A 144,179-nucleotide genomic window follows, 5' to 3' on the forward strand; every position below is an offset into this window, starting at 1 on the left:
AGATACAACGAATCTACTGGAAAAAAAAGCCCAGATACAACGAATCTACTGGGAAAAAAGCCCAGATACAACGAATCTACTGGGAAAAAGCCCAGATACAACGAATCTACTGGAAAAAAAGCCCAGATACAACGAATCTACTGGGAAAAAAAGCCCAGATACAACGAATCTACTGGGAAAAAAAGCCCAGATACAACGAATCTACTGGAAAAAAAGCCCAGATACAACGAATCTACTGGGAAAAAAGCCCAGATACAACGAATCTACTGGAAAAAAAGCCCAGATACAACGAATCTACTGGGAAAAAAGCCCAGATACAACGAATCTACTGGAAAAAAAGCCCAGATACAACGAATCTACTGAAAAAAAGCCCAGATACAACGAATCTACTGAAAAAAAGCCCAGATACAACGAATCTACTGGAAAAAAAGCCCAGATACAACGAATCTACTGGAAAAAAGCCCAGATACAACGAATCTACTGGGAAAAAAAGCCCAGATACAACGAATCTACTGGAAAAAAGCCCAGATACAACGAATCTACTGGAAAAAAGCCCAGATACAACGAATCTACTGGAAAAAAGCCCAGATACAACGAATCTACTGGAAAAAAAGCCCAGATACAACGAATCTACTGGGAAAAAAGCCCAGATACAACGAATCTACTGGAAAAAAGCCCAGATACAACGAATCTACTGGAAAAAAAGCCCAGATACAACGAATCTACTGTAAAAAAAGCCCAGATACAACGAATCTACTGGAAAAAAAGCCCAGATACAACGAATCTACTGGAAAAAAAGCCCAGATACAACGAATCTACTGGAAAAAAGCCCAGATACAACGAATCTACTGGAAAAAAAGCCCAGATACAACGAATCTACTGGGAAAAAAGCCCAGATACAACGAATCTACTGGAAAAAAAGCCCAGATACAACGAATCTACTGGGAAAAAAGCCCAGATACAACGAATCTACTGGAAAAAAGCCCAGATACAACGAATCTACTGGAAAAAAGCCCAGATACAACGAATCTACTGGAAAAAAAGCCCAGATACAACGAATCTACTGGGAAAAAAGCCCAGATACAACGAATCTACTGGGAAAAAGCCCAGATACAACGAATCTACTGGAAAAAAGCCCAGATACAACGAATCTACTGGAAAAAAGCCCAGATACAACGAATCTACTGGGAAAAAAGCCCAGATACAACGAATCTACTGGAAAAAAGCCCAGATACAACGAATCTACTGGGAAAAAAAGCCCAGATACAACGAATCTACTGGGAAAAAAGCCCAGATACAACGAATCTACTGGGAAAAAAGCCCAGATACAACGAATCTACTGGAAAAAAAGCCCAGATACAACGAATCTACTGGAAAAAAAGCCCAGATACAACGAATCTACTGGGAAAAAGCCCAGATACAACGAATCTACTGGGAAAAAGCCCAGATACAACGAATCTACTGGAAAAAAAGCTCAGATACAACGAATCTACTGGAAAAAAAGCCCAGATACAACGAATCTACTGGAAAAAAGCCCAGATACAACGAATCTACTGGAAAAAAAGCCCAGATACAACGAATCTACTGGGAAAAAAGCCCAGATACAACAAATCTACTGGGAAAAAAGCCCAGATACAACTAATCTACTGGGAAAAAAGCCCAGATACAACGAATCTACTGGAAAAAAAGCCCAGATACAACGAATCTACTGGAAAAAAAGCCCAGATACAACGAATCTACTGGGAAAAAAAGTTTTATAGCTTTTAGAAGGCAAGGATAAAAAACAAATTGTAAAAGTGAAGATTATCCCACATGCACTTTGTCACCCAAGGATCTGCATAAACTGCAGCCGGCCCATCTCAGCACCACTTCTTTTGTTTGTGCTTTTTCCTTATTGCTTTCTGTGTCTTTTTAAAAGGGTTTTTCCATCATTTTTTTAAAGTAATTTTTTCCGATATCCAAAGCATTTAAAATTGTGTACGACCCTGTGCCGGATATAATAGAGCGACATTTTAGCACACTAGGAATATTCTTATAGTGCCACTAGATGGCGCTCTAATCCTGCATGCAGTACTGATGCTCCTGTCGGTGCTGCTTTCTATGAATATACATGTGTGTTTGATGCCCAGGAGAGAGCAGAGCTGAAAGGGGATTCTGTTATTAAAGCAAATAAAATGCCAATATTGTGTTATGGAAAGTTACAAATCTGTTATGGCCGTATGATGGTTCTCAGCTGGTTACAGTGCGATTAGCAGAGCTCTCTGATGTGGTATTTAGGCTCTGGGAAGTTATAACATATATGTTGATAGATCCAAAATAGTTTTACATCCAAAATTCAGTGCTGACTAATGTCACAGCATTTCTGACTTAAATGAATGTAACTAGATGAAACACTATTTTTGCTGCATGCAGCCACCACCAGGGGGAGCTGTTGACATGTGATTATGTACAGCTAGTATTGGACCCACCCGCAGCAGTAGAAGTCTGTCTCCAGTGAGCGCCCTCTAGTGCCAGCTGTATGTAGCTGTAGTGAACTCATGCAGTGCTGGGTCTCAGAGCCGTTGCTACCTTGTTTTATGGTAGATTTGTACCTGATATTCAATGTAGAATTTGATGAATCTGCACTAATTGTGAATATATATTGCTCTCATTGCTTCTAAGATATGCTGGGCAAGTAGGTTATCTAATCGCTGGGATGAAGGACGCACAGGAAGCACAAATAGGAGACACTCTGCATTTACTGAAGCAGCCAGTGGCTCTGCCCGGCTTTAAGCCTGCGAAACCCATGGTGTTTGCAGGTGAGTTGAACCCTAATACAAATTAAATGGTCGCTGTACTTGATCTAATTCGATAGATAATGTGCAAAATCCCTTTATAAAGTTCAATTAAGTTGGAGTTACTTTTCAGGGGTTAGATAACCTAAAAGTGTCGGCCGGTAGGGTCTCCCTTTTGTCTAAGTGTAATTTGTCTCTAGCAGCAGAAACCCCCCTATATGGATTACCGGAAGTGGGGCTTGGCCTTTGTCTCTTTGTTCCTGCCTGTCAAACTGTATATGCAGGCTTAACAGAGATTCAGTCTTTCAGTTAATTGCAGGCATCTCATTAAGCAATGGCGGAAGCAATACGTGCTGAGTAATGAGAGAAGGGATGTCCCGGGACCTATAGTGCTGACAGAATGCTGATAATGAGGAATCGTCCACTTCAAAAGAGTGGATGGCAAGTTACAGAGCATGTGTATTGGTACTGTTCCAGGACATACTGTTTTATCTACAGTCCATTTAGAATCAAAACTCTGTTCTACATAATATTGTACATGGAACAGAGTATTATGCCAATGTAACTGCAACACGCATCGAAGTCAAAATCTCAGCAGAATTACACCTATAGCCCCCTCAGACTATGCAAAACACCAATTGAGCTTTAACAACTTCAGCTCAAGTGCTCAAAAACTGTGTAATGGGGTCGGAAAGCTATTGTACAGTATACAGTATATATTTTATTAGCGTAATATTAAAACCTGTATTACAAGAGCACTTAGTTCAAGATTCAGCCTCCAGATGGCGTGACATCAGAGATTAGACACATCTGCAAGAGCGTCCTCAACAATGAATATATAGTCAATCACAGGGACTAGACGTGTAATGTATCAGTACAACAGTATAACGAGTGTTGTGTAGAGATGAGCGAACCCGAACTGTAAAGTTTGGGGTTCATACCGGACACCTAGTGTCCAATGCTGAACTCCGAACACTGACAAGTCCGTTTTAAGAGTGAGAGACCTCCTAGCCCTTACTACGACCATTTTACAGCATCAAAGTTTGTGTCTCCATTGTCTTCTATGGGGTTCGGGTTCAAGTTCTGGTACCCGAACCAAACTTTGGACTAAAGTTTGGTCGAAACCGAACATCCACGGGGTTCGCTCATCCCTAGTGTAGTGTAAATTCTACATATTTTGCGCCTGAGTACCAGTAATGAGGAGATCCTTACCCATTATGTGCCTGCCACTCTCCTAAACACGCGTTTCACTTTTTTAGCTTCTTCAGAGGGACACAGAGTTAACCAAACACTGCCCCCCGGGCACCAGATGTAACCCACTGTATCAATTCCTTTAAGGCTAAAGTTACAGCTATAGAATAGATTGACCTTGGCAATTCAAGTGCTTTCTTGTGGGAAGTATGTGCACCTCCCGATCATTTCAGTGGAGAGCGACCATTCCCAGCCACCTCTATTGAGAATCCATGACAGGCACAGGCGCTGTACCCTCGCCTGTCACACTTTAGTAATCCTACTAATTCCTTGTAACAGCCAGGAACGCCTCCATGATTGGATTAGGAACGGTGATCACAGAGTAGATAAATGCCAGAGAACCTTTATTCTGCAGCCGCATTTTTCGTCCCATTAGACTCGGCCTATTCTACAGAAGCCGAGATAATTGAGGAGAGATGTAAGGAAGGAACCTCACGATCCTCCAGGACTAGTCAGCTCAGAGCCGTGACGTGTGGACAAGGTTTTTCTACATTGTCGGGAATTTAGGGAGCGCTGCAGCAAGGGGGTTGGTAATGACACGCCACCGTGACACATAATGCATGGACTGTCTCCTCTCATTTGTTCTTTGAAGCTTGTTTTTCTCGTGAGCGATGCTCGGCGCATGAGAAAAGCCCAAACAATTAACATCAAATGGGTTTTCTGCGATTTGTAAAATCCTGTGCCCCGCTGATCCCCCGCTGCGGCTCCCCATAGGTGGATTATAATGAGGGCAATCCGGGCTACCGCCCGGGGCCTCGGGTCTCTATGACCGGATTGCCCTCATTATATGTGCAGCCCCGCGGCACATACCGGCAGACAGTGGCAGGGGGGGCCCCGGACCACTCCCCCAGCAGCGGTGCACAGCCGCTGCTTCTTCTTTGGACGGGCCAGCACTGCAGCAGTTAACTTCCCTCTGCTGGCCCGGCCGCGTCACTGCTAGGAGACACGGCCCTGTGCGCGGCCGTGTCTCCTAGCTGTGACGTCACGCAGTGCGTGCCCGGCCTGCACTGCTACTTACCACCGGATAGGAGCAGGAGCCAGGAGGACTGGAGCCAAGCCGGGGGATGGTGTGTGTGTGTGTGTGTGTGTGTCTGTCTGTGTGTGTGTGAGTGTGAGTCTGTCTGTGTGTATGTATGTATGTGTGTGCAGGCAGATATCATTGTGTGATGTCTGTTTATATGTATTTTTGTGTTTCAAATGTGTTTATGCGTGTATGTATATGTCTGTATATGTTTGTGTGTGTGCGTGACTGCGTGCGGCCTCCTGCTGAGTATAGATGGCGATGTGTGGCCTCCTGCTGTCTCTGGGGGGGGGGGCGCCGTGCGGCCTCCCGCTGTGTATAGGTGGCTCCGTGCTGCCTCACGCTGTGTATAGATGGCTACGTGCGGCCTCCCGCTGTGTATAGATGGCACCGTGCGGCCTCCCGCTGTGTATAGATGGCACCGTGCGGCCTCCCGCTGTGTATAGATGGCTACGTGCGGCCTCCCGCTGTGTATAGATGGCTACATGCGGCTTCCTGCCGTGTATAGATGGCTCCGTGCTGCCTCCCGCTGTGTATAGATGGCTACGTGCGGCCTCCCGCTGTGTATAGATGGCTACATGCGGCTTCCTGCCGTGTATAGATGGCTCCGTGCTGCCTCACGCTGTGTATAGATGGCTCCGTGCGGCCTCACGCTGTGTATAGGTGGCTCCGTGCGGCCTCCCGCTGTGTATAGATGGCTCCGTGCTGCCTCACGCTGTGTATAGATGGCTCCGTGCGGCCTCCCGCTGTGTATAGATGGCACCGTGCGGCCTCCCGCTGTGTATAGATGGCACCGTGCGGCCTCCCGCTGTGTATAGATGGCACCGTGCGGCCTCCCGCTGTGTATAGATGGCACCGTGCGGCCTCCTGCTGTGTATAGATGCCAGCGTGCGGTCTCCTGCTGTGTATAGATGGCACCGTGTGGCCTCCTGCTGTGTATAGATGGCACCGTGCGGCTCCCTGCTGTGTATAGATAGCTACGTGCGGCCTCCCGCTGTGTATAGATGGCTACATGCAGCCTACCGTTGTGTATAGATGGCTACGTGCGGCCTCCCGCTGTGTATAGATGGCTACGTGCGGCCTCCTGCCGTGTATAGATGGCTACGTGTGGCCTCCTGCTGTGTATAGATGGCTACGTGCGGCCTCCTGCTGTGTATAGATGGCTACGTGCGGCCTCCCGCTGTGTATAGATGGCGCAGTGCGGCCTCCTGCTGTGTATAGATGGTTACGTGTGCTCAATATTGAGTCATAAAATTACCTGCCAGGGACATGCGGATGTGAAGCGTTCTTCACATGCATTTCCGCATGCGGGTTGACAAGCGCTTTCCAAGCGATTTTAGCATCACTTGGAAAGTACTTGACAACTTGGTCACACTATATAAATCCATGCAACCGGCATGGATTTATATAGTGTGACCATAAAAGAATGGTAAAAAATAAATATATACTTACCTTCTGATGGCCTGTCGACGTCAGCGGTCGCGTGACCCGTCACATGACTAAATGACGTCACGGCAGGTCCTTTTCAGACCATCGCGAGCTGCCGGCAAGCCAGGACGCATCGGATAAAGACACCGGGGGCCATCAGAAGGTAAGTATAATATTTATTTTTTATTTTATTCTTTTTTTACAGGTTCTATGGTACCCGGGTCCGGAGGAGAGTCTCCTTTTCTCCAAACCCAGGTACCATCCGCACATTGAAACGCATGGAATCTGCATGTACAGATGCAGTGATGCGGATTCCATGTGTTACAATGCAAGTCAATGGCGGCGAAAGCGCCACGCTTCCGCAAAATAATTGTTATTGCTGCGGATTTTTCCGCAATGATAATCCGCAGCGGAAATTTACACAGCATGTGAACAGCACATGCGGATTATCATTGGGGAACATGGCAGACCTTCTACCAAGCGTTTTTTAAGCGTTTCTGCAGCGGAATTGCCACCGCGGAAACGCTTAAAAAACGCGTAGTGGGCACAGCATAAAAAAAATTATTATAATTAATATTGTGCCAAATTAATTTCACGTGAACTATCACATGATCTATCACAGGGGATCATGTGACATGTCATACATACAGGTATGTGTGCATGTGTGTGTGTGTGTGTGGGGGGGAAGGGGCCGCGCCTTCTAAACTGCCCGGGGCACTTGCTACTCTTAATCCACCCCTGTGGCTCCCCCACACCCACCACCATGCGGCCATACAATAATATAGTATTCGGACTATAAGACGCACCCCCCACTTTCCTCCAAAATTTTGGAGGAAAAAAGTGCATCTTATAGTCCGAAAAATACGGTTATTATTAAGAATAGGAGATTTATTTTTTTTTTAAATGTAGGTACGATTCAATTATTCCCAAGATCTCACCCCATGGATGGATCCTTTGTATTTGCAATTGGTGGAGGAAGGGCATTGCTAACAATAGGAATTCCAGAGAATGGAGGACTTAACTACAACTCCCAGTATGTCCTTAGCAATGGTAAGGAGATACTGGGAGTTGTTACCAGTCATCATCAGACTGTGGACCGTATAGGAACCAATGTACTGATTAGATGCAAAAAAAAGTAACTTACATTTTGGGATATATATTACATGATTTAGGTCCTATAATTTTGAGCAGATTAGTGCGAATCTGAGACCCTGATCACTCAGAAGATCTCTTAGAAGTGAAGAGGTGAGGAGACATGACTATGACTTTCTGCTGCATTTGCTCCGCTCAGTGTACTCTCCTATCTACTGAGCTGCGCTCTTCTAGGAGGTCTTTTAAGCAAAGGAACAAAAGATTGGGGTCCCCACAAATCTGCTCAGAATTAATGACCCTAAATCACATTAAAAACGTCCCAAAAGTTGATTTACTCTTTAAGGTTAATTTACTTACACACACACACACAGTGTATACTCCGTACGCACCACACACACTGTATACGCCGTACGCACCACACACACACACACACACACACACTGTATACTCCGTACGCACCACACACACTGTATACGCCGTACATACCACACACACACTGTATACGCCGTACACGCCACACACACTGTATACGCTGTACATACCACATACACAGTATACGCCGTACACGCCACACACACACTGTATACGCTGTACATACCACATACACTGTATACGGCGTACGCACCACACACACACACACACTGTATACTCCATACGCAACACACACACACACACACTGAATACGGCATACGCACCACATACACTGTATACGCCGTACGCACCACACACACACACTGTATACGGCGTACGCACCACACACACACTGTATACGCCGTACGCACCACACACACACACACTGTATACGCCGTACATACCACATGCACTGTATACGCCGTACGCACCACACACACACACACTGTATACGCCGTACACACCACACACACTGTATACGCCGTACACACCACACACACACACACTGTATACGCCGTATGCAACACACACACACACACACACACACACTGTATACGCTGTACATACCACATACACTGTATACGCCGTACACACCACACACACACACACACTGTATACGCCGTACACACCACATACACTGTATACGCCGTACACACCACACACACACACACTGTATACGCCGTATGCAACACACACACACACACACACACACACTGTATATGCTGTACATACCACATACACTGTATACGCTGTACGCACCACCACACACACTGTATACGCCGTACACACCACACACACACTGTATACGCCGTACACACCACACACACTGTATACGCCGTACACACCACATACACTGTATATGCCGTACACACCACATACACTGTATACGCCGTACATACCACATACACTGTATACGCCGTACACACCACATACACTGTATATGCCGTACACACCACATACACTGTATACGCCGTACATACCACATACACTGTATACGCCGTACGCACCACACACACTCACACACACACACACTGTATACGCTGTACATACCACACACACTGTATATGCCGTACACACCACATACACTGTATACGCCGTACATACCACATACACTGTATACGCCGTACGCACCACACACACACACACACACACACACTGTATACGCTGTACATACCACACACACTGTATACGCCGTACACACCACACACACACACACTGTATACGCTGTACATACCACATACAGTGTATACACCATATGCACCACCACATACACTGTATACGCCGTACACACCACACACACACTGTATATGACGCGCCCCCTGGGCCAGTGCTGTTTGGGATACCCGGAGCCGGATCAGATGGGGGTTGTAGTCTCCGAGTGGCGGCGACCCGGTCCGTGCCCAGGGTGTCAAACTCAGTGTGCGGCAGTCTTTACAGATGTTGTTAGATGTTCTTAGTGTCGACTACGCCACCCGTTGATTTGCGGTCAAAAGGCCGCCGCTGCAGAAGGGTCCGCTGAGGCTGGTGGTGTGTGTGCAGCTGTGGTAGTATAACCCCCAACGGGAGGGGTATAGCCTCAGGGGGTCAGATGTAGAGGATGGTGGTTGTGAAGGTGCAGTAGAGTTTAGTAAGAAGACTCAGAGTCGGGCTGTGCAGTTCAGGGGTTTTACTTACTGATGTTCTTTTGGTCACTCTGGCCTTGAGTGACCACCCGAGCCGTGCTGCGTCCACCAGGTCCTGGACTCGGCCAACCCCCAAGCAATTCTGGAGCGTGGTCCTGAGCTCTTTTCTGACTTTCCCTTCTACTGGCCGTTCCCACCAGGGATCCACTTATGTCCGGCTCCCTCGGGCCTCTTGTTGGTTGTCCCTCTTCTGGGTTCCCTGACCCTATGCTTGGTGTGCCTTTCTAGTGGATTTGGTGAGGGTCGTGGCAGATCCTGACCACGACCTCCGGTTCCTGGCTAAGGTGTGCTTTGGCCTCTGCCAGCTTGGGATCCGGTACCCTTGTTCGCCAACCCTTCACCCTTTTGTCTGTATTCTGGGATCTTGGGGTTCTTTCTTCTTTCCTCTCTGGGCCTTCCTTTCTCCTCTCTCTCTCTCTCAGACTTGGCCTTGGAGCTGGGCCCAGCCGGAACCACAGCTCCCTGTCAGCCCTTCTGGCTGAGCTTCTCTGCTCTGCTCCTCTGGCTCTACAAAAGACCCTGTTCTAAGATGGTGCCCACCTTATATACTCCCTCTATGTGTGAGCTCAGGTGACCAGCACCCAATGAGCTCCTAGCCTTACCCAGACTGCTCCCCCTATCTGCCCCTACACTACTGGGATGTTCCACCCCCCTCCCACTCCAGCCAGGGACAGACGCTGTCGTACCTGCACATATCTCTGGTGGGAGTACAGTAGTTCTGTCCCCCGGAAATGGGATGTATGTAGTGTATGCAGCCTACTGAGCTCAGTTCCACACTCCATCCTTACCCGGGAGTGGAATACCACACCTCTGGCTTGAGGTGTAATACCCCTGTAGCAGCCGAGTCCTCAGGGTGCTACATTCCCCCCTGGTAAATCACAGCACGTCCTCGGGCTGTAAAAGAATAAAAACATCCACAAACATACAATTCTTTTCATAAAACATAAACATATAAAACATATAAAAACATCATATATATTATCAACAGCATATTAAACTTTTTCATATAAATATTCTTGTTCCTCCGGCCACGGTGCAACTTGTGACCGGGTAAAGTGCGACAGTCTCTTGTAGTTTCCTATAAAACCAGTAGGGGGCGCCTTAGAAAGCGCAACTATATACAGGGGAAATGTGGCCGCTCTCAGTCCTCGGCCAGGTATTAGGAAAGGATGACCGCTCTCAGTCCTCGGTCAGTGGGAATAGGGACATACGGGTACAGTTCACACTTGTCCCAACGGGGAACATATTTAAATCAGCAACAGTTCTTATATCCCGACGGGTAACTATGTACAGTTTCACGATACCGTACTCTAATGATGGCGTCCTCCTGCTCCTCCTTGCAAGTAGGCTTCAGACCCGTCCGGGTCCTCTTGCTCCTCCTCACACCGCAGCTCCTCCTCCGTCAGCCGGTGTACATGGAGAGCGTAGGGTCCTTTGGCACACTTGTGCCGGGTGAATGTGACCTCATCCCCAACGTATAGGTCACGACCTCTGTGTCCCTCCGGCAGATGGCTTTCTACGTCTCTGCGGGTGACAAAGACGTCGCCGGGGGTGTGATGATCCCTGATGAAACCCCAACCGTGCTGCAGTTGGAATTTAATCACAGTCCCGGTGGCACGGGGACCGTGTGCTGCACGGGGGTTCCTCCTGGTCCGGCTCTTCTGCTCTGCGCTTTGTATTTGCAGCCGCTGCTCACGGACCCGCCTCTCTCTCCGTTCTCGCTCGAAGACCTCTAGCTGCTGGCGGCAGCACTCCGCACGTTCAGCTGCGGCCGCCCGAGTTTCCTGGGTGAACCCCATGAGGTCTCCTCCAGTGGGGTCCCACTCAAACTGTGCCTCCTCCAGCGGGGGCGGGGTCCTCTTGACGAGCTTCGGAGCCGGAATCAGGGGCTCGCACAGGGGCCTTGCTTTTTGGAGTTCCAGTTGATAATACTCCGGTGGCCATATAAAGGGCTGCCCATCCGGGCAAGTGTGCTGGGCAAATAAGTCTTCACCCAGGTGCGGCACTCTAGATGTTGAGGGCGCAGTGGTGGTAGCGGCGCCCGGGTTTACCAGGCCTTGCGACCAGGCTTGGGGCACCCTAAAGGTAAAGGGCACCGTAAGGACGGCGGCGCCCGGGGTTACTCGGCCCTGCGACCAGGCCGGTGGCTCGGTGGAGGTAGAAGGCGCTGTTGGCTCTGCAGCGCCCGGGGGCACTCGACCTTGCGACCAGGCCGATGGTGTTTCCTGCTTGGCCGCGCTCAGGGTTGGGGCGCGTGACGTCACAGAGGTCGCGGCCGCGGCTTCTGCTTGAGGCCTAGTCTGGAGCGGTGACGGTGCAACGACGGGCACGGCAGGGGGAATTTCGGGCTCTGCGACGGGTAGCTGGGGCAGGCTCACGGTTTCTCGGCTCGGGGTAGTGACGTCCCCTTTACCTGCCTCCGTCTCTTCAGCTCCTTCCTCGGCGTCGTCTCCGGCCTTGATTCCTCCTGCACCATCCTCAGAGGCGGTCTGACTCCTCGTCTCGGGTGGCGTGCTCCGCTGGCGGGTTCCAGCCTGCTGGGCCATCTCTCTGCTCCACTCCGTCAGCGTTTCTCGCTGCACCTGGGCCATCCTCCGTGCGAGGCGCTCCAGCGCGGTCTGTGCACACTCCCGGTCTCGGGGGAGCTGTGCCAGTATCTCCACCAGGCCTAGTGGGGTGGTCGCTTGCAGCAGGCTCCTGACCACAGGGTCGGTGCTGCCTGACTCTCCCTCCATCTCCGGGTGCGACTTCTCTGGACTCCTCTCCAGACTCCTCATCTCCGGGTGCGCTCTCTCCAGACTCCTCCAGGCTGCACCCATCTTCTCTCTTTTGTTCTGTCCCCGCCCACATTGAGGATGGTCCCGGGACAACTTGGTGATTGTCAGTTCCAGGGGCAGTTCCCTCACGCTGATGGACACTTCTATCATCACAGTCTCTGTTGGTGGGGGAGGTTTCCGCTTTTGGCGCCATTCTTCGACCTGGCCCACGATGGGAGGTGGCCTCTTGCCACCCTCTGGCACGCCCATAATGGCGTCCGCTCTTCCAAGGCGGGAAATCTTCTTCTGATGGCGGGAAACGTCTCCCAGTGGCGGGAAACTCCGTGGATGGCGGGAAAAAGCTGCAAATGGCGGGCAACCAGCGGGAAACGACCTGTGATGGGGTCCGATGGCGGGGACCCTCTAGAACCGGCGGGAGACTTCTTTTTGAGGTAAAGGTGAACTTTTCTTCAGGCACGCAGTACCCGGTTGTTGCGGGCACGTTATCCTGCCGACTACGCCAATGTTGACGCGCCCCCTGGGCCAGTGCTGTTTGGGATACCCGGAGCCGGATCAGATGGGGGTTGTAGTCTCCGAGTGGCGGCGACCCGGTCCGTGCCCAGGGTGTCAAACTCAGTGTGCGGCAGTCTTTACAGATGTTGTTAGATGTTCTTAGTGTCGACTACGCCACCCGTTGATTTGCGGTCAAAAGGCCGCCGCTGCAGAAGGGTCCGCTGAGGCTGGTGGTGTGTGTGCAGCTGTGGTAGTATAACCCCCAACGGGAGGGGTATAGCCTCAGGGGGTCAGATGTAGAGGATGGTGGTTGTGAAGGTGCAGTAGAGTTTAGTAAGAAGACTCAGAGTCGGGCTGTGCAGTTCAGGGGTTTTGGCCTCTGCCAGCTTGGGATCCGGTACCCTTGTTCGCTAACCCTTCACCCTTTTGTCTGTATTCTGGGATCTTGGGGTTCTTTCTTCTTTCCTCTCTGGGCCTTCCTTTCTCCTCTCTCTCTCTCTCAGACTTGGCCTTGGAGCTGGGCCCAGCCGGAACCACAGCTCCCTGTCAGCCCTTCTGGCTGAGCTTCTCTGCTCTGCTCCTCTGGCTCTACAAAAGACCCTGCTCTAAGATGGTGCCCACCTTATATACTCCCTCTATGTGTGAGCTCAGGTGACCAGCACCCAATGAGCTCCTAGCCTTACCCAGACTGCTCCCCCTATCTGCCCCTACACTACTGGGATGTTCCACCCCCCTCCCACTCCAGCCAGGGACAGACGCTGTCGTACCTGCACATATCTCTGGTGGGAGTACAGTAGTTCTGTCCCCCGGAAATTGGATGTATGTAGTGTATGCAGCCTACTGAGCTCAGTTCCACACTCCATCCTTACCCGGGAGTGGAATACCACACCTCTGGCTTGAGGTGTAATACCCCTGTAGCAGCCGAGTCCTCAGGGTGCTACATATACGCCGTACGCACCACCACACACACGCAGTCTGTATACATCGTATGCACCACACACACGCACTCTGTATACACCGTACGCACCACACACACTGTATACGCCGTACGCACCACACATCCACTGTATACGCCATACTCACCACACACACTCTGTATACGCCGTACACACCACACACACACACACACTGTATACGCCGTACGCACCACCACACACACAAGCACTCTGTATACACCGTACGCACCACACTCACGCACTCTGTATACACCATACACACCACACACACACTGTATATGCCGTACACAGTGGCGTACTGCCAATGGCGGCAGACCAGGCGACTGCTATGGGGCCCGTGAGCCGAGGGGGCCCCATAGCAGTCCAGGGGTGGATATACCGCGACCGGTGCAGCTGCGCCGGGTCCCCACCATGCAGCTGCACAAAGGGGCCCACAAGGTGCAGCTGCTCCCTGCACGCGGCGGTCAGGGAGTGATCCCTACAGCTCCGCTGCTGTCAGGAGGAGAATAGCAGCGGAGCTGGAGGGTTCATCCTCTACTTCCTCCCTGACCCAGGCGCGCGCAGCTTGATGACGTCATCATGCAGCGCGCGCCTGGGTCAGGAAGAAAGCTGCCGGCAACCAGGAGGATGCTGCTGCAGGGGAGCGAGCTGAGGTAAGTTTTTTTTTTTTTTACTGAAATGCTGGGGAGGGGATGGGGCTGGGAAGAGCAATAATGGGGCGGATAGAGCTGGGGAGAGCAATGATGGGGATGGTGGGAGAGAGCAATGATGGGGGTGCTGGGAGAGAGCAATGATGGGGGTGCTGGGAGAGAGCAATGATGGGGGTGCTGGGACAGAGCAATGATGGGGGGCTGGGAGAGAGCAATGATGGAGGTGCTGGGACAGAGTAATGATGGGGGTGCTGAGAGGAAATGATGGGGGTGCTGGGAGAGAGCAATGATGGGAGTGCTGGGAGAAGCAATGATGGAGGTGCTGGGACAGAGCAATGATGGGGGGCTGGGACAGCGCAATGATGGAGGTGCTGGGACAGCGCAATGATGGGGGTGCTGGACAGAGCAATGATGGGGGTTGGGAGAGAGCAATGATGGGGGTGGTGGGACAGAGCAATGATGCAGGTGCTAAGAGAGAGAGCAATGATGGGGGTGCTGGGAGAGAGCAATGATGGGGGTGCTGGGAGAGAGCAATGGTGGGGGTGCTGGGAGAGAGCAATGGTGGGGGTGCTGGGACAGAGCAATGGTGGGGGGCTGGGAGAGAGAAATGATGTGGGGCTGGGAGAGAGCAATGATGGAGGTGCTGGGACAGAGAAATGATGGGGGTGCTGGGAGAGAGCAATGATGGGAGTGCTGGGAGAAGCAATGATGGAGGTGCTGGGACAGAGCAATGATGGGGGGTTGGGAGAGAGCAATGATGGGGGGCTGGGACAGAGCAATGATGGAGATGCTGGGACAGAGCAATGATGGGGGGCTGGGACAGAGCAATGATGGAGGTGCTGAGACAGCGCAATGATGGGGGTGCTGGACAGAGCAATGATGGGGGTTGGGAGAGAGCAATGATGGGGGTGGTGGGACAGAGCAATGATGCAGGTGCTAAGAGAGAGAGCAATGATGGGGGTGCTGGGAGAGAGCAAAGATGGGGGTGCTGGGAGAGAGCAACGATGAGGGTGCTGGGACAGCAATGACGTGGGTGCTGGGAGAGAGCAATGATGGGGTGCTGGGAGAGAGCAATGATGGGGGTGCTGGGAGAGAGCAATGGTGGGGGTGCTGGGACAGAGCAATGGTGGGGGGCTGGGAGAGAGCAATGGTGGGGGGCTGGGAGAGAGCAATGGTGGGGGGCTGGGAGAGAGCAATGATGTGAGGCTGGGAGAGAGCAATGATGGAGGTGCTGGGACAGAGAAATGATGGGGGTGCTGGGAGAGAGCAATGATGGGAGTGCTGGGAGAAGCAATGATGGAGGTGCTGGGACAGAGCAATGATGGAGGTGCTGAGACAGCGCAATGATGGGGGTGCTGGACAGAGCAATGATGGGGGTTGGAAGAGAGCAATGATGGGGGTGGTGGGACAGAGCAATGATGCAGGTGCTAAGAGAGAGAGCAATGATGGGGGTGCTGGGGGAGAGCAAAGATGGGGGTGCTGGGAGAGAGCAACGATGAGGGTCCTGGGACAGAGCAATGACGTGGGTGCTGGGACAGAGCAATGATGGGGGTGCTGGGAGAGAGTAATGATGGGGGTGCTGGGAGAGAGTAATGATGGGGGTGCTGGGAGAGAGCAATGACAAGGGTGCTGGGAGAGAGCAATGATGGGGGTGCTGGGAGAGAGCAATTATGGGGGTTTCACTTTGCTTGTACTGTGAAGCCTTGTATGTTTTCCGTGTGCACATAGCCTTACAGTTAATTGGGGAGAGTCACAGAGACTGAATAATTTATATTATTGGCCTGTGCAGATTATAGTTAATGGGGGGCACAGTGCTGCTTATCACTTTATATTTTGATTACTAGGTGGTTAATAGTATATTAATGGGGGGGGGGTTACATATCTGTATTCGAGGATGCAGAGCAGGGGAGACACAGGTATACATACAATATGTGACCTTGTTATTTTCTAGGCTGGAGATCATCGTGACAAGACGAGTCGTGGCTGGGAGATGTCGACATGAAGGTCTGACCAGATGGAGAAGAAGCAGCAGAAACCGGCTCTGATCAGATGAGACGTCAGCGGTAAGTGCCTGGATGTAAATATTATTCTGTATCTGCACTGTGTGACTTGGAGTGATAATGTTATCTGTAAAATCCCTTAGGCTGCATTCTCACATTTGTGTGAAATGTCCGTGTGCTGCCAGATGTTTTTATCGGATGGTTCACGGACTCGTACAGTTTTATAGATCCATTCACACATCCATGAAAATCACGGATCTGAGAATGAGATCTAAGAGGGTCAGAGAATGTCCTGTTCTGATCCGATATTGAATAGGACATGCTCAATGCAGGGCAGCACACCGACACTGCACACAGATGCAGGAATGTAGCCTTATTATGTATAGGACAGTCCCTTAGTATATAGTGTACTCACTTACTATGTATAGCGCCATCCTTAGTTATATAGTTTCCTCTTTTATTATGTATAACACCCTCCCTTATTATGTACCATCCTCTCTAGCGGCTCACAGTTGGGGGATCATACTATGTTGGGGTCAGCATACTTTACCCTGGGAGTTGAGGTGGGGTACAGTAGGGTCATTATACTGTGCATGTGGAGGAATTCACCATGGGGGTATTATACTGTGTTTGGGGGGCCCTTTTATTGGCATCACACTTTATGGGGCAATGAAAGAGATCTAGGACGTCAGCAGGAGGAAAATTACTATGTAAAGATGGAAAGTTGTGAGATCTGATCTTTGGTGACCCCGACAATTATTTAATTATTTTTTTTTGGGGGGGGGGCAATTAGAGCTTCTGCTATGGGGCCCCATGATTCCTATGTATGCCCCTGGCCGTACATACCACATACACTGTATACGCCGTATACACCACCACACACACACACTGTATACGCCGTATGCACCACACACACACACACACACTGTATACGCCGTACGCACCACCACACACACGCACTCTGTATACACCCTGCGCACCACACACACACACACACACACACTGTATATGCCGTAAGCACCACACACACACTATATACGCCGTATTCACCACACATACCCTGTATACGCCGTATGCAACACCACACACACTGTATACGCCATACGCACCCCCCCCACACACACTGTATACACCGTACGCACCCCCCCACACACACTGTATACGCTGTATGCACCACCACACACGCTCTGTATACGCCGTACGCACCACCACACACACTCTGTATACGCTGTACGCACCACACACACAATGTATACGGCGTATGCACCACACACATTGTATACACCGTACACACCACACACACACACACTGTATACGCCATACGCACCACACACACTGTATACGCCGTACGCACCACACACTGTATACGCCGTACGCACCACACACTGTATACGCCGTACGCACCACACACACACTGTATACGCCATACGCACAACACACACACTGTATACGCCGTATGCAACACACACTGTATACGCCGCACGCACCACACACACACTGTATACGCCATACGCACAACACACACACTGTATAAGCTGCACACACCACACACACAGTATACGCCGTATGCACAACACACACACTGTATATGCTGTACACACCACACACACTGTATATGCCGTACGCACCACCACACACACACACACTCTGTATACGCTATATGCACCACCACACACACACACACACACGCTCTGTATACGCCGTACGCACCACCACACACACACACACACTCTGTATACGCCGTACGCACCACACACACGGTATACGCCGTACGCAGCCTCTTGCGTGGTACCACCAGCGGAACACTGTCGCAAACACGCCGCCGCCGGGATCAGCCGAATGATTCACTGACTGCCGCCATCTTTGTACAGGAGGAGCGCATGCACAGATTTAATGTGACCGCCGCTATCTGCCTGCACAAAGATGGCGGCGATCTGATTTACTGCGTGGGGAGACAGCTCAAACGAGAGAACACATGAGGGAAGAAGACAGCACAGGGGTGGAGAGAGAGAGCAGACAAGGGGGAGAGCACATGGGGTACACAGGTCAAAGAAGAGATCACATAAGAGGAGAAGACAGCAGATGGGGAGAGAGAAAGCGCACAGGGGGAGAGAGACAGAGCACAGGGGGGAGACAGCTCAAACGGGACAGCACATGAAGGGAGAACACAGCACAGGAAGGAGAGAGACCGCAGACAAGGGGGAGAGCACATGGGGTAGACAGGTCAAAGAAGAGATCACATAAGAGGAGAAGACAGCAGATGGGAGAGAGAGAAAGTGCACAGGGGGAGAGAGACAGAGCACAGGGGGGAGACAGCTCAAACGGGACAGCACATGAAGGGAGAACACAGCACAGGAAGGAGAGAGACCGCAGACAAGGGGGAGAGCACATGGGGTACACAGGTCAAAGAAGAGAGCACATGAGAGGAGAAGACAGCAGATGGGGGAGAGAGAAAGTGCACAGAGGGAGAGAGACAGAGCACAGGGGGGAGACAGCTCAAACGGGACAGCACATGAGGGGAGAACACAGCACATGAAGGAGAGAGACAGCAGACAAGGGGGAGAGCACATGGGGTAGACAGGTCAAAGAAGAGAGCCCAGACGGGAGAAGACAGCAGATGGGGGAGAGAGAAAGTGCACGGAGGGGAAAGAGACAGAGCACAGGGGGGAGACAGCTCAAACGGGACAGCACATGAAGGGAGAACACAGCACAGGAAGGAGAGAGACCGCAGACAAGGGGGAGAGCACATGGGGTAGACAGGTCAAAGAAGAGAGCACATGAGAGGAGAAGACAGCAGATGGGGGAGAGAGAAAGTGCACAGGGGGAGAGAGACAGAGCACAGGGGGGAGACAGCTCAAACGGGACAGCACATGAGGGGAGAACACAGCACAGGAAGGAGAGAGACAGCAGACAAGGGGGAGAGCACATGGGGTAGACAGGTCAAAGAAGAGATCACAGACGGAAGAAGTCAGCACATGGGGGAAAGAGAGAGTGAATAGGTGAGTGAGCACATGGGGGGGAGAGATTCTCAGCACTGCAAAGCCTGCCCCCATCGTGACATTACTGACCTCCCGATGCGATAGCATCGGGCCTCCATCTAGTATATACAGTACAGACCAAAAGTTTGGACACACCTTCTCATTTAAAGATTTTTCTGTATTTTCATGACTATGAAAATTGTACATTCACACTGAAGGCATCAAAACTATGAATTAACACATGTGGAATTATATACTTAACAAAAAAGTGTGAAACAACTGAAAATATGTCTTATATTCTAGGTTCTTCAAAGTAGCCACCTTTTGCTTTGATGACTGCTTTGCACACTCCAGGCATTCTCTTGATGAGCTTCAAGAGGTAGTCACCGGAAATGGTCTTCCAACAATCTTGACGGAGTTCCCAGAGATGCTTAGCACTTGGCCCTTTTGCCTTCACTCTGCGGTCCAGCTCACCCCAAACCATCTCGATTGGGTTCAGGTCTGGTGACTGTGGAGGCCAGGTCATCTGGCGTAGCACCCCATCACTCTCCTTCTTGGTCAAATAGCCCTTACACAGCCTGGAGGTGTGTTTGGGGTCATTGTCCTGTTGAAAAATAAATGATGGTCCAACTAAACGCAAACCGGATGGAATAGCATGCCGCTGCAAGATGCTGTGGTAGCCATGCTGGTTCACTATGCCTTCAATTATGAATAAATCCCCAACAGTGTCACCAGCAAAGCACCCCCACACCATCACACCTCCTCCTCCATGCTTCACGGTGGGAACCAGGCATGTAGAGTCCATCCGTTCACCTTTTCTGCGTCGCAGAAAGACACGGTGGTTGGAACCAAAGATCTCAAATTTGGACTCATCAGACCAAAGCACAGATTTCCACTGGTCTAATGTCCATTCATTGTGTTCTTTAGCCCAAACAAGTCTCTTCTGCTTGTTGCCTGTCCTTAGCAGTGGTTTTCTAGCAGCTATTTTACCATGAAGGCCTGCTGCACAAAGTTTCCTCTTAACAGTTGTTGAAGAGATGTGTCTGCTGCTAGAACTCTGTGTGGCATTGACCTGGTCTCTAATCTGAGCTGCTGTTAACCTGCGATTTCTGAGGCTGGTGACTCAGATAAACTTATCCTCAGAAGCAGAGGTGACTCTTGGTCTTCCTTTCCTGGGGCGGTCCTCATGTGAGCCCGGTTCTTTGTAGCGCTTGATGGTTTTTGCAACTGTACTTGGGGACACTTTCAAAGTTTTCCCAATTTTTCGCACTGGCTGACCTTCATTACTTAAAGTAATGATGGCCACTCGTTTTTCTTTACTTAGCTGCTTTTTTCTTGCCATAATACAAATTCTAACAGTCTATTCAGTAGGACTATCAGCTGTGTATCCACCAGGCTTCTGCACAACACAACTGATGTTCCCAACTCCATTTATAAGGCAAGAAATCCCACTTATTAAACCTGACAGGGCACACCTGTGAAGTGAAAACCATTTCCGGTGACTACCTCTTGAAGCTCATCAAGAGAATGCCAAGAGTGTGCATAGCGGTCATCAAAGCAAAAGGTGGCTACTATGAAGAACCTAGAATATAAGACATATTTTCAGTTGTTTCACACATTTTTGTTAAGTATATAATTCCACATGGGTTAATTCATAGTTTTGATGCCTTCAGTGTGAATGTACAATTTTCATAGTCATGAAAATACAGAAAAATCTTTAAATGAGAAGGTATGTCCAAACTTTTGGTCTGTACTGTATATATATTACATATTCTACAAGCAGGGCTTGTGGATTGTCCATTATTATAATATACAACATATAAAGTGCAGTGCAGGAGGGGAAGGCGAAGGACATGACTAATCCCCCCAAATATTAATGATAGTGTGTAAAATAATCACAGGCTGCAATTACCCACAATGTTTTTTAGTTTTGTTTTTTTAAACAATTAATATCAACTTTTTCTTGTGGTTGTAAATGTGAAATAACAGTGAGAGCCATGATGACATCACAATGCACATGACATCATAGACATGACAGCTGGAGTAGAATGTATGAAGCTCTGCACCAGAGCCATCTTGTGTCACTAGGATCTGACAGCTGGAAGGGGACGAGTCCAGGTAGGGGGCACATTACTTTTAAGCTTTGGTATACTTATAGCGTATCCCCCGGATTTATCATGGATCGCCAGAAACACTCTGTAATAAGACATTTTCAGGACCACCCCTTACCTAAATGAGGAGTCACTGATGATCTGCTGATATGAACAAGTATGGCAGCTAAACCCCCAGCAATGAGCTGCTATATTGCTGGGGAAGCAGCGTTTTCCATGCCCCCTATAGTAGGAGGATGACAATGTGATGATACATATTTGTTGGGGGTCTTCCAGCTCTTTGCACTGCCCCCCCACTATGGCAGACTACAATGGCGCTCGCCCCCTATGTCACCCCTATGCTCTAGTAAGGCATGTAGATAGGGGGGGCTCAAGTTGGGACATCTTTATGCGGCTCCATTTTTGGATCGTTTTGCCATTGACGTGGTAGAATTACAGCACTTTGTAACAGAAATTTAGTAGCGTATGCCATCATTCTCTGTTGTCAGCTCCTTTGTTCCTGTTGAATTCGGGGGGACATTGGAGTTGTAGTTTGGGGGTCAGGAATGGCAGTATGGGGTCCTGGGTGTTATTTTAGTACATAGAGCAGTAGGTAATATAGATAAAATAAAAGGCTCCTTTTAAATGTGCGTCATAGAATTATAAAATGAGGTCGGGGTTTTGTCTTTTTATTGAATTAATTTTTTGTTGATGTTGTAAACTGGATCCATAAAAAGCAGTGAGAGTTTTAATGACATCACCGGGCGCGTGACGTCATCGACATCCCATGACATCACAGATGAAATAGAATGTGCACATTTCTAAACCTGAATCATTTTATGTCTTTAACCCCGGACAGCTTGAAGGAGACTGGTCCAGGTAAGCGTCTCTTCACACAATCTTGGGGTCCTGTTTACACATTATGTAGCTGGGGGTGTTTGTGGTGAAGTTCAGCACTGCACCATTTTGCCCCCCAAAAAATCAGAGCCAACACGTCTGTGTCATGTGCTTATTGCTGTGATTGTCAAGGTGATGCCTTTAGGGATGGCTGACACTGCTGAGTAGCCGGCATATAACTCGGATGAGTATAGCACTCACTCCAATGTTATACTATGGGGCAGTGCCAACTAGTGTTTATTTTCTCATGCCAAGTCGGCATGAGAAAAAAATTGCTGCATGCTGCAATTGGCAGAGTATATCAGACGATGCGCCCATACAAGTCTATGGATACGTGAAAAACATCGGACTGCACTCAGATGTCATCTGAGTGCAGTCCAATATACGCCGGCTGACTCACACAATTGAGAAGATGGAGAAATTAAATGCTCCATCTTGTCCACACCTGTGATCCGAATCTCGCATGCGAGAGAATTGGATCACAAACACAATATTGTTGATATTTTCCATTGAAGTAAGGCCCCCCTAAGGCGAAGGTCTGGACAGTAAGAAACCCTTCCAGTGTCAATGACCACCTAATGGTTCAAAAATATCTACCCCACTTTTTGCTATAAAGTGTAGATTGAGCATCCCAGAATGCCAAAGGGGATCCAGAAACCAGAATATTTAATACCTTATTTCAATCAAACTTCACCAATCTTTTTTTTTTTTGGTTTGTCCCACAGGGCGGAACGTTAAGTCGTCTGAAGAAACGCAGTGAGAAGGCATTCGTCTTGACTAGCGGAGAGGTTACTCCTTTGCTACAGGAGTCTGACAGGTAAGTGGACATTTTAACTCATCCATCAATTCCTCCCCTTGTAGATTTATTGCAGAATTGCCGTTTTAATCACCCAAAAAGCGCATTGACCGGATATTTAACCAACTCACCACTTAGTTCAATCTAGCAATTTTAGGACTTCAATCCTGAAATACTTATTGGGTATAATGGCTTCACTGACTTAATTTCTAATATGTCCATTTTCCAACTTCAACCAAGAGGATATGCTGGTCTTGGAATATTTTCACTAGAACCGGTATAACTATGTCCATCATGCTCCTCCAGTTAGGAGGATAGACTGGGATATTGATGGTTTATCAGCCCCACACTGGCGAATCCAGATCCAACTTCCATTAGGAGGGCAGACTGGTATACGGTGGGGAAAAGAAGTATTTAATACACTGCCGATTTTGCAAGTTTTCCCACCTACAATGAATGTAGAGGTCTGTAATTTTTATCGTAGGTCACTTCACCTGTGAGAGACCGAGTTTAAAAATAAAATCCAGAAAAATCACATTGTATGATTAACATTACATGATTCATTTGCATTTTATTGCATGAAATAAGTATTTGATACAATAGAAAAATAGAACTTAATATTTGGTACAGAAACCTTTGTTTGCAATTACAGAGGTCAGACGTTTCCTGTAGTTCTTGACCAGGTTTGCACATAATAAAGCAGGGATTTTGGCCCTCTCCTCCATACGGATCTTCTCCAGATCTTTCAAGTTTCGGGGCTGTTGCTGGGCAATATTGAGTTTCAGCTCCCTCCAAAGCTTTTCTACTGGGATCAGGTCTGGAGACTGGCTAGACCACTACAGGACCTTGAAATGCTTCTTATCGAGCCACGCCTTAGGTTGCCCTGGCTGTGTGTTTCGGATCATTGTCATGCTGGAAGACCCAACCACAACCCATCTTCAACGTGCTTACTGAGGGAAGGAAGATACATGACCCCATCCATCCTCCCTTCAATACATTGCAGTCGTCCTGTCCCCTTTGCAAAAAAAAGCACCTCCGAAGTATGAGGTTTCCCCCGCCATGCTTCATGGTTGGGAGAGTGTTCTTGGGGTTGTACTCATCCTTCTTCTTCCTCCAATCAAGGTGAGTGGAGTGGACACCAAAAGTTCTATTTTGATCTCATCTGACCACATGACCTTCTCCCATGCCTCCTCTGGATCATCCAGATGGTTATTGGCAACTTCAAACAGGCCTGGATATGTGCTGGGGTGAGCACTGGACCTTGTGTGCCCTGCAGGATTTTAATCCATGATAGCGTAGTGTGTAACTAATGGTAATGTTTGAGACTGTGGTGCCAGCTCTATTTAGGTCATTGACCAGGTCCTCCCATGTAGTTCTGGGCTGATTCCTGACGTTTCTCAGAATCATCCTTACCCCACGAGGCGAGATCTTGCATGGAGCCCCAGACCGAGGAAGACTTAGTCATCTTGTGTTTCTTCCATTTTCTAATAATTGCGCCAACAGTTGTTGGCGTCTCGTGAAGCTGCTTGCTTATTGTCCTGTAGCCCATCCCAGCCTTGTGTCTTTTATACAGGTAATAAGTTCAAACAAGTGCAATTAATACAGGTAATGAGTGCAGAGTAGGAGGGCTTCTTAAAGAAAAACTAACAAGTGTGTGAGAGCCAGAATTCTTGCTGGTTGGTAGGTGATCAAATACTTATTTCATGCAATAAAATGCAATTTAATTATTTAAAAATCATATAATGTGATTTTCTGATTTTTAGATTTGGTCTCTCACAGATGAAGTGACCTACGATAAAAATGACAGACCTCTACGCTCTTTGTAGGTAGGAAAACTTGCAAAATCGGCAGTGTATCAAATACTTATTTTCTCCACTGTAGTGCTGTCCAACATGACACCATCAAGCTCATCTTACCACTCCATACCAGGAGGGTAGATTGGGGCATTAACAGTTTAATCACTTTGTGTCCACAAGGCCATCTCTTCCAACTAGGAGCCTTAACTGGACTTACAGTGGTTTTATTCAGCTTATTGCAGCCATGTCCAGCTTGCACCTCCAACAAGGAGAGTAAACTGAAATGTAGATGTTTATCAACTTAAATGCTGAGCAGTCCATCCTATGACACCGGACCAGGAGGAGCAGCTGGACTTACACTGGTTTTGCTCAGCTCAGCCATACCCAACTTACAAATCCAACTTAAAGGATAACCTGGAAACTAAATGGTTAACCAACTTAAACGCCAACCAGTCCAATTTATGACTCCAGACCCCGAATATTAATTGAACTTACAATGATTTCATGTGTCTTATGACCAGTGGCGTAACTAGAGTCTGAATATATATATCCCGAATATGTCCCCCATTCTGCCGCTGTTCTTTATTGTATAAAAAAAATCTAAGCCATTATACTCACCAGGGGTGTACATTCAAGTCATGGGGCTCCAGAGCTTAAGTATAACGCACTTCCCATAGTCCTTCATATAGTAGAATGCATCCCATAGTCCTCCATATAGTATAATGCATCCCATTCTCCTCTATATAATATACTGTACAGCCCATAGTCGTCCATAAAGTATAATGCACAGCTCCTAGTCATACATGTAGTATAATGCACCCCATAGTTTTCAATAAAGTATAAAGCACCTCCACAGTCATACATAGTAGTATAATGCACCACATCATAATATATAGCAGTATAATTCACCCCCATAGTCATATATGGTAATATAATGTACCTCCATAGTCATATAAAGTAGTGTAATGCACCCCATAGTCATATATAGTAGTATAATGCACCTCCATAGTCATATATAGCAGTATAATGCACCCCCATCGTCATATATAGCAGTATAATGCACCTCATCGTCATATATAGCAGTATAATGCAAGCCATAGTCCTATATAGCAGTATAATGCACCCCCAGTCATATATAGTAGTATAATGCACCTCCATAGTCATATATAGCAGTATAATGCACCCCCATCGTCATATATAGCAGTATAATGCACCTCATCGTCATATATAGCAGTATAATGCAAGCCATAGTCCTATATAGCAGTATAATGCACCCCCAGTCATATATAGTAGTATAATGCACCCCATAGACATGTACAGTAGTATAATTCACCCCCATAGTCATATATGGTAATATAATGTACCTCCATAGTCATATAAAGTAGTGTAATGCACCCCATAGTCATATATAGTAGTATAATGCACCTCCATAGTCATATATAGCAGTATAATGCACCCCCATCGTCATATATAGCAGTATAATGCACCCCATCGTCATATATAGCAGTATAATGCAAGCCATAGTCCTATATAGCAGTATAATGCACCCCCAGTCATATATAGTAGTATAATGCACCCCATAGACATGTACAGTAGTATAATGCATCCTCATAGTCATATATAGTAGTATAATACACTTCATAGTCATCCATAGAAGTATAATGCACCCCCATCGTCACATAAAGCAGTATAATGCACTCCATAGTCATATAAGGCAGTATAATGTACCCCCATATAGTTTATATAGTAGTATAATGCACCCCATAGTCATATATAGCAGTATATTGCACCTCCTGGTCATATATAGTTGTATAATGTACCCCCATAGTCATATATAATAGTATACTGCACCCCCATAGTCATATACACTAGTATAAAGCATCCCATAGTCATATACAGTAGTATAAAGCACCCCATAGTCATATATAGTAGTATAAAGCACCCCATAGTCATATATAGTAGTATAAAGCACCCCATAGTCATTTATAGTAGTATAATGTACCCCCATAGTCATATATAGTAGTATAACGCACCCCACTGTCATATCAGTATAATGCACCCCCATAGTCATATATAGTAGTATAATGCACCCACATAGTCATATATAGTAGTATAATACACCTTCATAGTCATATACAGAAGTATAATGCACCCCTATAGTCATCCGTAGTAGTATAATACAACCCCAATAGTCATCCGTAGTAGTATAATACAACCCCCATAGTCATATATAGTAGTGTAATGCACCTCCATAGTCATAAATAGTAGTATAATGCACCACCATAGTCATAAATAGTAGTAAAATGCACCCTATAGTCATATATAGCACTATATTGCACTTCAGTCATATATAGCAGTATAATGTACCCCCATAGTCATATATAGCAGTATAATGTACATCATAGTCATATATAGCAGTATAATGCACCCTTATAGCCATATATAGTAGTATAGTATACCCCATATTCATATATAGTAGTATAATGTACCCCATAGTCATATAGCAGTATAATGCACCCCGTAGTCATATATAGTAGTATAAAGCACCTCATAGTCATATATAGTGTTACGGGTCCGGGGGGTAGAACCTCTGTGCTATGGTGCAAGGAGGGACCCAGAGGGGCGTAACTAAGTATCAACCCGGACCGACCCTGGTCGTACGGCAGTTAACGACTCCGTGACCAGGGAGGGACCGAGCCGAGGGACCAGGTGCTACTCTGGGGATGACCTTGTAAGGGAGCAGGTGACCTTCACGGTACAGATGGCAGGGACTGACCGGAATAGCAGGTAGGCACAGCAGGCAGGCTGGCGAGCAGGAGTCTCTAGGTGGGCTGGCAGGTGGTCACGGCAAGTGACGGCAGGAGTCTCTAGGTGGTCACGGCAAGTGACGGCAGGAGTCTCTAGGTGGGCTGGCAAGTGGTCACGGCAAGTGACGGCAGGAGCCTCCAGGAAGGCACGGCAGGTAACAGGCAGGTCACAGGCAAGTGCTCCCAGGTGAGCAGGCTGACAGGCACGGCAGGTACCAGGCAGGCAACAGGCAAGTGCTCCCAGGTGAGCGGGCTGGCAGGCACGGCAGGTAACAGGCTGGTGGGCAAGACTGGTAGTCAGGCTAGCAGCGGGACCTGAGGGCTGAAGCAGAAGTCAGAAACACTGTGCAACAACTTTTGCTCGGGCACCTCCATTTTGGAGGAGGTGCCTTATATATGGGAGGACCCTCGGCTATTGGCCGAGGACTCCTTAGGACGGCGCACGCGGCCCCTTTAAGAGGGAGGGAGCGAGCGCGCCCTAAGCACAGTGCCCGGGGAGCTGCGCGCGCCGGCAACAGGAAGAGGAGCGCTGGTGAACACAGAGCGGGGAGCGAGGAGGTGAATGGGACGGCGTCTCTGTCTAGCAGGGGGCAGAGACGCCGATGCTACATATAGTAGTATGGCAACTTATTTAAAATAAATATTTAAATACTCTACCCACCTTCCCTTCACTCCCGCTCCGCAAGTCCTGTTGTGAAGCAGGCAGCTGACTTCGGCCTGTGACGGGAGTGCATGACGTTACTGCGATGCGCCCCGTCATGTGCTGGCCTATGATTGGCCAACAGAATGCATTGTCGCTAAAGGACCCAATGGGTATGTCCACAGCAATACACTTCAACTGGATGTGCGTAGGAGGACACACATCTAATTAAAGGTTCTGCTGGTGTCGGCGGGCCCCTGATCCTCCGGGCCTTTGTGACTTGCTGCGACCGCAGTCGTTACTCCCCTACTAATCACAACCATGACCAACTTCAACTAGAAGGATAACTGGGACATAAATATTTTGCTAAGTAAAATGTCGACCAGTCCATTCTGAGACTCCCGACATCAGACTTAAAATAGCTTCATTCTGTTTAAAGCAACCATTTACACCTCCTACCAACAAGAAGCCAAACTGGGACATGGATAGCATATTGAACAGGTCTGCCTTTAACATCTAAGTATGAGGGATGGACTGGAAATTTGTTGGCCTCACCAGCTACCCTCAGGACTGTACTTTATTAAGGCACCTCCTTGTTGTTTGATAGGATCAGCCGTTATCACCCGGAAGTCATTCTTACCAATATCAGCAGAATTGCTAGTTAATGAAGCATTGAGACAGTAAAGAAAACAAGCCTACAAACCACAATCGGCTGACATACCACTGAAAGTAGCCCGGGGCGGGCGGGCGGGCGGGCCCCACAGTCCGGACCCGGGGCGGGCGGGCCCCACAGTCCGGACCCGGGGCGGGCGGGCCCCACAGTCCGGACCCGAGGCTAGATCCGGGACAGGCGGCCTAACAATCCAGACACAGGGCGGACGGGCCCCACAGTCCAGGCTCGGGGAGGACGGGCCCCACATTCCAGGCTCGGGTTGGACGGGCCCCACAGTCCAGGCTCGGGGCGGACGGGCCCCACAGTCCAGGCTCGGGGCGGACGGGCCCCTCGGTCCAGGCTCGGGGAGGACGGGTCCCTCGGTCCAGGCTCGGGGAGGACGGGTCCCACGGTCCAGGCTCGGGGAGGACGGGCCGCACGGTCCAGGCTCGGGTGAACAGGCCCCAAAGTCCAGGATCGGGGCGGACGGGGGGCCCCACAGTCCGGAGTCGGGGCGGGTGGGGGGCCCCACAGTCCGGACCCGGGGCAGGCGTGGGTCCCCACTGTCCAGACCTGGAGCTAGACCCGGGGTAGGCGGCCGCAAAGGCCGGACACGGGGCCGATGGGCCCCACAGTCAGGACACGGGGCTGGCTGGCCCCACAGTCAGGACACGAAGTGGGCGGGGGGCCCCACAGTCAGGACACGGGGTGGGCAGGGGGCCCCACAGTCCGGATGCGGGGCTAGTCCCGGGGCAGGCAGCCCCACAGTCCTGGCTCGGGGCTAGACCCGGGGCCAGCCGGCCCCACAGTCCAGACCCGGGGCGGGCGGGGGGCCCCACAGTCCAGGCTCGGGCGGACGGGCCCCACAGTCCAGGCTCGGGGTGGATAGGCCCCACAGTTCACGCTCGGGCCCCACAGTCCACGCTCGGGGCGGACGGGCCCCACAGTCCAGGCTCAGGGCGGACGGGCCCCACCGTCCAGTCCCGGGGCAGACAGGCTCCCCTTTCCCACTCGGGGCGGGCATGTCCCACAGTCCAGGCTCGGGGCGGGCATGCCCCACAGTCCAGACACAGGGCTAGTCCTGGGGCAGGTGGCCCCACAGTCCAGACCTGGGGCTAGACCCGGGGCAGGCGGCCCCAAGTACGGACACGGGGCGGATGGGCCCCACAGTCTGGACTCGGGGCGGGCGAGCCCCACAATCAGAACACGGGGCGGGCGAGCCCCACAGTCAGAACACGGGGCGGGCGGGCCCCACAGTCAGGACACGGGGTGGACGGGCCCCACAGTCCGGACACGGGGCGGACGGGCCCCACAGTCCGGACACGGGGCGGACGGGCCCCACAGTCCGGACACGGGGCGGACGGGCCCCACAGTCCGGACACGGGGCGGACGGGCCCCACAATCCGGACACGGGGCGGACGGGCCCCACAGTCCAGGCTCTGGGCGGACGGGCCTCACAGTCCGGACACGGGGCTAGTCCCGGGGCAGGCGGCCCCAAAGTCTGGACACGGGGCGGGCGAGCCCCACAGTCAGGACACGGGGCGGGCGGGACCCACAGTCAGGACACAGGGCGGACGGGCCCCACAGTCAGGACACAGGGCGGGCCCCACAGTCAGGACACGGGGCGGGCGAGCCCCACAGTCAGGACACGGGGCGGGCGGGACCCACAGTCAGGACACGGGGCGGGCGGGCCCCACAGTCAGGACACGGGGCGGGCGGGCCCCACAGTCAGGACACGGGGTGGGCGGGCCCCACAGTCAGGACACGGGGCGGGCGGGCCCCACAGTCAGGACATGGGGCGGGCCCCACAGTCAGGACATGGGGCGGGCGGGCCCCACAGTCAGGACACGGGGCGGGCGGGCCCCACAGTCCAGACCTGGGGCTAGACTCGGGGCAGGCGGCCCATAGTCCAGACACGGGGTGGGCGGGCCCCACAGTCCGGACACGGGGCGGGCATACCCCATAGTCCAGACCTGGGGCTAGACCCGGGGCTGGCGGCCCCACAGTCCAGACCTGAGGCTAGACCCGGGGCAGGCGGTCCCATATTCTAGACACGGGGTGGACGGGCCTCACAGACCTGACATGGGGCGGACATGCCCCACAGTCCAGACCTGGGGCTAGACAAGGGGCAGGCGACCCACAGTCCGGACACGGGGTGGACGGGCCCCACAGTCCGGACACGGGGTGGACGGGCCCCACAGTCCGGACACGGGGTGGACGGGCCCCACAGTCCGGACACGGGGTGGACGGGCCCCACAGTCCGGACACGGGGCGGACGGGCCCCACAGTCCGGACACGGGGCGGACGGGCCCCACAGTCCGGACACGGGGCGGACGGGCCCCACAGTCCGGACACGGGGCGGACGGGCCCCACAGTCCAGGCTCGGGGCGGACGGGCCTCACAGTCCGGACACGGGGCTAGTCCCGGGGCAGGCGGCCCCAAAGTCCGGACACGGGGCGGATGAGCCCCACAGTCTGGACACGGGGCGGACGGGCCCCACAGTCCAGGCTCAGGGCGGACGGGCCCCACCGTCCATTCCCGGGGCAGACAGGCTCCCCTTTCCCACTCGGGGCGGGCATGTCCCACAGTCCAGGCTCGGGGCGGGCATGCCCCACGGTCCAGACACAGGGCTAGTCCTGGGGCAGGTGGCCCCACAGTCCAGACCTGGGGCTAGACCCGGGGCAGGCGGCCCCAAGTACGGACACGGGGCGGATGGGCCCCACAGTCTGGACTCGGGGCGGGCGAGCCCCACAGTCAGAACACGGGGCGGGCGAGCCCCACAGTCAGAACACGGGGCGGGCGGGCCCCACAGTCAGGACACGGGGTGGACGGGCCCCACAGTCCGGACACGGGGCGGACGGGCCCCACAGTCCGGACACGGGGCGGACGGGCCCCACAGTCCGGACACGGGGCGGACGGGCCCCACAGTCCGGACACGGGGCGGACGGGCCCCACAATCCGGACACGGGGCGGACGGGCCCCACAGTCCAGGCTCTGGGCGGACGGGCCTCACAGTCCGGACACGGGGCTAGTCCCGGGGCAGGCGGCCCCAAAGTCTGGACACGGGGCGGGCGAGCCCCACAGTCAGGACACGGGGCGGGCGGGACCCACAGTCAGGACACAGGGCGGACGGGCCCCACAGTCAGGACACAGGGCGGGCCCCACAGTCAGGACACGGGGCGGGCGAGCCCCACAGTCAGGACACGGGGCGGGCGGGACCCACAGTCAGGACACGGGGCGGGCGGGCCCCACAGTCAGGACACGGGGCGGGCGGGCCCCACAGTCAGGACACGGGGTGGGCGGGCCCCACAGTCAGGACACGGGGCGGGCGGGCCCCACAGTCAGGACATGGGGCGGGCCCCACAGTCAGGACATGGGGCGGGCGGGCCCCACAGTCAGGACACGGGGCGGGCGGGCCCCACAGTCCAGACCTGGGGCTAGACTCGGGGCAGGCGGCCCATAGTCCAGACACGGGGTGGGCGGGCCCCACAGTCCGGACACGGGGCGGGCATACCCCATAGTCCAGACCTGGGGCTAGACCCGGGGCTGGCGGCCCCACAGTCCAGACCTGAGGCTAGACCCGGGGCAGGCGGTCCCATATTCTAGACACGGGGTGGACGGGCCTCACAGACCTGACATGGGGCGGACATGCCCCACAGTCCAGACCTGGGGCTAGACAAGGGGCAGGCGACCCACAGTCCGGACACGGGGTGGACGGGCCCCACAGTCCGGACACGGGGTGGACGGGCCCCACAGTCCGGACACGGGGTGGACGGGCCCCACAGTCCGGACACGGGGTGGACGGGCCCCACAGTCCGGACACGGGGCGGACGGGCCCCACAGTCCGGACACGGGGCGGACGGGCCCCACAGTCCGGACACGGGGCGGACGGGCCCCACAGTCCGGACACGGGGCGGACGGGCCCCACAGTCCAGGCTCGGGGCGGACGGGCCTCACAGTCCGGACACGGGGCTAGTCCCGGGGCAGGCGGCCCCAAAGTCCGGACACGGGGCGGATGAGCCCCACAGTCTGGACACGGGGCGGGCGGGACCCACAGTCAGGACACAGGGCGGACGGGCCCCACAGTCAGGACATGGGGCGGGCCCCACAGTCAGGACATGGGGCGGGCGGGCCCCACAGTCAGGACATGGGGCGGGCGGGCTCCACAGTCAGGACATGGGGCGGGCGGGCTGCACAGTCCGGACACGGGGCTAGTCCCGGGGCAGGCGGCCCCAAAGTCCGGACACGGGGCGGGCGAGCCCCACAGTCAGGACACGGGGCGGGCGGGACCCACAGTCAGGACACAGGGCGGACGGGCCCCACAGTCAGGACATGGGGCGGGCCCCACAGTCAGGACATGGGGCGGGCGGGCCCCACAGTCAGGACATGGGGCGGGCGGGCTCCACAGTCAGGACATGGGGCGGGCGGGCTGCACAGTCAGGACATGGGGCGGGCGGGCCCCACAGTCCAGACCTGGGGCTAGACCCGGGGCAGACGGCCCATAGTCCAGACACTGGGTGGACGGGCCCCACAGTCCGGACACGGGGCGGGCATACCCCATAGTCCAGACCTGGGGCTAGACCCGGGGCTGGCGGCCCCACAGTCCAGACCTGAGGCTAGACCCGGGGCAGGCGGTCCCATATTCTAGACACGGGGTGGACGGGCCTCACAGACCTGACATGGGGCGGACATGCCCCACAGTCCAGACCTGGGGCTAGACCCGGGGCAGGCGACCCACAGTCCGGACACGGGGTGGACGGGCCCCACAGTCCGGACACGGGGCGGACGGGCCCCACAGTCCGGACACGGGGCGGACGGGCCCCACAGTCCGGACACGGGGCGGACGGGCCCCACAGTCCGGACACGGGGCGGACGGGCCCCACAGTCCGGACACGGGGCGGACGGGCCCCACAATCCGGACACAGGCCGGACGGGCCCCACAGTCCAGGCTCGGGGCGGACGGGCCTCACAGTCCGGACACGGGGCTAGTCCCGGGGCAGGTGGCCCCAAAGTCCGGACACGGGGCGGGTGAGCCCCACAGTCAGGACACGGGGCGGGCGGGACCCACAGTCAGGACACGGGGCGGACGGGCCCCACAGTCAGGACACGGGGCGGGCGAGCCCCAAAGTCAGGACACGGGGCGGGAGGGACCCACAGTCAGGACACGGGGCGGGCGGGCCCCACAGTCAGGACACGGGGCGGGCGGGCCCCACAGTCAGGACATGGGGGGGGCGGGCCCCACAGTCAGGACATGGGGCGGGCGGGCCCCACAGTCAGGACATGGGGCGGGCGGGCCCCACAGTCAGGACATGGGGCGGGCGGGCTGCACAGTCAGGACATGGGGCGGGCGGGCCCCACAGTCAGGACACGGGGCGGGCGGGCCCCACAGTCCAGACCTGGGGCTAGACCCGGGGCAGGCGGCCCATAGTCCAGACACGGGGTGGACGGGCCCCACAGTCCGGACACGGGGCGGGCATGCCCCATAGTCCAGACCTGGGGCTAGACCCGGGGCAGGCGGCCCCACAGTCCAGACCTGAGGCTAGACCCGGGGCAGGCGGTCCCATATTCTAGACACGGGGTGGACGGGCCTCACAGACCTGACATGGGGCGGGCATGCCCCACAGTCCAGACCTGGGGCTAGACCCGGGGCAGGCGACCCACAGTCCGGACACGGGGTGGACGGGCCCCACAGTCCGGACACGGGGTGGACGGGCCCCACAGTCCGGACACGGGTTGGACGGGCCCCACAGTCCGGACACGGGGTGGGCAGGCCCCACAGTCCAGACCTGGGGCTAGACCCGGGGCAGGCGGCCCATAGTCCAGACACGGGGTGGACGGGCCCCACAGTCCGGACACGGGGCGGGCATGCCCCATAGTCCAGACCTGGGGCTAGAACCGGGGCAGGCGGCCCCACAGTCCAGACCTGAGGCTAGACCCGGGGCAGGCGGTCCCATATTCTAGACACGGGGTGGACGGGCCTCACAGACCTGACATGGGGCGGACATGCCCCAGAGTCCAGACCTGGGGCTAGACCCGGGGCAGGCGACCCACAGTCCGGACACGGGGTGGACGGGCCCCACAGTCCGGACACGGGTTGGACGGGCCCCACAGTCCGGACACGGGGTGGACGGGCCCCACAGTCCGGACACGGGGTGCACGTGCCCCACAGTCCGGACACGGGGTGGACGGGCCTCACAGTCCGGACACGGGGCGGACGGGCCCCACAGTCCGGACACGGGGCGGACGGGCCCCACAGTCCGGACACGGGGCGGACGGGCCTCACAGTCCGGACACGGGACTAGTCCCGGGGCAGGCGGCCCCAAAGTCCGGACACGGGGCGGAAGAGCCCCACAGTCTGGACACGGGGCGGGCGAGCCCCACAGTCAGGACATGGGGCAGGCAGGACCCACAGTCAGGACACAGGGCGGACGGGCCCCACAGTCAGGACACGGGGCGGGCAAGCCCCACAGTCAGGACACGGGGCGGGCGGGCCCCACAGTCAGGACACGGGGCGGGCGGGCTCCACAGTCAGGACACGGGGCGGGCGGGCTCCACAGTCTGGACACGGGGCGGGCGAGCCCCACAGTCAGGACACGGGGCGGGCGGGACCCACAGTCAGGACACAGGGCGGACGGGCCCCACAGTCAGGATACAGGGCGGGCCCCACAGTCAGGACACGGGGCGGGCGAGCCCCACAGTCAGGACAGGGGGCGGGCGGGACCCACAGTCAGGACACGGGGCGGGCGGGCCCCACAGTCAGGACACGGGGCGGGCGGGCCCCACAGTCAGGACACGGGGCGGGCGGGCCCCACAGTCATGACACGGGGCGGGCGGGCCCCACAGTCAGGACATGGGGCGGGCGGGTGGGCCCCACAGTCAGGACATGGGGCGGGCGGGCCCCACAGTCAGGACATGGGGCGGGCGGGCTCCACAGTCAGAACATGGGGCGGGCGGGCTGCACAGTCAGGACATGGGGCGGGCGGGGCGGGCGGGCGGGCCCCACAGTCAGGACACGGGGCGGGCGGGCCCCACAGTCCAGACCTGGGGCTAGACCCGGGGCAGGCGGCCCATAGTCCAGACACGAGGTGGACGGGCCCCACAGTCCGGACACGGGGCGGGCATGCCCCATAGTCCAGACCTGGGGCTAGACCCGGGGCTGGCGGCCCCACAGTCCAGACCTGAGGCTAGACCCGGGGCAGGCGGTCCCATATTCAAGACACGGGGTGGACGGGCCTCACAGACCTGACATGGGGCGGACATGCCCCACAGTCCAGACCTGGGGCTAGACCCGGGGCAGGCGACCCACAGTCCGGACACGGGGTGGACGGGCCCCACAGTCCGGACACGAGGTGGACGGGCCCCACAGTCCGGACACGGGGCGGACGGACCTCACAGTCCGGACACGGGGCGGACGGGCCCCACAGTCCGGACACGGTGCGGACGGGCCCCACAGTCCAGGCTCGGGGCGGATGGGCCTCACAGTCCGGACACGGGCCTAGTCCCGGGGCAGGCGGCCCCAAAGTCCGGACACGGGGCGGATGAGCCCCACAGTCTGGACACGGGGCTGGCGAGCCCCACAGTCAGGACACGGGACGGGCGGGACCCACAGTCAGGACACAGGGCGGACGGGCCCCACAGTCAGAACACGGGGCGGGCGAGCCCCACAGTCAGGACACGGGGCGGGCGGGCCCCACAGTCAGGACACGGGGCGGGCGGGCCCCACAGTCAGGACACGGTGCGGGCGGGTCCCACAGTCAGGACACGGGGCGGGCGGGCCCCCCCACAGTCGGGCGGGCCCCCCCACAGTCAGGACATGGGGCGGGCGGGCCCCGGGCGGGCCCCACAGTCAGGACATGGGGCGGGCGGGCCCCACAGTCAGGACATGGGGCGGGCGGGCCCCGGGCGGGCCCCACAGTCAGGACATGGGGCGGGCGGGCCCCACAGTCAGGACATGGGGCGGGCGGGCTCCACAGTCAGGACATGGGGCGGGCTGCACAGTCAGGACATGGGGCGGCAGTCAGGACACGGGGCGGGCGGGCCCCACAGTCCAGACCTGGGGCTAGACCCCGGGCAGGCGGCCCATAGTCCAGACACGGGGTGGACGGGCCCCACAGTCCGGACACGGGGCGGGCATGCCCCATAGTCCAGACCTGGGGCTAGACCCGGGGCTGGCGGCCCCACAGTCCAGACCTGAGGCTAGACCCGGGGCAGGCGGTCCCATATTCTAGACACGGGGTAGACGGGCCTCACAGACCTGACATGGGGCGGACATGCCCCACAGTCCAGACCTGGGGCTAGACCCGGGGCAGGCGACCCACAGTCCGGACACGGGGTGGACGGGCCCCACAGTCCGGACACGAGGTGGACGGGCCCCACAGTCCGGACACGGGGTGGACGGGCCCCACAGTCCGGACACGGGGCGGACGGGCCTCACAGTCCGGACACGGGGCGGACGGGCCCCACAGTCCGGACAGGGGGCGGACGGGCCCCACAGTCCAGGCTCGGGGCGGATGGGCCTCACAGTCCGGACACGGGCCTAGTCCCGGGGCAGGCGGCCCCAAAGTCCGGACACGGGGCGGATGAGCCACACAGTCTGGACACGGGGCGGGCGAGCCCCACAGTCAGGACACGGGGCGGGCGGGACCCACAGTCAGGACACAGGGCGGACGGGCCCCACAGTCAGAACACGGGGCGGGCGGGCCCCACAGTCAGGACACGGGGCGGGCGGGCCCCACAGTCAGGACACGGGGCGGGCGGGCCCCACAGTCAGGACACGGGGCGGGCGGGCCCCACAGTCAGGACACGGGGCGGGCGGGTCCCACAGTCCGGACACGGGGCGGACGGGCCCCACAGTCCAGGCTCGGGGCGGACGGGCCTCACAGTCCGGACACGGGACTAGTCCCGGGGCAGGCGGCCCCAAAGTCCGGACACGGGGAAGATGAGCCCCACAGTCAGGACACGGGGCGGGCAAGCCCCACAGTCAGGACACGGGGCGGGCGTGCCCCACAGTCAGGACACGGGGCGGGCGGGCTCCACAGTCAGGACACGGGGCGGGCGGGCTCCACAGTCAGGACACGGGGCGGGCGGGCCCCGGGCGGGCCCCGCCCACGCCCACAGTACAGACCTGGGGCTAGACCCGGGGCAGGCGGCCCATAGTCCAGACACGGGGTGGACGGGCCCCACAGTCCGGACACGGGGCGGGCATGCCCCATAGTCCAGACCTGGGGCTAGACCCGAGGCAGGCGGCCCCACAGTCCAGACCTGAGGCTAGACCCGGGGCAGGCGGTCCCATATTCTAGACACGGGGTGGACGGGCCTCACAGACCTGACATGGGGCGGACATGCCCCACAGTCCAGACCTGGGGCTAGACCCGGGGCAGGCGACCCACAGTCCGGACACGGGGTGGACGGGCCCCACAGTCCGGACACGGGGTGGACGGGCCCCACTGTCCGGACACGGGGTGGACGGTCCCAACAGTCCGGACACGGGGTGGACGGGCCCCACAGTCCGGACACGGGGTGGACGGGCCCCACTGTCCGGACACGGGGTGGACGGGCCCAACAGTCCGGACACGGGGTGGACGGGCCCCACAGTCCGGACACAGGGTGGACGGGCCCCACAGTCCGGACACGGGGCGGACGGGCCCCACAGTCCGGACACGGGGCGGACGGGCCCCACAGTCCGGACACGGGGCGGACGGGCCCCACAGTCCGGACACGGGGCGGACGGGCCCCACAGTCCGGACACGGGGCGGACGGGCCCCACAGTCCGGACACGGGGCGGACGGGCCCCACAGTCCAGGCTCGGGGCGGACGGGCCTCACAGTCCGGACACGGGGCTAGTCCCGGGGCAGGCGGCCCCAAAGTCCGGACACGGGGCGGATGAGCCCCACAGTCTGGACACGGGGCGGGCGAGCCCCACAGTCAGGACACGGGGCGGGCGGGACCCACAGTCAGGACACAGGGCGGACGGGCCCCACAGTCAGGACACAGGGCGGGCCCCACAGTCAGGACACGGGGCGGGCGAGCCCCACAGTCAGGACACGGGGCGGGCGGGACCCACAGTCAGGACACGGGGCGGGCGGGCCCCACAGTCAGGACACGGGGCGGGCGGGCCCCACAGTCAGGACACGGGGCGGGCGGGCCCCACAGTCATGACACGGGGCGGGCCCCACAGTCAGGACATGGGGCGGGCGGGTGGGCCCCACAGTCAGGACATGGGGCGGGCGGGCCCCACAGTCAGGACATGGGGCGGGCGGGCTCCACAGTCAGAACATGGGGCGGGCGGGCTGCACAGTCAGGACATGGGGCGGGCGGGCCCCACAGTCAGGACACGGGGCGGGCGGGCCCCACAGTCCAGACCTGGGGCTAGACCCGGGGCAGGCGGCCCATAGTCCAGGGGCGGGCGGGCTCCACAGTCAGAACATGGGGCGGGCGGGCTGCACAGTCAGGACATGGGGCGGGCGGGCCCCACAGTCCAGACCTGGGGCTAGACCCGGGGCAGGCGGCCTATAGTCCAGACACGAGGTGGACGGGCCCCACAGTCCGGACACGGGGCGGGCATGCCCCATAGTCCAGACCTGGGGCTAGACCCGGGGCTGGCGGCCCCACAGTCCAGACCTGAGGCTAGACCCGGGGCAGGCGGTCCCATATTCTAGACACGGGGTGGACGGGCCTCACAGACCTGACATGGGGCGGACATGCCCCACAGTCCAGACCTGGGGCTAGACCCGGGGCAGGCGACCCACAGTCCGGACACGGGGTGGACGGGCCCCACAGTCCGGACACGAGGTGGACGGGCCCCACAGTCCGGACACGGGGTGGACGGGCCCCACAGTCCGGACACGGGGCGGACGGGCCTCACAGTCCGGACACGGGGCGGACGGGCCCCACAATCCGGACACGGGGCGGACGGGCCCCACAGTCCAGGCTCGGGGCGGATGGGCCTCACAGTCCGGACACGGGCCTAGTCCCGGGGCAGGCGGCCCCAAAGTCCGGACACGGGGCGCATGAGCCCCACAGTCTGGACACAGGGCGGGCGAGCCCCACAGTCAGGACACGGGGCGGGCGAGCCCCACAGTCAGGACACGGGGCGGGCGGGACCCACAGTCAGGACACGGGGCGGGCGGGCCCCACAGTCAGGACACGGGGCGGGCGGGCCCCACAGTCAGGACATGGGGCGGGCGGGCCCCACAGTCAGGACATGGGGCGGGCCCCACAGTCAGGACATGGGGCGGGCGGGCCCCACAGTCAGGGCATGGGGCGGGCGGGCTCCACAGTCAGGACATGGGGCGGGCGGGCTGCACAGTCAGGACATGGGGCGGGCGGGGCGGGCCCCACAGTCAGGACACGGGGCAGGCCCCACAGTCCAGACCTGGGGCTAGACTCGGGGCAGGCGGCCCATAGTCCAGACACGGGGTGGACGGGCCCCACAGTCCGGACACGGGGCGGGCATGCCCCATAGTCCAGACCTGGGGCTAGACCCGGGGCTGGCGGCCCCACAGTCCAGACCTGAGGCTAGACCCGGGGCAGGCGGTCCCATATTCTAGACACGGGGTAGACGGGCCTCACAGACCTGACATGGGGCGGACATGCCCCACAGTCCAGACCTGGGGCTAGACCCGGGGCAGGCGACCCACAGTCCGGACACGGGGTGGACGGGCCCCACAGTCCGGACACGAGGTGGACGGGCCCCACAGTCCGGACACGGGGTGGACGGGCCCCACAGTCCGGACACGGGGCGGACGGGCCTCACAGTCCGGACACGGGGCGGACGGGCCCCACAGTCCGGACAGGGGGCGGACGGGCCCCACAGTCCAGGCTCGGGGCGGATGGGCCTCACAGTCCGGACACGGGCCTAGTCCCGGGGCAGGCGGCCCCAAAGTCCGGACACGGGGCGGATGAGCCCCACAGTCTGGACACGGGGCGGGCGAGCCCCACAGTCAGGACACGGGGCGGGCGGGACCCACAGTCAGGACACAGGGCGGACGGGCCCCACAGTCAGAACACGGGGCGGGCGAGCCCCACAGTCAGGACACGGGGCGGGCGGGCCCCACAGTCAGGACACGGGGCCGGCGGGCCCCACAGTCAGGACACGGGGCGGGCGGGCCCCACAGTCAGGACACGGGGCGGGCGGGTCTCACAGTCCGGACACGGGGCGGTCGGGCCCCACAGTCCAGGCTCGGGGCGGACGGGCCTCACAGTCCGGACACGGGACTAGTCCCGGGGCAGGCGGCCCCAAAGTCCGGACACGGGGAAGATGAGCCCCACAGTCTGGACACGGGGCGGGCGAGCCCCACAGTCAGGACATGGGGCGGGCAGGACCCACAGTCAGGACACAGGGCGGATGGGCCCCACAGTCAGGACACGGGGCGGGCAAGCCCCACAGTCAGGACACGGGGCGGGCGTGCCCCACAGTCAGGACACGGGGCGGGCGGGCTCCACAGTCAGGACACGGGGCGGGCGGGCCCCGGGCGGGCCCCGCCCACGCCCACAGTACAGACCTGGGGCTAGACCCGGGGCAGGCGGCCCATAGTCCAGACAAGGGGTGGACGGGCCCCACAGTCCGGACACGGGGCGGGCATGCCCCATAGTCCAGATCTGGGGTTAGACCCGAGGCAGGCGGCCCCACAGTCCAGACCTGAGGCTAGACCCGGGCAGGCGGTCCCATATTCTAGACACGGGGTGGACGGGCCTCACAGACCTGACATGGGGCGGACATGCCCCACAGTCCAGACCTGGGGCTAGACCCGGGGCAGGCGACCCACAGTCCGGACACGGGGTGGACGGGCCCCACAGTCCGGACACGGGGTGGACGGGCCCCACTGTCCGGACACGGGGTGGACGGTCCCAACAGTCCGGACACGGGGTGGACGGGCCCCACAGTCCGGACACGGGGTGGACGGGCCCCACTGTCCGGACACGGGGTGGACGGGCCCAACAGTCCGGACACGGGGCGGACGGGCCCCACAGTCCGGACACGGGGCAGACGGGCCCCACAGTCCGGACAGGGGGCGGACGGGCCCCACAGTCCAGGCTCGGGGCGGATGGGCCTCACAGTCCGGACACGGGCCTAGTCCCGGGGCAGGCGGCCCCAAAGTCCGGACACGGGGCGGATGAGCCCCACAGTCTGGACACGGGGCGGGCGAGCCCCACAGTCAGGACACGGGGCGGGCGGGACCCACAGTCAGGACACAGGGCGGACGGGCCCCACAGTCAGAACACGGGGCGGGCGAGCCCCACAGTCAGGACACGGGGCGGGCGGGCCCCACAGTCAGGACACGGGGCGGGCGGGCCCCACAGTCAGGACACGGGGCCGGCGGGCCCCACAGTCAGGACACGGGGCGGGCGGGCCCCACAGTCAGGACACGGGGCGGGCGGGTCCCACAGTCCGGACACGGGGCGGTCGGGCCCCACAGTCCAGGCTCGGGGCGGACGGGCCTCACAGTCCGGACACGGGACTAGTCCCGGGGCAGGCGGCCCCAAAGTCCGGACACGGGGAAGATGAGCCCCACAGTCTGGACACGGGGCGGGTGAGCCCCACAGTCAGGACATGGGGCGGGCAGGACCCACAGTCAGGACACAGGGCGGATGGGCCCCACAGTCAGGACACGGGGCGGGCAAGCCCCACAGTCAGGACACGGGGCGGGCGTGCCCCACAGTCAGGACACGGGGCGGGCGGGCTCCACAGTCAGGACACGGGGCGGGCGGGCTCCACAGTCAGGACACGGGGCGGGCGGGCCCCGGGCGGGCCCCGCCCACGCCCACAGTACAGACCTGGGGCTAGACCCGGGGCAGGCGGCCCATAGTCCAGACACGGGGTGGACGGGCCCCACAGTCCGGACACGGGGCGGGCATGCCCCATAGTCCAGATCTGGGGTTAGACCCGAGGCAGGCGGCCCCACAGTCCAGACCTGAGGCTAGACCCGGGCAGGCGGTCCCATATTCTAGACACGGGGTGGACGGGCCTCACAGACCTGACATGGGGCGGACATGCCCCACAGTCCAGACCTGGGGCTAGACCCGGGGCAGGCGACCCACAGTCCGGACACGGGGTGGACGGGCCCCACAGTCCGGACACGGGGTGGACGGGCCCCACTGTCCGGACAAGGGGTGGACGGTCCCAACAGTCCGGACACGGGGTGGACGGGCCCCACAGTCCGGACACGGGGTGGACGGGCCCCACTGTCCGGACACGGGGTGGACGGGCCCAACAGTCCGGACACGGGGTGGACGGGCCCCACAGTCCGGACACAAGGTGGACGGGCCCCACAGTCCGGACACGGGGTGGACGGGCCCCACAGTCCGGACACGGGGCGGACGGGCCCCACAGTCCGGACACGGGGCGGACGGGCCCCACAGTCCGGACATGGGGCGGACGGGCCCCACAGTCCGGACACGGGGCGGACGGGCCCCACAGTCCGGACACGGGGCGGACGGGCCCCACAGTCCAGGCTCGGGGCGGACGGGCCTCACAGTCCGGACACGGGGCTAGTCCCGGGGCAGGCGGCCCCAAAGTCCGGACACGGGGCGGATGAGCCCCACAGTCTGGACACGGGGCGGGCGAGCCCCACAGTCAGGACACGGGGCGGGCGGGACCCACAGTCAGGACACGGGGCGGGCGGGACCCACAGTCAGGACACAGGGCGGACGGGCCCCACAGTCAGGACACAGGGCGGGCCCCACAGTCAGGACACGGGGCAGGCGAGCCCCACAGTCAGGACACGGGGCGGGCGGGACCCACAGTCAGGACACGGGGCGGGCGGGCCCCACAGTCAGGACACGGGGCGGGCGGGCCCCACAGTCATGACACGGGGCGGGCCCCACAGTCAGGACATGGGGCGGGCCCCACAGTCAGGACATGGGGCGGGCTTGCCCCACAGTCAGGACATGGGGCGGGCGGGCTCCACAGTCAGAACATGGGGCGGGCGGGCTGCACAGTCAGGACATGGGGCGGGCAGGCCCCACAGTCTGGACACGGGGCGGGCGAGCCCCACAGTCAGGACACGGGGCGGGCGGGACCCACAGTCAGGACACGGGGCGGGCGGGACCCACAGTCAGGACACAGGGCGGATGGGCCCCACAGTCAGGACACAGGGCGGGCCCCACAGTCAGGACACGGGGCAGGCGAGCCCCACAGTCAGGACCCGGGGCGGGCGGGCTCCACAGTCAGAACATGGGGCGGGCGGGCCCCACAGTCAGGACACAGGGCGGGCCCCACAGTCAGGACACGGGGCAGGCGAGCCCCACAGTCAGGACCCGGGGCAGGCGACCCACAGTCCGGACACGGGGTGGACGGGCCCCACAGTCCGGACACGGGGTGGACGGGCCCCACTGTCCGGACACGGGGTGGACGGTCCCAACAGTCCGGACACGGGGTGGACGGGCCCCACAGTCCGGACACGGGGTGGACGGGCCCCACTGTCCGGACACGGGGTGGACGGGCCCAACAGTCCGGACACGGGGCGGACGGGCCCCACAGTCCGGACACGGGGCAGACGGGCCCCACAGTCCGGACAGGGGGCGGACGGGCCCCACAGTCCAGGCTCGGGGCGGATGGGCCTCACAGTCCGGACACGGGCCTAGTCCCGGGGCAGGCGGCCCCAAAGTCCGGACACGGGGCGGATGAGCCCCACAGTCTGGACACGGGGCGGGCGAGCCCCACAGTCAGGACACGGGGCGGGCGGGACCCACAGTCAGGACACAGGGCGGACGGGCCCCACAGTCAGAACACGGGGCGGGCGAGCCCCACAGTCAGGACACGGGGCGGGCGGGCCCCACAGTCAGGACACGGGGCCGGCGGGCCCCACAGTCAGGACACGGGGCGGGCGGGCCCCACAGTCAGGACACGGGGCGGGTGGGTCCCACAGTCCGGACACGGGGCGGTCGGGCCCCACAGTCCAGGCTCGGGGCGGACGGGCCTCACAGTCCGGACACGGGACTAGTCCCGGGGCAGGCGGCCCCAAAGTCCGGACACGGGGAAGATGAGCCCCACAGTCTGGACACGGGGCGGGCGAGCCCCACAGTCAGGACATGGGGCGGGCAGGACCCACAGTCAGGACACAGGGCGGATGGGCCCCACAGTCAGGACACGGGGCGGGCAAGCCCCACAGTCAGGACACGGGGCGGGCGTGCCCCACAGTCAGGACACGGGGCGGGCGGGCTCCACAGTCAGGACACGGGGCGGGCCCCACAGTCAGGACACAGGGCGGGCCCCATAGTCAGGACACGGGGCAGGCGACCCACAGTCCGGACACGGGGTGGACGGGCCCTACAGTCCGGACACGAGGTGGACGGGCCCCACAGTCCGGACACGGGGTGGACGGGCCCCACAGTCCGGACACGGGGCGGACGGGCCTCACAGTCCAGACACGGGGCGGACGGGCCCCACAATCCGGACACGGGGCGGACGGGCCCCACAGTCCAGGCTCGGGGCGGATGGGCCTCACAGTCCGGACACGGGCCTAGTCCCGGGGCAGGCGGCCCCAAAGTCCGGACACGGGGCGGATGAGCCCCACAGTCTGGACACAGGGCGGGCGAGCCCCACAGTCAGGACACGGGGCGGGCGAGCCCCACAGTCAGGACACGGGGCGGGCGGGACCCACAGTCAGGACACGGGGCGGGCGGGCCCCACAGTCAGGACACGGGGCGGGCGGGCCCCACAGTCAGGACATGGGGCGGGCGGGCCCCACAGTCAGGACATGGGGCGGGCCCCACAGTCAGGACACGGGGCGGGCGGGCCCCACAGTCAGGACATGGGGCGGGCGGGCTCCACAGTCAGGACATGGGGCGGGCGGGCTGCACAGTCAGGACATGGGGCGGGCGGGGCGGGCCCCACAGTCAGGACACGGGGCAGGCCCCACAGTCCAGACCTGGGGCTAGACTCGGGGCAGGCGGCCCATAGTCCAGACACGGGGTGGACGGGCCCCACAGTCCGGACACGGGGCGGGCATGCCCCATAGTCCAGACCTGGGGCTAGACCCGGGTCTGGCGGCCCCACAGTCCAGACCTGAGGCTAGACCCGGGGCAGGCGGTCCCATATTCTAGACACGGGGTGGACGGGCTTCACAGACCTGACATGGGGCGGACATGCCCCACAGTCCAGACCTGGGGCTAGACCCGGGGCAGGCGACCCACAGTCCGGACACGGGGTGGACGGGCCCCACAGTCCGGACACGGGGTGGACGGGCCCCACAGTCCGGACACGGGGTGGACGGGCCCCACAGTCCGGACACGGGGTGGACGGGCCCCACAGTCCGGACACGGGGCGGACGGGCCTCACAGTCCGGACACGGGGCGGACGGGCCCCACAGTCCGGACACGGGGCGGACGGGCCCCACAGTCCGGACACGGGGCGGACGGGCCCCACAGTCCGGACACGGGGCGGACGGGCCCCACAGTCCGGACACGGGGCGGACGGGCCCCACAGTCCGGACACGGGGCGGACGGGCCACACAGTCCAGGCTCGGGGCGGACGGGCCTCACAGTCCGGACACGGGGCTAGTCCCAGGGCAGGCGGCCCCAAAGTCCGGACACGGGGCAGATGAGCCCCACAGTCTGGACACGGGGCGGGCAAGCCCCACAGTCAGGACACGGGGCGGGCGGGACCCACAGTCAGGACACAGGGCGGACGGGCCCCACAGTCAGGACACAGGGCGGGCCCCACAGTCAGGACATGGGGCGGGCGGGCCCCAGTCAGGACATGGGGTGGGCGAGCCCCGTGTCGCGGACGGGCCCCACAGTCAGGACATGGGGCGGGCGGGCCCCACAGTCAGGACACGGGGCGGGCGGGCCCCACAGTCAGGACATGGGGCGGGCGGGCCCCACAGTCATGAGATGGGGGGGCGGGCCCCACAGTCAGGACATGGGGCGGGCGGGCCCCAGTCAGGACATGGGGTGGGCGAGCCCCACAGTCAGGACATGGGGCGGGCGGGCTCCACAGTCAGGACATGGGGCGGGCGGGCAGCACAGTCAGGACATGGGGCGGGCGGGGCGGGCGGGCGGGGCGGACGGGCCCCACAGTCAGGACACGGGGCGGGCCCCACAGTTCAGACCTGGGGCTAGACTCGGGGCAGGCGGCCCCTAGTCCAGTCACGGGGTGGACGGGCCCCACAGTCCGGACACGGGGCGGGCATGCCCCATAGTCCAGACCTGGGGCTAGACCCGGGGCTGGCGGCCCCACAGTCCAGACCTGAGGTTAGACCCGGGGCAGTCGGTCCCATATTCTAGACACGGGGTGGACGGGCCTCACAGACCTGACATGGGGCGGACATGCCCCACAGTCCAGACCTGGGGCTAGACCCAGGGCAGGCGACCCACAGTCCGGACACGGGGCGGACGGGCCTCACAGTCCGGACACGGGGTGGACGGGCCCCACAGTCAGGACACGGGGCGGACGGGCCCCACAGTCCAGGCTCGGGGCGGATGGGCCTCACAGTCCGGACACGGGGCGGACGGGCCTCACAGTCCGGACACGGGGTGGACGGGCCCCACAGTCAGGACACGGGGCGGACGGGCCCCACAGTCCAGGCTCGGGGCGGATGGGCCTCACAATCCGGACACGGGGCTAGTCCCGGGGCAGGCGGCCCCAAAGTCCGGACACGGGGCGGATGAGCCCCACAGTCTGGACACGGGGCGGGCGAGCCCCACAGTCAGGACACGGGGCGGGCGGGACCCACAGTCAGGACACAGGGCGGACGGGCCCCACAGTCAGAACACGGGGCGGGCGAGCCCCACAGTCATGACACGGGGCGGGCCCCACAGTCAGGACATGGGGCGGGCGGGTGGGCCCCACAGTCAGGACATGGGGCGGGCGGGCCCCACAGTCAGGACATGGGGCGGGCGGGCTCCACAGTCAGAACATGGGGCGGGCGGGTTGCACAGTCAGGACATGGGGCGGGCGGGCCCCACAGTCAGGACACGGGGCAGGCCCCACAGTCCAGACCTGGGGCTAGACTCGGGGCAGACGGCCCCTAGTCCAGACACGGGGTGGACGGGCCCCACAGTCCGGACACGGGGCGGGCATGCCCCATAGTCCAGACCTGGGGCTAGACCCGGGGCTGGCGGCCCCACAGTCCAGCCCTGAGGCTAGACCCGGGGCAGTCGGTCCCATATTCTAGACACAGGGTGGACGGGCCTCACAGACCTGACATGTGGCGGACATGCCCCACAGTCCAGACCTGGGGCTAGACCCGGGGCAGGCGACCCACAGTCCGGACACGGGGTGGACGGGCCCCACAGTCCGGACACGAGGTGGACGGGCCCCACAGTCCGGACACGGGGTGGACGGGCCCCACAGTCCGGACACGGGGCGGACGGGCCTCACAGTCCGGACACGGGGCGGACGGGCCCCACAGTCAGGACACGGGGCGGACGGGCCCCACAGTCCAGGCTCGGGGCGGATGGGCCTCACAGTCCGGACACGGGGCTAGTCCCGGGGCAGGCGGCCCCAAAGTCCGGACACGGGGCGGATGAGCCCCACAGTCTGGACACGGGGCGGGCGAGCCCCACAGTCAGGACACGGGGCGGGCGGGACCCACAGTCAGGACACAGGGCAGACGGGCCCCACAGTCAGAACACGGGGCGGGCGAGCCCCACAGTCAGGACACGGGGCGGGCGGGCCCCACAGTCAGGACACAGGGCGGGCGGGTCCCACAGTCAAGACACGGGGCGGGCGGGCCCCACAGTCAGGACATGGGGGGGGGGCCCCACAGTCAGGACATGGGGCGGGCGGGCCCCACAGTCAGGACATGGGGCGGGCGGGCCCCACAGTCAGGACATGGGGCGGGTGGGCTCCACAGTCAGGACATGGGGCGGGCTGCACAGTCAGGACATGGGGCGGGCGAGCCCCACAGTCCAGACCTGGGGCTAGACCCGGGCAGGCGGCCCATAGTCCAAACACGGGGTGGACAGGCCCCACAGTCCGGACACGGGGCGGGCATGCCCCATAGTCCAGACCTGGGGCTAGACCCGGGGCAGGCGGCCCCACAGTCCAGACCTGAGGCTAGACCCGGGGCAGGCGGTCCCATATTCTAGACACGGGGTGGACGGGCCTCACAGACCTGACATAGGGCGGACATGCCCCACAGTCCAGACCTGGAGCTAGACCCGGGGCAGGCGACCCACAGTCCGGACACGGGGTGGACGGGCCCCACAGTCCGGACACGGGGTGGACCGGCCCCACAGTCAGGACACAGGGCGGACGGGCCCCACAGTCAGGACACAGGGCGGGCCCCACAGTCAGGACACGGGGCGGGCGAGCCCCACAGTCAGGACACGGGGCGGGCGGGACCCACAGTCAGGACACGGGGCGGGCGGGCCCCACAGTCAGGACACGGGGTGGACCGGCCCCACAGTCAGGACACAGGGCGGACGGGCCCCACAGTCAGGACACAGGGCGGGCCCCACAGTCAGGACACGGGGCGGGCGAGCCCCACAGTCAGGACACGGGGCGGGCGGGACCCACAGTCAGGACACGGGGCGGGCGGGCCCCACAGTCAGGACACGGGGCGGGCGGGCCCCACAGTCAGGACATGGGGCGGGCGGGCCCCACAGTCAGGACATGGGGCGGGCCCCACAGTCAGGACATGGGGCGGGCGGGCTCCACAGTCGGGACATGGGGCGGGCGGGCTGCACAGTCAGGACATGGGGTGGGCGGGGAGGGCGGGCGGGCCCCACAGTCAGGACATGGGGCGGGCGGGCTCCACAGTCAGAACATGGGGCGGGCGGGCTGCACAGTCAGGACATGGGGCGGGCGGGGCGGGCGGGCCCCACAGTCAGGACACGGGGCGGGCGGGCCCCACAGTCCAGACCTGGGGCTAGACCCGGGGCAGGCGGCCCATAGTCCAGACACGAGGTGGACGGGCCCCACAGTCCGGACACGGGGCGGGCATGCCCCATAGTCCAGACCTGGGGCTAGACCCGGGGCTGGCGGCCCCACAGTCCAGACCTGAGGCTAGACCCGGGGCAGGCGGTCCCATATTCTAGACACGGGGTGGACGGGCCTCACAGACCTGACATGGGGCGGACATGCCCCACAGTCCAGACCTGGGGCTAGACCCGGGGCAGGCGACCCACAGTCCGGACACGGGGTGGACGGGCCCCACAGTCCGGACACGAGGTGGACGGGCCCCACAGTCCGGACACGGGGTGGACGGGCCCCACAGTCCGGACACGGGGCGGACGGGCCTCACAGTCCGGACACGGGGCGGACGGGCCCCACAATCCGGACACGGGGCGGACGGGCCCCACAGTCCAGGCTCGGGGCGGATGGGCCTCACAGTCCGGACACGGGCCTAGTCCCGGGGCAGGCGGCCCCAAAGTCCGGACACGGGGCGGATGAGCCCCACAGTCTGGACACGGGGCGGGCGAGCCCCACAGTCAGGACACGGGGCGGGCGGGACCCACAGTCAGGACACAGGGCGGACGGGCCCCACAGTCAGAACACGGGGCGGGCGAGCCCCACAGTCAGGACACGGGGCGGGCGGGCCCCACAGTCAGGACACGGGGCCGGCGGGCCCCACAGTCAGGACACGGGGCGGGCGGGCCCCACAGTCAGGACACGGGGCGGGCGGGTCACACAGTCCGGACACGGGGCGGTCGGGCCCCACAGTCCAGGCTCGGGGCGGACGGGCCTCACAGTCCGGACACGGGACTAGTCCCGGGGCAGGCGGCCCCAAAGTCCGGACACGGGGAAGATGAGCCCCACAGTCTGGACACGGGGCGGGCGAGCCCCACAGTCAGGACATGGGGCGGGCAGGACCCACAGTCAGGACACAGGGCGGATGGGCCCCACAGTCAGGACACGGGGCGGGCAAGCCCCACAGTCAGGACACGGGGCGGGCGTGCCCCACAGTCAGGACACGGGGCGGGCGGGCTCCACAGTCAGGACACGGGGCGGGCCCCACAGTCAGGACACAGGGCGGGCCCCACAGTCAGGACACGGGGCAGGCGACCCACAGTCCGGACACGGGGTGGACGGGCCCCACAGTCCGGACACGAGGTGGACGGGCCCCACAGTCCGGACACGGGGTGGACGGGCCCCACAGTCCGGACACGGGGCGGACGGGCCTCACAGTCCAGACACGGGGCGGACGGGCCCCACAATCCGGACACGGGGCGGACGGGCCCCACAGTCCAGGCTCGGGGCGGATGGGCCTCACAGTCCGGACACGGGCCTAGTCCCGGGGCAGGCGGCCCCAAAGTCCGGACACGGGGCGGATGAGCCCCACAGTCTGGACACAGGGCGGGCGAGCCCCACAGTCAGGACACGGGGCGGGCGAGCCCCACAGTCAGGACACGGGGCGGGCGGGACCCACAGTCAGGACACGGGGCGGGCGGGCCCCACAGTCAGGACACGGGGCGGGCGGGCCCCACAGTCAGGACATGGGGCGGGCGGGCCCCACAGTCAGGACATGCCCGCCCCACAGTCAGGACATGGGGTGGGCCCCACAGTCAGGACACGGGGCGGGCGGGCCCCACAGTCAGGACATGGGGCGGGCGGGCTCCACAGTCAGGACATGGGGCGGGCGGGCTGCACAGTCAGGACATGGGGCGGGCGGGGCGGGCCCCACAGTCAGGACACGGGGCAGGCCCCACAGTCCAGACCTGGGGCTAGACTCGGGGCAGGCGGCCCATAGTCCAGACACGGGGTGGACGGGCCCCACAGTCCGGACACGGGGCGGGCATGCCCCATAGTCCAGACCTGGGGCTAGACCCGGGTCTGGCGGCCCCACAGTCCAGACCTGAGGCTAGACCCGGGGCAGGCGGTCCCATATTCTAGACACGGGGTGGACGGGCTTCACAGACCTGACATGGGGCGGACATGCCCCACAGTCCAGACCTGGGGCTAGACCCGGGGCAGGCGACCCACAGTCCGGACACGGGGTGGACGGGCCCCACAGTCCGGACACGGGGTGGACGGGCCCCACAGTCCGGACACGGGGTGGACGGGCCCCACAGTCCGGACACGGGGTGGACGGGCCCCACAGTCCGGACACGGGGCGGACGGGCCTCACAGTCCGGACACGGGGCGGACGGGCCCCACAGTCCGGACACGGGGCGGACGGGCCCCACAGTCCGGACACGGGGCGGACGGGCCCCACAGTCCGGACACGGGGCGGACGGGCCCCACAGTCCGGACACGGGGCGGACGGGCCCCACAGTCCGGACACGGGGCGGACGGGCCACACAGTCCAGGCTCGGGGCGGACGGGCCTCACAGTCCGGACACGGGGCTAGTCCCAGGGCAGGCGGCCCCAAAGTCCGGACACGGGGCAGATGAGCCCCACAGTCTGGACACGGGGCGGGCAAGCCCTACAGTCAGGACACGGGGCGGGCGGGACCCACAGTCAGGACACAGGGCGGACGGGCCCCACAGTCAGGACACAGGGCGGGCCCCACAGTCAGGACATGGGGCGGGCGGGCCCCAGTCAGGACATGGGGTGGGCGAGCCCCGTGTCGCGGACGGGCCCCACAGTCAGGACATGGGGCGGGCGGGCCCCACAGTCAGGACACGGGGCGGGCGGGCCCCACAGTCAGGACATGGGGCGGGCGGGCCCCACAGTCATGAGATGGGGGGGCGGGCCCGGGGGGGCGGGCCCCACAGTCAGGACATGGGGCGGGCGGGCCCCAGTCAGGACATGGGGTGGGCGAGCCCCACAGTCAGGACATGGGGCGGGCGGGCTCCACAGTCAGGACATGGGGCGGGCGGGCAGCACAGTCAGGACATGGGGCGGGCGGGGCGGGGCGGACGGGCCCCACAGTCAGGACACGGGGCGGGCCCCACAGTTCAGACCTGGGGCTAGACTCGGGGCAGGCGGCCCCTAGTCCAGTCACGGGGTGGACGGGCCCCACAGTCCGGACACGGGGCGGGCATGCCCCATAGTCCAGACCTGGGGCTAGACCCGGGGCTGGCGGCCCCACAGTCCAGACCTGAGGTTAGACCCGGGGCAGTCGGTCCCATATTCTAGACACGGGGTGGACGGGCCTCACAGACCTGACATGGGGCGGACATGCCCCACAGTCCAGACCTGGGGCTAGACCCAGGGCAGGCGACCCACAGTCCGGACACGGGGTGGACGGGCCCCACAGTCCGGACACGAGGTGGACGGGCCCCACAGTCCGGACACGGGATGGACGGGCCCCACAGTCCGGACACGGGGCGGACGGGCCTCACAGTCCGGACACGGGGCGGACGGGCCCCACAGTCAGGACACGGGGCGGACGGGCCCCACAGTCCAGGCTCGGGGCGGATGGGCCTCACAATCCGGACACGGGGCTAGTCCCGGGGCAGGCGGCCCCAAAGTCCGGACACGGGGCGGATGAGCCCCACAGTCTGGACACGGGGCGGGCGAGCCCCACAGTCAGGACACGGGGCGGGCGGGACCCACAGTCAGGACACAGGGCGGACGGGCCCCACAGTCAGAACACGGGGCGGGCGAGCCCCACAGTCATGACACGGGGCGGGCCCCACAGTCAGGACATGGGGCGGGCGGGTGGGCCCCACAGTCAGGACATGGGGCGGGCGGGCCCCACAGTCAGGACATGGGGCGGGCGGGCTCCACAGTCAGAACATGGGGCGGGCGGGTTGCACAGTCAGGACATGGGGCGGGCGGGCCCCACAGTCAGGACACGGGGCAGGCCCCACAGTCCAGACCTGGGGCTAGACTCGGGGCAGGCGGCCCCTAGTCCAGACACGGGGTGGACGGGCCCCACAGTCCGGACACGGGGCGGGCATGCCCCATAGTCCAGACCTGGGGCTAGACCCGGGGCTGGCGGCCCCACAGTCCAGCCCTGAGGCTAGACCCGGGGCAGTCGGTCCCATATTCTAGACACAGGGTGGACGGGCCTCACAGACCTGACATGTGGCGGACATGCCCCACAGTCCAGACCTGGGGCTAGACCCGGGGCAGGCGACCCACAGTCCGGACACGGGGTGGACGGGCCCCACAGTCCGGACACGAGGTGGACGGGCCCCACAGTCCGGACACGGGGTGGACGGGCCCCACAGTCCGGACACGGGGCGGACGGGCCTCACAGTCCGGACACGGGGCGGACGGGCCCCACAGTCAGGACACGGGGCGGACGGGCCCCACAGTCCAGGCTCGGGGCGGATGGGCCTCACAGTCCGGACACGGGGCTAGTCCCGGGGCAGGCGGCCCCAAAGTCCGGACACGGGGCGGATGAGCCCCACAGTCTGGACACGGGGCGGGCGAGCCCCACAGTCAGGACACGGGGCGGGCGGGACCCACAGTCAGGACACAGGGCAGACGGGCCCCACAGTCAGAACACGGGGCGGGCGAGCCCCACAGTCAGGACACGGGGCGGGCGGGCCCCACAGTCAGGACACAGGGCGGGCGGGTCCCACAGTCAAGACACGGGGCGGGCGGGCCCCACAGTCAGGACATGGGGGGGGGGCCCCACAGTCAGGACATGGGGCGGGCGGGCCCCACAGTCAGGACATGGTCCGGGCGGGCCCCACAGTCAGGACATGGGGCGGGTGGGCTCCACAGTCAGGACATGGGGCGGGCTGCACAGTCAGGACATGGGGCGGGCGAGCCCCACAGTCCAGACCTGGGGCTAGACCCGGGCAGGCGGCCCATAGTCCAAACACGGGGTGGACAGGCCCCACAGTCCGGACACGGGGCGGGCATGCCCCATAGTCCAGACCTGGGGCTAGACCCGGGGCAGGCGGCCCCACAGTCCAGACCTGAGGCTAGACCCGGGGCAGGCGGTCCCATATTCTAGACACGGGGTGGACGGGCCTCACAGACCTGACATAGGGCGGACATGCCCCACAGTCCAGACCTGGAGCTAGACCCGGGGCAGGCGACCCACAGTCCGGACACGGGGTGGACGGGCCCCACAGTCCGGACACGGGGTGGACCAGCCCCACAGTCAGGACACAGGGCGGACGGGCCCCACAGTCAGGACACAGGGCGGGCCCCACAGTCAGGACACGGGGCGGGCGAGCCCCACAGTCAGGACACGGGGCGGGCGGGACCCACAGTCAGGACACGGGGCGGGCGGGCCCCACAGTCAGGACACGGGGCGGGCGGGCCCCACAGTCAGGACATGGGGCGGGCGGGCCCCACAGTCAGGACATGGGGCGGGCCCCACAGTCAGGACATGGGGCGGGCGGGCCCCACAGTCAGGACATGGGGCGGGCGGGCTCCACAGTCGGGACATGGGGCGGGCGGGCTGCACAGTCAGGACATGGGGTGGGCGGGGAGGGCGGGCGGGGCGGGCGGGCCCCACAGTCAGGACATGGGGCGGGAGGGCTCCACAGTCAGAACATGGGGCGGGCGGGCTGCACAGTCAGGACATGGGGCGGGCGGGGCGGGCGGGCCCCACAGTCAGGACACGGGGCGGGCGGGCCCCACAGTCCAGACCTGGGGCTAGACCCGGGGCAGGCGGCCCATAGTCCAGACACGAGGTGGACGGGCCCCACAGTCCGGACACGGGGCGGGCATGCCCCATAGTCCAGACCTGGGGCTAGACCCGGGGCTGGCGGCCCCACAGTCCAGACCTGAGGCTAGACCCGGGGCAGGCGGTCCCATATTCTAGACACGGGGTGGACGGGCCTCACAGACCTGACATGGGGCGGACATGCCCCACAGTCCAGACCTGGGGCTAGACCCGGGGCAGGCGACCCACAGTCCGGACACGGGGTGGACGGGCCCCACAGTCCGGACACGAGGTGGACGGGCCCCACAGTCCGGACACGGGGTGGACGGGCCCCACAGTCCGGACACGGGGCGGACGGGCCTCACAGTCCGGACACGGGGCGGACGGGCCCCACAATCCGGACACGGGGCGGACGGGCCCCACAGTCCAGGCTCGGGGCGGATGGGCCTCACAGTCCGGACACGGGCCTAGTCCCGGGGCAGGCGGCCCCAAAGTCCGGACACGGGGCGGATGAGCCCCACAGTCTGGACACGGGGCGGGCGAGCCCCACAGTCAGGACACGGGACGGGCGGGACACACAGTCAGGACACGGGACGGGCGGGACCCACAGTCAGGACACAGGGCGGACGGGCCCCACAGTCATAACACGGGGCGGGCGAGCCCCACAGTCAGGACACGGGGCGGGCGGGCCCCACAGTCAGGACACGGGGTGGACGGGCCCCACAGTCCGGACACGGGGTGGACGGGCCCCACAGTCCGGACACGGGGCGGACGGGCCCCACAGTCCGGACACGGGGCGGACGGGCCCCACAGTCCGGACACGGGGCGGACGGGCCCCACAGTCCGGACACGGGGCGGACGGGCCCCACATTCCAGGCTCGGGGCGGACGGGCCTCACAGTCCGGACACGGGGCTAGTCCCGGGGCAGGCGGCCCCAAAGTCCGGACACGGGGCGGATGAGCCCCACAGTCTGGACACGGGGCGGGCGAGCCCCACAGTCAGGACACGGGGCGGGCGGGACCCACAGTCAGGACACAGGGCGGACGGGCCCCACAGTCAGGACACAGGGCGGGCCCCACAGTCAGGACACGGGGCGGGCGAGCCCCACAGTCAGGACACGGGGCGGGCGGGACCCACAGTCAGGACACGGGGCGGGCGGGCCCCACAGTCAGGACACGGGGCGGGCGGGCCCCACAGTCAGGACACGGGGCGGGCGGGCCCCACAGTCATGACACGGGGCGGGCGGGACCCACAGTCAGGACATGGGGCAGGCGGGTGGGCCCCGGGCGGGTGGGCCCCACAGTCAGGACATGGGGCGGGCGGGCCCCACAGTCAGGACATGGGGCGGGCGGGCTCCACAGTCAGAACATGGGGCGGGCGGGCTGCACAGTCAGGACATGGGGCGGGCGCCCACAGTCAGGACACGGGGCGGGCGGGCCCCCACAGTCCAGACCTGGGGCTAGACCTGGGGCAGGCGGCCCATAGTCCAGACACGAGGTGGACGGGCCCCACAGTCCGGACACGGGGCGGTCATGCCCCATAGTCCAGACCTGGGGCTAGACCCGGGGCTGGCGGCCCCACAGTCCAGACCTGAGGCTAGACCCGGGGCAGGCGGTCCCATATTCTAGACACGGGGTGGACGGGCCTCACAGACCTGACATGGGGCGGACATGCCCCAAAGTCCAGACCTGGGGCTAGACCCGGGGCAGGCGACCCACAGTCCGGACACGGGGTGGACGGGCCCCACAGTCCGGACACGAGGTGGACGGGCCCCACAGTCCGGACACGGGGTGGACGGGCCCCACAGTCCGGACACGGGGCGGACGGGCCTCACAGTCTGGACACGGGGCGGACGGGCCCCACAGTCCGGACACGAGGCGGACGGGCCCCACAGTCCAGGCTCGGGGCGGATGGGCCTCACAGTCCGGACACGGGGCTAGTCCCGGGGCAGGCGGCCCCAAAGTCCGGACACGGGGCGCATGAGCCCCACAGTCTGGACACGGGGCGGGCGAGCCCCACAGTCAGGACACGGGGCGGGCGGGACCCACAGTCAGGACACAGGGCGGACGGGACCCACAGTCAGGACACGGTGACTGACGGGCCCCACAGTCAGAACACGGGGCGGGCGAGCCCCACAGTCAGGACACGGGGCGGGCGGGCCCCACAGTCAGGACACGGGGCGGGCGGGCCCCACAGTCAGGACACGGGGCGGGCGGGCCCCACAGTCAGGACACGGGGCGGGCGGGTCCCACAGTCAGGACACGGGGTGGGCGGGCCCCACAGTCAGGACATGGGGGGGGCGGGCGGGCCCCACAGTCAGGACATGGGGCGGGTGGGCCCCAGGACATGGGGCGGGTCAGGACATGGGGCGGGCAGGCCCCACAGTCAGGACATGGGGCGGGCGGGCTCCACAGTCAGGACATGGGGCGGGCTGCACAGTCAGGACATGGGGCGGGCGGGCCCCACAGTCCAGACCTGGGGCTAGATCCCGGGCAGGCGGCCCATAGTCCAGACACGGGGTGGACGGGCCCCACAGTCCGGACACGGGGCGGGCATGCCCCATAGTCCAGACCTGGGGCTAGACCCGGGGCAGGCGGCCCCACAGTCCAGACCTAAGGCTAGACCCGGGGCAGGCGGTCCCATATTCTAGACACGGGGTGGACGGGCCTCACAGACCTGACATAGGGCGGACATGCCCCACAGACCAGACCTGGGGCTAGACCCGGGGCAGGTGACCCACAGTCCGGACACGGGGTGGACGGGCCCCACAGTCCGGACACGGGGTGGACCGGCCCCACTGTCCGGACACGGGGTGGACGGGCCCCACAGTCCGGACACGGGGTGGACGGGCCCCACAGTCCGGACACGGGGTGGACGGGCCCCACAGTCCGGACACGGGGTGGACGGGCCCCACAGTCCGGACAGGGGCGGACGGGCCCCACAGTCCGGACACGGGGCGGACGGGCCCCACAGTCCGGACACGGGGCGGACGGGCCCCACAGTCCGGACACGGGGTGGACGGGCCCCACAGTCCGGACACGGGGTGGACGGGCCCCACAGTCCGGACAGGGGCGGACGGGCCCCACAGTCCGGACACGGGGCGGACGGGCCCCACAGTCCGGACACGGGGCGGACGGGCCCCACAGTCCGGACACGGGGCGGACGGGCCCCACAGCCCGGACACGGGACGGACGGGCCCACAGTCCGGAAACGGGGCGGACGGGCCCCACAGCCCGGACACGGGACGGACGGGCCCCACAGTCCGGACACGGGACGGACGGGCCTCACAGTCCGGACACGGGGCTAGTCCCGGGGCAGGCGGCCCCAAAGTCCGGCCACGGGGCGGATGAGCCCCACAGTCTGGACACGGGGCGGGCGAGCCCCACAGTCAGGACATGGGGCGGGCGGGACCCACAGTCAGGACACAGGGCGGACGGGCCCCACAGTCAGGACACAGGGCGGGCCCCACAGTCAGGACACAGGGCGGGCGAGCCCCACAGTCAGGACACGGGGCGGGCGGGCCCCACAGTCAGGACACGGGGCGGGCGGGCCCCACAGTCAGGACATGGGGCGGGCGGGCCCCACAGTCAGGACATGGGGCTGGCCCCACAGTCAGGACATGGGGCGGGCGGCGCCCCCCCCACAGTCAGGACATGGGCCCCCCACAGTCAGGACATGGGGCGGGCGGGCTCCACAGTCAGGACATGGGGCGGGCGGGCTGCACAGTCAGGACATGGGGCGGGCGGGGAGGGCGGGCCCCACAGTCAGGACACGGGGCGGGCCCCACAGTCCAGACCTGGGGCTAGACTCGGGGCAGGCGGCCCATAGTCCAGACACGGGGTGGACGGGCCCCACAGTCCGGACACGGGGCGGGCATGCCCCATAGTCCAGACCTGGGGCTAGACCCGGGGCTGGCGGCCCCACAGTCCAGACCTGAGGCTAGACCCGGGGCAGGCGGTCCCATATTCTAGACACGGGGTGGACGGGCCTCACAGACCTGACATGGGGCGGACATGCCCCACAGTCCAGACCTGGGGCTAGACCCGGGGCAGGCGACCCACAGTCCGGACACGGGGTGGACGGGCCCCACAGTCCGGACACGGGGTGGACTGGCCCCACAGTCCGGACACAGGGTGGACAGGCCCCACAGTCCGGACACGGGGTGGACGGGCCCCACAGTCCGGACACGGGGCGGACGGGCCTCACAGTCCGGACACGGGGCGGACGGGCCCCACAGTCCGGACACGGGGCAGACGGGCCCCACAGTCCGGACACGGGGCGGACGGGCCTCACAGTCCGGACACGGGGCGGACGGGCCCCACAGTCCGGACACGGGGCGGACGGGCCCCACAGTCCGGACACGGGGCGGACGGGCCCCACAGTCCGGACACGGGGCGGACGGGCCCCACAGTCCGGACACGGGGCGGACGGGCCCCACAGTCCGGACACGGGGCGGACGGGCCACACAGTCCAGGCTTGGGGCGGACGGGCCTCACAGTCCGGACACGGGGCTAGTCCCAGGGCAGGCGGCCCCAAAGTCCGGACACGGGGCAGATGAGCCCCACAGTCTGGACACGGGGCGGGCGAGCCCCACAGTCAGGACACGGGGCGGGCGGGACCCACAGTCAGGACACAGGGCGGACGGGCCCCACAGTCAGGACACAGGGCGGGCCCCACAGTCAGGACACAGGGCGGGCCCCAGTCAGGACATGGGGTGGGCGGGCCCCACAGTCAGGACATGGGGGGGGCGGGCGGGCCCCACAGTCAGGACATGGGGCGGGTGGGCCCCAGGACATGGGGCGGGTCAGGACATGGGGCGGGCGGGCCCCACAGTCAGGACATGGGGCGGGCGGGCTCCACAGTCAGGACATGGGGCGGGCTGCACAGTCAGGACATGGGGCGGGCGGGCCCCACAGTCCAGACCTGGGGCTAGATCCCGGGCAGGCGGCCCATAGTCCAGACACGGGGTGGACGGGCCCCACAGTCCGGACACGGGGCGGGCATGCCCCATAGTCCAGACCTGGGGCTAGACCCGGGGCAGGCGGCCCCACAGTCCAGACCTAAGGCTAGACCCGGGGCAGGCGGTCCCATATTCTAGACACGGGGTGGACGGGCCTCACAGACCTGACATAGGGCGGACATGCCCCACAGACCAGACCTGGGGCTAGACCCGGGGCAGGTGACCCACAGTCCGGACACGGGGTGGACGGGCCCCACAGTCCGGACACGGGGTGGACCGGCCCCACTGTCCGGACACGGGGTGGACGGGCCCCACAGTCCGGACACGGGGTGGACGGGCCCCACAGTCCGGACATGGGGTGGACGGGCCCCACAGTCCGGACACGGGGTGGACGGGCCCCACAGTCCGGACAGGGGCGGACGGGCCCCACAGTCCGGACACGGGGCCGACGGGCCCCACAGTCCGGACACGGGGTGGACGGGCCCCACAGTCCGGACACGGGGTGGACGGGCCCCACAGTCCGGACACGGGGTGGACGGGCCCCACAGTCCGGACAGGGGCGGACGGGCCCCACAGTCCGGACACGGGGCGGACGGGCCCCACAGTCCGGACACGGGGCGGACGGGCCCCACAGTCCGGACACGGGGCGGACGGGCCCCACAGTCCGGACACGGGGCGGACGGGCCCCACAGCCCGGACACGGGACGGACGGGCCCCACAGTCCGGACACGGGGCGGACGGGCCCCACAGCCCGGACACAGGACGGACGGGCCCCACAGTCCGGACACGGGACGGACGGGCCTCACAGTCCGGACACGGGGCTAGTCCCGGGGCAGGCGGCCCCAAAGTCCGGCCACGGGGCGGATGAGCCCCACAGTCTGGACACGGGGCGGGCGAGCCCCACAGTCAGGACATGGGGCGGGCGGGACCCACAGTCAGGACACAGGGCGGACGGGCCCCACAGTCAGGACACAGGGCGGGCCCCACAGTCAGGACACGGGGCGGGCGAGCCCCACAGTCAGGACACGGGGCGGGCGGGACCCACAGTCAGGACATGGGGCGGGTGGGCCCCAGGACATGGGGCGGGTCAGGACATGGGGCGGGCGGGCCCCACAGTCAGGACATGGGGCGGGCGGGCTCCACAGTCAGGACATGGGGCGGGCTGCACAGTCAGGACATGGGGCGGGCGGGCCCCACAGTCCAGACCTGGGGCTAGATCCCGGGCAGGCGGCCCATAGTCCAGACACGGGGTGGACGGGCCCCACAGTCCGGACACGGGGCGGGCATGCCCCATAGTCCAGACCTGGGGCTAGACCCGGGGCAGGCGGCCCCACAGTCCAGACCTAAGGCTAGACCCGGGGCAGGCGGTCCCATATTCTAGACACGGGGTGGACGGGCCTCACAGACCTGACATAGGGCGGACATGCCCCACAGACCAGACCTGGGGCTAGACCCGGGGCAGGTGACCCACAGTCCGGACACGGGGTGGACGGGCCCCACAGTCCGGACACGGGGTGGACCGGCCCCACTGTCCGGACACGGGGTGGACGGGCCCCACAGTCCGGACACGGGGTGGACGGGCCCCACAGTCCGGACATGGGGTGGACGGGCCCCACAGTCCGGACACGGGGTGGACGGGCCCCACAGTCCGGACAGGGGCGGACGGGCCCCACAGTCCGGACACGGGGCCGACGGGCCCCACAGTCCGGACACGGGGTGGACGGGCCCCACAGTCCGGACACGGGGTGGACGGGCCCCACAGTCCGGACACGGGGTGGACGGGCCCCACAGTCCGGACAGGGGCGGACAGGCCCCACAGTCCGGACACGGGGCGGACGGGCCCCACAGTCCGGACACGGGGCGGACGGGCCCCACAGTCCGGACACGGGGCGGACGGGCCCCACAGTCCGGACACGGGGCGGACGGGCCCCACAGCCCGGACACGGGACGGACGGGCCCCACAGTCCGGACACGGGACGGACGGGCCTCACAGTCCGGACACGGGGCTAGTCCCGGGGCAGGCGGCCCCAAAGTCCGGCCACGGGGCGGATGAGCCCCACAGTCTGGACACGGGGCGGGCGAGCCCCACAGTCAGGACATGGGGCGGGCGGGACCCACAGTCAGGACACAGGGCGGACGGGCCCCACAGTCAGGACACAGGGCGGGCCCCACAGTCAGGACACGGGGCGGGCGAGCCCCACAGTCAGGACACGGGGCGGGCGGGACCCACAGTCAGGACACGGGGCGGGCGGGCCCCACAGTCAGGACACGGGGCGGGCGGGCCCCACAGTCAGGACATGGGGCGGGCGGGCCCCACAGTCAGGACATGGGGCTGGCCCCACAGTCAGGACATGGGGCGGGCGGCGCCCCCCCCACAGTCAGGACATGGGCCCCCCACAGTCAGGACATGGGGCGGGCGGGCTCCACAGTCAGGACATGGGGCGGGCGGGCTGCACAGTCAGGACATGGGGCGGGCGGGGAGGGCGGGCCCCACAGTCAGGACACGGGGCGGGCCCCACAGTCCAGACCTGGGGCTAGACTCGGGGCAGGCGGCCCATAGTCCAGACACGGGGTGGACGGGCCCCACAGTCCGGACACGGGGCGGGCATGCCCCATAGTCCAGACCTGGGGCTAGACCCGGAGCTGGCGGCCCCACAGTCCAGACCTGAGGCTAGACCCGGGGCAGGCGGTCCCATATTCTAGACACGGGGTGGACGGGCCTCACAGACCTGACATGGGGCGGACATGCCCCACAGTCCAGACCTGGGGCTAGACCCGGGGCAGGCGACCCACAGTCCGGACACGGGGTGGACGGGCCCCACAGTCCGGACACGGGGTGGACTGGCCCCACAGTCCGGACACAGGGTGGACGGGCCCCACAGTCCGGACACGGGGTGGACGGGCCCCACAGTCCGGACACGGGGCGGACGGGCCTCACAGTCCGGACACGGGGCGGACGGGCCCCACAGTCCGGACACGGGGCAGACGGGCCCCACAGTCCGGACACGGGGCGGACGGGCCTCACAGTCCGGACACGGGGCGGACGGGCCCCACAGTCCGGACAGGGGCGGACGGGCCCCACAGTCCGGACACGGGGCGGACGGGCCCCACAGTCCGGACACGGGGCGGGCATGCCCATAGTCCAGACCTGGGGCTAGACCCGGGGCAGGCGGCCCCACAGTCCAGACCTAAGGCTAGACCCGGGGCAGGCGGTCCCATATTCTAGACACGGGGTGGACGGGCCTCACAGACCTGACATAGGGCGGACATGCCCCACAGACCAGACCTGGGGCTAGACCCGGGGCAGGTGACCCACAGTCCGGACACGGGGTGGACGGGCCCCACAGTCCGGACACGGGGTGGACCGGCCCCACTGTCCGGACACGGGGTGGACGGGCCCCACAGTCCGGACACGGGGTGGACGGGCCCCACAGTCCGGACACGGGGTGGACGGGCCCCACAGTCCGGACACGGGGTGGACGGGCCCCACAGTCCGGACAGGGGCGGACGGGCCCCACAGTCCGGACACGGGGCGGACGGGCCCCACAGTCCGGACACGGGGTGGACGGGCCCCACAGTCCGGACACGGGGTGGACGGGCCCCACAGTCCGGACACGGGGTGGACGGGCCCCACAGTCCGGACAGGGGCGGACGGGCCCCACAGTCCGGACACGGGGCGGACGGGCCCCACAGTCCGGACACGGGGCGGACGGGCCCCACAGTCCGGACACGGGGCGGACGGGCCCCACAGCCCGGACACGGGACGGACGGGCCCCACAGTCCGGACACGGGGCGGACGGGCCCCACAGCCCGGACACGGGACGGACGGGCCCCACAGTCCGGACACGGGACGGACGGGCCTCACAGTCCGGACACGGGGCTAGTCCCGGGGCAGGCGGCCCCAAAGTCCGGCCACGGGGCGGATGAGCCCCACAGTCTGGACACGGGGCGGGCGAGCCCCACAGTCAGGACATGGGGCGGGCGGGACCCACAGTCAGGACACAGGGCGGACGGGCCCCACAGTCAGGACACAGGGCGGGCCCCACAGTCAGGACACGGGGCGGGCGAGCCCCACAGTCAGGACACGGGGCGGGCGGGACCCACAGTCAGGACACGGGGCGGGCGGGCCCCACAGTCAGGACACGGGGCGGGCGGGCCCCACAGTCAGGACATGGGGCGGGCGGGCCCCACAGTCAGGACATGGGGCTGGCCCCACAGTCAGGACATGGGGCGGGCGGCGCCCCCCCCACAGTCAGGACATGGGCCCCCCACAGTCAGGACATGGGGCGGGCGGGCTCCACAGTCAGGACATGGGGCGGGCGGGCTGCACAGTCAGGACATGGGGCGGGCGGGGAGGGCGGGCCCCACAGTCAGGACACGGGGCGGGCCCCACAGTCCAGACCTGGGGCTAGACTCGGGGCAGGCGGCCCATAGTCCAGACACGGGGTGGACGGGCCCCACAGTCCGGACACGGGGCGGGCATGCCCCATAGTCCAGACCTGGGGCTAGACCCGGGGCTGGCGGCCCCACAGTCCAGACCTGAGGCTAGACCCGGGGCAGGCGGTCCCATATTCTAGACACGGGGTGGACGGGCCTCACAGACCTGACATGGGGCGGACATGCCCCACAGTCCAGACCTGGGGCTAGACCCGGGGCAGGCGACCCACAGTCCGGACACGGGGTAGACGGGCCCCACAGTCCGGACACGGGGTGGACTGGCCCCACAGTCCGGAAACAGGGTGGACAGGCCCCACAGTCCGGACACGGGGTGGACGGGCCCCACAGTCCGGACACGGGGCGGACGGGCCTCACAGTCCGGACACGGGGCGGACGGGCCCCACAGTCCGGACACGGGGCAGACGGGCCCCACAGTCCGGACACGGGGTGGACGGGCCTCACAGTCCGGACACGGGGCGGACGGGCCCCACAGTCCGGACACGGGGCGGACGGGCCCCACAGTCCGGACACGGGGCGGACGGGCCCCACAGTCCGGACACGGGGCGGACGGGACCCACAGTCAGGACACAGGGCGGACGGGCCCCACAGTCAGGACACAGGGCGGGCCCCACAGTCAGGACACAGGGCGGGCCCCAGTCAGGACATGGGGTGGGCGGGCCCCACAGTCAGGACATGGGGGGGGCGGGCGGGCCCCACAGTCAGGACATGGGGCGGGTGGGCCCCAGGACATGGGGCGGGTCAGGACATGGGGCGGGCGGGCCCCACAGTCAGGACATGGGGCGGGCGGGCTCCACAGTCAGGACATGGGGCGGGCTGCACAGTCAGGACACGGGGCAGGCGGCCCATAGTCCAGACACGGGGTGGACGGGCCCCACAGTCCGGACACGGGGCGGGCATGCCCCATAGTCCAGACCTGGGGCTAGACCCGGGGCAGGCGGCCCCACAGTCCAGACCTAAGGCTAGACCCGGGGCAGGCGGTCCCATATTCTAGACACGGGGTGGACGGGCCTCACAGACCTGACATAGGGCGGACATGCCCCACAGACCAGACCTGGGGCTAGACCCGGGGCAGGTGACCCACAGTCCGGACACGGGGTGGACGGGCCCCACAGTCCGGACACGGGGTGGACCGGCCCCACTGTCCGGACACGGGGTGGACGGGCCCCACAGTCCGGACACGGGGTGGACGGGCCCCACAGTCCGGACACGGGGTGGACGGGCCCCACAGTCCGGACACGGGGTGGACGGGCCCCACAGTCCGGACACGGGGTGGACGGGCCCCACAGTCCGGACAGGGGCGGACGGGCCCCACAGTCCGGACACGGGGCCGACGGGCCCCACAGTCCGGACACGGGGTGGACGGGCCCCACAGTCCGGACACGGGGTGGACGGGCCCCACAGTCCGGACACGGGGTGGACGGGCCCCACAGTCCGGACAGGGGCGGACGGGCCCCACAGTCCGGACACGGGGCGGACGGGCCCCACAGTCCGGACACGGGGCGGACGGGCCCCACAGTCCGGACACGGGGCGGACGGGCCCCACAGTCCGGACACGGGGCGGACGGGCCCCACAGCCCGGACACGGGACGGACGGGCCCCACAGTCCGGACACGGGGCGGACGGGCCCCACAGCCCGGACACGGGACGGACGGGCCCCACAGTCCGGACACGGGACGGACGGGCCTCACAGTCCGGACACGGGGCTAGTCCCGGGGCAGGCGGCCCCAAAGTCCGGCCACGGGGCGGATGAGCCCCACAGTCTGGACACGGGGCGGGCGAGCCCCACAGTCAGGACATGGGGCGGGCGGGACCCACAGTCAGGACACAGGGCGGACGGGCCCCACAGTCAGGACACAGGGCAGGCCCCACAGTCAGGACACGGGGCGGGCGAGCCCCACAGTCAGGACACGGGGCGGGCGGGACCCACAGTCAGGACACGGGGCGGGCGGGCCCCACAGTCAGGACACGGGGCGGGCGGGCCCCACAGTCAGGACACGGGGCGGGCGGGCCCCACAGTCAGGACATGGGGCGGGCGGGCCCCACAGTCAGGACATGGGGCTGGCCCCACAGTCAGGACATGGGGCGGGCGGCGCCCCCCCCACAGTCAGGACATGGGCCCCCCACAGTCAGGACATGGGGCGGGCGGGCTCCACAGTCAGGACATGGGGCGGGCGGGCTGCACAGTCAGGACATGGGGCGGGCGGGGAGGGCGGGCCCCACAGTCAGGACACGGGGCGGGCCCCACAGTCCAGACCTGGGGCTAGACTCGGGGCAGGCGGCCCATAGTCCAGACACGGGGTGGACGGGCCCCACAGTCCGGACACGGGGCGGGCATGCCCCATAGTCCAGACCTGGGGCTAGACCCGGGGCTGGCGGCCCCACAGTCCAGACCTGAGGCTAGACCCGGGGCAGGCGGTCCCATATTCTAGACACGGGGTGGACGGGCCTCACAGACCTGACATGGGGCGGACATGCCCCACAGTCCAGACCTGGGGCTAGACCCGGGGCAGGCGACCCACAGTCCGGACACGGGGTGGACGGGCCCCACAGTCCGGACACGGGGTGGACTGGCCCCACAGTCCGGACACAGGGTGGACGGGCCCCACAGTCCGGACACGGGGTGGACGGGCCCCACAGTCCGGACACGGGGCGGACGGGCCTCACAGTCCGGACACGGGGCGGACGGGCCCCACAGTCCGGACACGGGGCAGACGGGCCCCACAGTCCGGACACGGGGCGGACGGGCCTCACAGTCCGGACACGGGGCGGACGGGCCCCACAGTCCGGACACGGGGCGGACGGGCCCCACAGTCCGGACACGGGGCGGACGGGCCCCACAGTCCGGACACGGGGCGGACGGGCCCCACAGTCCGGACAGGGGGCGGACGGGCCCCACAGTCCGGACACGGGGCGGACGGGCCACACAGTCCAGGCTTGGGGCGGACGGGCCTCACAGTCCGGACACGGGGCTAGTCCCAGGGCAGGCGGCCCCAAAGTCCGGACACGGGGCAGATGAGCCCCACAGTCTGGACACGGGGCGGGCGAGCCCCACAGTCAGGACACGGGGCGGGCGGGACCCACAGTCAGGACACAGGGCGGACGGGCCCCACAGTCAGGACACAGGGCGGGCCCCACAGTCAGGACACAGGGCGGGCCCCAGTCAGGACATGGGGTGGGCGAGCCCCACAGTCAGGACACGGGGCGGGCGGGCCCCACAGTCAGGACATGGGGCGGGCGGGCCCCACAGTCAGGACACGGGGCGGGCCCCACAGTCAGGACATGGGGCGGGCTGGCCCCACAGTCATGAGATGGGGGGGGCGGGCCCGGGGGGGCGGGCCCCACAATCAGGACATGGGGCGGGCGGGCCCCAGTCAGGACATGGGGTGGGCGAGCCCCACAGTCAGGACATAGGGCGGGCGGGCTCCACAGTCAGGACATGGGGCGGGCGGGCTGCACAGTCAGGACATGGGGCGGGCGGGGCGGGCGGGCCCCACAGTCAGGACACGGGGCGGGCCCCACAGTCCAGACCTGGGGCTAGACTCGGGGCAGGCGGCCCCTAGTCCAGACACGGGGTGGACGGGCCCCACAGTCCGGACACGGGGCGGGCATGCCCCATAGTCCAGACCTGGGGCTAGACCCGGGGCTAGCGGCCCCACAGTCCAGACCTGAGGCTAGACCCGGGGCAGGCGGTCCCATATTCTAGACACGGGGTGGACGGGCCTCACAGACCTGACATGGGGCGGACATGCCCCACAGTCCAGACCTGGGGCTAGACCCGGGGCAGGCGACCCACAGTCCGGACACGGGGTGGACGGGCCCCACAGTCCGGACACGAGGTGGACGGGCCCCACAGTCCGGACACGGGGTAGATGGGCCCCACAGTCCGGACACGGGGCGGACGGGCCCCACAGTCAGGACACGGGGCGGACGGGCCCCACAGTCCAGGCTCGGGGCGGATGGGCCTCACAGTCCGGACACGGGGCTAGTCCCGGGGCAGGCGGCCCCAAAGTCCGGACACGGGGCGGATGAGCCCCACAGTCTGGACACGGGGCGGGCGAGCCCCACAGTCAGGACACGGGGCGAGCGGGAGCCACAGTCAGGACACGGGGCGGACGGGCCCCACAGTCAGAACACGGGGCGGGCGAGCCCCACAGTCAGGACACGGGGCGGGCGGGCCCCACAGTCAGGACACGGGGCGGGCGGGACCCACAGTCAGGACACGGGGCGGGCGGGCCCCACAGTCAGGACACGGTGCGGGCGGGCCCCACAGTCAGGACATGGGGCGGGCGGGTCCCACAATCAGGACATGGGGCGGGCGGGCCCCACAGTCACAGTCAGGACATGGGGCGGGCTGCACAGTCAGGACATGGGGCGGGCGGGCCCCACAGTCCAGACCTGGGGCTAGACCCCGGGCAGGCGGCCCATAGTCCAGACACGGGGTGGACGGGCCCCACAGTCCGGACCCGGGGCGGGCATGCCCCATAGTCCAGACCTGGGGCTAGACCCGGGGCAGGCGGCCCCACAGTCCAGACCTGAGGCTAGACCCGGGGCAGGCGGTCCCATATTCTAGACACGGGGTGGACGGGCCTCACAGACCTGACATAGGGCGGACATGCCCCACAGTCCAGACCTGGGGCTAGACCCGGGGCAGGCGACCCACAGTCCGGACACGGGGTGGACGGGCCCCACAGTCCGGACACGGGGTGGACCGGCCCCACAGTCAGGACACAGGGCGGACGGGCCCCACAGTCAGGACACAGGGCGGGCCCCACAGTCAGGACACGGGGCGGGCGAGCCCCACAGTCAGGACACGGGGCGGGCGGGACCCACAGTCAGGACACGGGGCGGGCGGGCCCCACAGTCAGGACACGGGGCGGGCGGGCCCCACAGTCAGGACATGGTGCGGGCGGGCCCCACAGTCAGGACATGGGGAGGGCGGGCCCCACAGTCAGGACATGGGGCGGGCGGGCTCCACAGTCAGGACACGGGGCGGGCCCCACAGTCCAGACCTGGGGCTAGACTCGGGGCAGGCGTCCCATAGTCCAGACACGGGGTGGACGGGCCCCACAGTCCGGACACGGGGCGGGCATGCCCCATAGTCCAGACCTGGGGCTAGACCCGGGGCTGGCGGCCCCACAGTCCAGACCTGAGGCTAGACCCGGGGCAGGCGGTCCCATATTCTAGACACGGGGTGGACGGGCCTCACAGACCTGACATGGGGCGGACATGCCCCACAGTCCAGACCTGGGGCTAGACCCGGGGCAGGCGACCCACAGTCCGGACACGGGGTGGATGGGCCCCACAGTCCGGACACGGGGTGGACGGGCCCCACAGTCCGGACACGGGGCGGACGGGCCCCACAGTCCAGACACGGGGCGGACGGGCCCCACAGTCCGGACACGGGGCGGACGGGCCCCACAGTCCGGACACGGGGCGGACGGGCCCCACAGTCCGGACACGGGGCGGACGGGCCACACAGTCCAGGCTCGGAGCGGACGGGCCTCACAGTCCGGACACGGGGCTAGTCCCAGGGTAGGCGGCCCCAAAGTCCGGACACGGGGCGGATGAGCCCCACAGTCTGGACACGGGGCGGGCGAGCCCCACAGTCAGGACACGGGGCGGGCGGGACCCACAGTCAGGACACAGGGCGGACGGGCCCCACAGTCAGGACACAGGGCGGGCCCCACAGTCAGGACATGGGGCGGGCGGGCCCCAGTCAGGACATGGGGTGGGCGAGCCCCACAGTCAGGACACGGGGCGGGCGGGCCCCACAGTCAGGACATGGGGCGGGAGGGCCCCACAGTCAGGACACGGGGCGGGCGGGCCCCACAGTCAGGACATGGGGCGGGCGGGCCCCCCAGTCATGAGATGGGGGGGCGGGCCCAGGGGGGCGGGCCCCACAGTCAGGACATCGGGCGGGCCGGCCCCAGTCAGGACATGGGGTGGGCGAGCCCCACAGTCAGGACATGGGGCGGGCGGGCTCCACAGTCAGGACATGGGGCGGGCGGGCTGCACAGTCAGGACATGGGGCGGGCGGGGCGGGCCCCGGGCGGGCGGGCCCCACAGTCAGGACACGGGGCGGGCCCCACAGTCCAGACCTGGATCTAGACTCGGGGCAGGCGGCCCATAGTCCAGACACGGGGTGGACGGGCCCCACAGTCCGGACACGGGGCGGGCATGCCCCATAGTCCAGACCTGGGGCTAGACCCGGGGCTGGTGGCCCCACAGTCCAGACCTGAGGCTAGATCCGAGGCAGGCGGTCCCATATTCTAGACACGGGGTGGACGGGACTCACAGACCTGACATGGGGCGGACATGCCCCACAGTCCAGACCTGGGGCTAGACCCGGGGCAGGCGACCCACAGTCCGGACACGGGGTGGACGGGCCCCACAGTCCGGACACGGGGTGGACGGACCCCACAGTCCGGACACGGGGTGGACGGGCCCCACAGTCCGGACCCGGGGTGGACGGGCCCCACAGTCCGGACACGGGGTGGACGGGCCCCACAGTCCGGACACGGGGTGGACGGGCCTCACAGTCCGGACACGGGGCGGACGGGCCCCACAGTCCGGACACGGGGCGGACGGGCCCCACAGTCCGGACACGGGGCGGACGGGCCCCACAGTCCGGACACGGGGTGGACGGGCCCCACAGTCCGGAGACGGGGCGGACGGGCCCCACAGTCCGGACACGGGGCGGACGGGCCCCACAGTCCGGACACGGGGCGGACGGGCCACACAGTCCAGGCTCGGGGCGGACGGGCCTCACAGCCCCAAAGTCCGGACACGGGGCGGATGAGCCCCACAGTCTGGACACGGGGCGGGCGAGCCCCACAGTCAGGACACGGGGCGGGCGGGAGCCACAGTCAGGACACGGGGCGGACGGGCCCCACAGTCAGAACACGGGGCGGGCGAGCCCCACAGTCAGGACACGGGGCGGGCGGGCCCCACAGTCAGGACACGGGGCGGGCGGGACCCACAGTCAGGACACGGGGCGGGCGGGCCCCACAGTCAGGACACGGGGCGGGCGGGCCCCACAGTCAGGACATGGGGCGGTCGGGTCCCACAATCAGGACATGGGGCGGGCGGGCCCCACAGTCAGGACATTGGGGGGGCCGGCCCCACAGTCAGGACATGGGGCGGGCGGGCCCAGTCAGGACATGGGGCGGGCGGGCCCCACAGTCAGGACATGGGGCGGGCGGGCTCCACAGTCAGGACATGGGGCGGGCTGCACAGTCAGGACATGGGGCGGGCGGGCCCCACAGTCCAGACCTGGGGCTAGACCCCGGTCAGGCGGCCCATAGTCCAGACACGGGGTGGACGGGCCCCACAGTCCGGACCCGGGGCGGGCATGCCCCATAGTCCAGACCTGGGGCTAGACCCGGGGCAGGCGGCCCCACAGTCCAGACCTGAGGCTAGACACGGGGCAGGCGGTCCCATATTCTAGACACGGGGTGGACGGGCCTCACAGACCTGACATAGGGCGGACATGCCCCACAGTCCAGACCTGGGGCTAGACCCGGGGCAGGCGACCCACAGTCCGGACACGGGGTGGACGGGCCCCACAGTCCGGACACGGGGCGGGCATGCCCCATAGTCCAGACCTGGGGCTAGACCCGGGGCTGGCGGCCCCACAGTCCAGACCTGAGGCTAGACCCGGGGCAGGCGGTCCCATATTCTAGACACGGGGTGGACGGGCCTCACAGACCTGACATGGGGCGGACATGCCCCACAGTCCAGACCTGGGGCTAGACCCGGGGCAGGCGACCCACAGTCCGGACACGGGGTGGACGGGCCCCACAGTCCGGACACGGGGAGGACGGGCCTCACAGTCCGGACACGGGGCGGACGGGCCCCACAGTCCGGACACGGGGCGGACGGGCCCCACAGTCCGGACACGGGGCGGACGGGCCCCACAGTCCGGACACGGGGCGGACGGGCCCCACAGTCCGGACACGGGGCGGACGGGCCCCACAGTCCGGACACGGGGCGGACGGGCCCCACAGTCCGGACACGGGGCGGACGGGCCACACAGTCCAGGCTCGGAGCGGACGGGCCTCACAGTCCGGACACGGGGCTAGTCCCAGGGCAGGCGGCCCCAAAGTCCGGACACGGGGCGGATGAGCCCCACAGTCTGGACACGGGGCGGGCGAGCCCCACAGTCAGGACACGGGGCGGGCGGGACCCACAGTCAGGACACAGGGCGGACGGGCCCCACAGTCAGGACACAGGGCGGGCCCCACAGTCAGGACATGGGGCGGGCGGGCCCCAGTCAGGACATGGGGTGGGCGAGCCCCACAGTCAGGACACGGGGCGGGCGGGCCCCACAGTCAGGACATGGGGCGGGAGGGCCCCACAGTCAGGACACGGGGCGGGCGGGCCCCACAGTCAGCACATGGGGCGGGCGGGCCCCCCAGTCATGAGATGGGGGGGCGGGCCCCACAGTCAGGACATCGGGCGGGCCGGCCCCAGTCAGGACATGGGGTGGGCGAGCCCCACAGTCAGGACATGGGGCGGGCGGGGCGGGCGGGCCCCGGGCGGGCGGGCCCCACAGTCAGGACACGGGGCGGGCCCCACAGTCCAGACCTGGATCTAGACTCGGGGCAGGCGGCCCATAGTCCAGACACGGGGTGGACGGGCCCCACAGTCCGGACACGGGGCGGGCATGCCCCATAGTCCAGACCTGGGGCTAGACCCGGAGCTGGTGGCCCCACAGTCCAGACCTGAGGCTAGATCCGAGGCAGGCGGTCCCATATTCTAGACACGGGGTGGACGGGACTCACAGACCTGACATGGGGCGGACATGCCCCACAGTCCAGACCTGGGGCTAGACCCGGGGCAGGCGACCCACAGTCCGGACACGGGGTGGACGGGCCCCACAGTCCGGACACGGGGTGGACGGACCCCACAGTCCGGACACGGGGTGGACGGGCCCCACAGTCCGGACCCGGGGTGGACGGGCCCCACAGTCCGGACACGGGGTGGACGGGCCCCACAGTCCGGACACGGGGTGGACGGGCCTCACAGTCCGGACACGGGGCGGACGGGCCCCACAGTCCGGACACGGGGCGGACGGGCCCCACAGTCCGGACACGGGGCGGACGGGCCCCACAGTCCGGGCACGGGGTGGACGGGCCCCACAGTCCGGAGACGGGGCGGACGGGCCCCACAGTCCGGACACGGGGCGGACGGGCCCCACAGTCCGGACACGGGGCGGACGGGCCACACAGTCCAGGCTCGGGGCGGACGGGCCTCACAGCCCCAAAGTCCGGACACGGGGCGGATGAGCCCCACAGTCTGGACACGGGGCGGGCGAGCCCCACAGTCAGGACACGGGGCGGGCGGGAGCCACAGTCAGGACACGGGGCGGACGGGCCCCACAGTCAGAACACGGGGCGGGCGAGCCCCACAGTCAGGACACGGGGCGGGCGGGCCCCACAGTCAGGACACGGGGCGGGCGGGACCCACAGTCAGGACACGGGGAGGGCGGGCCCCACAGTCAGGACACGGGGCGGGCGGGCCCCACAGTCAGGACATGGGGCGGGCGGGTCCCACAATCAGGACATGGGGCGGGAGGGCCCCACAGTCAGGACATTGGGGGGGCCGGCCCCACAGTCAGGACATGGGGCGGGCGGGCCCAGTCAGGACATGGGGCGGGCGGGCCCCACAGTCAGGACATGGGGCGGGCGGGCTCCACAGTCAGGACATGGGGCGGGCTGCACAGTCAGGACATGGGGCGGGCGGGCCCCACAGTCCAGACCTGGGGCTAGACCCCGGGCAGGCGGCCCATAGTCCAGACACGGGGTGGACGGGCCCCACAGTCCGGACCCGGGGCGGGCATGCCCCATAGTCCAGACCTGGGGCTAGACCCGGGGCAGGCGGCCCCACAGTCCAGACCTGAGGCTAGACCCGGGGCAGGCGGTCCCATATTCTAGACACGGGGTGGACGGGCCTCACAGACCTGACATAGGGCGGACATGCCCCACAGTCCAGACCTGGGGCTAGACCCGGGGCAGGCGACCCACAGTCCGGACACGGGGTGGACGGGCCCCACAGTCCGGACACGGGGCGGGCATGCCCCATAGTCCAGACCTGGGGCTAGACCCGGGGCTGGCGGCCCCACAGTCCAGACCTGAGGCTAGACCCGGGGCAGGCGGTCCCATATTCTAGACACGGGGTGGACGGGCCTCACAGACCTGACATGGGGCGGACATGCCCCACAGTCCAGACCTGGGGCTAGACCCGGGGCAGGCGACCCACAGTCCGGACACGGGGTGGACGGGCCCCACAGTCCGGACACGGGGTGGACGGGCCCCACAGTCCGGACACGGGGAGGACGGGCCTCACAGTCCGGACACGGGGCGGACGGGCCCCACAGTCCGGACACGGGGCGGACGGGCCCCACAGTCCGGACACGGGGCGGACGGGCCCCACAGTCCGGACACGGGGCGGACGGGCCCCACAGTCCGGACACGGGGCGGACGGGCCCCACAGTCCGGACACGGGGCGGACGGGCCACACAGTCCAGGCTCGGAGCGGACGGGCCTCACAGTCCGGACACGGGGCTAGTCCCAGGGCAGGCGGCCCCAAAGTCCGGACACGGGGCGGATGAGCCCCACAGTCTGGACACGGGGCGGGCGAGCCCCACAGTCAGGACACGGGGCGGGCGGGACCCACAGTCAGGACACAGGGCGGACGGGCCCCACAGTCAGGACACAGGGCGGGCCCCACAGTCAGGACACGGGGCGGGCGAGCCCCACAGTCAGGACACGGGGCGGGCGGGACCCACAGTCAGGACACGGGGCGGGCGGGCCCCACAGTCAGGACACGGGGCGGGCGGGCCCCACAGTCAGGACATGGGGCGGGCGGGCCCCACAGTCAGGACATGGGGAGGGCGGGCCCCACAGTCAGGACATGGGGCGGGCGGGCTCCACAGTCAGGACACGGGGCGGGCCCCACAGTCCAGACCTGGGCTAGACTCGGGGCAGGCGTCCCATAGTCCAGACACGGGGTGGACGGGCCCCACAGTCCGGACACGGGGCGGGCATGCCCCATAGTCCAGACCTGGGGCTAGACCCGGGGCTGGCGGCCCCACAGTCCAGACCTGAGGCTAGACCCGGGGCAGGCGGTCCCATATTCTAGACACGGGGTGGACGGGCCTCACAGACCTGACATGGGGCGGACATGCCCCACAGTCCAGACCTGGGGCTAGACCCGGGGCAGGCGACCCACAGTCCGGACACGGGGTGGATGGGCCCCACAGTCCGGACACGGGGCGGACGGGCCCCACAGTCCGGACACGGGGCGGACGGGCCCCACAGTCCGGACACGGGGCGGACGGGCCCCACAGTCCGGACACGGGGCGGACGGGCCCCACAGTCCGGACACGGGGCGGACGGGCCCCACAGTCCGGACACGGGGCGGACGGGCCACACAGTCCAGGCTCGGAGCGGACGGGCCTCACAGTCCGGACACGGGGCTAGTCCCAGGGTAGGCGGCCCCAAAGTCCGGACACGGGGCGGATGAGCCCCACAGTCTGGACACGGGGCGGGCGAGCCCCACAGTCAGGACACGGGGCGGGCGGGACCCACAGTCAGGACACAGGGCGGACGGGCCCCACAGTCAGGACACAGGGCGGGCCCCACAGTCAGGACATGGGGCGGGCGGGCCCCAGTCAGGACATGGGGTGGGCGAGCCCCACAGTCAGGACACGGGGCGGGCGGGCCCCACAGTCAGGACATGGGGCGGGAGGGCCCCACAGTCAGGACACGGGGCGGGCGGGCCCCACAGTCAGGACATGGGGCGGGCGGGCCCCCCAGTCATGAGATGGGGGGGCGGGCCCGGGGGGGCGGGCCCCACAGTCAGGACATCGGGCGGGCCGGCCCCAGTCAGGACATGGGGTGGGCGAGCCCCACAGTCAGGACATGGGGCGGGCGGGCTCCACAGTCAGGACATGGGGCGGGCGGGCTGCACAGTCAGGACATGGGGCGGGCGGGGCGGGCCCCGGGCGGGCGGGCCCCACAGTCAGGACACGGGGCGGGCCCCACAGTCCAGACCTGGATCTAGACTCGGGGCAGGCGGCCCATAGTCCAGACACGGGGTGGACGGGCCCCACAGTCCGGACACGGGGCGGGCATGCCCCATAGTCCAGACCTGGGGCTAGACCCGGGGCTGGTGGCCCCACAGTCCAGACCTGAGGCTAGATCCGAGGCAGGCGGTCCCATATTCTAGACACGGGGTGGACGGGACTCACAGACCTGACATGGGGCGGACATGCCCCACAGTCCAGACCTGGGGCTAGACCCGGGGCAGGCGACCCACAGTCCGGACACGGGGTGGACGGGCCCCACAGTCCGGACACGGGGTGGACGGACCCCACAGTCCGGACACGGGGTGGACGGGCCCCACAGTCCGGACCCGGGGTGGACGGGCCCCACAGTCCGGACACGGGGTGGACGGGCCCCACAGTCCGGACACGGGGTGGACGGGCCTCACAGTCCGGACACGGGGCGGACGGGCCCCACAGTCCGGACACGGGGCGGACGGGCCCCACAGTCCGGACACGGGGCGGACGGGCCCCACAGTCCGGACACGGGGTGGACGGGCCCCACAGTCCGGAGACGGGGCGGACGGGCCCCACAGTCCGGACACGGGGCGGACGGGCCCCACAGTCCGGACACGGGGCGGACGGGCCACACAGTCCAGGCTCGGGGCGGACGGGCCTCACAGCCCCAAAGTCCGGACACGGGGCGGATGAGCCCCACAGTCTGGACACGGGGCGGGCGAGCCCCACAGTCAGGACACGGGGCGGGCGGGAGCCACAGTCAGGACACGGGGCGGACGGGCCCCACAGTCAGAACACGGGGCGGGCGAGCCCCACAGTCAGGACACGGGGCGGGCGGGCCCCACAGTCAGGACACGGGGCGGGCGGGACCCACAGTCAGGACACGGGGCGGGCGGGCCCCACAGTCAGGACACGGGGCGGGCGGGCCCCACAGTCAGGACATGGGGCGGTCGGGTCCCACAATCAGGACATGGGGCGGGCGGGCCCCACAGTCAGGACATTGGGGGGGCCGGCCCCACAGTCAGGACATGGGGCGGGCGGGCCCAGTCAGGACATGGGGCGGGCGGGCCCCACAGTCAGGACATGGGGCGGGCGGGCTCCACAGTCAGGACATGGGGCGGGCTGCACAGTCAGGACATGGGGCGGGCGGGCCCCACAGTCCAGACCTGGGGCTAGACCCCGGTCAGGCGGCCCATAGTCCAGACACGGGGTGGACGGGCCCCACAGTCCGGACCCGGGGCGGGCATGCCCCATAGTCCAGACCTGGGGCTAGACCCGGGGCAGGCGGCCCCACAGTCCAGACCTGAGGCTAGACCCGGGGCAGGCGGTCCCATATTCTAGACACGGGGTGGACGGGCCTCACAGACCTGACATAGGGCGGACATGCCCCACAGTCCAGACCTGGGGCTAGACCCGGGGCAGGCGACCCACAGTCCGGACACGGGGTGGACGGGCCCCACAGTCCGGACACGGGGCGGGCATGCCCCATAGTCCAGACCTGGGGCTAGACCCGGGGCTGGCGGCCCCACAGTCCAGACCTGAGGCTAGACCCGGGGCAGGCGGTCCCATATTCTAGACACGGGGTGGACGGGCCTCACAGACCTGACATGGGGCGGACATGCCCCACAGTCCAGACCTGGGGCTAGACCCGGGGCAGGCGACCCACAGTCCGGACACGGGGTGGACGGGCCCCACAGTCCGGACACGGGGTGGACGGGCCCCACAGTCCGGACACGGGGAGGACGGGCCTCACAGTCCGGACACGGGGCGGACGGGCCCCACAGTCCGGACACGGGGCGGACGGGCCCCACAGTCCGGACACGGGGCGGACGGGCCCCACAGTCCGGACACGGGGCGGACGGGCCCCACAGTCCGGACACGGGGCGGACGGGCCCCACAGTCCGGACACGGGGCGGACGGGCCCCACAGTCCGGACACGGGGCGGACGGGCCACACAGTCCAGGCTCGGAGCGGACGGGCCTCACAGTCCGGACACGGGGCTAGTCCCAGGGCAGGCGGCCCCAAAGTCCGGACACGGGGCGGATGAGCCCCACAGTCTGGACACGGGGCGGGCGAGCCCCACAGTCAGGACACGGGGCGGGCGGGACCCACAGTCAGGACACAGGGCGGACGGGCCCCACAGTCAGGACACAGGGCGGGCCCCACAGTCAGGACATGGGGCGGGCGGGCCCCAGTCAGGACATGGGGTGGGCGAGCCCCACAGTCAGGACACGGGGCGGGCGGGAGCCACAGTCAGGACACAGGGCGGACGGGCCCCACAGTCAGGACACAGGGCGGGCCCCACAGTCAGGACATGGGGCGGGCGGGCCCCAGTCAGGACATGGGGTGGGCGAGCCCCACAGTCAGGACACGGGGCGGGCGGGCCCCACAGTCAGGACACAGGGCGGACGGGCCCCACAGTCAGGACACAGGGCGGGCCCCACAGTCAGGACATGGGGTGGGCGAGCCCCACAGTCAGGACATGGGGCGGGAGGGCCCCACAGTCAGGACACGGGGCGGGCGGGCCCCACAGTCAGGACATGGGGCGGGCGGGCCCCCCAGTCATGAGATGGGGGGGCGGGCCCGGGGGGGCGGGCCCCACAGTCAGGACATCGGGCGGGCCGGCCCCAGTCAGGACATGGGGTGGGCGAGCCCCACAGTCAGGACATGGGGCGGGCGGGCTCCACAGTCAGGACATGGGGCGGGCGGGCTGCACAGTCAGGACATGGGGCGGGCGGGGCGGGCGGGCCCCGGGTGGGCGGGCCCCACAGTCAGGACACGGGGCGGGCCCCACAGTCCAGACCTGGATCTAGACTCGGGGCAGGCGGCCCATAGTCCAGACACGGGGTGGACGGGCCCCACAGTCCGGACACGGGGCGGGCATGCCCCATAGTCCAGACCTGGGGCTAGACCCGGGGCTGGTGGCCCCACAGTCCAGACCTGAGGCTAGATCCGAGGCAGGCGGTCCCATATTCTAGACACGGGGTGGACGGGACTCACAGACCTGACATGGGGCGGACATGCCCCACAGTCCAGACCTGGGGCTAGACCCGGGGCAGGCGACCCACAGTCCGGACACGGGGTGGACGGGCCCCACAGTCCGGACACGGGGTGGACGGACCCCACAGTCCGGACACGGGGTGGACGGGCCCCACAGTCCGGACCCGGGGTGGACGGGCCCCACAGTCCGGACACGGGGTGGACGGGCCCCACAGTCCGGACACGGGGTGGACGGGCCTCACAGTCCGGACACGGGGCGGACGGGCCCCACAGTCCGGACACGGGGCGGACGGGCCCCACAGTCCGGACACGGGGCGGACGGGCCCCACAGTCCGGACACGGGGTGGACGGGCCCCACAGTCCGGAGACGGGGCGGACGGGCCCCACAGTCCGGACACGGGGCGGACGGGCCCCACAGTCCGGACACGGGGCGGACGGGCCACACAGTCCAGGCTCGGGGCGGACGGGCCTCACAGCCCCAAAGTCCGGACACGGGGCGGATGAGCCCCACAGTCTGGACACGGGGCGGGCGAGCCCCACAGTCAGGACATGGGGCGGGCGGGAGCCACAGTCAGGACACGGGGCGGACGGGCCCCACAGTCAGAACACGGGGCGGGCGAGCCCCACAGTCAGGACACGGGGCGGGCGGGCCCCACAGTCAGGACACGGGGCGGGCGGGACCCACAGTCAGGACACGGGGCGGGCGGGCCCCACAGTCAGGACACGGGGCGGGCGGGCCCCACAGTCAGGACATGGGGCGGGCGGGTCCCACAATCAGGACATGGGGCGGGAGGGCCCCACAGTCAGGACATTGGGGGGGCCGGCCCCACAGTCAGGACATGGGGCGGGCGGGCCCAGTCAGGACATGGGGCGGGCGGGCCCCACAGTCAGGACATGGGGCGGGCGGGCTCCACAGTCAGGACATGGGGCGGGCTGCACAGTCAGGACATGGGGCGGGCGGGCCCCACAGTCCAGACCTGGGGCTAGACCCCGGGCAGGCGGCCCATAGTCCAGACACGGGGTGGACGGGCCCCACAGTCCGGACCCGGGGCGGGCATGCCCCATAGTCCAGACCTGGGGCTAGACCCGGGGCAGGCGGCCCCACAGTCCAGACCTGAGGCTAGACCCGGGGCAGGCGGTCCCATATTCTAGACACGGGGTGGACGGGCCTCACAGACCTGACATAGGGCGGACATGCCCCACAGTCCAGACCTGGGGCTAGACCCGGGGCAGGCGACCCACATTCCGGACACGGGGTGGACGGGCCCCACAGTCCGGACACGGGGCGGGCATGCCCCATAGTCCAGACTTGGGGCTAGACCCGGGGCTGGCGGCCCCACAGTCCAGACCTGAGGCTAGACCCGGGGCAGGCGGTCCCATATTCTAGACACGGGGTGGACGGGCCTCACAGACCTGACATGGGGCGGACATGCCCCACAGTCCAGACCTGGGGCTAGACCCGGGGCAGGCGACCCACAGTCCGGACACGGGGTGGACGGGCCCCACAGTCCGGACACGGGGTGGACGGGCCCCACAGTCCGGACACGGGGAGGACGGGCCTCACAGTCCGGACACGGGGCGGACGGGCCCCACAGTCCGGACACGGGGCGGACGGGCCCCACAGTCCGGACACGGGGCGGACGGGCCCCACAGTCCGGACACGGGGCGGACGGGCCCCACAGTCCGGACACGGGGCGGACGGGCCCCACAGTCCGGACACGGGGCGGACGGGCCACACAGTCCAGGCTCGGAGCGGACGGGCCTCACAGTCCGGACACGGGGCTAGTCCCAGGGCAGGCGGCCCCAAAGTCCGGACACGGGGCGGATGAGCCCCACAGTCTGGACACGGGGCGGGCGAGCCCCACAGTCAGGACACGGGGCGGGCGGGACCCACAGTCAGGACACAGGGCGGACGGGACCCACAGTCAGGACACAGGGCGGGCCCCACAGTCAGGACATGGGGCGGGCGGGCCCCAGTCAGGACATGGGGTGGGCGAGCCCCACAGTCAGGACACGGGGCGGGCGGGCCCCACAGTCAGGACATGGGGCGGGAGGGCCCCACAGTCAGGACACGGGGCGGGCGGGCCCCACAGTCAGGACATGGGGCGGGCGGGCCCCCCAGTCATGAGATGGGGGGGCGGGCCCGGGGGGGCGGGCCCCACAGTCAGGACATCGGGCGGGCCGGCCCCAGTCAGGACATGGGGTGGGCGAGCCCCACAGTCAGGACATGGGGCGGGCGGGCTCCACAGTCAGGACATGGGGCGGGCGGGCTGCACAGTCAGGACATGGGGCGGGCGGGGCGGGCGGGCCCCGGGCGGGCGGGCCCCACAGTCAGGACACGGGGCGGGCCCCACAGTCCAGACCTGGATCTAGACTCGGGGCAGGCGGCCCATAGTCCAGACACGGGGTGGACGGGCCCCACAGTCCGGACACGGGGCGGGCATGCCCCATAGTCCAGACCTGGGGCTAGACCCGGGGCTGGTGGCCCCACAGTCCAGACCTGAGGCTAGATCCGAGGCAGGCGGTCCCATATTCTAGACACGGGGTGGACGGGACTCACAGACCTGACATGGGGCGGACATGCCCCACAGTCCAGACCTGGGGCTAGACCCGGGGCAGGCGACCCACAGTCCGGACACGGGGTGGACGGGCCCCACAGTCCGGACACGGGGTGGACGGACCCCACAGTCCGGACACGGGGTGGACGGGCCCCACAGTCCGGACCCGGGGTGGACGGGCCCCACAGTCCGGACACGGGGTGGACGGGCCCCACAGTCCGGACACGGGGTGGACGGGCCTCACAGTCCGGACACGGGGCGGACGGGCCCCACAGTCCGGACACGGGGCGGACGGGCCCCACAGTCCGGACACGGGGCGGACGGGCCCCACAGTCCGGACACGGGGTGGACGGGCCCCACAGTCCGGAGACGGGGCGGACGGGCCCCACAGTCCGGACACGGGGCGGACGGGCCCCACAGTCCGGACACGGGGCGGACGGGCCACACAGTCCAGGCTCGGGGCGGACGGGCCTCACAGCCCCAAAGTCCGGACACGGGGCGGATGAGCCCCACAGTCTGGACACGGGGCGGGCGAGCCCCACAGTCAGGACACGGGGCGGGCGGGACCAACAGTCAGGACACAGGGCGGACGGGCCCCACAGTCAGGACACAGGGCGGGCCCCACAGTCAGGACATGGGGCGGGCGGGCCCCAGTCAGGACATGGGGTGGGCGAGCCCCACAGTCAGGACACGGGGCGGGCGGGCCCCGGGGCGGGCGGGCCCCACAGTCAGGACATGGGGCGGGCAGGCCCCACAGTCAGGACACGGGGCGGGCGGGCCCCACAGTCAGGACATGGGGCGGGCCCCACAGTCATGAGATGGGGGGGCAGGCCCGGGGGGGTGGGCCCCACAGTCAGGACATGGGGCGGGCGGGCCCCACAGTCAGGACATGGGGCGGGCGGGCCCCACAGTCAGGACATGGGGCGGGCGGACCCCACAGTCAGGACATGGGGCGGGTGGGCCCCACAGTCAGGACATGGGGGGGGTGCCAGTCAGGACATGGGGCGGGCGGGCTCCACAGTCAGGACATGGGGCAGGCGGGCTCCACAGTCAGGACATGGGGCGGGCGGGCTGCACAGTCAGGACATGGGGCGGGCCCCACAGTCCAGACCTGGGGCTAGACCCGGGGCAGGCGGCCCATAGTCCAGACACGGGGTGGACGGGCCCCACAGTCCGGACACGGGGCGTGCATGCCCCATAGTCCAGACCTTGGGCTAGACCCGGGCCAGGGCAGCCCCACAGTCCAGACCTGAGGCTAGACCCGGGGCAGGCGGTCCCATATTCTAGACACAGGGTGGACGGGCCTCACAGACCTGACATGGGGCGGACATGCCCCACAGTCCAGACCTGGGGCTAGACCCGGGGCAAGCGACCCACAGTCCGGACACGGGGTGGACGGGCCCCACAGTCCGAACACGGGGTGGACGGGCCCCACAGTCCAGACACGGGGTGGACGGGCCCCACAGTCCGGACACGGGGTGGACGGGCCCCACAGTCCGGACACGGGGTGGACGGGCCCCACAGTCCGGACACGGGGGAGACGGGCCCCACAGTCCGGACACGGGGCGGACGGGCCCCACAGTCCGGACACGGGGGAGACGGGCCCCACAGTCCGGACACGGGGCGGACGGGCCCCACGGGGCGGACGGGCCCCACAGTCCGGACACGGGGCGGACGGGCCCCACAGTCCGGACACGGGGCGGACGGGCCCCACAGTCCAGGCTCGGGGCGGACGGGCCTCACAGTCCGGACATGGGGCTAGTCCCGGGGCAGGCAGCCCCAAAGTCCGGACACGGGGCGGATGAGCCCCACAGTCTGGACACGGGGCGGGCGAGCCCCAGAGTCAGGACACGGGGCGGGCGGGACCCACAGTCAGGACACAGGGCGGACGGGCCCCACAGTCAGGACACAGGGCGGGCCCCACAGTCAGGACACGGGGCGGGCGAGCCCCACAGTCAGGACACGGGGGGGGCGGGACCCACAGTCAGGACACGGATCGGGCGGGCCCCACAGTCAGGACACGGGGCGGGCGGGCCCCACAGTCAGGACACGGGGCGGGCGGGCCCCACAGTCAGGACACGGGGCGGGCGGGCCCCACAGTCAGGACTTGGGGCGGGCGGGCCCCACAGTCAGGACATGGGGAGGGTGGGCCCCACAGTCAGGACATGGGGCGGGCTGGCCCCACAGTCAGGACATGGGGCGGGCGGGCCCCGGGCGGGCGGGCCCCACAGTCAGGACATGGGGCGGGCGGGCTGCACAGTCAGGACATGGGGCGGGCGACAGTCCAGACCTGGGGCTAGACCCGGGGCAGGCGGCCCATAGTCCAGACACGGGGTGGACGGGCCCCACAGTCCGGACACGGGGCGGGCATGCACCATAGTCCAGACCTGGGGCTAGACCCGGGGCAGGCAGCCCCACAGTCCAGACCTGAGGCTAGACCCGGGGCAGGCGGTCCCATATTCTAGACACGGGGTGGACGGGCCTCACAGACCTGACATGGGGCGGACATGCCCCACAGTCCAGACCTGGGGCTAGACCCGGGGCAGGCGACCCACAGTCCGGACACGGGGTGGACGGGCCCCACAGTCCAGACACGGGGTGAACGGGCCCCACAGTCCGGACACGGGGTGGACGGGCCCCACAGTCCAGACACGGGGTGGACGGGCCCCACAGTCCGGACACGGGGCGGACGGGCCCCACAGTCCAGGCTCGGGGCGGACGGGCCTCACAGTCCGGACACGGGGCTAGTCCCGGGGCAGGCGGCCCCAAAGTCCGGACACGGTGCGGTTGAGCCCCACAGTCTGGACACGGGGCGGGCGAGCCCCACAGTCTGGACACGGGGCGGGCGTGACCCACAGTCAGGACACAGGACGGACGGGCCCCACAGTCAGGACACAGGGCAGGCCCCACAGTCAGGACACGGGGCGGGCGAGCCCCACAGTCAGGACACGGGGTGGGCGGGACCCACAGTCAGGACACAGGGCGGACGGGCCCCACAGTCAGGACACAGGGCGGGCCCCACAGTCAGGACATGGGGCGGGCAGGCCCCAGTCAGGACATGGGGTGGGCGAGCCCCACAGTCAGGACACGGGGCGGGCGGGCCCCACAGTCAGGACACGGGGCGGGCGGGCCCCACAGTCAGGACACGGGGCGGGCGGGCCCCACAGTCAGGACATGGGGCGGGCGGGCCCCACAGTCATGAGATGGGGGGGCGGGCCCGGGGAGGCGGGCCCCACAGTCAGGACATGGGGCGGGCCCACAGTCAGGACATGGGGCGGGCGGGCCCCACAGTCAGGACATGGGGCGGGCGGGCCCCACAGTCAGGACATGGGGCGGGCGGGCCTCACAGTCAGGACACGGGGCGGGCGGACCCCACAGTCAGGACATGGGGCGGGCGGGCCCCACAGTTAGGACATGGGGGGGGCGGGCCCCACAGAAAGGACATGGGGCGGGCGGGCCCCACAGTCAGGACATGGGGCGGGCGGGCCCCACAGTCAGGACATGGGGCGGGTGCCAGTCAGGACATGGGGCGGGCGGGCTCCGCAGTCAGGACATGGGGCGGGCGGGCTCCACAGTCAGGACATGGGGCGGGCGGGCTGCACAGTCAGGACATGGGGCGGGCGGGCCCCACAGTCAGGACACGGGGCGGGCCCCACAGTCCAGACCTGGGGCTAGACCCGGGGCAGGCGGCCCATAGTCCAGACACGGGGTGGACGGGCCCCACAGTCCCGACACGGGGCGTGCATGCCCCATAGTCCAGACCTGGGGCTAGACCCGGGCCAGGGCGGCCCCACAGTCCAGACCTGAGGCTAGACCCGGGGCAGGCGGTCCCATATTCTAGACATGGGGTGGACGGGCCTCACAGACCTGACATGGGGCGGACATGCCCCACAGTCCAGACCTGGGGCTAGACCCGGGGCAAGCGACCCACAGTCCGGACACGGGGTGGACGGGCCCCACAGTCCGAACACGGGGTGGACGGGCCCCACAGTCCGGACACGGGGTGGACGGGCCCCACAGTCCGGACACGGGGTGGACGGGCCCCACAGTCCGGACACGGGGTGGACGGGCCCCACAGTCCGGATACGGGGTGGACGGGCCCCACAGTCCGGACACGGGGTGGACGGGCCCCACAGTCCGGACACGGGGGAGACGGGCCCCACAGTCCGGACACGGGGCGGACGGGCCCCACAGTCCGGACACGGGGCGGACGGGCCCCACAGTCCGGACACGGGGCGGACGGGCCCCACAGTCCGGACACGGGGCGGACGGGCCTCACAGTCCGGACACGGGGCTAGTCCCGGGGCAGGCAGCCCCAAAGTCCGGACACGGGGCGGATGAGCCCCACAGTCTGGACACGGTGCGGGCGAGCCCCAGAGTCAGGACACGGGGCGGGCGGGACCCACAGTCAGGACACAGGGCGGACGGGCCCCACAGTCAGGACACAGGGCGGGCCCCACAGTCAGGACACGGGGCGGGCGAGCCCCACAGTCAGGACACGGGGCGGGCGGGACCCACAGTCAGGACACGGGGCGGGCGGGCCCCACAGTCAGGACACGGGGCGGGCGGGCCCCACAGTCAGGACACGGGGTGGGCCACAGTCAGGACACGGGGCGGGCGTGCCCCACAGTCAGGACACGGGGCGGGCGGGCCCCACAGTCAGGACATGGGGCGGGCGGGCCCCCACAGTCAGGACATGGGGCGGGCGGGCCCCACAGTCAGGACATGGGGCGGGCGGGCCCCACAGTCAGGACATGGGGCGGGCGGGCGGCGGGCGGGCCCCACAGTCAGGACATGGGGAGGGTGGGCCCCAGGACATGGGGAGGGTGGGCCCCACAGTCAGGACATGGGGCGGGCTGGCCCCACAGTCAGGACATGGGGCGGGCGGGCCCCACAGTCAGGACATGGGGCGGGCGGGCTGCACAGTCAGGACATGGGGCGGGCGACAGTCCAGACCTGGGGCTAGACCCGGGGCAGGCGGCCCATAGTCCAGACACGGGGTGGACGGGCCCCACAGTCCGGACACGGGGCGGGCATGCACCATAGTCCAGACCTGGGGCTAGACCCGGGGCAGGTAGCCCCACAGTCCAGACCTGAGGCTAGACCCGGGGCAGGCGGTCCCATATTCTAGACACGGGGTGGACGGGCCTCACAGACCTGACATGGGGCGGACATGCCCCACAGTCCAGACCTGGGGCTAGACCCGGGGCAGGCGACCCACAGTCCGGACACGGGGCGGGCGGGCCTCACAGTCCGGACACGGGGCTAGTCCCGGGGCAGGCGGCCCCAAAGTCCGGACACGGTGCGGATGAGCCCCACAGTCTGGACACGGGGCGGGCGAGCCCCACAGTCAGGACATGGGGCGGGCGGGACCCACAGTCAGGACACAGGACGGACGGGCCCCACAGTCAGGACACAGGGCAGGCCCCACAGTCAGGACACGGGGCGGGCGAGCCCCACAGTCAGGACACGGGGCGTGCGGGACCCACAGTCAGGACACGGGGCGGGCGGGCCCCACAGTCAGGACACGGGGCGGGCGGGCTCCACAGTCAGGACATGGGGCGGGCGGGCTCCACAGTACAGACCTGGGACTAGACCCGGGGCAGGCGACCCACAGTCCGGACACGGGGTGGACGGGTCCCACAGTCCAGACACGGGGTGGACGGGCCCCACTGTCCAGACACGGGGTGGACGGGCCCCACAGTCCGGACACGAGGTGGACGGGCCCCACAGTCCGGACCCGGGGTGGACGGGCCCCACAGTCCGGACACGGGGCGGACGGGCCCCACAGTCCGGACACGGGGCGGACGGGCCCCACAGTCCGGACACGGGGCGGACGGGCCCCACAGTCCGGACACGGGGCTAGTCCCGGGGCAGGAGGCCCCAAAGTCTGGACACGGGGCGGATGAGCCCCACAGTCTGGACACGGGGCGGGCGAGCCCCACAGTCAGGAAACGGGGCGGGTGGGACCCACAGTCAGGACACAGGGCGGACGGGCCCCACAGTCAGGACACAGGGCGGGCCCCACAGTCAGGACACGGGGCTGGCGAGCCCCACAGTCAGGACACGGGGCGGGACCCACAGTCAGGACACGGGGCGGGCGGGCCCCACAGTTAGGACACGGGGCGGGCGGGCCCCACAGTCAGGACACGGGGCGGGCGGGCCCCACAGTCAGGACACGGGGCAGGCGGGCCCCACAGTCAGGACACTGGGCGGGCGGGCCCCACAGTCAGGACTTGGGACGGGCGGGCCCCACAGTCAGGACATGGGGCGGGCGGGCTCCACAGTCAGGACATGGGGCGGGCGGGCTGCACAGTCAGGACATGGGGCGGGCGGGCCCCCGCCCGCCCCCACAGTCAGGACACGGGGCGGGCGGGCCCCACAGTCAGGACACGGGGCGGGCGGGCCCCACAGTCCAGACCTGGGGCTAGACCCGGGGCAGGCGGCCCATAGTCCAGACACGGGGTGGACCGGCCCCACAGTCCGGACACGGGGCGGGCATGCCCCATAGTCCAGACCTGGGGCTAGACCCGGGGCAGGCGGCCCCACATTCCAGACCTGAGGCTAGACCCGGGGCAGGCGGTCCCATATTCTAGACACAGGGTGGACGGGCCTCACAGACCTGACATGGGGCGGACATGCCCCACAGTCCAGACCTGGGGCTAGACCCGGGGCAGGCGGCCCCACATTCCAGACCTGAGGCTAGACCCGGGGCAGGCGGTCCCATATTCTAGACACAGGGTGGACGGGCCTCACAGACCTGACATGGGGCGGACATGCCCCACAGTCCAGACCTGGGGCTAGACCCGGGGCAGGCGACCCACAGTCCGGACACGGGGTGGATGGGCCCCACAGTCCGGACACGGGGTGGACGGGCCCCACAGTCCGGACACGGGGTGGACGTGCCCCACAGTCCGGACACGGGGTGGACGGGCCCCACTGTCCGGACACGGGGTGGACGGGCCCCACAGTCCGGACACGGGGTGGACGGGCCCCACAGTCCGGACACGGGGTGGACGGGCCCCACAGTCCGGACACGGGGCGGACGGGCCCCACAGTCAGGACACTGGGCGGGCAGGCCCAACAGTCTGGATACGGGGTGGGCGGGCCTCACAGTCAGGACACGGGGCGGGCGGGCCCATAGTTAGGACAAGGGGCGGACGGGCCCCACAGTCCTGACACGGGGTGGGCATGCCCCACAGTCCAGACCTGGGGCTAGACCCGGGGCAGGCGACCTCACAGTCCGGACATGGGGCGGCCACAGTACGGACAGAGGGCGGACGGGCCCCACAGTCCAGGCTCGGGGCGGACAGGCCCCACCGGCCAGGCTCGGGGCGGACGGGCCCCACAGTCCACATTCTGGCCCCACAGTCCACGCTCGGGGGCGGATGGGCCCCACAGTTCACGCTCGAGGCGGTCGGGCCCCACAGTCCACGCTCGGGCCCCACAGTCCAGGCCCGGGGCAGACAGGTACCAAACTCCAGGCTCGGGGCGGACGGGCCCCACAGTCCAGGCTCGGGGCGGACGGGCCCCACAGTCCAGGCTCAGAGCGGACGGGCTCCACAGTCCAGGCTCGGGGCGGACGGGCCCCACAGTCAAGGCTTGGGGCGGACGGGCCCCACAGTGCAGGCTCGGGGCGGACGGGCCCCACAGTGCAGGCTCGGGGCGGACGGGCCCCACAGTCCAGGCTCTGGGCGGACGGGCCCCACAGTCCAGGCTCGGGGCGGACGGGCCCCACAGTTCAGACACAGGGATAGTCCCGGGGCAGGTGGCCCCACAGTCCAGACCTGGGGTTAGACCCAGGGCAGGCGGCCCCAAAGTCCAGACACAGGGCGGACGGGCCCCACAGTCCAGACCCATGGTGGGCGGCCCAACAGTCCAGACCCAGGGCGGGCGGCCCAACAGTCCAGACCCAGGGCGGGCGGCCCAACAGTCCAGACCCGAGGCGGGCGGCCCAACAGTCCAGACCCGAGGCGAGCGGCCCACCAGTCCAGAACCAAGGTGGGCGGCCCAACAGTCCAGATCTGAGTCGGGCGGCCCAACAGTCCAGACCCGAGTCGGGCGGCCCAACAGTCCAGACATGGGGCCAGACCCAAGGAGGGTGGCCAATTGGTGCAACATGTGCAGTTTCACAGGGACCCAAGATGTAAAGGGGCCACCACCACCTCCTAATCAGGTCAATTGTGCATTATGATGAGCTATGCCAATATACTGATAGAGGGGAACTGTCCAGACCCGAGGCGGGCGGCCCAACTGTCCAGACCCGAAGTGGGAGGTCCAACAGTCCAGACTCAAGGCGGGAAGTCCCACAGTCCAGACACGAAGCCAGGCCCGAGGTGGGCGGCCCAACAGTCCAGACACGGGGCCATGCCCGAGGCGGCCCGCCCAATAGTTCATACACGGGGCTAGATATACTGTTCTGATAGAGGGGCCCTCTTCTGGCTGTGTCCGCCCCTGACGTACAGATATACAGCAATATGCAGCAGGAGAGACAAGATCCAGGGAGATATCCGATCGCCAGAACTGGGGTCAGGAAGGAATTTTTTTCCCCCCTAGGGGGTTTTCTTCGCCTTCCTCTGGATCTTTGGTTCCAGTGGCTCTCATCAGGTCTGCACTATCCGCAGCAAGTTCTGTAGTCTCTATCGGGCCTGACCTGAGAGTCATTGTGAACTTTAATTTATTAAAGGGCCAGTAATATTTTTATTACAATGTGGCTTATTGCTATTCCAATAAAAAAATTAATAATAATATATTGTGTTGTGTGTTTTATTTGTGTGGACTTCACCCTACAGAAACAATGATGAGAGTGAACGCTGACGCTCAATATTCCAGAACTAGAACCAGACTTGGCTGATCCGGCATATAATAAAGTGTCTGTCTCATCTGCTGTATACATGATGGCAGCTGCTGCAGGACCAGGGAGTATAGAGGGTGCTACATACAGGAGCATCTCACAAAATTAGAATATCATCAAAAAGTTAATTTCAGTTCTTCAATATAAAAAGTCAAAGTCATATATTATATAGAGTCATTACAAACAGAGTGATCTATTTCAAGTGTTTATTTCTGTTAATGTTGATGGTTATGGCTTACAGCCAATGAAAACACAACAGTCATTATCTCAGTAAACTTAAATAATTAACAAAAAACACCTGCAAAGGCTTCCTAAGCATTTAAAAAGTCCCTTAGTCTGTTTCAGTAGGCTCCGCAATCATGTGGAAAACTGTTGACTTGACAGATGTCCAGAAGGCAGTCATTGACACTCCACAAGGTCCCAGACTTCCAATTTTAATTTGTTTCATTTCATTTGTTTAGCTGCTGGAGGTCTAGTGTGAAGTTTCCACCATCAGTGATGGTTTGGGGAGCCATGTCATCTTCTGGTGTAGATCCACTGTGTTTTATCAAGACCAAAGTCAGCGCAGCCACCTACCAGGAAATTTTAGAGCACTTCATGCTTCCCTCTGCAGACAAACTTTTGGAGATGGAAATGTCATTCTCCAGCAGGACTTGGCCCCTGTCCACACGGCCAAAAGTACCAATACCTGGTTTACACACAACAGTATCACTGTGCTTGATTGGCAGCAAACTCGCCTGACCTTAATCCCATAGAGAATCTATTATAGAGAATCTTTGGGGTATTGTCAAGAGGAAGATGAGAGACCCCAGACACAACAATGCAGACGAGCTGAAGGCTGCTATCAAAGCCACCTGGGCGTCCATAACCCCTCAGCAGTGCCACAGGCTGATCACCTCCATGCCACATTGCCGCATTGATGCAGTAATTGATGCAAAAGGAGCCCCGACCAGGTATTGAGTGCATTTACTGAATATACATTTCAATAGGCCAATATTTCGGATTTTAAAATAATTTTTCAAGCTGTTATAAAGTATTCTAATTTACTGAGATAATGACTTTTGTGTTTTCATAGGCTGTAAGCTATAATCATCAACATTGACAGAAATAAACACGTGAAATAGATCACTCTGTGTGTAATGACTCTATATAATATAGGAGTTTCACTTTTTGTATTGAGGAACTGAAATAAAGTAACTTTTTGATGATATTCTAGTTCTGTGAGATGCACCTGTACATAGAGCAGGTCACATATAACTCCAGCCCAAGTTACATCACCAGTGTTTTGGGGGTCGGTCTCTGTGATGGGGGCACTTATATTGTATTGGTCCTATAAAACACACTACCTGAAAGACTGATGACCAGATCACAGCAAAGCAGAATGCAGGAAACCCAGGAAAATGGCTAAATAGGTGTCACAGGGTGCAATAAGTAGCCATGGGCCCCAAGGCAAAACTAGGGCCGCACTCAGAAATGAACACAATAGCCCATTTACCAAGGCTGGCTATAGGTAGTAAAGCAGATACTTGGAGGGATTTGTGCCAAATTTTCCACCTATTTATTAGAACGAAGAAAATAGTGTTACAGGGTCAGGATAGGGTTAAAAATCTTGTGAGTTTATTTGTAGTAAAAAATATATAAAAACATCACCATAGGTCACGATCCTAACCAGAATAATGTTTAACCGCAAATGCGTTTCCGACTTGCATCTATAGTTATTGCAATAGGATAGGACAGATACACAATTCCAGTTAAAGGGAATCTGTCAGAAGGTTTTGCTACGTAATCCGAGATCAGCATGATGTAGGGGCAGAGAGCCTGATTCCAGCGATGTATCACTTACTAGACTGCTTGGTGCAGTTTTGATAGAATCCCTGCTTTCTCTGTTGTAAATGAAGCAGTGCTCAGAATGTTAAGCCCTGTGTAACCCCGCCCACGCTGGCAGATTCCTGTGTACAAACTGCAAATCAGTGGTGAGGGCGGGGTTACACAGATGAGCCTGACTGGCCTGTACCTGAGACCTAGTCAGGCAGTGATCATCTCCTGTTGATAAAACATGGATTGTATTGAAACTACAACACACAGCCTAATAAGTGACACATCCCTGGAATCAGGATATCTTGCTCTACATCATGCTGCTCTCAGATTAAGTAGCAAAAATCTGCTGACAGATTCCCTTTAATAAAGTACATGTCCTGTTTTGTATCTCCCAGAGCAATGTCATCAGTGTCGCTCACCACCAATGCAGATGTGAGTGGTGCCGGACAACCTCTTTATGTCAAATAATTACCTGCAGAGCTGGCATCCATCTGAGGAGATGGACACACATCTGTCTGACAGGTGGGTGGAGACAAATTGGTTGATATATCCCACTCTTAGTCCACTTGGCTAAAAAGATGATTTACATCCAGGGAAGAGGGACAGAGGGGCAGGAACACAAGAAAAGCAACGCCGTATTCAGAACAGGGGCATTTACACCAGGTAAAAAATTACATCGTTATGGAAAGTGACAGGTTCTCTTTAAAGGGATTTCAGAAGACTGAGAACACCTACAACACCTGAAATGGATGACCCACATCTCTGGTTTACTCTATTATGACCGGCTATTAATGGAAAAAGTATGGAAATGGGACCAGTCGTGTGCAGGGTCCTCACATACAAAGGTTGAAAAAAAGATGATGGGGCTGGTATCTACTATAGACAAGTTGTGGGGCCGCACATCAACTAGTCCATAAACCTCCTGCAATCAGCAGCAAACCAAAGACAAGTGCGAAGCATCATGCTCCGTGTGCATTACCTAATTCCCTATTAGTTATTAATTTGTGGGGATAATTTGGGACATTAATTTGACTGCTGGTTCTATTAGCTCAATAGGTCCACAGGAATCCTTGATTAGTTTAGGAAAGGGCATCCACTATGGTTACTGGACACATGAAGTCCCCCACAACCACGATCCCCATACACAATAGATACAAGGTAGAAAGTCTTGCCCTGTTGAACACAACACCTGACTTGAGGCCACCACATCTTGGTTGTCCAATGTTCTTGCTTCTCTAGGGCTCTTCTCAGATATTCATTATACCAGCTCCCCAGAATACCAAAGCTAGGGTGGGTGACCGCGAGCCCTGGTGGATGTCATAACTGCAGCCACCCAGGGGCAATACTCCATAACAACAATCCCCTGAGGTGGTGTAGGATGTAAGGACCTATTCACACTACATTCAGCGCTGCATTCAGGTCTTTACACAAGGCTTACAACTGAATCCCTGAAATTCAGGATTGTGCTGTCTGAAATGAGACATCTGAAAGCAGAGCAAATGGAGCCTAAAGATTCATACTTTAGGCTCGGTTTACCTTTGTTCAAATCAATGGAAAAAAATCCCCATCTCTACATGTCTGACAGCCATTCTATTCCAGCGTCAGTTGAATTCCAACCACAGTCCACCTCATTCTACTTAATGTGCTTCTGATTAGGTGATCACCTGAACCAAATCTTATGTAATGAGGGAAAGGATAAAAAACACTGCTGTGGTCTTCACAATCCTCTTGCAATAGGACAAGCTGGATGGCAAAACAAGTGCTAGGAAGAGCCCAAAAGTAATTTGAATGAAAAACTAACTTTTAACCATGCCAAAGGAGTTGAAAAGAAAAGTCTTGAGTGAGGAAAAGAAGGGCTCAATTCTGGCTTCTCTAGCAGAGGGATACAGTGAGCGTCATGTTGCCTCCATCGTTAAAATTTCAAAGACGGCAGTCCATTACAACAAGGTCAAGCAGCAGACATTGGGGACAACAAAGCTACAGACCGGCAGAGGGCGAAAGCGACTCTCCACTGACCGGGATGACCGTCATCTTATTCTAATGTCACTCAGCAACCGCAGGATGACATCAAGTGACCTACAGAAGGAATGGCAAATGGCAGCTGAGGTGAAGTGCACGGCAAGAACAGTTCATAACGGGCTCCTAGAGACCTCAAGTCATGTAAAGCTAGAAAAAAGCCTTTCATCAATGAGAAGCAAAGGAGAGCCAGGCTGAAGTTTGCCAAAGACCATAAGGATTGGACCATAGAGGACTGGAGTAAGGTAATCTTCTCTGATGAGTCTAATTTTCAGCTTTGCCCAACACCTGGTCATCTAATGGTTAGACGGAGACCTGGAGAGGCATACAAGCCACAGTGTCTTGCACCACTGTGAAATTTGGTGGAGGATCGGTGATGATCTGGGGATGCTTCAGCAAGGCTGGAATTGGGCAGGTTAATCTTTGCGAAGGACGTATGAATCAAGCCGCATACAAGGTTATCCTTGAAAAAACACTTGCTTCCTTCTGCTCAGGCAATGTTCCCCAACTCTGAGGACTGGTTTTTCCAGCAGGACAATGCCCCATGCCACACAGCTAGGTCAATCAATGTGTGGATGAAGGAGCTCCACATCAAGACCCTGTCATGGCCAGCCCAATCTCCAGACCTGAACCCTATTGAAAACCTCTGGAATGTAATCAAGAGGTAGATGGATAGTCACAAGCCATCAAACAAAGAAGAACTGCTTACATTTTTGTGCCAGCAGTGGCATAAGGTCACCCAAAAGCAGCGTGAAAGACTGGTGGAAAGCAGCCAAGACGCATGAAAGCTGGGATTAAAAATCATGGTTATTCCACCAAATATTGATGTCTGAACTCTTCCTGAGTTAAAACATGAGTATTGTTGTTTCTAAATGAATAAGAACTTGTTTTCTTTGCAGTATTTGAGGTCTGACAGCACTGGTTCTCTGGTTCTCTGTTTCTTTTTTATTATTTTGACGATTTCTCATTTGCTGCAAATAAATACAAAATTTTTAGCTTTGAATTTCGGAGACATGTTGTCAGTAGTTTATAGAATAAAACAACAATGTACATTTTACTCAAAAATAGACCTATAAAGAGAAAAATCAGAGAAAATGAAAATGAGCTGTGTATATATAGATATATATAGATATATACACACACACATTATATACATACACACATTATATTATATACACACACACATATCTATGTGGCGCCCCTGAGGGTTCGGTCACCACAGAGGTACTGCATCTCACCCAGAGCTGTGGTATCTCACTCTCAGGTAAGGAAGGAGTACAGCTCAGGACCCCAACACCTGCATTCATTACACCACACTTCAGAGGGCGAGGCGAGATTGCTCCTACGGGAGAGCACAGTCCCTGGTCCCTGGCTGGAGTGGGGGGAACCTAGTAAAGGGGTGTGGGTGGAGGACGTAGTTAAGGGGAGCACATAGAAGGAAGAAATAAAAAGAGAAACCACCTTAGAAAGACAGATTAGTCTGAGGAGGAAAGTGCCAGGAGCAGAGGCTCTGTAGGAGCTCTTTTCCAGAGGCGGGCCTAGCCAGTGAGGCCCAAGGCTGAGAGGAAGAAGAGAAGGAGAGGAGAGGGAGCAGGAAGGCTCCAGGAACCAGAAGAAAGGATCCCAGGGGTACAGGCAGTGCGAGAGGCCACCCGTACGCCCGAATCTGCCGGGAGGTGGAGGGGTCAGGCTGCATACAGGGAACTGGTCCCTCAACTAGTAGAAGATTGCACGTCTTAACTAGAAACCGGAGGCTGCAGTATTTCATGTCCAGTAGCCAACATTCCATACCAGTCTCACCAGGAAGGTAGCTATATAGGACCCAGGGGACGGAACAGACGTCGCCCGCCAAGGCCCGCAGGTACTGGACTGGGACACTTGGTATGAGGTTCAGGGAGACAGCCAGAGAGAGGACACAGAAGGGGGTCCTGCTATGTACTCCGGAGTTACCTGGGGGTGGACTGAACCCCTCACTGAGTAAATGCAGCACGGCACGGGAAGTTACCTTGACGTCTGTAACTTGGACTGCAATAACTGTGAGTAAAGATCCAGAGGACTGCACCACCTTGTCTGTGTTTCTTGCAGCGCCATCACTCCCTGCACTACAACGCCCAGCGCAACCTACAACAACATCTACACTGCCCTGGAGCTAGCTCTTCCTGTGGAGAGCCACACCATCCCTGCTGCAGTAACATCAGCTTCAGAGGACGGCTCCACAGCGGCCGCTCCCTTTAGCCGCATTCCACAGGTGGCGTCACAAACTTTAACATAAACTATAAAAATCCCCTGTAAATATATCCCTTTTTATTGACCACCCTGGATCACGAACCGGGTCACCGCCACTGTGACATCCCCCAGCATCTACCGGCCCGGCACCGGGTACCCCACGGCCCAGGGGGAGCGTCATATATATCGGCAGAGCATCCCTCTCAAAGTCTGCACCGCTCTCGCTCACTAACTCAAGCAACCTGCACCGCCTCGCACCCCTCTAGCTCACGCACACAGCACCCCCTTGCATCCCTCTATCCCACACACCCTGCATATCCATGCACACTTATCAACTGTGCGAAGGTCACTGGTAAAATACTGGAGGGGAATTATGTGTCAATCAGGATGTTACCATCAGTGATATGAACCCGGAAAAATGCTCCAGCATACTAAGTGCTGAGAGGGGTTAATCGACCATGCTAAGGGCTGGGTTTAGTTAACAGCTAAAGAGTGGGTAGGAGGCTGTTCACCATATCTCCACCCCAGGGTATGGGCCAGAAGGTAAATACGAAGCTTTTGGACTCATTCAGTGTTTGGTGTGTCTGTAGATGAGAGCACCAGAGCTGTGCTCATGTTAAAAAGAACTGAACCTATTTGTTTTCCTAATTTTGGACTGGTTTATGCAGTACAATTTTAATAAATCAGTTGAAAACTTAAACAGAAAATGTTCCTGTATCTACCTCTAAGAAGCTGAGTGAGACGACCTACTATACCACACACCCTGCACCCCTTTATCCCACACCCCTTACTACTCAGATGTGTTTTCTTCCATTTGGACAAGAAGCTGATTAGTGCGCCCCAGCAACCTGCCACCCTAGGCACCCGCCCTCCAGTGCCTAGTGGCTAATACTGCCCTGCTCAGGAATAAAAACAAACTCAAATCTGTCTTGGACAAAACAAGATAGACTGCCAGAACAGTGAGGTGTCAGGTTACACCTGCATTTATACTGCAAGGAGAGGGAAGGGAGAGGAGGGGGCAGAGACAAAAAGACAGGCGGATGGAGCCACAGCTTATAGGTAATGTATTTCTCTTTGATGGATTTACAGCCACAGCACAGTAATGCTGTATAATGTCCACATTGCTTCTGTTGCTACTGTCTTTGTGCTTAGAGCAAGAGCAGCAAGAATCCATCATGTCCGTGTACGGTATAGACATCATAGTAGCTAATCTCCACCCACTAGCTCAGAGAGGACTGAAAATCAGAGATAGAGCCTGCAGAGGGGAAACTGATGAAAACACACGATTCAAGTCATATAATAACCAGAAATAGTGACAGCCTGTTCTGACTAGTCACCTGAAAGGACAGGTACCCTTTAAAAGGAATCTGTCAGAAGGATTACACGCCTCAAACTATTTATATGCACATGTAACTCTTGCAAATACAAGTACAGTATTTCCTTTTGCTAGAGTCTATTCCTCCGTTACAGAGAAAGCTGCATTTGAATCGATAAGCAAACGAGGCTGAAGTACTTTGGGTGTGTGGAAGCACTTCCAATGCCTCCGCTCTTCCCAGCTGTATTTCCCACCTATTGATGCCTTTTGCTTAACTGTCTCCTCCTTTTGGATTCTGGTCGATCAGATGCCCCTGCAGAGCAGACCCTGGTACATGTGAGTATTTGGTAAAGAGATTATGTGGCGCCCCTGAGGGTTCAGTCGCCACAGAGGTACTGCACCTCACCCAGAGGTGTGGTATCACCTTCTCTCAGGTAAGGAGGGAGTGCTGCCCGGAACCCCAAAACCTGCATCCAACACTACACTACTCCAGGCCGGCTGGAAGGGCAAGATGCAATGTGTTTTCCTGCTGAGCCCTGTCCCTGGCTGGAGTGGGGGGAACCTAAAGGTAGGGGGAACCAGTAGTGGGTGTGGGTGGAGGAAGTAGTTAGAGGGTGCACTTTGACAGTAGGTATATAAAGGGAAGCCATCTTAGGGTGGCAGTGGAGTAAGAGGAGTGAGTGAGTGAGGACAGTCTGGGAGCAGAGGCTTTTTAGGACCTCTGCTCCATATGTAGGGCCCAGTCCTAGAGGCCCAGGTGGGGAGCAGAGGAGTAGGCTCCGTTCTAAGTAAGGGATCCCAGGGGGTACGGCGAGTGCAGGACAGCACCCGTACACCCCGAATCTGCCAGAAGACAGAGGGATCGTAGGCCGCAAGAAGGGGATCGGCCCCTGGTCCAGCCGTGTGACTCTAAGTCTCGGCTGGGAAAACCGGAGGCTTCTGGCTTATATAGTCAGTTGCCGAAGCCTCATTCTAATCCCCGTGAGGGTCAAGCAGGTCCGGGAACTCCGACGAGACAGGAAGGACTTCAGAGCACCCGAGCGGGATTGAGAGTGGGGAAGCGCAGGGCAGGAGGGAGAAAGACCCAGCGTGAAGACGGTCTAGCTAGGAACACAAGAAAGTGGGGTTCTGTCAGGTACTCCTAATCGGCCTGAGGAAGTGCTGAACCCCTGCCTGGTGAACGCAGCGCGACGTGGGAGGCTGACACCTGTAAAGTGCACGAGTGGAACTATCATAAGAACTGTGAGTAAAGACTCGGATGACTGCACCACACTGCCTCCGTCCATTCCTTTCATCTGCGCCATCTTTCCTTCCCTGCACTACAACGCCCAGCGCAACTTACACTACCTACACTGCCCTGGAGCCAGACCATCCCTGCTGCAGTAACATCAGCTTCAGAGGACTGCTCCACAGCGGCGGCTCCCTTTTGCCGCGTTCCACGAACTTTCCAAATCCCCTATATATTTCCCCTTTTGCTGACCGCCCTGGGTCACAGACCGGGCCAGCCACCGTGATATCCCCCACCGGCATACACAGAGGCCCGGCTGCCGAGTACCCCACGGCCGAGGGGGCGCGTCAATTACTCACTATTAAAAATCCTGTATACTTAGTATCTTCCCCATTCTTACAATTCTAGGACAAGGGAGCCCCTGCTGCACCAGTATCTGCACCCAAAAGGGCTGTCTAGGTCTCAGGGAAATCTAGAAGATGTGCTCTCTGCAGTATAAAATTGCCTGGGAAACAGCTATGTGAGAGGTGGACCTCTAAAATCATCAGGGATGAACAGTCTAATTTTCTATCTGACATGAGGTCCATGATTAGAGAGGAGGTGCAAACTTCAATCTCTAATTTCGTTCCCCCACAGACATCTCAGCCAGGTCCCCGTGCTAAGAGACCAAGATGGGAGATGGAGCTAAGCTCAGAAGAGGACATACAATCCCTTGATTCTGATCAGGATGAAGAAGGCAAGATCTGCTCAGAATCCCCAGAAGGGAAAAAATATATTTTTTCTCCTCTGACAACACAGACAAGATCCTACTGGACTGGGGTGTCTGGGGCCCACCAGGGAAATTAACTCCAGGGGCCCACCCACCCGGGCCCACCCTTCAGCTATTTGCAAATACCTGTTAGCCGTTATACCCATTATATTGGCGGCTCCTGCCCATCACTGTGCGCTCACCAGAACTGCGATGTACAATTACTGTAGTTTGCATCAAAGGGTTTTTATTGGTGAAAACAAGTTATCAGCGATGCACAGGTGGGGAAGGTGATCACTTATTTATTGGTGGAATCCGCACTGTCAGAAGATTGTGGCACTTTGAGTATTTGGTGAGATTTTTACCTCAGTATTTATAAGACAAAACCAGGAGTGGAGCAATCCGAGGTCATGTTTTATGCATTTCTCACCCACTCCTGGTTTTGTCTTATAAATACAGAGGTGAAAATCACACCAGATGCCAACTTGCTTTCTCTGGTGAACCTCTGTAACTGCAGAGGGGTTAGGGAGGGGTTAAACATCCAAGTATTTAATATCTATTGGAAATAAAGAGGTTTCCCCTTATTGATATCAGATAAAACAAATGACCAACCACAATCCACTCTACCAAGACCAATATTACCAGATAGAAGGCAGAAATACCACCACACCGTGACCAGATCACATATTACCACCACATAGTGCCCAAATAATGCCACATACAAGGCACAAATACCGCCACACCATGACCAAAGCACATAATACCACCACATAGTGATCAAATGGTACCAGATACAAGGTATAAATACTGACACACCATGAGACCACATATTACCACCACATAGTGACTGAATAGTACCACATACAAGGGACAAATATCGTCATGTCATGACCAAAGCACACAATGGCACCACATAGTGACAAATAGTACTAAAATAATAAAAATGTAAAAAAGCTCTGTATATAGTGTCAGTGTACAGGTTATACAGTGATCACCAGTGACATTATACACAGGAGCTCTGTATATAGTGTCAGTGTACAGGTAATACAATGATCACCATTGATATTATACACAGGAGCTCTGTATATAGTGTCAGTGTGAATGTATAGGTAATACACATACTCACAAGTTCTTTATCTGCAGACCGATATATCACATCTTCTATGCAGGACTTATCTCTGCAGAAAATAACATAGTTAGCTATAACTGATCACTTCCAGAGCACAATCCACACTTTTCCCAAGATTTCTACACTGCATGAAATGACAAAAAAAGCAACATAGCACTGCACTACACAGTAACAGTGCTCCAGTGTCATTCTGTACCTGCTCATCTGTCAGCAGACATATTTGTCTGATGGCAAAGATCTAGCAGAGCTGAAGACCCATGGATGACGTCGGAGCGAGGATTTTTTTTAATTAAAGATGGAGTCCCTTAGGCTTAGTTTCCCACGCAGCATAATAGCCGCATATTCCTGATTTTATGCGGCGCTCCTGTCATCAGGATTTTGATAATTTTGAGTATTTGTTCAACAGAGGTTGATTTTGAAAGGAGAGCGGAGGAATTGAAACACAGGTTCTTAGATCGCGGATATAGTCGAAGAAGTATTAAGCATGCCTATAATCGAGCCAAAAACAGTAATCGTCAACAATTAATGTATTCTAATCGAGCTCACAAACAAGAGAACTGTGTCAGGATGGTGACACGGTACCATTCACAATGGCGCAAAATGTGTGATGTGCTTAGGAAACACTGGCCCATTTTACTTGCAGATCAGACGTTGCGCCAATATTTGCCTATGTATCCGTCAGTCACAGCCCGTCAATCTCCGAGCCTCCGAGATCACTTGGTAAGGAGCTACCTTACACCTAATACTCAGAAGAAAATTGCCGAAATAGGACTGGCTGAAATAAGACAAACGTGGGGTTGTACCCAATGTGGTTCATGTATTTCGTGTCCAAACATTGAACATACTAAAAAGTTTCTTTCATCTAGTGGGAAAGAATTTACTATCCTACACTCCATTACGTGTACAGCACGTAATGTCATTTATCACGTTACATGTCCTTGCTCTTTGGTATACATAGGTCTGACCACTAGGATGTTAATGACCAGAGCGAGGGAACATGGACGTGATATTATGGCAGCAGCCACTGAGGATAATTTGGAGTTGTTGAAAACAATCCCTAGACACTTTAAAAACTATCATGCCTGTGATCCATCAGGTCTTCAAGTTAAAGGCATCGATGATGTTTATAGTACGTTGCGTGGAGGTAGTGCTAGTCGCCTACTTGCACAGAAAGAATCCAGATGGATTTGGCTATTGCAAACCTTACATCCTCAGGGCCTCAACGAGTCCTTAAGCTTTTCACCATTCCTCTGATTGCCTCTATCTCTCCCCCACCCCTGCACCCGCTAGATTTATCGGTATTTTAATGATGTTTATAATCCCCCCCCCCTTGTTTTATCCTCTAATTAATGTTCATTTTTTCCTTAGTACATACTCTTTTGTCCTTGATTGCGGCTGCCTTCCGTGTCTCTTTCTGCTGGTTACTCCTATTGATGGATGGCTGTGGACGATTTATACATCTTGATTAATCAATGATTCTCCTGGACTACTGACAATAGGTCACAGAGATATTATCATCTACTGGGACAAAGAAAAACTACGCAACGAATGAATTCATCTAATTGCTGGATATACTTGATATTGAGCAGTATTATGCGGTGTATTGTGTTTTTTGTATGTTTATGCTTACAACCTATTGTGTAGGATTTAATTGTTGAATGTTTCTATCATTTTTCTCCATTACACAGTGTACTGTATCTTTTATATGTACATATTACACCGCATTTTTTGTGGTTTTTGACTGGTGCTCTCCGTTGGGGCAATGGCGCCATGCCCCCATGGACAGTATTTTTCGGTAATATTTAGTTACAATATTGGATCAACATTAGCCATACAATTGATATGAAGAATGTCTTTTGATTATAATTGGCTACTGATGGCAATTATATGGGGGAAGGGGTCCCACAGCTATGCAGCTACTGAGATATATCCTGCTTCTTTTGATCTGCGATTTGTTTCCGTTGTGATATGTTATCTGTTCACACTTATTATTCTGTGATTGGTTCATTATTGCGTTAGTTGGGCACTATTGGGTTAAATAGCTGTGGTTTAGCCACGACTCTTCTCATTAGATCCGATTGTCCACTTCCTATATTCATTTATCTACACTTTTGTTGGGCGTTTTATAATGTATACTTACCACATTATAGTGCTATGTCCCCTGTTATGGGCTTTCCCCGTTGGTCAGATTGTGATGTCACAGCGATTTTCGTCCATGTGACCTGGGGGGTGTGGCTTGTATTTATGTGTGGCGAGGGGCGGATGACTGTGTCCCGACGCGTCATAGCAAGTCCCGCTCATGTGACCTGGGAGGTGTGGTTTGTTATCACGGGGGGCGAGGGGCGGATGATTGCGTCCTGAAGCGAAGGGGTCCTACTATATACTTCCAGATGTGAGTGGTAATACAGGGGCACACGTGACTCTATATGTATGTATTATGGTGAGAGGTTGGCTATTCTAATAGCTGCGTCCTGTCTTACTTTCACCCATTGGACAATAAGCAATACTTAAGGGATACCGGTTCCAGACATACTATAACCCCCAGAAGAAGGCACAGCGCCGAAACGCGCGTAGGGGTGACGATACCTGAACTGACAAACAATACATATGTGAGTAATACTACATTCCCACTTATTTTCAAGTGCTAAATGGATTTACTTTTATATCAACTATTTATGCACTGTGCACCTTAGCATTTGCATTGAAGCTTTGATATTATGCTTACAGCTGGGATAGGGCATGTGGTTTACTTACCCATACCCGTATTTTCTTCAACTATGTAGGTTTAATCTATTTATTATATGATTGTATTGGTCTTGGCATCTCTATTACAGCTCACTACTTATGTATTTATGCCACTTTTTCAATATGGATGTTTTTTTAATTAATGTGTATTAATAAATTTATGATTTTTTTGCAAAATTATGTTCCTATACGTCATTTTTTCTATATGATTTGCTATTATAGACATTGAACAGAGTCTCATTGTCCTACTACAGAGAACTAATTGTGTATGTGACCTTGGTGGTCAATTAATCTGTCTCAGCATTTTGATAAGTAAACTACAGGTAGTGAAAGGTTGGCACTGTTACACTGATTAAACAAGAACCATAAGACAGATTTCTTCAACCCAGGTATCATTTTAATCTGTGTTTGCAGTTAATGAGATGCTCGTGCTCTGGGCTTAAATAACCTTCCATGACCTTCCTCCTATTTTAAATACTGCACATTTAATATTGTGGTCTTAAAAAAAAAAATTTGCCTCCAACAAAATGGCGCCGGTGCATGCACAGTAGCATCTATCTGTGCAAGCGCAGTATTTAAAGGTTCAGTGACCTGTCATTTAAGCCCAGAATGATGACAATGAGGCCAGAGAACCAAAAAAAAGACCTGTCCACAGGCCGGTCTCGAAGCACAAGCATCTCATTAACTCCAACCTGCAAACAGATTAAACAAGAACCACTAGACAGATTTCTTCAAACCAGATATCATTTTAATCAGTGTAACAGCACCAACCTGACAATGCCTATAGTTTACTTAGCAAAATCCTGATGACAGGTTTCCTTTAACAGTAGGGATAAACCTTCTAAGAATCTCCCAATAGCTCCCAAATGCAAACATTAAGCGTTTATGCTACACAGTGTTGAAGCATGGATGTACCTACTTTCAATCGAAGGTGACAGGAGAAACTTTTCTGTTTTACCAACATCTAACCTGTGGTATGTCATTTACTGTTTACCTGTTGGAATGTGGGTGCTGTCTCCAATATGTGAGACGCAACACTCAACAGGGTCACATCAGGTGATGGAGGGGATGTTACACAGATCAGCATTGATAGTGACATATACAGACACCGTGTTCCCACCGCCATCACCCTTGTTATAAGATACCACACAGTGGTTTATATAGAAGCTGGACACTGCACCTCTCATTCATGTGACTCGCCCCCTGGGCCGTGGGGCACGCGGATCCGGGCGATAGGGGAACGATGGGGGTAGTAGTAGTGGCGGCCCGGTCCCGCGGCTCAGGGTGGTCAGGCCAGTGGTAGTCTGCTATGCGCTCCAAATTATGTCCGACTACGCCACCCGTGGATTGCGGTTATTAGGAACCGCCGCTGCAAGGCAGTCCGCTGGGGCTGATGATGGGTGCAGCTGAGGTGATGTGACTCCCCACGGGAAGAGTGCAGCCCCAGGGCAGTGTAGTGGATGTTGGGAGTGATGGTAGTGCGGGTCCCGGTGCTGATAGTGCTGGAGGCGCGAAGGAGCACACAGACAACAAGTTACAGTCCAGGGTCTTTACTCACAGTTCGTTTGTTCCAGGTCACTTCGGCCAGCAGTGACCGCCCGAGCCGTGCTGCGTCCACCAGGTGAGGGGCTCGGTCAACTCCCAGGCAGTTCAGGAGCATGGCACAGGACCCCCTTTTATCCTTTCTCTGGCCTGCCTCACCAGTGACCCACTTTTGTCCAGCTGCCGCGGACCTGTGCGGTTAAACGTGGGCCCCGTCCTCCGCTGTCCTATATGGTGCCTTCCTAGCAGGTTTGATGAGGTGTCGCACCAATATATGATCACGATGACCGGTCTTTGGCTGAGGGTAGTTTCTCCTCCACCAACTTGGGATCCGGTACCCTTAATCTGCCTGACCCTTCACCCTGGATTCTCGTGGGTTCTTAGGGTCCCTTCCACCTTCTTGTTCCTGAGCCCTTCTGTTTCTCTGTCTCTCCTTCTTTGCAGTTCCTTTCTGCTTCTGTTCCTTTCTCTTGGAGCTGAGATGAGCTAGAATCTCAGCTCCCCTTCACCTCCTCCTCGGCCTCTTCTCCAGGCCCACTTCTCCTTCTCCTCTCAGGCCCCGGCCTCTTCCCTAGGCCTGCCTCTGGAGCAGCACTCAGCCTGAGCTGCTGCTCCCTGTCTTCTCCTCTCCACAGAACGAACCTAGATCTAAGATGGTGCCCACCTTTTATACCTCCCTCTAGCCATGAGCCCAGGTGACCAGCAACCAATGGGCTCCTTCCTATGCTCAGGAACCGCCCCCTATCTGCCCCTACAGCACTGGGTGTTCCACCCCTCCCTCCCCACTCCAGCAGGGACATGGTCGGTCGTGCCTGCACTTCTGTCTAGTGGGAGCACCGTTGAGCTGTCCCTCGGAAATGGGGTGTGTGTGCTGCATGCAGCTAACTGAGTCCTGGTCCACACTCCATCCTTACCTGGGAGTGGAATATCACACCTCTGGTAGAGGTGCAATACCCCTGTAGCGGCCGAACCCTCGGGGAGCTACACATGTCCACTAACAAAATTTCTGTACACAGAGGAAGGTCTTACATGACCGAAACGTTTGTTTTGTACTACTTTTTCTACTATTAAATTCTCAAAATTCATTGAGTCATCTTGAGTGCCAAGTTTTTCATCTTATTGCAGTCACACAGAGTGACCGCAGACTTATCAATTTGGACCAGACAATTCCTGCAAAGGTATCATGGTGTGTGAACATGGACCAAAGAAAGGTAAGGAGAGAGCTGTCTCAGGAAATTAGAAAGAAAATTATAGACAAACATGTTAAAGGTAGATGCTATAAGACCATCTCCAAACAAATGTTCCTGTTACAACATTTGCACATATTATTCAGAGCTTTAAGGTCTATGAGGCGGCAGCCAATGTCCCTGGATGTGGCCACAAGAGTAAATTAATGACAAATTGAAGAGATGGATAATTTGAATGGTTACAAAAGAGCCCAGAACAACTTTCAAAGAGATTAAAGGTGAACTCCAAGGTCAGGGTACATTAGTGTCAGATCGCACCATTTGTCGCTGTCTTGACCAAAGTGAAATTCATGGAAGAAGAGGAGGAGGAAACCTTTGTTCAAAGCAAATCAGAAAAAAGGCAAGACGGGAATTTTCCAAAGTTTCTGGGAGAATGTCCTTTGGACAGATGAAACAAACCTGTGCTTTTTGGCAAGTCACATCAGCTCTATGCTCACAGACAGAAAAATGAGAAAATAAACCAAAAAGAGAAGGCACGCCATGTGAAGAATGTCCCAGCATATAGATGGAGGGGTGAGAGGTATTCCACTCACCTCTGGTAGTTGTGCATGCCAGACACAAAGCTGATACTAAGCGGTAATGACTGCGGTCCTGGAGCACTGCAGCACCTTCTGCCCTCCCCGGCATCATGCTCAGGAGCCATGATACAGCGAAAGATAATGAATAGTGGGTGGTGGAGATCCACAGGTCGCCACGCTCTGAGTTAGGAACCACCAGGTTAGGCAAGAGAAGTCGATTTATTCAACACTTAACGCGTTTCAGAGACGATCTGTCCCCTTCATCAGGTGATTCCAGAATGTATACCACGCTGAGTGCTTTAAATAGATAGGCACTGATGTGATTGATAATTGCATACAGGCTTTAGAAATAAATAAATCTACATATAATTTTCATGATTACAAATCATTAAAACCAATAATTCACTAAAAATTAACCCCTTTCTGATGTGTGACCTAATAGTACATCATGGTGACCTGGGCCGATTGGACCAATGACGTACTATTAGGTCATATGGCCATCGCGCCCGCACACAAGCGGTGCGGGGCGATCGCCGCCGGGTGTCAGCTGATAGCACCAGGTATTAGCTGTGACTATGTGCAGGGAGCGGTCCCGCACTGCTCCCGGCACATTAACCCCCTCAATGCTGCGATCGAAGTCGATCGCAACATTGCGGGGGCAAGGGGAGGTGATCGCAATACTCACCTCCTCTCCCGGCCTCCAGCGCTGTTTGCCGCAGCTTCCCGGATGTCGTCATGACAACATCCAGGTCATCAGACAGCAGGAAGATATTTTGGTCATGCGCAGTGCATGACCAAAGTATCTTCTGCATCTGCAGCGTTGACAGCCTGTATAGCTCAGGGATGGTGCTCCATCCCTGTGCTATACAGGCGATCAGAATAAAAAAAGTGAAAGTCCCATAGTGGGAAACAGAATAAAAGTTCAAAAAGTGTTAAAAAATGGAAAAAAAAATTGTAAAAATATATAAAAAAAAAAATAAATAAATAATCCACCAAAAAAAATATATATATAATGTACCCATCAATAAATATTATTAGGAAAAAAACAACAAACACAATAAAAGAACACATATTTGGTATCGCCGCGTCCAGAATGACCTGACCTATAAAACTGTCCCACTAGTAAACCCCTTTAGTGAACATGGTAAAAAAAAAATAAAAAGCGAAGCAAAAAACAATGCTTTATCATCATACCGCCAAACAAAAAATGGAATAACATGCGATCAAAAAGACGAATGTAAATAAAAATGGTACCACTGAAAACTGTCATCTTGTCCCTCAAAAAACAAGCCGCCATACAGCTCCATCAGCCAAAAAATAAAAAAGTTATAGCTCTCAGAATAAAGCGATGCAAAAAATTTTTTTTTCTATAAAATAATTTTTATTGTGTAAAAACGCCAAAACATAGAAATACGATATAAATGTGGTACTGCTGTAAACGTACTGACCCGAAGAATAAAGCTGCCTTATCAATTTCACCATACGCGGAACAGCATAAAAAAAAACATAATAACAATTCTGGAATTGCTGTTTTTTGTTTATTCTGCCTCCCAAAAATCGGAATAGAAAGCGATCAAAAAATGTCAAGTGCCTGAAAATGGCAACAATAAAAACGTCAACTCGTCCCGCAAAAAACAAGCTGTCACATGGCTCTGCTGGCCAAAATATGGAAAATTATAGCTCTCAAAATATGGCGATGCAAAAACTAGATATTACAAAAAAATGCGTCTTTTAGTGTGTGACAGCTGTCAATCATAAAAACCTGATATGATTCTGGTATCGCTGTAATCGCACTGACCCGAATAATAAAGCCGTCTAATCACTTATACCGCACGAGGAACGGCGTGAAAAATAAACTCTAGGGTTAGGGTTGTGTTAGGGTTGGGCTAGGGTTAGGGTTGGGGTTAGGGTTGGGCTAGGGTTAGGATTGTGTTAGGGTTGGGGTTAGGGCTGGGCTAGGGTTAGGGTTAGGGGTGGGCTAGAGTTAGGGTTGTATTAGGGTTGGGGTTAGGGTTGGGCTAGGGTTAGGGTTGGGGTTGGGGTTGTATTAGGGTTGGGGTTAGGGTTGTATTAGGTTTGGGATTTTTTTCAAAAGTAAAAAAAAAAAAAAAAGATGACGATATGGTGACTAGTGTTCGCTACTTGAGTTTTCATCGGATGCTTGGGTATGCACCGAGTATCGCGGGTGCTCAAGTGACATGCTCGAGTCTCCACCCCATATGCTTCGTGGCCAAAAAAAAACTCGCAGGGATTGCCTGCCATGCACGAGCGATCCCTGGATGTTTTTTTTGGGGTGTCTAATAACCGTGAAGCATGCGAGCGGGGACTTGAGCATGTCAGTACATGGTGCATACCTGAGTACCCAATGCAAACTCAAGTAGCGAGCACTTGCACTCAAGACTAATGACAACTTATTCAATTTGATGAACTAATGTTATCAAATTCTGTGTCGTACCTCTGGGTTCAAAATGTTCAGTATACCCCTTGATAAAATCCTTGAGGGGTCTAGTTTCCAAAATGGGGTCACTTGTGGGGGGTTTCCACTATTTAGGCACATCAGGGGCTCTCCAAACGCGACATGGCGTCCGCTCTCAATTCCAGCCAATTTTGCGTTCAAAAAGTCACACAGTGCTCCTTCCCTTCTGAACTCTACCGTGCGCCCAAACACTGTATTTTCCCCACATATGGGGTATTGGCGTATTTTTTCCTGTTACCCCTGCGAAAATAAAAAAAATTGTGTCTAAAATAACATTTTTGTGAAAAATGAGGGGTGCAGTTTTTAGAATGGTGTCACTTTTGGGTATTTTCTGTCATAAAGGCCCCTCAAAGTAACTTCAAATATGATGTGGTCCCTAAAAAAATGGTTTTGTAAATTTTGTTGGAAAAATGAGAAATCGCTGGTCAACTTTTACCCCTTATAGCTCCCTAATAAAAAAAATTTTGGTTCTAAAATTGTGCTGATGTAAAGTAGACATGTGGGAAATGTTATTTATCAACTATTTATTAACCATAGATATTCACTACAACCCATGGGAGTGGGTTGTAGCGAATATTCATGAGCTTTAATAGCGGGCACACTGACCACAGAGCGCAGCAGGAGCCGCGCTGTGGCTACAGTGTGCCGGCTATTAAGAGAAATGAATATTCATTGCTCTCCACGCCCATGGGTATGGGGAGCAGGGAATATTCATTTTCTTTAGTAGCGGGCACAGCTAGGCTGCAGCAGGCGGCTGCTGCCTCCTGTGCCCCGCTGATCCCCCGCTGCAGCTCCCCCACACCCACCACCATGCGGCCATACAATAATATAGTATTCGGACTATAAGACGCACCCCCTACTTTCCTCCAAAATTTTGGAGGAAAAAAGTGCATCTTATAGTCCGAAAAATACGGTTATTATTAAGAATAGGAGATTTTTTTTTTTTTTTTTAAATGTAGGTACGATTCAATTATTCCCAAGATCTCACCCCATGGATGGATCCTTTGTATTTGCAATTGGTGGAGGAAGGGCATTGCTAACAATAGGAATTCCAGAGAATGGAGGACTTAACTACAACTCCCAGTATGTCCTTAGCAATGGTAAGGAGATACTGGGAGTTGTTACCAGTCATCATCAGACTGTGGACCGTATAGGAACCAATGTACTGATTAGATGCAAGCAGTGGAACTATTAAACGTTTAAAAAGTAACTTACATTTAGGGATATATATTACATGATTTAGGTCCAATAATTTTGAGCAGATTAGTGCGAATCTGAGACCCTGATCACTCAAAAGATCTCTTAGAAGTGAAGAGGTGAGGAGACATGACTATGACTTTCTGCTGCATTTGCTCTGCTCAGTGTACTCTCCTATCTACTGAGCTGCGCTCTTCTAGGAGGTCTTTTAAGCAAAGGAGCAAAGGATTGGGGTCCCCACAAATCTGCTCAGAATTAATGACCCTAAACCACATTAAAAAACGTCCCAAAAGTTGATTTATACTTTAAGGTTAATTTACACACACACACACACACACACACACACACACACACACTAGCTATTGAACCTGTTCTACGCCCGGGTGGCGAGCATTTTTATTGGTATATGGTCTCCCATGCTGGTATGTTCTGCCCCCCATCCTGGTATTTGTGCTGCCCCCATCCTGTCCCCTCACCCCAATCCGGGTATGCATGGCACCCCTCACCCCAATCCGGGTATGCATGGCACCCCCTCATCCCAATCCGGTATGCATGGCACCCCATCTCTCATCCTGGTATGTATGGCACTGCTCATTCGCCAATCCTGGTATGTATGGCACTCAATCCCTCTTCCTGATGTGCATGGCACCCCATCCCTCATCTTGGTATTTATGGTGCACCTCATCCCTATCCTGTTATGTATGTTACCCCTCATCCTGGTATGCATGGCAACCCATCCCTCATCCTGGTATGCATGGTACCCCTCATTCCTATTCTTGTATTTATGGTACCCCTCATCTTGGTATATATGGCACCCCTCATCCCAATCCGGGTATGTATGGTACCCCTCATCCCCCAATCCTGGTATGTATGGCCTCCTCATCCCCCATCCTGGTATGCATGGCTCTCTCATCCCCAATCCTGGTATGCATGACTCTCTCATCCCCAATCCTGGTATGTATGGCCTCCTCATCCCCCAATCCTGGTATGCATGGTCCCCTCATCCCCCAATCCTGGTATGCATGGTCCCCTCATCCCCCAATCCTGGTATGCATGGTACCCCTCATCCCTATTCTGGTATGCATGGAACCCCACTTTCCTATCCTGGTATGCATGGTACCCCTCACCCCCCAATCCTGGTATGTATGGCACCACTCACCCCCCAATCCTGGTATGTATGGCACCCCTCACCCCCCAATCCTGGTTTTCATGGTTCAGTCACCCCCCAAGTCCAGGTATGTATGGCACCCCTCACCCCCCAATCCTGGTATGTATGGCACCCCTCACCCCCCAATCCTGGTATGTATGGCACCCCTCACCCCCCAATCCTGGTTTTCATGGTTCAGTCACCCCCCAAATCCTGGTATGCATTGTACCCCTCATCCCCCAATCCTGGTATGCATGGTCCCCTCACACCCCTTTCCTGGTATGTATGGTACCCCTCACACCCCTTTCCTGGTATGTATGGTACCCGTCACACCCCATTCCTGGTATGTATGGCACCCCTCATCCCTTTCACGGTGCACACATACAAAAAAATAAACACATACTCACCTTTCTTCCCTGTGCTCCAGTGCTACTGTATCCTGTTCTGCCGGGGGAGCAGTGCGGCGCCAGAGTACGCGCGTGACCATACCGTGCTGTTCAACGCCATTTTACTGAAGACACACTGCAAATATGTCTTCAGTAAAATGGCGCCGGATAGAGTTATGCACATGTCCCGATTCCAACACCTTCACTCCTGCCCTGGTCTCCGGCGAGAAGAGAAACGCCGCTGCAACGCTCCTCCCGGTCAGGTAAGTATGGCGCCGGAGATCGCGGTATGTGTTCAGTGTCTACGCATACCGCAATCTCCGGCGTCATACACACTCCCCTTACCTGTAACGTAATGGGTTCTTCTGTCTAGAGCCAGACTGCGCAGGCATGTAGCACTTGCCAAGTCTTTAAAGGCTTCAGACAGAGGGAGGCTTGTAGCATTATATTATATATACAGTACAGACCAAAAGTTTATTTAAAGATTTTTCTGTATTTTCATGACTCTGAAAATTGTACATTCACACTGAAGGCATCAAAAGTATGAATTAACAAATGTGGAATTATATACTTAACAAAAAAGTGTGAAACAACTGAAAATATGTCTTATATTCTAGGTTCTTCAAAGTAGCCACCTTTTGCTTTGATGACTGCTTTGCACACTCTTGGCATTCTCTTGATGAGCTTCAAGAGGTACAGTAGTCACGGGAAATGGTCTTCTAACAATCTTGAAGGAGTTCCCAGAGATGCTTAGCACTTGTTGGCCCTTTTGCCTTCACTCTGCGGTCCAGCTCACCCCAAACCATCTCGATTGGGTTCAGGTCTGGTGACTGTGGAGGCCAGGTCATCTGGCGTAGCACCCCATCACTCTCCCTCTTGGTCAAATAGCCCTTACACAGCCTGGAGGTGTGTTTGGGGTCATTGTCCTGTTGAAAAATAAATGATGGTCCAACTAAACGCAAACCGGATGGAATAGCATGCCGCTGCAAGATGCTGTGGTAGCCATGCTGGTTCAGTATGCCTTCAATTTTGAATAAATCCCCAACAGTGTCACCAGCAAAGCACCCCCACACCATCACACCTCCTCCTCCATGCTTCACGGTGGGAACCAGGCATGTAGAGTCCATACGTTCACCTTTTCTGCGTCGCACAAAGTCACAGTGGTTGGAACGAAAGATCTCAAATTTGGACTTATCAGTAGTGTTGAGCGATACCTTCCGATATCAGGAAATATCGTATCGGATTGGATCGGACCGATACCCAAAAAGTATCGGATATCGCCGATTCCGGTACCGGAAACCAATGCAAGTCAATGGGACACAAATATCGGAACGAAAATAAACCCTTTCTTTTCTTGTAGGTTAATTCTACATGAAGTAAAACAACTAAGAATAATGTAGAATGTATTATGCGAAAAGCCGGCAATTCATCAGCGGCATACACCTTTACCCGACAATTTACAACAGAAAGAATAGAGCTTCACACATAGATTAGATAGATAGAAACATGTCAGTCACATATATATGAAGTACAGTGACAGTGTTGATTACTGTACTTGTCATTTAGTGTTAAAATAAGGATTTATTTTAAAAAAAATTGGCGTGGGGTTCCCCTTAATTTTAGTCTCTAGCGGAGGTTAAGCAGACAGCTGGGGCAGATGTTTGAAGCCTGGGAAGGGGGTAATACCCACGGAGCTTCCCAGGCTACTAATATCAGCCCCCAGCTGAATACCTAGCCTTTACTAGCTATTAAAATGGGGGACCCCCTATTTAATAGCTAGCAAAGGCTAGGCAGACAGCTGGGGGCTGATATTAATAGCCCAGGAAGGGTGCCATGAATATTGGCCCCCTCCCAGGCTAGAAACACCAACCGTCAGCCGCCCCAGAAATGGCACATCCATAGGATGCGCCAATTCTGGCACTTAGCCTCGCTCTTCCACGCTGCCCTGGTGCGGTGGCAGGGGGTAATAGGGTTGGGGTTCATGTCACCGCCAGCTGCCATGAAGCCCAGGTTAGTAATGATGGGCGTCTATAAGACACTCCCATTACTAACCTACAAAGTGTTAAAACGAAAACACACACTACACCCAGAAAAAAATAATTTATTTGAAATAAAACACACAATTTTATTTAATTCTTAGTTTACTAAAAAAAAATAGTTACCTGTCCACGTTCCTGCGCTGATCTCCCATGCACAGCTGTCACATCTGGAGATGGTGACAGCTGTGCATGGCTGCTGTAAGCTCACACTGCTGGGAACACGTCCGCTCCCGGCAGCGGGAGCCACTGACTGAGGTCACCGGAGTGCATTCAGGCAGCACAGCTCTGGAGACCTCCTTTACGGCAGTGCTGTACCATGGGAATTTCTCACGATACAGCAGGGCCGTAAAGCAGCTAACCGGAGCAGCGCTGCCTGAACTCCGGCGAACCCGCTTATGCAATGACGGGGCTGCTTTACGGCCCCGTCATTCTAGCAGCGGCAGCGGTTCAGAGCGGTCACATTCTATGTGGCTGCTCCAAACTGGAGATCATCGTGGGACACTCGTGGACTACTACGGAGGGGTAAGGATAAGGTTGTGGTTTATTATTTTATATTTTATTACAGGAGATCGATGGCTTCGGGGAATTAGGTGTCTAGGTGAGTATAGGTGTAGTTTTTTATTTTTTACTTTATTTTAGGTGGCGATCGGCGGGGACAGGTAATGTATGAACTAATTTATTGTAGGCAACCACTGGCCACCAATGACATGTATTTAAAATTTATTGGGGACACAGTAGGGCAATTTAAATAGCAGGATCAGGCTGATGGGAACTACTGCTCCCATCGAGCTGATCCTGCTGGCACGAGTGGACGGGGGACAGACATAGGCCGATGGGAGTAGTAGTGTCACATCGGCCTATGTCTGCCTGCACGCACACACCCGCAGACATCGCACAGACACCGCGCACACTCACAGACACCGCACACACCCGCAGACATCGCACAGACACCGCGCACACTCGCAGACATCGCACAGACACCGCACACACTCGCAGACATCGCACAGACGCCGCACACACCCGCAGACATCGCACAGACACCGCACACACTCGCAGACCTCGCACAGACGCCGCACATACCCGCAGACATCGCACAGACACCGCACACACTCGCAGACCTCGCACAGACACCGAAGGCATCGCACAGACACCCGCACACATCGCACAGACACCGCACACACCCGCAGACATCGCACACACCCGCAGACATCGCACAGACACCCCGCACACACTCGCAGACATCGCACAGACACCGCACACACTCGCAGACATCGCACAGACACCGCAGACATCGCACAGACACCGCACACACCCGCACACATCGCACAGACACCGCACACACCCGCAGACATCGCACACACCCGCAGACATCGCACAGACACCCCGCACACACTCGCAGACACACGCACAGACACCCACACACACCAATCATGACGGGCTGATCGTCTGGGAGGTGAGGCTGACCTGTGCGACCGTGGGAAAGTTCATGTGAGTTCATGCAATGCAGTCAAGCATGAACTCACATGAACCCTCTGAGGGCAGCGGCTACTTCAAATGAACAGCTGATCAGCATCACCTGATACCTCAGCTGTTCATTTGAAATAACCGGCGGGAAAGCGCAGCACAGAACGGGAAAGCCGGCGGTGAAGTCTTTTCACTGCCGACTTCCCCGCCCGGGTCCTTTGCTCCCCGCTCCTTGGTGCTGCGCTCCCCGCCCGGTCCTAACTTACGATCGGGATGGGAGGTGGTGAGGGGAGCGGAGGATCGGGGTGGGAGGCTGCAGGGAAGCAGTATGGGGCTGTGTGATTGTTTAAAAGCCGGCGGCTTTTTACCACCCGCCGGCTTTTAAACGATCAGGAGAATTCTCCCACGCCGGGATGGCATTCTGATGAGAGGCTGGATCTCAGCTGAGCGCTGCCATCCAGCTTGTCATCCTTCAGAGACACTGCAGAGCGCAGGCATTATGGGAACTTCCGATTCCGGTATTCGATATTGTAAAAGTATCGGAATTAAGTATCGGAATTCCGATACCGCGAATATCGGCTGATACCCGATATTACAGTATCGGAATGCTCAACACTAGTGATGAAAAAAATGTGAACATTTGTAAATAAAAAAACATTGCAAATGTTTTATTCTTTTTTTGTGAGGTGGTGAGATGTTTTGATCACATTTTATTGCCTTTTGTTAGGAAAGTGTGTCGGCCAAAAACACACTTAATTGAATATTTTGATAATAATATAATTATTTTTTTTTATACTTAATAAAGGAAAAGGGTTGATTCAAATTGTTATAAGTTTTTATTTGGTTTATATTTTTAACACTTTTTTATGTATGTTTACTTTATTTTTTCAGTCCTCTTATGGAATTTAAAGGGTTTTCCCACAAACAAAGTACATTTTAACTAATAGATCTTGGAGTAAAAATAAGTTCTACAATTGGATGTGTTAAAAACATGTTCCTGTGCTGAGATAATCTTATAAATGTGCCCCTGGTTTGTACTGTGTAATGGATGTGTCTGACCTTACAGGGCCATGTTCTGATCATACCACAGCTCCTGGGCAGGGGAGGACACAAAAGAGTATACAGACATTACAACACGGGATCACAGCTGATTCATTTTGTGAGGCAAAACATTTTGCTGTCTGTTTTTAAGCAATATTTTTCCTGAAAGAAATAATCCTTTGTGATCCTGTCTGTATCCTCTTTTGCTTCCTCCTGCCCAGGAGCTGTGGTATGATCAGACCATTGTCCAGCACGGTCAGACACGGCCATTACACAGTACACAGCAGGGGCACATTTATAAGATTATCTCAGCACAGGAACATTTATTTTTACACTCATCCTAGTAGTTCTCATAGTCAGCTGCCATGATAACCCATCCGCAGCCAGTGATCAGTGTAACAGCAGCGATCAGAACAATCTCTGATGGCTGCGGTTACAGATGCCGGCTGTGTACAGGCATCTCCCTGTAGAACCGTGAGCAGAACGCCTGTGGGTGGAGGTCACACAGCCCTACCCCGCTCGTGCCATACTGCCTTTGGATTTGGCTAATCCCATCTTTATTTCTTCATTATATCCTGATATTTATTCTTATGTTGGCCAATGACTTTTGCACTATGTACATTATTACGGCCATATATTCAAGTTATGTGTCACAAGAATTATATGAGATTTTTCCTATTTATTACATTAGATGTACTGTTTTTCTCTTTGATGTTATTCTGGTATATACATATATATATCTGCACATGCACTTTATGTATTTAATATATCGATGGCGTTAATTTACTTGTATTCATGTATTTACTGGATGAAATCCAATATATGTGCGTCCTAGGGAGAACCACTATTCAATACATAGGCTGTGTCTCTACACCCCACGTGTGTTTTAATGTATAGTTGTCAATTACATGTTTTGTAACGTATTTTTCATGTCTGATCACTGATTTATCCAAATAAAGAATTTACTCCATTATGTCTGCTGTATTATTTAATCCTTACTGGATTGCTGTAGGTCATTTCATACTTGAATTGTGGTCCAGTGGACCTTAATGATTATACACATGTATTTTTTTCCTGAATGTGTAGCTATACCCCATTCATTGTCGGTGTTATGTGTACAGGCATCTGCCCAGTATGATGCGGGCTCAGCTCCTGAACCTGCTCCATACATAGAGACCTGACATTGGAGGAGCTATTACATCATATGTCGGCAAACGCTTTTCTGCCTCCTTTATAAGTTAGCAGTGGGAGAGCATGATAGAAAGGCTTACCTACCCCCCGAGACCGACTTTAGCTCTTAGGCCACGGCCCCACTATCAGTATTTGGTCAGTATTCGGTCAGTATTTTTTCACAGGAGTGGGAGACAAAACCAGGAGTGGGTGATAAATGCAGAGTTGGTGACTTGTTTCTATTATACCTTTCTTCTGATTGTTACTCACCTGGTTTTGGCTTTGGGGTGACAGCTAATATTTTAACAATAGTAGGGGTAACATTAGGCCTTATTCAGAAATACTGTCTAATATTAAAATTGGCTTTGTTATCAATAGTAATAAAACCTCAATTTTTTTATTTTTTTTATTTTATTTTTAAAAAGCAGATTTATCAGCCATCACCCCAAGATTCCCATGATTCTTTAGGTCATGGTGCTCTTTGGATGACAGCTAATATGTCTAGAGTTTACAGTAGGATGCACTGGTCCATGTTTATAGACGGCACAATGATTTAGTAACGTGCGGTATTGTACTCATTACACTGAGCTCTGACTTCTTGGGATGGGTAACAAGGACATTTTTGTGGTAAATGAGGCCCAATATACCCCTTACTATAGATTATTACATTTTTCGCAGTGTTCCCTCATCTATATAATAACATCTTAGGTCCTGATGCTCCTAGGGAAACCACTAATATTAGTATCATTTACAGTATGGGGTAAATTATCACATGAATGTAAGCATCAAATCCATTTAGTAGCCCTTGGACATTGAAGACCATCTCTGAGACCAGCACAGTTGTAATATGTGATATGTCTGTTTACATGTATTTTTCTGTATGTCTTCAAATATGTTTATGTCTGTATGTGTCTTTGTATATGTCGGTATATGTTTCTGCGACCCGTATATGTGCAAGTCTGCATGTGTATACGTGACTCCATGTGCGTATATGCGTGACTGCATGTGCATGACTGTGTGTGTATGACCATGTGTGCGCATGCCTGCTGGTGTCTGACTGTGTGCATGACCGCGTGAGTGCATGTGACTGCGTATGTGTGACTGCTTGTGTAAAAGACTGCATGTGTGTACAAGACTACGTGTGTGCGTGACTGAGTGTTGACTGAATGTTTGTGTATTTGCAAGACGGCATGCATATGTGCGTGACTGCGTATGTGTGTGTATGTGCGTAACTGCATGTGTGTGTATGTGCCTGACTGCATGTGTGTGTATGTGTGTGACTGCATGTGTGTGTATGTGCGTGACTGCATGTGTGTGTATGTGCGTGACTGCATGTGTGTGTATGTGCGTAACTGCATGTGTGTGTATGTGCATGACTTCGCGTGTGTGTATGTGCGTGACTGCGTGTGTGTGTATGTGAGTGACTGCGTGTGTGTGTATATGTGTGACTGCGTATGTGTGTGTATGTGTGTGACTGCATGTGTGTGTATGTGCGTGACTGCGTGTGTGTGTATATGTGTGACTGCGTATGTGTGTGTATGTGTGTGACTGCATGTGTGTGTATGTGTGTGACTGCGTGTGTGTGTATGTGCGTGACTGCGTGTGTGTGTATATGTGTGACTGCGTATGTGTGTGTATGTGCGTGACTGCATGTGTGTGTATGTGCGTAACTGCATGTGTGTGTATGTGCATGACTGCGCGTGTGTGTATGTGTGTGACTGCATGTGTGTATGTGCGTGACTGCATGTGTGTGTATGTGTGTGACTGCGTATGTGTGTGTATGTGCGTGACTGCATGTGTGTGTATGTGTGTGACTGCATGTGTGTGTATGTGTGTGACTGCATGTGTGTGTATGTGCGTGACTGCATGTGTGTATGTGCGTGACTGCGTGTGTGTGTATGTGTGTGACTGCGTATGTGTGTGTATGTGCGTGACTGCATGTGTGTGTATGTGCGTGACTGCGTGTGTGTGTATGTGTGTGACTGCGTGTGTGTGTATGTGTGTGACTGCGTATGTGTGTGTATGTGCGTGACTGCGTATGTGTGTGTATGTGCGTGACTGCGTATGTGTGTGTGACGCGCCCCCTGGGACATATTCCTTTTTGAGGGGAATACCCGGCACCGGATCAGATGGGGTTTGTAGTCTCCGAGCGGCTGTGACCCGGCCCGTGCCCAGGGCGTCAAACTCAGTGTTAAGTGGCAGTCCTACAGATGTTTAAGAGTTCTTTTGTGTCGACTACGCCACCCGTTGTGATGCGGTCACTGTGGCCGCCGCTGCAGCAGGGTCCGCTGAGGCTGATGGTGGGTGCGCAGCTTGGTGGGATAACCCCCAACGGGAGGGGTATAGCCTCAGGGGGGACAGGTGCAGAGGATGGGGGTTGTGGTGGTGCAGTGCAGACGGCAATTAAGACAGAGTCGGGTTGTGCAGTTAAGGGTGTTTACTTACTGCAGATGTTGTACTGGTCACTCCAGCTTCGAGTGACCACCCGAGCCGTGCTGCGTCCACCAGGTCCTGGATCCAGCCAACCCCCAAACAAGTCCGGAGCGTGGCCCTGAGCTCTCCTTCTGTCCCGTTCTCTGGCCGTCCCCACCAGTGATCCACCTAGGTCCAGCTCCCTCGGGCCTTCTGTTGGGACACCCTTGGCCTTGGGTTCCCTGACCCTCCACGTGGTATGCCTTCGGGGTGGATATGGTGGGTGGCCGTGGCAGATGCTGCCCACGGCCTCCGGTCTCTGGCTAGGGTGTGTTTTCTGCCCCCACCAGTTTGGGTTCCGGTACCCTGTGCCGACTCCTCACCCGGTGCTTTAATTTGGGTTCTTGGGTCCTCTCTGTTTTCCCCTCTGGGTACTCCTTCTCTGCTCCTCTCTCACTCTGGCTCAGGTCTCCTCTGCTCTGCTCCTCCAGTTACACTCTGACAGACTGACTCTGATCTTGCAGACTGACCCTGATCTTAGATGGTTCCCACCTTATATAACCCTCTATGTGTGAGCTCAGATGACCAGCACCCAATGAGCTCCTAGCACTACCCAGACTGCTCCCCCTATCTGCCCCTACACTACTTGGGATGTTCCACCCCCCTCCCACTCCAGCCAAGGACAGACTCGGTCGTACCTGCACATTTCTAAGTGGGAGTACCGTTGGTCTGCCCTCCAGAAATGGGATGTGTGTAGTGCATGCAGCCTACCGAGCTCAGTCCCACTCTCCATCCTTGCCCGGGAGTGGAATATCACACCTCTGGGTTGAGGTGCAATACCCCTGTAGCAGCCGAATCCTCAGGGTGCTACATTCCCCCCTGGTAAATCACAGCACGTCCTCGGGCTGTAAAGACAAAAACACCAAAACATACAATTTTTTTTTTTTTTTTTTCATAATAACAAAACATATTAACTGCATATAAAACACTATATATAAATAACTTTCTCGTAGAAAACATTCTCTTCTTGCTTCTCCTCCGGTCACTCTACGACTGATGACCGGGCAGAGTGCGACAGTCTTTTCTAAAGATGGTTTCCTTTTAAAACCAGTAGGGGGCGCCTTAGGAAGCGCAACTATGTACAGGGAATATGGCCGCTCTCAGTCCTCGGCCAGGCAAAGAGGGAAAGGGATGGCCGCTCACAGTCCTCAGCCTGTGGGATAAAGGGTAAAACGGGTAAACAGTTCACTGGTCCCAACGGGGACTAAACTTCAAAGCAGCCACGGTTTCTTGGGTACCCCGACGGGTAACTATGTACATTCTCCTTCACTTCCGTCCTCAACGACGGCGTCCTCCTGCTCTTTTCTTGTAATTAACTGTAGCTTCAGACCCATCCGGGTCCTCTTGCTCCTCCTCCTCGCACCGCAACTCCTCCTCCGTCAGGCGGTGTACGTGGAGGGCGTAAGGTCCTTTGGCACACTTGTGCCGGGTGAAGGTGACCTCGTCTCCGATGTAGAGGTCACGACCTCTGTGACCCTCCGGCAGATGGGATTCAACGTCTCTGCGCGTTACAAAAACGTCACCGAAGGTGTTGCGGTCTCGGATGAAGCCCCACCCATGCTGCTGGTTGAACTTGATCACTGTCCCGATGGTGCGGGGACAATGCGCTGCACGGGGGTCCCTCCTGGTCCGGCTCTTCTGCTCGGCACTCCGTACTTGGGCCTGTTGCTCTCGGACCCGCCTCTCTTCCCGCTCCCTTGCGAACTCCGCGAGCTGCTGACGGCAGCACTCAGCGCGCTCTGCCGCAGCTGCCCGGGTTTCTCCGGTGAACCCCATTAGATCTTCTCCCGTGGGGTCCCACGCAAATTGGGCTTCTTCCAGAGGAGGCGAGACCCGTGCCACGGGCTTCGGAGCCGGAATCAGGGGCTCACACAAGGGCCCTAGTCTCTGCTGCCGCTCCAGCTCATAGAATTCTTCGGGCCAGATGAAGGGCCGCCCGTCCGGCCATGTGAGCTGGCTAAACAAGTCCTCCCCCAGATGTGGCACCCTTGGTTTCGCGGGCGCGGGCGCGGTGTTGGCGACGCCCGGGTTGCCCAGGCCTTGCGGCCAGGCCTGGGGCATCTGGAAGGTGAAGGGCACCGTTAACACGGCGGCGCCCTGGGCTACCTGGCCTTGCGACCAGGCCGGAGGCTCCGCGGAGGTAGGGGGCGCTGTTGGTGATGCGGCGCCCGGGGGTACTAGGCCTTGCGACCAGGCCGGAGGCTCTTCCTGCTTTGTCACGCTCCGGGTCGAGGCGCGTGACGCCACAGGGGTCGCTGCGGCGGCTTCCGGTCGGGGCCTAGTCCATAGCGGTGACATGGCGGCTACGGGCACAGCAGGGGGACTTTCGGGCTCTGCGACGGGGAGCTGGGGCAGGTGGGCGGTTTCCCGGCTTGGGGTATAGGCGTCCCCTTTACCTGCCTCCTTGCGTCCGGCTCCCTTCTCGGCGCCGTCTCCGGCCTTTGGTCCTCCCGCGCCATCCTCAGAGGCGGTCTGTTTCCTCTTCCAGGGTAGCGTGCTCCGTTGACGGGTCTCAGCTTGCTGGGCCATCTCCCGGCTCCATTCCGCCAATATCTCGCGCTGTACCCGGGCCATCCTCCGTGCGAGGCCCTCCAGGGCAGTCTGTGCACACTCCCGGTCTCGGGGGAGCTGTGCAAGGACCTCCACTAGGCCTAGTGGGGTCGTGGATTCTAGCAGGCTCCTGACCAACGGGTCGGTGCTGCTCTGCTCTTCTTCCAGCAGGCTCCTGGCCAGCGGGCCGGTGCTGCTCTGCTCTCCTTCCTCGGTCTCTAGCAGACTCCTGGCCAGCGGGCCGGTGCTGTTCTGCTTTCTCTCCATCTCCGGGTAAGCTCCTCCGCTACTCTTCTCCAGGCTTCTTGCCTCCGGGTGCGCTCGCTCCAGACTGCTCCAGGCGGCACCCATCTTCGTTCTTTCCTTTCGTCTCCTCCCACTTCGAGGGCGGTCCCGGGGCAACTTGGTGACTGTCAGCTCCAGGGGCTATTCTTTCACGCTGACCGACACCTCCAGCATCACAGTCTCTGTTGGTGGGGGCGGTTTCCACTTTTGGCGCCATTTTCTGTCCTGGCCCACGATGGGAGGCGGCCTCTTGCCCTCCTTTGGCACGCCCATAATGGCGTCCGCTCTGCCAAGGCGGGAAATCTTCGGAAATGGCGGGAATCGCTTCCCAGTGGCGGGAAACTCTGCAGATGGCGGGAACAAGCTGGAAATGGCGGACAATCGGCGGGAAACGACTGGTGATGGAGTCCGATGGCGTGGACCCTCCGGAACCGGCGGGAGACTTCTTTCTGAGGTAAACTTGCACTTTTCTTCAGGCACGCAGTACCCGGGTGTTGCGGGCACGTAATCCTGCCGACTACGCCAAAGTTGACGCGCCCCCTGGGACATATTCCTTTTTGAGGGGAATACCCGGCACCGGATCAGATGGGGTTTGTAGTCTCCGAGCGGCTGTGACCCGGCCCGTGCCCAGGGCGTCAAACTCAGTGTTAAGTGGCAGTCCTACAGATGTTTAAGAGTTCTTTTGTGTCGACTACGCCACCCGTTGTGATGCGGTCACTGTGGCCGCCGCTGCAGCAGGGTCCGCTGAGGCTGATGGTGGGTGCGCAGCTTGGTGGGATAACCCCCAACGGGAGGGGTATAGCCTCAGGGGGGGACAGGTGCAGAGGATGGGGGTTGTGGTGGTGCAGTGCAGACGGCAATTAAGACAGAGTCGGGTTGTGCAGTTAAGGGTGTTTACTTACTGCAGATGTTGTACTGGTCACTCCAGCTTCGAGTGACCACCCGAGCCGTGCTGCGTCCACCAGGTCCTGGATCCAGCCAACCCCCAAACAAGTCCGGAGCGTGGCCCTGAGCTCTCCTTCTGTCCCGTTCTCTGGCCGTCCCCACCAGTGATCCACCTAGGTCCAGCTCCCTCGGGCCTTCTGTTGGGACACCCTTGGCCTTGGGTTCCCTGACCCTCCACGTGGTATGCCTTCGGGGTGGATATGGTGGGTGGCCGTGGCAGATGCTGCCCACGGCCTCCGGTCTCTGGCTAGGGTGTGTTTTCTGCCCCCACCAGTTTGGGTTCCGGTACCCTGTGCCGACTCCTCACCCGGTGCTTTAATTTGGGTTCTTGGGTCCTCTCTGTTTTCCCCTCTGGGTACTCCTTCTCTGCTCCTCTCTCACTCTGGCTCAGGTCTCCTCTGCTCTGCTCCTCCAGTTACACTCTGACAGACTGACTCTGATCTTGCAGACTGACCCTGATCTTAGATGGTTCCCACCTTATATAACCCTCTATGTGTGAGCTCAGGTGACCAGCACCCAATGAGCTCCTAGCACTACCCAGACTGCTCCCCCTATCTGCCCCTACACTACTTGGGATGTTCCACCCCCCTCCCACTCCAGCCAAGGACAGACTCGGTCGTACCTGCACATTTCTAAGTGGGAGTACCGTTGGTCTGCCCTCCGGAAATGGGATGTGTGTAGTGCATGCAGCCTACCGAGCTCAGTCCCACTCTCCATCCTTGCCCGGGAGTGGAATATCACACCTCTGGGTTGAGGTGCAATACCCCTGTAGCAGCCGAATCCTCAGGGTGCTACATGTGTATGTGTGTGACTGCATGTGTGTATGTGCGTGACTGCATGTGTGTGTATGTGCGTGACTGCATGCGTGTGTATGTGCGTGACTGCATGCGTGTGTATGTGCGTGACTGCATGTGTGTGTATGTGTGTGACTGCATGTGTGTGTATGTGTGTGACTGCGTGTGTGTTTGTGCATGACTGCCTGTGTTTGTGAGTGAGTGTGTGTGTCTACATGTGCGTGTGGACCAGTGTACAAAAAACAGATGTATATCTGAGGATTAGTAATAACTAGCTAACAAATTTATCCATTTAAAAATTAAAAATGTATTCAATTTAGATTAATAGCAAAGAGCTATGCAGGGGCTCATACTGTATCTAGGAGGCTATGCAGGGGCTCATACTGTATCTAGGAGGCTATGCAGGGGCTCATACTGTATCTAGGAGGCTATGCAGGGGCTCATACTGTATCTAGGAGGCTATGTGGGGTCTCATACTGTATCTAGGAGGCTATGTGGGGTCTCATACTGTATCTAGGAGGCTATGCAGGGGCTCATACTGTATCTAGGAGGCTATGCAGGGGCTCATACTGTATCTAGGAGGCTATGTGGGGTCTCATACTGTATCTAGGAGGCTATGTGGGGGCTCATACTGTATCTAGGAGGCTATGCAGGGGCTCATACTGTATCTAGGAGGCTATGCAGGGGCTCATACTGTATCTAGGAGGCTATGCAGGGGCTCATACTGTATCTAGGAGGCTATGTGGGGTCTCATACTGTATCTAGGAGGCTATGTGGGGTCTCATACTGTATCTAGGAGGCTATGCAGGGGCTCATACTGTATCTAGGAGGCTATGCAGGGGCTCATACTGTATCTAGGAGGCTATGTGGGGTCTCATACTGTATCTAGGAGGCTATGTGGGGTGTCATACTGTATCTAGGAGGCTATGCAGGGGCTCATACTGTATCTAGGAGTCTATGCAGGGGCTCATACTGTATCTAGGAGGCTATGCAGGGGCTCATACTGTATCTAGGAGGCTATGTGGGGTCTCATACTGTATCTAGGAGGCTATGCAGGGGCTCATACTGTATCTAGGAGGCTATGCAGGGGCTCATACTGTATCTAGGAGGCTATATGGGGTCTCATACTGTATCTAGGAGGCTATGTGGGGTCTCATACTGTATCTAGGAGGCTATGCAGGGGCTCATACTGTATCTAGGAGGCTATGCAGGGGCTCATACTGTATCTAGGAGGCTATGTGGGGTCTCATACTGTATCTAGGAGGCTATGTGGGGTCTCATACTGTATCTTGGGAGCTATGCACGGGGCTCATACTGTATCTAGGAGGCTATGCAGGGGCTCATACTGTATCTAGGAGGCTATGCAGGGGCTCATACTGTATCTAGGAGGCTATGCAGGGGCTCATACTGTATCTTGGGAGCTATGCACGGGGCTCATACTGTATCTAGGAGTCTATGCGGGGGCTCATACTGTATCTTGGGAGCTATGCACGGGGCTCATACTGTATCTATGGAGCTATGCACGGGGCTCATACTGTATCTAGGAGGCTATGCGGGGTCTCATACTGTATCTAGGAGGCTATGCGGGGTCTCATACTGTATCTAGGAGTCTATGCGGGGTCTCATACTGTATCTTGGGAGCTATGCACGGGGCTCATACTGTATCTAGGGAGCTATGCACGGGGCTCATACTGTATCTATGGAGCTATGCGGGGGCTCATACTGTATCTACTGTGTCTAGGGAGCTATGCGAGGGTTCATACTGTATCTACTGTATCTAGGGAGCTATGCGAGGGTTCATACTGTATCTAGAGAGCTATATGGGGGCTCAGACTGTATCTAGGGAGCTAAGCGCAGGCTCATACTGTATATGGGAGGCTATATGGAGGCTCATACTGTATATAGGAGGCTAAATGGAGGCTCATACTGTATCTAAGGCGCTATCTAGGGGCTCACACTGTATATAAGGAGCTATGTGGGGCTCTTACTGTATGTAGGGGGCTATGTGGTGGCTCATACTGTATGTAGGGGGTGATGTGGGAGGGCTCATACTGTATATAGGGGGATGTCAGCATACTTAATTGTGCTCAATATTAAGTTATTATTATTTATTATTATTAAATATTATAAAAAATAATTATAATTAATATGTTAATATTAACATTGAGCAGAATTAATTTCAGCCTATTGGTTTGGTCTGCACAACAATCATGGTCTCTCATGTGGCCCCTTGGGAAAATTAATCTCCCACCCCTGCTCTATTTTATATAGTGCCATTTTCTGTATGGTGCTGTACATAAGGGTAAACTTTGCGCTGCGCGCTGTGTGCACCGCTGTCTTTGTCCATCTACAGATGTGTACAAGCGCACCTATGTGTTACTTTTCTTGGTCATGCCCTCAGCACTCTCTTAAAGGAGTTATTTGACGAGCCCCACGTGAATGGCGCAGCAGTGCGCATCATCAACCACAGCTCCATTTATCTTTTCACAGTTCCGTTTCTCTGGATCATGGTGGTCCCAGTGGTTAGGTCCGCAGTGATCAAAAGTTATCCCCTATCCATAAGAAGGGGGATAACTTCCAAACTTGGGATAACCCATTTAAACAGGATTTCAAAATGTATTTTTATTTGCCCATAGGAATGTAGAAAATTATAAAGCAATAATGACTCTACCTAACTGTAATACAGCCTCTCCAAGAATAGGACAGAGGAAATGGCACTGTGCAGTCTATATGTATACAGAATAATCCAAATACTGAAAATTACACTCCGTATACAGGACAGGAGAAGTGGTACTGTGCAGTCTATATACAGTCTATATACAGTATATACACAGAATAATACAGATACTGAGAATTAAAACCAGTATACAAGACGGGAGAAGTAGTACTGTGCAGTGTATATATACAGATTAATACAGATACTGAGAATATTGCAGTCAATTTATATACACAGAATAATACAGATACTGAGATTTACATCAGTATACAGGGCAGGAGAAGTGGTACTGTGCAGTGTATATATACAGTCTATATACAGTATATACACAGAATAATACAGATACTGAGAATTACACCCAGTATACAGGACAGGAGAAGTGGTACTGTGCAGTGTATATATACAGATTAATACAGATACTGAGAATATTGCAGTCAATTTATATACACAGAATAATACAGATACTGAGATTTACATCAGTATACAGGGCAGGAGAAGTGGTACTGTGCAGTGTATATATACAGAATAATAAAGATACTGAGAATTACACCCAGTATACAGGGCAGGAGAAGTGGTACTGTGCAGTGTATATATACAGAATAATAAAGATACTGATAATTACACCCAGTATACAGGGCAGGAGAAGTGGTACTGTGCAGTGTATATACTGTATATGCAGAATAATACATACACAGGGAATTACACCCAGTATACAGGACAAGAGAATTGGTTCTATCCAGTGTATATACTGTATATACAGAATAATACATACACAGAGAATTACACCCAGTATACAGGGCAGGAGAAGTGGTACTGTGCAGTGTAAATATGCAGAATAATACAGATACTGAGACTTAGGCCACAGCCTCACTATCAGTATTTGGTCAGTATTATTTCCGCAGTATCTGTATTATTCTGTATATACAGTATACACTGCACAGTACCACTTCTGTCTGTATGCTGGTTGCAATTGTCAGTATTTGTATTATTCTGTATATATACAGTACACTGCAAAGTACCACTTCTCATGTCCTATATATACTGTGTGTAAGGCCACGGCCCCACTATCAGTATTTGGTCAGTATTTTTTCTTAGGAGTGGGAGCCAAAACCAGGTGAGGAACAATCAGAGAAAAGGTGTAATAGAAACAAGTCACCAATTCTGGATTTATCACCAACTCCTGGTTTTGTCTCCAACTCCTGAGAAAAAATACTGACGGAATACTGACCAAATACTGATAGTGGGGCCGTGGCCATAGGGAGAATTATACACAGCATACATAGCTCCAAAATATATGCTACAAACATCTAAATATATATATATACCCACACAAACACTGGGACCATTGTATATACATGTAGTAAATATTATAGTATATATATTATAGTATGAACTATGGAGCTGTGTATATAGTTATTTAGTGTGGTGCTGTGCCTGAGCACAAAACTTTTAGTGGGAAGTCCACACCATATACAGAGCTCCACACTATATACTGGGTTATAAAACATGGTATGGAGCTGTGTGTATACTATATAGTGTAGAGATGTGCCTTTTATATAAAATGTGCAGCCCACACTATATGCTATACACACATATTATATTCACATCACATCTACACTATATATTACACACAGCACCTCACTACATGCTATATACACAGGTCCACACTAAATACAGCACTTAATTATGCTGTTTACATCAGATAGTATAATCTGGGGCCGATGCATATACATTACATAGGATACACTGGGGATGATATATATACATTACATAGGATACAATGGGGCCGATGTATATACTTCTGAGGGGATGTGCTGGGGGCGATCTATATACATCACATGGGATACGCTGGGGCCGATGTATATACATCACATGGGATATGCTGGGGAAGATGTATATACATCACATGGGATACACTGGGGCTGATGTATATACGGATTATAATGAGGGCAATTTGGGCTACCGCCCGGGGCCCGAGGCTTCAGGGGGACCCATGGCCAGATTGCCCTCATTATAATGTTTTGTGCGGAGGCAGGGGCAGGTTTGGCAGGGGGACCGCACTGTACCTTTTAGACGCCGGCCACATCACAGGGAGGCAGACACGCACCCTGCGCGCTGTGTGCTGCGTCTCCAGGACTGACATCACACAACAGCGCCTGGAGCTTCTTTATCCTGCGGGAGAGGAGCTGGTGGATCAGGTCAGTGAATGGCGGTAAATATGAGGTCTGGAGAGGATGTCTGGAGTGAGAAGGGGGCTGCAGGACGCTGCTCCCCTCCTGATGAGTTTGCAAAATATTCCATAGTGTCAGTTCAGCGGCCGCTCTGATAGGGCTCTGTATAAGTTATTGCAGGACTTTCATCGTTGCTGCAGATCAGGTCACTCTGGGTCATCGGCTCCAGCATCACCAGATCTGCAGGAAAATTCAGAGTCCTGTAATAAATCCCACTGAGCCCCAGCAGAGCGACCACAGACATTGCATAGAGGATCCTGCACTGACTGATCAACCCTGAACCTGCAGGACATCACATACTGTACTGATCCATATATGATATGTGAGGTCCTGTAGGCAGGTGTGATCAGTACAGTGTATATCCCTGTACAAAATGTCACATCCAGTAAACAGATTAGTGTATATTATACTGTGGTACAGACATGAGATGGGATATAACAATGTGTATAGTATAACATCTAATGTCTGTATCACAGTATATTATACTAGCTATTGAACCCGTTTTACACCCGGGTCACAAGCATTTTTAGTGGTACATTTCTGGCGCCATTTTTTTTAAGACACTGTGTCTGCGAGTTCTCATAAACAGTATCTTCAATAAAATGGCGCTGGATAGCGTGGTAAGCGCATGCACTGACTCCGGCACCATTTCATTGAAGTAATGTGCTACAAAATTAAAGGGTTCCTTTCATCGGAAATAATGCTATTAACCTGCGTTCAGGTAAACAGCGTTTTTATACTGCCCAGTAGCTGAATGCATTGGGGAGAAAATGATCTTTATTCTACTCGCCAGCATTCGGTTTCAGTCATGAGGGCAGTGCCGGTTCGGTCACCACTCTGAGTATACAGAGCGTCCTCTGCAACCGAGCCCCCGGCCCTGACTGACACTGACTCTACATTGAGACCGGCTGTCAGTCAGGGCCAGGATTACAGGGGTTGCTCTGTATACTCAAAGTAATGACTGAACCGGCGCCGGGCCAGACCCCATTACTAAAACCAAATGCTCCCTCATCCTGGTATATGCTCCCTCCCCATCCTGGTATATGCTCCCTCCCCATCCTTATCCTCCATCCTGGTATATGTTCCCCCATCTTGCCTGCTCTGATGTTCTTCTATCCATACAAAAAAAAAACAACACTCCTACTCGCCTTTTCCCCTCTCGCTTGCAGCGCATCCTCGAACACCGGCAAGGCTGAAGGAGTGTGGCGCCAGAGTTCGCACCTGCGCATGCATGAACCACAACGCCACACTCCTCCAACCTCGCCGGACATCAAGGTATGAGTCCTAATGGCGCCGAAGATGGCAGTATGAAATCAGTGTTTACGCACCCCGTGATCTCCGTCATTACAATCCTTTATCCTCGTCCTCCTCCCTGTCACCTGTAACATCTGATGTGTTCTTCTGTCTCCGGCCAGACTGTGCAGGCGCATTGCGTGCACAGTCTGTAGAGGCTTCGGACAGACGGACACATCCCTGATTATATTATAGATAGTCATGTATTCTCATATAGACTCTACAGAGCTGTACCTAGGGGAAGAGGAGGGGCATGTGACCTGGGTACAGCCGTCAGGGCGGTGCCTTCGGGCCACCTCATGCGGTGGTCAGAGGTGTCTCCCAGGCAGCTGCAATTTGCCGCCCCCAGAGTGGGAATCGACCATTCTCTGAGCTTGCTGTGGAACCGACAGTCGATCAGAGAAGGGAGCTATGTGCGGGCTCATACTGTATATAGGGAGCTATGTGCGGGCTCATACTGTATATAGGGAGCTATGTGCGGGCTCATACTGTATATAGGGAGCTATGTGCGGGCTCATATTGTATATAGGAAGCTATGTGCGGGCTCATACTGTATATAGGGGCTATGTGCAGACTCATATTGTATCTAAGTAACTATGTAGGGGCTCATACTGTAAGTAGGTGGCAGTGTGTGGGCTCATACTGTATGTACAGGGCTATGCGGTGGCTCATACTGTATGTAGGGGGGTGTATGGGGGCTCATACTATATGTACAGGGCTCAGCGGGGGCTCATACTGTATCTAGGCCGCTATGTGCGGGCTCATACTGTATATAGGGAGCTATGTGCGGGCTCATACTGTATATAAGGAGCTATGTGCGGGCTCATATTGTATATAAGGAGCTATGTGCGGGCTCACACTGTATATAGGGAGCTATGTGCAGGCTCACACTGTATATAGGGAGCTATGTGCAGGCTCATATTGTATATAAGGAGCTATGTGCGGGCTCATACTGTATATAGGGGCTATGTGCAGACTCATTTTGTATCTAAATAACTATGTAGGGGCTCATACTGTATGTAGGTGGCAGTGTGTGGGCTCATACTGTATGTACAGGGCTATGTGGGGGCTCATACTGTATGTAGGGGGCTGTGTGGGGGCTCATACTATATATACAGGGCTCTGCAGGGGCTCATACTGTATCTAGGGAGCTATGCGGGGCTCATACTGTATATAGGAGGCTATGTGGGGGCTCATACTGTATATAGAGGGGCTATGCGGGGGCTCATACTGTATCTAGGGAGCTATGCGGGCGCTCATACTGTATCTAGGGAGCTATGCGGGGGCTCATACTGTATATAGAGGGATGTCAGCATACTTAATTCTGCTCAATATTAAGTCATACAATTAATATAATTTTTTTTTATTATTTTGTTAATATTAATATGGAGCAGAATTAATTTCAGCCTATTGGATCGGCCTCCATAACAGTCACGATCTCTCATGTGGCCCCTCCGGAAAATTAATCTGCCACCCTGATCTACTATATATAGTGCTATGTTATGGAAATTTTTTCCCCTCATTCTCTGTCTATAGATGTGATCAGAACATCTGTGTGTTGATCACATGACCAATCACATGATCTATCAAAGGGGATCATGTGACATGTCACGTGATACATCCGGTACCTCGGGGGGGCACACCTTTTAAACTGCCCGGGGCCCTGGCTACTCTTAATTAGAGATGAACGTTGTTCTACTCGAACTGTTCGCCAATCTCAAATTCGAGCTGTTTTGGGCGGTGTTCGAGCCGTTCGGCGAACACGAACAATTTGAGAAAAATTCGGCTGTTCGAGGTTATGTTCGATAACTGTTCGTGCACCAAAATCATAACTGGATTTTTTCTCAGTAATGATGAAAATTAATGTTAATACGCAGTTTGAGTGTACAGCGGGGTGGGGGGAGGGGCAGGGGATGGATCTCTGCAGGAATAATGAAGACCTCCATTTTTTTTTCTCTTTCCCGCATTTACAGTGGGGAGGTGCAATCTGTCAGCCTATCAGCAGCGCACACACGGAGCGAAGTGCTTTTTTTCACACAAGCAAGGGCATGTGTCATTGGCAGTGTATGTCACATGTCCTTGCCCTATAAGACCAAGCCATTTTCCCCGTCGCCACCATTTTCTCACTGCTGCAGCTGCGTGTTAGACGGCACCGCTGTTGCTGTGTGCGCTATACCTTGTTAATTTCAAGCCAATTTTCGCACAAATATACAGATAGCTTGGGAGTAGGGAATAGTTGTGATTGCAGTCCTTTTAAGGACTAGGTTACAGCATTTCCTACGACTTTTATCAGGCAGGTCTGTGCTCTTAAATAGATAGATTGTGGGAGTAAAGACTAATTGTAATTGCAGTCCTTTTCAGAACTAGGTTACATCAGTTCCTATCAGTTTTTGCCAGGCAGGTCTGTGCCAGTGCTGTGCAAGTTTTTTTTCACAGCATTTGGCTGAATCTAGCAAAGCTAATCCTTTTTGGCCTATTGCAGAGTGTGTTAGTCAGTGGAGTAGCCTATCTGTGTTGCAAGATATACCACCTGTGTATAGAATACCAATTTTTTTACTGCACCTAGTGAAGTAAAATCTTTTGGGCATAGCATCATTCTATTAGTCCATCTATACTGACCTCCATCAGGTTGCAAACTGAATATAATTTTTTTCTGCATCTAACTCTGAAAAAATATTTGGCCTTCTAGCAGTGTGTCGGACTTTCTCTATTAGTCCATCTATACTGACCTCCATCAGGTTGCAAATTAAAAATAATTTTTATCTGCATCTACAGTACCTCTGAAAAAATATTTGGGCTTCTAGCTGTGTGTGGGACTTGTTGTATTAGTCCATCTATACTGACCTCCATCAGGCTGCAAACTGAATATATTTTTTTCTGCATCTACCTCTGAAAAAATATTGGGCTTCTAGCTGTTTGTGGGACTTGTTGTATTAGTCCATCTATACTGACCTCCATCAGGTTGCAAACTGAATATATTTTTTTCTGCATCTACCTCTGAAAAAATATTGGGCTTCTAGCTGTGTGTGGGACTTGTTGTATTAGTCCATCTATACTGACCTCCATCAGGTTGCAAACTGAATATATTTTTTTCTGCATCTACCTCTGAAAAAATATTGGGCTTCTAGCTGTGTGTGGGTCTTGTTCTATTAATCCATCTATACAGACCTCCATCAGGTTGCAAACTGAATATAATTTTTTTCTGCATCTAGCTCTGAAAAAATATTTGGCCTTCTAGCAGTGTGTCGGACTTTCTCTATTAGTCCATCTATACTGACCTCCATCAGGTTGCAAATTAAAAATAATTTTTATCTGCATCTACAGTACCTCTGAAAAAATATTTGGGCTTCTAGCTGTGTGTGGGACTTGTTGTATTAGTCCATCTATACTGACCTCCATCAGGTTGCAAACTGAATATATTTTTTTCTGCATCTACCTCTGAAAAAATATTGGGCTTCTAGCTGTGTGTGGGACTTGTTGTATTAGTCCATCTATACTGACCTCCATCAGGTTGCAAACTGAATATATTTTTTTCTGCATCTACCTCTGAAAAAATATTGGGCTTCTAGCTGTGTGTGGGACTTGTTGTATTAGTCCATCTATACTGACCTCCATCAGGTTGCAAACTGAATATATTTTTTTCTGCATCTACCTCTGAAAAAATATTGGGCTTCTAGCTGTGTGTGGGTCTTGTTCTATTAATCCATCTATACAGACCTCCATCAGGTTGCAAACTGAATATAATTTTTTTCTGCATCTAGCTCTGAAAAAATATTTGGCCTTCTAGCAGTGTGTGGGACTTTCTCTGTTAGTCCATCTATACTGACCTCCATCAGGTTGCAAACTGAATATAATTTTTTTCTGCATCTAGCTCTGAAAAAATATTTGGCCTTCTAGCAGTGTGTCGGACTTTCTCTATTAGTCCATCTATACTGACCTCCATCAGGTTGCAAATTAAAAATAATTATCTGCATCTACAGTACCTCTGAAAAAATATTTGGGCTTCTAGCTGTGTGTGGGACTTGTTGTATTAGTCCATCTATACTGACCTCCATCAGGTTGCAAACTGAATATATTTTTTTCTGCATCTACCTCTGAAAAAATATTGGGCTTCTAGCTGTGTGTGGGACTTGTTGTATTAGTCCATCTATACTGACCTCCATCAGGTTGCAAACTGAATATATTTTTTTCTGCATCTACCTCTGAAAAAATATTGGGCTTCTAGCTGTGTGTGGGACTTGTTGTATTAGTCCATCTATACTGACCTCCATCAGGTTGCAAACTGAATATATTTTTTTCTGCATCTAACTCTGAAAAAATATTGGGCTTCTAGCTGTGTGTGGGTCTTGTTCTATTAATCCATCTATACAGACCTCCATCAGGTTGCAAACTGAATATATTTTTTTCTGCATCTACCTCTAAAAAAATATTGGGCTTCTAGCTGTGTGTGGGTCTTGTTCTATTAATCCATCTATACAGACCTCCATCAGGTTGCAAACTGAAAATAATTTTTTTCTGCATCTAGCTCTGAAAAAATATTTGGCCTTCTAGCAGTGTGTGGGACTTTCTCTGTTAGTCCATCTATACTGACCTCCATCAGGTTGCAAACTGAATATATTTTTTTCTGCATCTACCTCTGAAAAAATATTGGGCTTCTAGCTGTGTGTGGGACTTGTTGTATTAGTCCATCTATACTGACCTCCATCAGGTTGCAAACTGAATATATTTTTTTCTGCATCTACCTCTGAAAAAATATTGGGCTTCTAGCTGTGTGTGGGTCTTGTTCTATTAATCCATCTATACAGACCTCCATCAGGTTGCAAACTGAATATAATTTTTTTCTGCATCTAGCTCTGAAAAAATATTTGGCCTTCTAGCAGTGTGTCGGACTTTCTCTATTAGTCCATCTATACTGACCTCCATCAGGTTGCAAATTAAAAATAATTTTTATCTGCATCTACAGTACCTCTGAAAAAATATTTGGGCTTCTAGCTGTGTGTGGGACTTGTTGTATTAGTCCATCTATACTGACCTCCATCAGGTTGCAAACTGAATATATTTTTTTCTGCATCTACCTCTGAAAAAATATTGGGCTTCTAGCTGTGTGTGGGACTTGTTGTATTAGTCCATCTATACTGACCTCCATCAGGTTGCAAACTGAATATATTTTTTTCTGCATCTACCTCTGAAAAAATATTGGGCTTCTAGCTGTGTGTGGGACTTGTTGTATTAGTCCATCTATACTGACCTCCATCAGGTTGCAAACTGAATATATTTTTTTCTGCATCTACCTCTGAAAAAATATTGGGCTTCTAGCTGTGTGTGGGTCTTGTTCTATTAATCCATCTATACAGACCTCCATCAGGTTGCAAACTGAATATAATTTTTTTCTGCATCTAGCTCTGAAAAAATATTTGGCCTTCTAGCAGTGTGTGGGACTTTCTCTGTTAGTCCATCTATACTGACCTCCATCAGGTTGCAAACTGAATATAATTTTTTTCTGCATCTAGCTCTGAAAAAATATTTGGCCTTCTAGCAGTGTGTCGGACTTTCTCTATTAGTCCATCTATACTGACCTCCATCAGGTTGCAAATTAAAAATAATTATCTGCATCTACAGTACCTCTGAAAAAATATTTGGGCTTCTAGCTGTGTGTGGGACTTGTTGTATTAGTCCATCTATACTGACCTCCATCAGGTTGCAAACTGAATATATTTTTTTCTGCATCTACCTCTGAAAAAATATTGGGCTTCTAGCTGTGTGTGGGACTTGTTGTATTAGTCCATCTATACTGACCTCCATCAGGTTGCAAACTGAATATATTTTTTTCTGCATCTACCTCTGAAAAAATATTGGGCTTCTAGCTGTGTGTGGGACTTGTTGTATTAGTCCATCTATACTGACCTCCATCAGGTTGCAAACTGAATATATTTTTTTCTGCATCTACCTCTGAAAAAATATTGGGCTTCTAGCTGTGTGTGGGTCTTGTTCTATTAATCCATCTATACAGACCTCCATCAGGTTGCAAACTGAATATAATTTTTTTCTGCATCTAGCTCTGAAAAAATATTTGGCCTTCTAGCAGTGTGTGGGACTTTCTCTGTTAGTCCATCTATACTGACCTCCATCAGGTTGCAAACTGAATATAATTTTTTTCTGCATCTAGCTCTGAAAAAATATTTGGCCTTCTAGCAGTGTGTCGGACTTTCTCTATTAGTCCATCTATACTGACCTCCATCAGGTTGCAAATTAAAAATAATTATCTGCATCTACAGTACCTCTGAAAAAATATTTGGGCTTCTAGCTGTGTGTGGGACTTGTTGTATTAGTCCATCTATACTGACCTCCATCAGGTTGCAAACTGAATATATTTTTTTCTGCATCTACCTCTGAAACAATATTGGGCTTCTAGCTGTGTGTGGGACTTGTTGTATTAGTCCATCTATACTGACCTCCATCAGGTTGCAAACTGAATATATTTTTTTTCTGCATCTAACCCAGCCAATAGTTTTGGCCTAATACCACAGTTTGGCCACTCAGCTCTGCTCGGTTACCATCCATTGTTTTTTTGTGCAAACAACTCCAGAGTTGTGAATTAGTTAACCACCAAAATGAGTGGAAAAAGGCCTGCTGCTGGTGGAAAGGGGAATAGGCGTGTTGGGAAGGGGAAAAAAGGTTGTGTCCGTGGGGTAGGTGTTAAAGCAACAGTAACATCTGCAGAAGAAAGACCATCTTCCAGCCAAACTAAAATGTCTACTTCTTTTAGCGGACAATGTGATAAGATCCCTTTCTTACGGCCACGCCAATCGCTACAAATTCCAGATGAGGCACAAAAACAGCAGGTGCTTCAACGGATTTCAAGTGCTCCTTTAAGTGGGCTCTCCTCCACATCAACTTCAACATCACAAATACTCCAGTCCTCAAAGGTGTCACCCCAATCGCACTTGCTTCCTCACAGCTCCCAAATCTCCAGCTGCCCGTCTGAGTATGAGGTAGAACAGATGGTTGAGTCTGCAGAGCTGTTTACTCATACTATAGCCTGGGAATCAGAGGTCGACTCCAGCGCTTCTGTGAATCCAGACGAGGAAATGATCTGCACTGATGCCCAGAATCTTTATGAGTCGGATCCAGGACCAGACGCAGAAGGTTCTGACCATAATGTAGACCCTCATTCCCAAACTGTAACTCCTGTTGGTGGAGACAATGAGGAAGACGATGATAAGACTCAAATACCTGATTGGAGCGACAACTTTAGTTTTTTGTCAGGGCAGGAACAGGTTGGCTCTGAGGACGACGGGTGTGATAACGCACAGGGTGATGATGATGAGGTTGGAGATCCCACTTACTGTCAACCCACAGTCAGCCAAGAGATGAGGTCAACAGAGGAGGTGGAGGAAGATGCTAGTGACGACGAGGTCAGGTTGCGCCTTCCTGGACAGAGACGTAGTACTGGAAGCACGTCAACAACTGCATCCTCAAACACAACTCTGCCTCTCACCACAAGTCGTGGTGGCTCTTCAGGTCGCATGGGTGCTAAGCCTTGCATAGCCTGGGCATTTTTTCAGATCGATAAAGATGACCCAACTCGTGTTATCTGTAACATTTGTCAGCAAAAGCTAAGTAGAGGCCAAAAAATACATAGTTTGAGTACTTCATGCATGAACCGGCACATGGACATGAAGCATAAGTTGCAGTGGGAAGCTCAGTGTGCTACAATGCGGCCTAGCCGGCCGGGCCAACCACCGTCTGCCATATCTTGTGCATCCGCGGCCTCTTCATCCTCTGTGACTGGGGGGACAGCAGTCACACCTGTTTTGGGGCGCAGACCTGCCACCTCTTTACCCGCAACAGCCAGCGTGATTGGCAGGTCATCATTTTCTTTGGAGGTGGGAACACCAGCTGGTGTTGAGCGCTGTCCGACATCGATAGCACCACCTTTGGATCAAGGCAACCTAACATGTCCGCCTGCATCTTCCTCACAGACCGGCAGTTTGCCGGGGACACCCTTATCAACCCCGTCTAAGCACAATAGCCAGCCCTCGGTCCCTCAGATGTGGACAAGTAAAAGACCATTTCCTCCTAGCCATGAGAAAGCTAAGAGGTTGAATTTCACCATCTGCAAGCTCTTGGCTACAGAAATGCTGCCTTTCCGCCTGGTGGACACAGAGGATTTTCGAGACCTTATGTCTGTCGCAGTGCCCCAGTACCAGATGCCCAGTCGGCACTACTTCTCAAAGAAAGGTGTGCCTGCGCTCCACCAGCATGTCGCACACAACATCACCGCTTCTTTGAGAAACTCTGTGCGTGACAGGGTGCATTTCACCACAGACACTTGGACGAGTAGGCATGGACAGGGGCGTTACATGTCGCTGACTGGGCACTGGATAACTATGGTGACAGCAGGACAAGGGGCTGCTGTCCAAGTCTTGCCGTCCCCACGAGTTGTGCGTCAATCCTCTTTATGTCAAAGTTCCTCCACTGCTTCTGCCTCCTCAACCTCCTCTCGGTCTTCCACCTGCACCAAAAGCCTGTCTGGTCATGCCACAAGCTTTCTAACTGCGCAGAAGGGATCCTGCACACCTCCTTACTATGCTGGCAGTAGGGCTCAACGTCATCAGGCGGTTTTTACATTGAAATGTCTGGGAAATGTGAGTCACACAGCTGAGGAGTTGTGGTCAGCTCTGGAGAACCAATTTCATGAATGGTTGTCTCCACTGGACCTGAAACCAGGGAAGGCCGTGTGCGACAATGCTGCAAACCTGGGTGCGGCCCTTCGCCGGGGCAATGTCACACACGTGCCTTGTATGGCTCACGTGTTGAACCTGGTTGTCCAGCAATTTTTAGCCCACTATCCCAGACTAGATGGCCTTCTGCAGAGGGCACGGTCGCTGTGTGCTCACTTCCGCCGTTCGCATCCCGCAGCTCAGCGACTTACATCTCTACAGAAGTCGTTGGGCCTGCCACTTCACCGGCTAAAATGCGATGTGCCTACCCGGTGGAATTCAACTCTGCACATGTTGCAGCGACTGTGGCAGCACCGACAAGCCCTGGTGCAATACGTTCTGACGTATAGCCTGGGCCAACGAGATTCAGAGGTGGGGCAAATCACGCTGGAGGAGTGGTCTCAGATCAGGGACCTATGCACCCTTCTGCACAGTTTTGAAATGGCGACGAAGATGTTTAGTGCTGACGATGCCATTATCAGCATGACTATTCCGGTGATTTACATGCTGGAGCACATGTTAAACAGAATTCGGAGTCAGGTGGTGGCACAAGAGGAGGTGGAGGAAGTAGAGGAGGAGGAGTTGTATGCGGAAGGGCTAACATCTGCAAGGTCCAGACGGTCGGCAGCACCAAGGCGGCAGGCATGTGAGGGTGGGGGAGATGGTTTTACCAGGGCGCATGGTAGCAGCCAAACTAGTGAGGAAGGTGCAGGAGCCCAGGAAGAAGTGGAGGACGAACTGATGGAAGACTCATCAGATGAGGGAGACCTTGATCACATTTCTGTTGTGCGAGGTTGGGGGGAGAGGACAGAGGAAGGAAGCATGAATGTTACCTCGCCACCAACACAACAGGGACTTGGTGCTCCTGGATGCGCAACACACATGAGTGCCTTCTTGCTGCACTACCTGCAACATGACCCTCGAATTGTGAGAATTAGAAATAATCCTGACTACTGGGTTGCCACACTGTCAGATCCCCGGTACAAAAGTAAATTTGCAGAAATTATTCCTGCCATAGAAAGGGATGCACGCATGCAGGAGTATCAGCAGAGACTGTTGCAGAATCTTACATGTGTGACGCGCCCCCTGGGACATATTCCTTTTTGAGGGGAATACCCGGCACCGGATCAGATGGGGGGGGGTTGTAGTCTCCGAGCGGCTGTGACCCGGTCCCGTGCCCAGGGCGTCAAGCTCAGTGTTATGTGGCAGCTTTACAGATGTTACTAAAGTTCTTTTGTGTCGACTACGCCACCCGTTGTGATGCGGTCACTGTGGCCGCCGCTGCTGCAGGGTCCGCTGAGGCTGATGGTGGGTGCGCAGCTTGGTGAGATAACCCCCAACGGGAGGGGTATAGCCTCAGAGGGGACAGGCGCAGAGGATGGGGGTTGTGGTGGTGCGATGCAGCCGGCAATGAAGACAGACTCGGGTTGTGCAGTTAAGGGAGTTTACTTACTGCTGATGTTTCGGTCACTCCAGCTGTTAGTGACCACCCGAGCCGTGCTGCGTCCACCAGGTCCTGGATCCGGCCAACCCCCAAACAAGTCCGGAGCGTGGCCCTGAGCTCTCCCTCTGTCCTTTCTTCAGCCGTCCCCACCAGTGATTCACCTAGGTCCAGCTCCCTCGGGCCTTCTTTTGGGACACCCTTGGCCCTGGGTTCCCTGACCCTCCACGTGGTGTGCCTTCGGGGTGAATGTGGTGGGTGACCGTGACAGACACTGCCCACGGTCTCCGGTCTCTGGCTGGGGAATGTCTTTGCCCCCACCAGCTTGGGTTCCGGTACCCTCTTGCTGACTCCTCACCCGATGCTCTAATTTGGGTTCTTGGGTCCCTTCAGTCTTCCCCCTCTGGGTCTTTCTCTTTCTTTCTCCTCTCTCTCTCTCCAGGGCTGCTGTTTCCTTCTCTCTCCTCTCCAACTGACTTGTTCTCAGCGTCTGACCCTGATCTAAGTTGGTGCCCTCCTTATATATCCCTCTATGTGTGAGCTCAGGTGACCAGCACCCAATGAGCTCCTATCACTACCCAGACTGCTCCCCCTATCTGCCCCTACACTACATGGGATGTACCACCCCCCTCCCACTCCAGCCAGGAACAGGCTCGGTTGTACCTGCACATTTCTAAGTGGGAGTACCGTCGGCCTGCTCCTCTGGAATGGGATGTATGTAGTGCATGCAGTCTATCTGAGCTCAGTTCCACACTCCTTCCTTACCCGGGAGTGGAATATCACACCTCTGGGTTGAGGTGCAATACCCCTGTAGCAGCCGAATCCTCAGGGTGCTACATTCCCCCCTGGTAAATCACAGCACGTCCTCGGGCTGCAAGATATAAAACACCAAAACATACAAAATTTTTATATGAACATATAAAACATATAAACATTATATATATATAAAACTTTTTATATAAACATTCTCGTAGACTTCTCTTGTCTCTGGTTCCTCCTCCGGACACTGTGCAACGTGTGTCCGGGAAAAGTGCGACAGTCTCTTAGAAAAATCTGGTTTTCTTATAAAACCGGTAGGGGGCGCTTTAGGACGCGCAACTATATACAGGGGAAGTTGGCCGCTCTCAGTCCTCGGCCAGGTAGAGGGTAGGGAATGGCTGCTCACAGTCCTCAGCCTGTAGGATGAAGGGGTTAACGGGTAAACAGTTCCCTGGTCCCAACGGGGACTATTTTAGCAGCAAGAGTTTCAGTTTCTATATACCCCGATTGGGTAACTATTTACAGCTCCTGCTCTGCCGCACTCAACGGCGTCTTCCTCCTGCTCTTTCTTGATATGATGTTTCTTCAGACCCGTCCGGGTCCTCTGGCTCCTCCTCTCCGTACCGCAACTCCTCCTCCGTCAAGCGGTGTACGTGGAGGGCGTAAGGTCCTTTGGCACACTTGTGCCGGGTGAAAGTGACTTCGTCTCCGACGTAGAGGTCACGGCCTTTGTGACCTTCCGGCAGGTGGGACTCGACGTCTCTGCGAGTCACAAAAACGTCACCGCGGTTGTTACGGTCCCGAATAAAGCCCCACCCATGCTGCGGGTTGAACTTTATCACTGTCCCGATGGTGCGGGGACAATGCGCTGCACGGGGATTCCTCCTAGTCCGGCTCTTCTGCTCCGCGCTCTGGATTTGGGCCTGTTGTTCTCTGACCCGCCTCTCCTCCCGTTCTCTCTTAAACTCTGCCAGCTGTTGACGGCAACACTCTGTACGTTCAGCTGCGGCTGCCCGAGTTTCTCCGGTG

The sequence above is a fragment of the Phyllobates terribilis genome, unplaced genomic scaffold, assembly GCF_046119375.1.
Source record: "Phyllobates terribilis strain yellow unplaced genomic scaffold, ASM4611937v1 Scaffold_152__1_contigs__length_4461920, whole genome shotgun sequence".
NCBI classification, from domain to species: Eukaryota; Metazoa; Chordata; class Amphibia; order Anura; family Dendrobatidae; genus Phyllobates; species Phyllobates terribilis.